This window comes from Peromyscus leucopus, chromosome 3, assembly GCF_004664715.2.
Source record: "Peromyscus leucopus breed LL Stock chromosome 3, UCI_PerLeu_2.1, whole genome shotgun sequence".
In the NCBI taxonomy this organism is placed as follows: domain Eukaryota; kingdom Metazoa; phylum Chordata; class Mammalia; order Rodentia; family Cricetidae; genus Peromyscus; species Peromyscus leucopus.
The window spans coordinates 87092364-87207319 of NC_051065.1; the positions used below are offsets into that span (position 1 = coordinate 87092364).

General features: G+C 44.0%; 1 protein-coding gene across 1 annotated transcript; it reads left to right on the top strand.

Moving 5' to 3' along the window:
- The first annotated feature begins 30744 nt into the window (after positions 1 to 30744).
- Positions 30745 to 98403, top strand: Eif2ak3 (eukaryotic translation initiation factor 2 alpha kinase 3). Its single transcript, XM_028859420.2, has 17 exons — positions 30745 to 31281; positions 44351 to 44480; positions 64634 to 64828; positions 66918 to 67051; positions 69457 to 69691; positions 70606 to 70768; positions 72263 to 72403; positions 73664 to 73786; positions 76266 to 76486; positions 79072 to 79184; positions 80799 to 80921; positions 82515 to 82664; positions 83883 to 84663; positions 89435 to 89602; positions 94155 to 94256; positions 95231 to 95293; positions 97266 to 98403. Exons 1-17 carry the CDS (start codon positions 30977 to 30979, stop codon positions 97464 to 97466), a joined length of 3348 nt encoding a protein of 1115 aa, XP_028715253.1. The 5' UTR covers positions 30745 to 30976; the 3' UTR covers positions 97467 to 98403.
- The last annotated feature ends 16553 nt before the right edge of the window (positions 98404 to 114956 follow it).

Below are 114956 nucleotides of genomic sequence, written 5' to 3' on the forward strand. Positions count from 1 at the left end.
TCATTAGCTCACAAAGAAAGTACTTGATTCAAAATAATTTAAAGTGCACAGCAATGTTGGCACATGATAAAGACATGGAGTCTAGACATCCAGGAGCAACACCTGATCTATACAGCAAAGAAATATACTCCCAAGAGCACTGCTGTATGTGGATGCTGCTGCTCCCTGCCTCCGGATCCAGCACTTTTACAGAGATCCGCAGAGAAAGAAAGGTGCCTCTTACCTTCTTATCTCCCTCATCTAAGTCAGTCATGGATTCAAATGTCACCTGGGTGCTTAAGGTTGGCAGAAGGCCAGGCAGAGTCAGAGCCCAAGATGCAAGGCTGGGTTTCTTGACTCCACAGTGCAGGGAAACCATACCAATCAAGGATGGAAGAGATGATGGAGCCAATCCACAGCATCCAGTGAACCTGGTTACACCTTGATTTTATGACCCACTGGAGGTCTTGCTGCCCTAACCTGACAATCTGGGACTGTGCTGTTCCAGTGTTAACTGTGGGCCAACAGCATCAGCACCTGCCTGCGAGCTCTCAGAAATGTAGATTCTTGGACCCCACTCCTACTTAGGCAGAATCTGCATTGAACAATGGGTGATTGGTATAGCTACTCAAGCTGGAAAAGCAATGGCCAGACTAATTTTATGGCCTGGAACATCAGCTTTTAACAACCTAATATGTAGCAAAGTTGGAGAACAACCATTCCAGGAAACAAGAAACCCTTGCTTTGGGCTTCGAACTCTGGCCTCAGAACTCACAATCACCATGCCTTCACTCACTATCTCACTGAGTTAGGTTTCTTGTTCCACCTTTAGCCTGATTAGGGCCTCAGGCAGTCACAGTTTTAGTACTAGCCCAAAGTTTGCCTATTTTTTTGGACAGACCATGAATATTAGAATTGTACAGTTTCCAAATTACTATAAGAGACAACAAAACAAAGGGATTGCAAAATGGACTGTACCCTTTCTCTGAGTTCCGTGCATGGACATTTGGCACAGGTTCTAGTCCATTACATATGTCCATTAGCATGCCACAGAAGTGAACTGGATATTGACAACGTATAATGTTTCTTAATTGATACAAATGCTTTTAAGCTGGTCATATTCATAAGAACACACTACACAATTATGAATTGATGCTTCTGGGTTCAAATGGTGGGGCCAAGTGAACATAGGGTGAGTTGTATTCTAAAGGAGGGAACCCTTGGTTTAGTCCTAGGAGAGATACATAACATTTTCTTTTTAGATATATGGCACCCAAGAAATATTCATTGAATTAAATATGTGCTGTTATGCCTAAATAGATGCATTCTTATGATGTCTCTTTTTTTTCTGGGGTAGACTTTTAGAAATACTTGCTGGCTTTGGGCACAACTGGTTTTCCATTCAAAGTTGATCAGATCACATCTCGAAAGGTTGAGAAGTGCAACCACATAGGTGAATGGTATTATCTGTTTCCTCAAATGTACGTGCATGTCCTTCTGTCTCTCTAGTGTTTATATCACACGACCTTTTTGTAGTCCATAATGAGGTTGATAGGAGATTGAAGTGCCTGTGTTCTCCTCTATAAACACAGTCTGTAATCAGAGATAGAAAAGCTAACACTTCCCAATGGACAGAGATGCCTAAGCCAGTTATTGGGTAAAATGAGTAATAGCAAAACCAGTCTGAGTGATGTGTCACAAGGCACTCTTCAGTTAATCACTAGATAATGTTCAGGGCCAGACTCCCTACAAGATTCTAAAATTGGCATCTTTGAAGTGAAGACACTGAAAATAAAGGGTGGGGCTCAGAGTGGGAAAACTGGCAAAGAAGTGAAATTTAGGGAACTAGTAAATGAAATAGGGAGGAAAATGATCATGAACCTGTGACTGAGAGCTTATGCAGGCCAAGCAAATCGCCATGGCCAAGAAAAATCTTCGCAAGGCTGAAAAGATGGCTCAGTGGTGAAGAGCACAGGCTCCTCTTCCAGAAGTCCTGTGTTCAATTCCCAGCACCTACATGGTGGCTCCCAATTATCTATAATGGGATCTGATGCCCTCTTCTGGTGTGCAGACATACAGGCAGACAAAGAAACCATATACATTAAATAAGTAAATAAATAAATAAATAAATAAAAAGAAGACAAAGGAAGAACATAATAATAATAATCTTTGTTTCTTTATACATAATGGAATGTCATTCAGCCCTAAAAAGAATGAAACCTGTGATCTGAAGCGACATGGATGAGCCTAGAAGACCTTATAAGTGAAATAAATCAGGCTCAGAAAGACAGACACTGTAAATTCCCACTTAAATTGAAAATGTCCACCCAGAGAGGGACAGAATAAAACAGTGGATACCAACCAGGGTTCAATTCTCAGGACACAGGACACACATGGTCATTCATGCCCATCTGTATTCCATTCCATTCCCTCTTCTGGTCTATATGGGCACCAGGTATTCCCATGATATACAGACACAGATACAGGCAAAACATCCATACACACATACACATAAAATATATTTTTCTAAAAAGCAAAAGAGAGAAAATTGACTTTCCCTCCCGTGGTAGCCATCCACTGCCAACAGCTCTTCAGCTAGGGGGAGGGGCCGTGTGAGTCCCTTCTCCATCCATGCTGGAATGCCGGCTCACCTGATCTTGTACAGGTCACGGCAGCTACTGTGAGCTCATGAGTACAAAAGCCCTGTCATGTCCAAAAGACAGCATTGTGCAGCCCTCTTCCCCATCATCCAGCTCTTACACTCTTTCCAGCTCCTCTTCCACAGTGTGCCTTGGAGAGCTTGCCATAGATGCCCCTTTTAGGGCCAAGCACTCAATAGTCCCTTAGTCTCCTGCTTTCACCAGTTAGGAGTCTGCAGTGACTGCTTCCCACCAAAAAAGAAGCTTTCTCTGACCAAGGCTGGAGGCACACTAACCTGCACTAACCTCAGGCTATAAACGGAAGTGCTGAAGGCAAGTTGACACAGGACCAACCAGCAAGACAACAAGAGTTGGTCCCCCCAAGGCCTGGGACCTCCCCAGCCACTGACTCTTGCAGGCTTACAGCACAAAGCATGAATTCTCTTTTTTGAAGCATCCTTGAGTGTTTATTGTTTGAGACAGAGTTCACTACATAGAACAAGTTGGCTTGTGCCTCAGTCTCCCTCACGCTTGAATTATAGGAGTTTGCCACAACACTCAGCTGGAAGGAATAACTTCCACAATTATAAAGCACAGTGGGGTAACTATGATTGGCAACAACTAATTGTATATTTTAAAACATACTATGATTTTGAAATCTAATAGGCAAGAATTGAATGTTTCTAACACAAAGAAATAGTAGTAAGTGTTTAAAGTGAAGATATGCTAGGTCTGATCATTATGCACTGTTTATATGTATTGAAATGTCACACTCTATCCTCTATATGTATAGTTGTTATGGTCTTGATGAGCAAAACTTGATGCCTAAAAATAAAATAAATACATAATTCTTTATAAGTCAAGGTCTCGTGAATGCCAGGCTGGCTTTGCTCTTGCTATATAGCTGAGGATGACCTTGAACTTCTGATCCTCCTAAGTGTGTTACAGTTACAGGCATGGGCCACCATGTCCACTTTATATTATACCAGGAATCCAACTGGGGGACTTGCCCATGCTAGGTAAGCATCTTACCCACTGAGCTATATCCCAAGTCCTATGAAGACGTTTTACATTTTAAAGATCTATTACTATCCTATCTGGACCCAAAGAGGTCCAGTCACCTGCCCTACCTTCCTTGTCCAGCACACAGTGACACCCTAACTATTTCCATCCAGTCTTCCAAACATTGAATGCTGGCTATTTGGCTACTTTCCTTCTACTAACTGGTAGCCAGCTCCTAATCTTTCATTTCTCTGTTGGCCTTCTATGAGCTTTTAATAATTAAACTTAAGACTTCTGATGTTTAACTAATGAAGAAACTCCTTGGGAGTGGAACTTTTTTTTTTTTTTTTACAGACAGAGTTTCTCTGTGTAGTTTTGCGCCTTTCCTGAAACTCACTCTGTAGCCCAGGCTGGTCTCAAACTCACAGAGATCCACCTGGCCTCTGCCTCCCGAGGGCTGGGACTAAAGGCGTGCGCCACCACCGCCCGGCTGGAAATGAAACTTTTGAGAGAAAAATAACTAAGTTTCATGCAAACTAAGGCTGTTTTGATGGGTTTAGGGCCATGACACTGTTCATGTCACAAATCACCTTGGCTGGACCAGAGGTCAGTTTTAGTTAGGGTTTGGCCTTATGGAAGTCAGGCTTCCCAAGAGGTACAGTGGCCCAATAAGAAAGTCACTTCACAAGACACAGGAGTCTGGAGGGATGGGCCCAACTCCACAGACACCTAAGGAGACAGTTAAGTCATTATAGCCATTTGGTGTCAGACACTAACCTGAGTGTCACTGTGGAAATATATTTTCAATGAGAGTAATATTTAAGGCAGAACGATGTTAAGCAAACCAGATTAACTATGGCATGTGTAGGCTCCATGTGGTGGACAGTCTTGAAGGACTGGGGCTCCTAGAGGAAACCTTCCATTTGACACTTCTTCCCTGAGTTTCTATCTCCTTCTGCACATTGCAGACTTGCTAGCCTTAATCATGCAGGTGGAGGTGTGGATCACCAGATAAAAGGCTAGCCACAAAAGCCTGGCAACCTGAATTCAATCCCCAGAAATCACGCTAAAAAAACCAAAACAAAACAAGTGAGGTGGAGCATGTCTGTGCTTCTAGCACTCCTGAGGAGATATGGGAGGCCGGGACAAGAGAATCATCCAGGAGCTTGTGGGCCAGTTCACTGGCCAGCTATTCTGTAATATGATGTGTATCAGAAGAAACAAAGAGAGACCTTGCCTCAATAAAGTGGAGGGTGAAAATCTTCGCCTGAAAGTTGCCCTCTTAACACAGTACATCATGGTACTCGTATGTCTACACTCGTGCACGTATGTACACATATAAAATGGAACCAGCCTAGATGTCCATCAATGGAAGAATGCATAATAAAGATGTAGCATACATCACAATGGAATCTTATTCAGCTGTAAAGAAAAATGGAAATTTCAGGAAAGTGAATAGATCTAGAAAGTATAATGTAATCAAGGTGACCCTGACTCAGAAATAAAAACAAACCAACTCATATTCTCTTTCCCATGTAAAACCTAGATTATAATGTATACATATAAACAAACAGAGGTAAGTGTAAATAAAGCCTAAAAATCTGGACAGAGACCAAGAGAAGGTAGTAACAGGTGGTGAGAAAGGATGGGGTAGGAGAAAGGAAACAGAGGACAAAGCAAAGGAAAAGAGGCTAGGGACAAACAGGAGGCTAAAAGGGGCCATCGGTGTGGGAAGGGGTAGGAGACGGGGGAAGGAGAACCATTACAGTTTCGCTCAAAAATGCCATAATGATCTCTAACTCATTATATGCTAATCAAAAATAAATACTTAAAAATGATAATCATGGGAAACAATTCTCTAAAACCACACACACACACACCCTCATCACCTATGATTCTAGTTCTCTCTAGCACCCATACTCAGTGTGCCCATGGAAAACCTTTTACTCTGAGACCAGGAGAATGTAGCAAGAAGGGAAGCCATGACGCATGAGCTGTGTGTGTCCTCTCACTCCCCTGGGGGGCAATATCTCTGAAATGAGTCTCCCTGCTGGCCAGAGGAGACAGCTCAGTGCAGCTCAGTGCAGCCCATGAATAAGAACAGGCAGTGAGGTATAGCAGAAGCCTGCTGGACAGACTGTGTGAACTGGGGCATCAGAGACAACTGCCCTCTCAGTACCATGGTGCCCTAAACCAGAGGAAATATATATATAGAACCACAAACAGGATTGGCTCTATCTGCAGGTCACAAGAAGTGTCTAGAAGCACAACACTGTCCAAACACACTAATATTTAGTTCCATAATATTCTATTAGTGGATCTTCCTTTTCCCCCACTTGTGTAAAGATTCTTCCATGTGTATCTTGGTTATATCCATCTACTCACTCCCCTCTCCTACCTCCTCTAACATGTCTCCAATCTCCCTCCCAACTCCATCTCTCTCTCTTTTATGATCCACAAAGTCCAGTCAGTACTGCCCATGTGTGCACACGTGGGTGGTCATCACTGGGGCATGGAAACCTACCAATAGCCACAGCCCCCAGAGAATGTGACCGTCTTCCTCAACCTCCATCAACTACCATTAGCTTCCCTGCTAGGGGTGGGACCTCGGGAGTCCTTCTCCCTCCATGTCTGAAACTTTAACTGGGTTGATCTTGTGCAGGTCTAGTGCAGATAGACCCGGCAGCTGTAAGCTCCTATAAGTAATGGTCATGCCATGGAGCGTTCGAGGTACTTCCTAGTCCTGCTTGGACTTGCTGGTTAGATTCACCTGCTCTTAAACTGATTGGCCGACACACTGCCACAGAAAACTGAGCTACCTCCAAGTTTATCTCAAAGTTGTCAGTATTGTTGAAGAAGAGGAGTTATTTCATTGTGAGGTTGGCTAGAAGTCTAGAATTAAATCTCCCCCATCCCACCCCACCCCGGGAAAGCTTTTTTTTTTTATTTATTTATTTATTTTTTTGTGACTTCTCAGAGACTTGAAAACAAATGTGTTTTGTGGATCACCAGGAGACTCCAAGAGTAAAATAGACAGGGTTTCTCAAGCCTGTTTGTCCATGGGAGGTGTGTAAGGAAGTGGTTTTGTGGACTCACACTTTATGTAACACATGAACTAATGGGCAAAATAATCTTTTTTTCAAATATGGTTTTCCTGGGCTGGCAAGATGGCTCAGTTGGTGAAGGTGCTAACCACTGATCTTTATGGCCTGAGTTTATGGCCTGGGTCATGGTCCCTGAGACTCACCTGGTAGGAGGACTGACTCCTGAAAGCTGTCCTCCGACTTCCACATGCGAGCTGCGGCATGCACTCCAACATGAAGTGCCCATGCAAACACGCATATAAATGTGTTTTTAAAAAGAGATTCTTCTTATGTTATCCTCCTGCTCTACTTCTTCCTGCTCCTTTTGCTTTGAGAACAAGTCCCTTTGCATGAGAGTCTCTTTTGTGACCTGTCCCTCTCTCTCCAGCTGGATCTCCCACAATCTCTCTCTGTTCAGCTGCTCTGCTCCTGTGGCAGATTTGCCGTGTCTGGAACCCAGGTCTGTCTTTCTCTAACAGGAAGCCTTAGTGGCTTGGCTGTGGCACTGAATACCTTCTGTTCAGATATCCTGTTTTGGTGTGTATGACAAGGGGCTGTCTGGGTGTCTAAAAACATAAGTGGAGCTATTTGGTTCTGTGAGAGCCTTACAGTGCTAGAAACTTATTCTACACTAAGATGCAGCCATAAGGCTGGGGTTTTTCCTCTAAAGGGCTTTTCCTCTTCTGGTTTCAGTTAATTATACGCTTTGGTTATACAGAAGACCAGTTGCAGATTCCTCCTTTAGCCACTGAAGAGATATAAAACAAATGGCAACAACCAAAATCTGGGGCTAAGGCTGTAGCTCAGTTGGCAGAGTGCTTGCCTAGCAGGCCTGAAACCTCAGGGTCAAGCCCCAGCCTGGCTTGAGCAGGCACGGTGGCATGCACCTGTAATTCTGTGATTCTAGCACTACACATGTGGAGGTAGGAAAGAACCAAAGCAGAAAAACAGACGCCCCACCCCCCACCCCCAACACACACTGAGAAACACCCAAGTGTTGGTGCAGAGAGAGGTGCGATGTGGCCAGGGCTGATGAGGAGTTTCAGTTGGCTGTGAATCCCATCAGACATTCATCCCTTTGCCACAAGTTACTGTGCCTCACAGTTTCCTCCCAGAGAGGTTTTTCTCTCCCACGGAAGAACACTTTGACGTCTACCCTCCTGGCCGGGCGCTCCTGTGTACCAGGGAGCTTTCACAGTTCTCAGGAATGAGGGAGGCCAGCGTTGTGTATGAAAATACCCTTCCTTTGCCTTCTTTTCAGTTCTAAAGGGAGCGTTGTCCTATTGAACAGCAGTTTCCAACCTCCAAACTGGCAAAGAGAGGTGGCCATCAGGGAAGTGGCCAAGGGATATCCCACCTTCAACCTCCCTCTGGTTTCGCTTTCCTGGCTCTGCCCGTCCTCCCAGGATAAACTTGAAAATAATGCAGTGTTCTCTAACCCCACCCAGGAGCAGCAGCTACCGCCCCACCCTCAGACATTCCAGAAAAACACATCCCAGGCTCTGTCACAGGAAAGGAGCAGAAGTGGCCCTGCAGAGTCAGGTGACTGTCACCATACTGAAAACACAACTCCTAAGCCAATCAGCGGCGTGGCTGGGCAGCGCACATTTCCTGCTTCTGAGCTGAAGGAAAGCTGCCTTCCAGACCCAAGGGGAATCCAGGAGCTGCCTGACTGCTAAGGACAGCAAGGTGTGGGGCTATGTGTGCAAGATCAGCGCAAAGTACAGTCTGTGTTTCTCTACGCAGACCAGAGGTCATCTGGGTCTGCTCAGCCTTCCATTGGCCACTGGGACTGGTACTGAGGTGCTGAGTGTGGGGAGACTGTCTTTATGGAACTCTTTTTTTTCCTGGAGACGTGCTATACTCAGTGTTAGAGAAGGGTGGAGGCCCTGGATTCTCATTCCAGAACAAGTCCAGCCAATGCCCTTCATACTAGTCATGCCATTTATATCATCAAATATTTAATCAGTGTCTACTAAGTGACAGATGGCAGATGAGACCCTGGAACCCCCATGTCATCTACTTCTTCATCTTGCTGGAACAGGATGTGGACCATACCACAAGAGAACTCTGACGCAAAGGGAAGTTTGATCCCCAGTAACACATCAACCAGGTGGTGCAGGGTGCGATCCTAGTAGAAAGACAGAAGTTCAAAGTAACCAACAGCTAGATAGTGAATTCAAGGTCAGCCTGAGTATATGAATAAGGCTCTAATAATGAGTGTGTGTGTGTGTGTGTGTGTGTGTGTGTGTGATGTGTGTGTGTGATGCACTATTCAGGGAGTTTGAAATTTCCTTTGGGCAGGAAAGAGAGGACAATCATATGTCACAAATTTCTCTAGCATAGCCCTTGTTTCTCAAGCTATACCAACCAGGAGAAAAATCAGTAGTACAGGTTATCATGACCAGTCTTCCTGGAAGCTCTCAGTGATGGAAATCTATCACTGTTATTTTATTTTATATACATGGATGTGTAAATCTATCATTTGCCTTAAAAATATTTTATTTTATATACATGGGTGTTTTGCCTACTTGTATGTCTGTGAACCACATGCCTGCCTGGTACCCCCAGAGGCCAGAAGAGTACATCTGCTCCCCTGGAATTGGAGTTGTGAGCTGAAAATTGAGTCCCAGACCTCTAGAAGAGCAGTCCAGTCCTCTTAACAGCTGAGCCTTCTCTCCAGCCTTGATATCTGCCATAGTCATCATCCCACGATTTCCCTATAGGAACATGCCCCTCCTCTCCCCTCTGTATATGGACATGAGAGGACTGTGATCAAGGAGCCCTCCCTTTTCCTCATTCAGACTACACCCATAACCCAAGCTAGATCCATTCCCCACTCTGGGAATCTCTGAAGAGATTGTCCACTAGTTCCTGCTTCCTCGAGTTCCTCTAACCTGACCTGGTTCCCAGACTTACTGTTGAGCATTGATATCTTTTTTCTGTTGCTATAATAATTGTCTGCAACTAAATAATTTACAAAGAAAAACAGTATGCTATGCTCACAGTTCTGTAGATTCAAGGGCATGGTACCCATGTCTGCTCAGTTCCCTTGAGGCCATTGTGCTGGTAGGAGAGCATGCAAGAGGGTGATATCATGATGCCAGACAAAAGCTAGACAGTACCTCAGGGATCAGGCTGAGACTTTTATAACAATTCACTCTTGTGGGAAATAACTCCCTTACTCTTGTCTCAGAATGCAGTGCCAATGACAACATAAAATTCTCTTGCTACTTGGGGCTGGAGAGATGGCTCAGCAGTTAAGAGCCCGGGCTGCTCTTCCAGAGTAGAGGACCTGGGTTCCATTCCCACCACCCACATGCAAGCCCACAACCATCTGTAACTGCATTTCTAGGGGATCTGATGTCTTCTACTGTCCTCCTTGGGCACTTCATGCAGATAGTACGTAGACCTGCACCCAGGCACACACATATATACATAAAACAAAAGTAAATAAATAAAAATTTTTAGAGGATCTTTAAAAGTCCCACCATTTTGATAGCACCATGCTGGGAGTTGGGCTTCCAACCCAGGAATCCTTGAGAAAGCATGTTACATCCAAAACATGGTGTTTTCCCTTTAATTCTGTGAGGTTTCCATATCCTTGCAAGAGCCTTTTAAAATTCTTTCTCTAAAAATGGTAGGAGTTGGTTTATGTGGCTCACCACAGTAGCATCTTGACTAACATTCCCTGAAGCCTCACAGAAAGTCATCCCAGAATACCATAACTATCACCAGCCCCAGAACTAGGACCCCCCTGAAAGAAAGCCCTACTGTGCCCTGCAATCACCTCCTCCAGCTTGCCAAAAGACATGGGGACACTGACGGGATAGTGCATTGTCAGCTTGAAAGGATTGGGAAACATCTAGATTAGTAAGTGTATGCCCTGGTGTGTCTGGGAAGGTATTTCCAGAAAAAAAAAAATCACAAGAGGAGAAACCTCTCTGTGAATGTGTGTGGGACTATCCTACAAACTGGGGTCCTAAACTGGAAAAAAAAAAAACAAGGAGGAAAATGGAAAAGCCAGTGGTGTAGTCATCATCTGGATGCTTTCTGGCACCGGGAATGGATCAGCTCTGCTCGCCCTGCCATGATGGATGACATCTTTCCTCTCTTAGACTTCTCTTAGGCATTTGGAGAGATGGCTCAGTGGGTAAGAACACTCACTGGGCAAGTGCAAAAACAGAGTTGGCTCCCAGAGCCCACATAAAAAAGCTCACATAGTTGCATGCACACCTGTAGTCCCAGCACTGTGGAGGGCAGAAATGGGAGAACCTCTGGGGCTTCCTGATTGCCATCCTAGCTCCAGATTCAGTGAAAGACTGTGTCTCAAGGGAATAAGATGGAGTGTGACAGCAGGACACCAGATGTCCTCTGGCCTCTGCACACCCACGTACATATATACAAAGTTTAAAAAAAAGATAAAGGTGTGACTTGGTTACTGTTCTGTGCTGTGATTAAAAAAAAAAAAACACCAAGGCAACTTATAGAAGAAAGTTTATTTGGGGCTTATAGCTTCTGGGAGTAGAGTACCTTACCATCATGGTGGGGAGCAAGGCATCAGGCAAGCAGGGATGGCACTGGAGCAGTAGCTGAGAGCTTACATCTTGACCTATAAGCTAGGGGCAGAGAAAGACACTGGGAAATGACATGGGCTTTTGAAAACTCAGTGCCTGCCTCCAGTAACACACATCTTCCAACAAGGCCACACCTCCCAGTCCTTTCCAAACAGTTCCACTGAGCATTCAACTATATGAGTCTGTGGGGTCAATCTCATGCAAAACACCACAAGGTGGAAAAAAAAAAAGAAAAGAAAAGTCAGCAAAAAGAGATAAGCACATGGGAATCATAGCCAGAGTAAGCCAAGCACAAGCTTCAAGAGCCCTCTCCCAATAAAGCCACACAGGACGCACTAATTACTCCAGCATCAGACTATGACAAAGTGTGGAATGCTGTCATGCAGGGAAGCGTATCAAAAACTCAGTGTCCAGAGTATTTAAGGGAGGTTGGTCCTATAGGTAGGTACCCATTGTCTGCACATCCTGTAATTTAAGGTTTCCAGAATGAAAGCAGGTGTCACCATAAACCCCATTGCATGGCAGCTTAAGCACCAAGGCCATTGTCATCAGTTTGGGAGTTTTGGAGGGAACTTTCCTGAAATCAACCAAGGACCAACTTTGAAAAAAGCCTTTGCAAGGGAGCAGCATCAGGCCTGGTATGTCAACACTTTTTTTCACAGATGAATGCACTGTCTCCCTTTTACCCTTACAATTATTTTTTTTCCTATAGGCTGGATTTTGCTTAAGCATCCCTTAAGAATGGTATATTGGTTAGTTTTTGTTAATTTAAAACAAACTAGAGTAACTAGGTATTGGTGGTGAATACTTTTAATCCCAGCACTTGGGAGGTAGAGGCAGGCAGATCTCTATGAGTCTGAGGCCAGCCTGGTCTATAAGGGCAAATTCCAGGACAACCAAGGCTTCACAGAGAAACCCTGTCTCCAAAATAGAAAAAAGAAAAACAAAACAAAACAAAACAAACAATCTAGAGTCATCCGGGAAAATCCCCAATTGAAGAATTGCCTACATTAGATTTACCTGTGGGCATGTCTATGGGGAATTGTCTTGGTTAATGATTGATGTAGGAGGGCTATGTCCACAATGGGCAGTGCCACCTCTGGAAGATGGTCTTGGGTTTGTTTGTTTTTGTTTTTGTTTTTTTGGTTTTTCGAGACAGGGTTTCTCTGTGTAGCTTTGCACCTTTCCTGGAACTCACTCTGTAGACCAGTTCTGTAAACTCACAGAGATCCACCTGGCTCTGCCTCCCGAGTGCTGGGATTAAAGGTGTGCACCACCACCTCCCGGCTGGTCCTGGGTTTTATAAGAAGACACGCTGAACAAATCACAGAAAGTAAGCTAGTAAGTAGTGTTCCTCCTTCCTCTGTGGCCCCTGCTTCACTTCCTGTCTCCAGGTTTCTGCCCTGAGTTCCTGCCTTGGCTTCCCTCAATGATGGACTGTAAAGCATAAACATGAAATAAATCCTTTCCTCCCTGTGGTGGTTTGAATGGGAATGACCCCCATAGCCTCATGTGTTTGATTGCTCGACCCATAGGGAATGACAGTATTAGGAGGCGTGGTCTTATTAGAGTAGGTGTGGCCTTGTTGGAGGAAGTGTGTCACTGTGGGGGTGGGCTTTGAGGTCTCATGCACACTCAAGCTGCACCCAGTACACAGTCTCTCCTTCTGCCTGTGGATCATGATATAGAACTCTCAGCTCCTTCTCCAGCACCATGTCTGCCTGCATGCCACCATGTACTGCCATGATGATAATGGACTGAACCTCTGAAACTGTAAGCAAGCCCCAATTAAATGTTTTCCTTTATAAAAGTTGCTGTGGTCATGGTGTCTCTTTACAGCAATAGAAATCTAAACTAAGACATTCCCCAAGTTCTTTTCTGTCAGTATTTGATCTCAGCAACAGACAGCAAACTAGAACAGATGGTACAATGTCCTTCTGTTCCCTGTATTCCCTGTGAGCTGGTAGTTCCATCTGTAGGCAGCTTGAGTGGTGGCTATTTTTGCTGTCATTGTTCTTCCTGATAAAAAGATGACTTCATAAGTAGTGCTGTGTAGCTTGAGATTTGTCACACTGGGCCGTTTCTCTACTATGATTCCACTGCCTCCAAGCTAACCTCCCATTCTCTCATGCATGAGGGGTACAGAGTGACAGTATCCTTCCATTCCTTATCTATTTGACAGAACAGTCTATAGAGAGACACTTCTATCATTACACTTGATTGCTCAGTGATAGTTTGTGCTTGATTAGCACTACCCCCTCCCAGTTTTAAAACTAATGAGGTCCTCTAGATGCCTCTAAATGTTCATATTTTTGGAATGTCATTATACAATTATAGGTTTCACTATCCTATTCCCATTGTTGCCCACAGTAAGTCTCCGTAGTTTAGACCCGAATATTTTAAAATTATTATTATTTTATTTTTAGGTGTGTGTGTGTGTGTGTGTGTGTGTGTGTGTGTGTGTGTGTGTGTTAGTGCAGTGGCCATGGATGCCAGAAGAGGGCATCGGATATCAGATCCCCTGGAACTGGAGTGACAAGTGGGTGTTGGGAGTCAAACATGGGCCTTTGCGAGAGCAGAAAACACTCTTAACTGCTGTCTTAGTCAGGGTTTCCATTGCTGTGAGGAGACACCATGACCACAGCAACTCTTATAAAGGAAAACATTTCACTGGGTGGCTTACAGTTCAGAGGTCCAGTGCAGGCAGACATGGTGCCGATGAGGTAGCTGAGAGTTCTACATCTTAGGTGGGCCACAGGAACTGAACTGTCTCACTGGGTGTGACAAGCATATATGAGACCTCAAAGGCCGCCTCCACAGTGACACACTTCCTCCAACAAGACCACACCCACTCCAAGGCCACACCTCCTAATGGTGTCATTCCCTTTAGGGGCCATTTTCTTTCAAACAACCACAAACATTGAACCTTCTGTAGGGTTCCAAAACCTGAGTTCTTTTTGCGTGATCCTTCTAGTCTTTGCAAAACAACTCACTCTCTTTCTTTTAAAAAAAAAATATTTGTTTTTATTTATGTGCATTGCTGTTTTGCCTACATGTACGTCTGTGTGAGGGTGGCAGGTCCCTTGAAACTGGAGTTATAGACAATTGTGAGATGCCATATGGGTGCTGGGAATGGAACCCTGGTCCTCTGGAAGAGCAGCTAGTGCTCTTAACCTCTAAGACATCTCTCCAGCTCTGATTAACTCACTTTGTTTGCTTTTCTGTCTTTTTCTTTTAAGGCAAGTTATCCCAAGACCCCCTTGTGTATTTCTTGTTCAAATCTAGAACACACAGTTTCTCCAAGAAATCTTTCTTACTTTAAAAGAAAATTGATATTCATCATTTATAACATAGGCTTTATGGCACACACCTTTAATCCCAGCACTCGAGGCAGAGCCAGACGGATCTCTGTGAGTTCGAGGCCAGCCTGGACTACCAAGTAAGTCCCAAGAAAGGCATAAAGCTACACAGAGAAACCCTGTCTCGAAAAAAGCAATAAATAAATAAATAAAATAACATAGGTTTTAAAGCAGTTAATCTTAGCCAGATGATGGTGGCACATGCCTTTCATCCCAGCACTTGAAAGGCAGAGGCAGGCAGATCTCAGTGAGTTTGAGGCCAGCCTCCTCTACAGAGCGAGTTCTGGGACAACTAGGGCTACACAAAGAAACTCTGTCCTGAAAAACCAAAAAAAAAAAAAAAAAAGCACTCAATCTTAATTTTTGAAAGGGGATAACACTAACAAAAATGATATTTTAACATTGTACAAATGTGTGAAAAAATTATAAATATTTGCTTTAGCTGAATTTTTGTAAGGAGGCTCAGGAAGGATTCACAAGAAATTAACTTCATCAGACTCCCTAGGAGTGGGGTCCAGGCACTGGCGTTTGTTTTGTTTTGTTTTGTTTTTTCAAGTCAAGGTTTCTCTGTGTAGCTTTGCACCTTTCCTGGATCTTGCTCGTTAGACCAGGCTGGCCTTGAACTCACAAAGATCGGCCGGCTCTGCCTCCCAAGTGCTGAGATTAAAGGTGTGTGCCACCACCGCCAGGCAAGCACGGGCGTTTTATAAAGCCCCCTTGAAAATCCGAGTATAGCCCAGACTGAATTTCACCCCATTAAAGATTAAAGAGGATTCATTTCTACCTCCTCAAGTTCATCAGGGCTGACATGGAGTGGGACATTGGGTAGACTCACCTGTACATTAATAAAATTCTAAAAGTTTGAATTATTTTCTTAAATATACTCTCTTCAGCCCAATTTCATATCCTCCCTTTCCTTCCTTTCTGCACATACCTCCGGTTGCGTTTTAAGTTCTCTGCTGTGTAATGCTCCGTCTCCACTCCACTATCACCCACAGCTTAGATTCCTGCCTTCCTTGACTCCCAGCCTATGCTCTGCTCTCAAGTCCTCCGTCCAGTTCTCATCCCTCCCCGCTTCACTTGCTATTCCAGAAGATCCCCACTCTCACCTGAATAAAACACTTCAACCACCACCTTGACCATCAGCCTTCCTGAGTCGGATGTGCCAGTCATGTCTTGTGGGAGCCCTTATTTTCTCATATTGTTGCACAGTGTTGTACATGACTTAGTAAGTCATGCCAGTTGATGACGGGAAGAAACCTTCTCTGGTTCTCTGAGAATAGATGTGATGTTATGGGGTTAGCTGCTGACTGAGTGGGAGAGTATTAATGGCAGAAAACTCAAGAGGGAGAGGAACAGATCAAAGCTCTTTGGCCTCCTGCAAGGCAGGCCCTGGGGACCCAGTTAGGAAGGCACAGCACTGGCCTTAAGGAAATCACAGCCTTAGAGGAAGCAGGTAATTAAACAGGTGAGTCAATGCCTCATGGAAAGTGCTTGCTAAAGATGAGCAGGGCTATATGGCAGCCTTCTAGAAAGATGCCAGGAGGGTTCCACTTTACTCTTAACTTGAAAATATTTGGGTAATGTGGGTTCAGTGTAGAAAGTCAGAATGAGTTAAGAAAGGATGCTGAAGGTAAATAAAAACACCCACAGAAAATGTTCTGCCTTTTGCCAAGTTGGAGGGAGTTAAGAAAGAGATCAAACATGTAATGACTCACTTGTATCCAGTGCTACCCTGGACTTGCCTGAAGATACTGAAAGAGTGTTATGCTGAAGTCAGCGCTCTGCAAGGAACGCAGAAACAGGTGGATCCAAGGCCTGGTCTTTACAGGAGCTGGCTTCCACCCCCTACCCCCAGGTTATTGACAAGTTACTTGAACATTGGAAACCTTGAAAGATCCTCCTGTTGGGATGTGCCTTTGCATCCTATTTTTTCTTCATCATATCTTTTTATAGACATATGAGGAGTACAGAATACTAAAAGAAATACAGGTGAGGTATTCTTTCAAGTACTAATGTCTCTATTATATGTCCCCAAGCATGAGAATATTTTTGAGTTGAAATCCCAGTTCTTAAACAGTCTGCTTCACTGTAAGCATGTAAATAGTTAAAGAATGAATGTATGAAACAAGGGCTAGCGTTGCAGTTCAGTGCCAGAGAACCTATCTGCCCAACAAGCTCAAAGTCCTGGCTTGGCTCTCCAGCAACACACACACATACACACACACACACACACACACACACACACACACACACACAGGCATACACATGCAGGAAAGGGAGACCTGAGGTTGGCAGATGACACCCAAGCACTGCCTGCTAGAATCTCTGAGGAGCAAACTGGGAGAAGCTGAGCTATGAGCTCGGGGTCTATGGGAGCACACTAGTGTTTGTAGCAAGGAAAGAAAGGGAACTTTAAAAAGTGGACAAAAATAGTCCAGAGTCCTTCGGAGCGGCCTCGGCCTCAGCTCCTCGTGCAAAGTGAGCGCAAGCTTAAGATAGAAAGCCTGAACATTTGCACTCTACTTTCAGTACCAGATTTACAGAGCAGAGCAAAGGGGGGGGGCAGGGAAAAGGGGGGAGGGAGAGAGGAAGGAAGGAGGGAGGGAGGAGAGAGAGAGACAGACCCAGAGAGCCCAAGGCAGCTGCATATGCTGGCAGAGACCAAAAGCAAAACAAAAAACAAAATAGAGATTCAAAATATACCCCCACACTGGACATGTCACTGACTAGATTTGCAGTCCATCCAGACAGTGATCTTTGGGTCCACACAGAGTACACCTATCAGGAAGTCATCTCCTCCCAGCCTCTGACCAGAGCAACCTCCAGAAGCTGATTTTAAACGACCATTGCTGAGCAATTGGCTAGGTGGCTGTAGAGGCAAAGGTACCTCCTTTGACTACGTTGTGACCGACGGAACATGTGTCAAGGGACTATTCACTGAGTCTGGCACACAGACTATCTGGCTGAACTGAGACCCATCTAGACCTAACCAGTTTCCTGAAGAGGAAAGGGCAGTACCAAGTGTTTAAAGATGCTGGTGTCCAGGGTAGGTCAGTGGAGAGCTTCCTGGCAGTCCCTCCTAGCACCCAGAGACTTGAAGACATCTCCAGTTACAGTTCCTAAGGCCCGGCACACAAACAATACCCTATGGTTGCTGAGCAAACAAGCAAAGGTCAACACAGGAAATGAAATACCACAAAGGTTTTGTTCTGGTCAGAAGCCACCAACACAAATAGAAAGAGATGAAAAAGAAGACACAGAAAGAGGATCTGCATCTGTGCTCAGGTGAGTGCCAGCACAGAGGCAGACACTATTCAATAGCTAAATTAATGTTGGGGACCATTTTGTCCTAAGCCTGCCCTCTCCCCCATTTCTCTTTATGATACCTCTCCCAAGGGCTGGAGCTGGGCCTGGGAAGCTCTCTGATGGCCTCTTGAGTGTTGTCTTAGTTTGTGTGATTACAGTTCTTTACTTCTTTCTCTTTGGCTGGAGCTGCCTTGTCTTCTCTCGCTTTTACTGTTCCTTCTTTTCTACTTACATTTCCCTTTTCTATTTTTTTCTTCAATGATATGGCTAGCCTTCTCAGATTTTTTTTTTTCTGATTTCTACACTTAGCAACAAATATATTTTTTGTTTTGTTTTGTTTTGAGACGGGTTCTTTCTACAGAGTCTTGGAACTCACTATGTAGACCAGGCTGACTTTGAACCCACAGAGATTTGCCTTCCTCTGCCTCTTGAGTGATGGGATTAAAGGCATGCGCCACTATGCCAGGCATTTTTTACTGTATTTTCATAGTAGGCCTATCCATTAGCTATGGTTGCTTTTGAAGTTAGTTTTTCTGTTCTTGGAGTGGTGCAGGAGACTGTGCCTGATGCCTGAGCACATGGTCTGTGGGCTTAGCTACTGAGCTACATCTTCAGTCCAGTAAGGAAGATTTACACCTCAATCCTACCTCAACCTGACCCCCCTTGAACAGTGCAAATACTTCAGCTGAGAGAACGCAGATGATCAAAGAATTCCAAGCCAAACCACCCAGGCAGATGTGCATGTCTCATTGCAGAAATGCAAGAAAACTGAGACTTAAGGCAACACGATTCCTCCAAAAATCAGCAGCTCCATAGCAGTGAGACTGAATTAGATAAAATCCCAAACATTAAAAAAGAATGATTATAAGAATTTTCCATACAATAAGGAAACAAATTAGACAGGCCATGGTGGCACGTGTCTTTAATTCCAGCACTTGGGAGGCAGAGGCAGGTGGAACCCTGCGAGTTCCAGGCCAGCCTGGTCTACAAAGCAAGTTCCAGAACAGCCAGGGCTACACAGAGAAACCCTGTCTCAAAAAAATCAATCCCCTACCCCCCAAAAAAGAAAAGAACGAAAGAGAAATAAATTAACTCCTGAATGAATTCAAAGTGATTATAAATAAAAATCTAATGAAATAAGGAAGCCAGCATAGGATATGAAAGAGAATTTCAATAAAGAGATGAGAAATAATGAAAAAAATCAAATAGACTTTAAAACAAAAACCTCAGTAATTCACAAAAAAAGTTGAAATAAACATAAACTAAACTCAATGGAAAACATTACCAATAGAATGGCTCAAGAGAAGTACAGGCAGACAACGGCAAATATAAAGTAATAAGAACATATGAACAGTGACTGGAAAGTGGGTGACTGGTTAAGAGAGCTTGTTGTTCTTCTAGAGGACACTGGTACGGTGCCCAACACTCATGATAGGCAGCTCACATCCAATTGTAACTCCTGTTCCAGGAGTTTTTTGTGTGTTCTTTGGATTTTGTTTTGGTTTTTTTTTTTTTCTAGACAGGGTTTCTCAGTGTTAACAGTCCTGGCTCTGGAACTCCCAGAGATCCACCTCCCTCTTCCTCCCAAGTACTGGGATTAAAGGCATGCACCACCACTATCCAGCTCTATAGGACTCATTTTCTAAACCATTGTCATAGAAGAATGAGAAATATAAGCTAAAGGCACAGAAAATAATTTCAATAAAACTTTCTGAGTCTAGGGAAAGATGGCTATCCAAATATAGGAGGAATGTAGAACACCAAAATAGATAAAAACCAAACAAGAATATCCCCATGTCATACTATAATTAAAATAGTAAACATATAAAATAAAGAATGTTGAGAACTTCAAAAGAGAGCATCAAGTCACATATAAAGGTAAACCCAGAAGAAAAATAGCAGATTTCTAAACAAACAAACAAACAAAAAAAAAAACAAATAAAAACAAAACCCTGTAAAATCCAGGAGAGCAAGGAATGGTAGATGAAGGGTTCACAACACACCCCCACGGTTGGGCTTGTTTGTGCATGCCCGGCGGACCTGGACACTTCCGCCTAGCCAGTTCAAGATCAAGATAGCCATTTCCAGGTCAAGGCATCTCACGTGACCAGGATCCGTGACGTTGCATGGTTATACAAGCGTGCGCAGTGTAGCCATGTGATCTGCGCAGGCGTGGAACGGTTACGTCGACCTGTGTACGCATGTACACCACCCAGCCTTTATAAGCCGGTGCCATATTCCCGGCTCCTTCTTCTCCACACACGTGTCTCTCCCACAGGCCTGCGCACTCTCTGTCCCTTTCATCTTAATAAAACTCTTATTAGCAGATTCTGTCGTGTTTCCTGACATTTCCTTGCAGGATAAGAGCACAGCACTGAAAAATAACTAACAGTAGGAACAGTGTATTTCAGTCTCTAAAAGACAACCACCACCAACCCAGATTACTATATCCAGAAGAATTACTCTTTATAATTGAAGGAGAAATAAAAACTTCTCATGATAAATACAAACTAATGGACTTTGTGACCCCTAAGCTAGAACTACAGAAGGTACTTGAAGGAATCCTACACACTAAGGAAAAAGATAAGCACATCCACAAGGCCAAAGGGAAGAATGGACTCACCAGAACAGTAAATGAGCGAATGGGGAACAGGAGAGAGACAAACACCATAGAAACAGCAGACTGCTGGAGCTAACAGACACCTTCCCATAACAACTCTGAACATTAATGGTCTCCGTTCTCCAGTAAAAATTCACTTTGGATTTTGGAGGGTTGGATTTTAAAATGAGCCTTTTGTTTTGTTTTTCTTCAAGACAAGAATTCTCTGTGTATCCTTGGCTGTCCTAGAACTAGCTCTGTAGACCAGGCTGGCCTCGAACTCACAGCGATCTGCCTGCCTCTGGCTGGAATTAAAAGCATGCGCCATCACTGCCTAGCTATAAAGGATCTTTTTTTTTTTTTTTTTTTAATTGCCTGTAAGACGCACGCCTCAATAGCAGAGATGAGCATAGTCTTCAAGGCGAAAAGACAGAAGCAGACAGTCCAAACAGGTAGAAATGAGGGGTGAGCGGATGCAGCTGCACCCAGGTCTGTCAAGATGGGCATCAAGCCAAAGTCAGTCAACCCAGAGGAGGAAAACTGATAAACATTGATTAAGGGGCCAGTCCATCAAGAATGTATTATAACAGTAAACACGTGAGCCAAGCATCTACACTACCAGTTTCACAGAGTAAATACACTGGAAATAAATACACATACTGACCTCAACACAATAATAGTAAGTAACTTCAGTATCCCATTGCATCAGTAGATGGGTCATTTAGACAAAAATCCACAAAGAAATATCAAGGTTACGTGACATTATAGATCAAATTGGCCCAACAGAACATACATTCTTTTCAGTAGCCCATAGGTTTCTCTAAAATAGATGACATTTTAGGACATAAAACAACTCATAATGAATATAAGAGAATTTAAATAACTTAATGTCTTTCATTTATTATGGAATGAAAACTGTAAAAAAACAGGAAGAAAACCCAGAGAAAACCAAAATAATATTGTTGTGAATATTTGTGTAGATAAATATTCGTGTAGATAAATATTTGTGTAGACAAATATTCTTATCTCTGGAGTATGTACATAGTAAAAGAATTACTGGATTATATGATAACTCAATGTTTAACATTTTTGAGAAATAACCAAAGTGTTTTCTAAAGTATCTGCACAATTTCATATCCTTAGCTGTGTATGAGGGAGCTGAGTTTAGTCTATTTCTGTCATTTTTGTTTTTTTGTTTTCTTTTGATTTTCTGTTACCGGTTCTGTTATCACTGTGATCCATATGACAATTTTGGTTCACATATTAGCAACAGTTCATGTAAATTGGGAACATTCTGTGTGATGTTTCTTTTTCTAGGAGATGTTTGTTTGTTTGTTTGTTTGTTTGTTTCCTTGATCCAGTCAGGGAATTTGGTTCTCTGAGGCCAACTTATTATTCTCTTGCCCTTACTGCTATCTGAAGTCCACCAGGGGTCTCGGCAAAGCCCAATGGTATGCATCAGAGCTGTAATGCTGGACCTGACCTGCACTTTCAACTTCTCAGTACAATGAGATTTAGTGCTCATCAGTGTTTTCCTTGCCTCCATCTGCTTAGAGTTTTGATCTCTTACTTGCTGGCTTAGGAATCAGCAAACACTTTGATAGACTAAGAAGGCACACCCTCAGCCTCGAGTTTCAGTGTTTATCATTTTGCTGCTCTCTTAGCCCTCCAATCCCGGCTCCCAGGCTAGCCCGCAACTGCATTCTGTTTCTGTTGCCACTTGAGACGACTAAACATTTCTCTGAACTACAAGTACTGGAAAGTGGCCCTGAGATTCTCCCTTACAATTCAGCAGGTGTCCAGAGAAGGAACATAGTGGAGACAGTTACCTTGATGTAATAATGGCCTTCTCTGTCTTCATATTTAGTCCGTCAAGTCCTGGATGCCTTGGTTCTTGCCTGATGCCTTCAAAGAGTTGTTGCTGCTGCTGTTTCAATATAATCGATGGAGAAAGTCAGTTAGAGATTTTCTCTAGAGCCCGCTACTGTGTCGGAGCTGGGAGCAGATGCCCAACGGGTGATAATTTAATGAAACTCCAGCGCTTTGCTGAGAGCACACACAATGCTGGCAGCGGAGACGTGGGCTGTTTTCTGCCTGGCTCACTCACAGAGCCACATGCTGTGTGAGGATTTGATTCTCTCAGCATTTTTGTCTTGTTTTGAACCACCGTGGAGTGCTTGCTCTTGGAAGTTGCCAGCATTTTTGGTACTTATTTAGAAGGAATAAATCTGTTTAGTGCAAGAACATAGATAGCTCTCTTTTTCCTAAATTGCCTCTGACATTTCAAATACCATTACTTCATTGTCAGTCTTGTAGACATAAAACACAAGGTTGGACCCTTGGATGCAAAAAAAAAAAAAAAAAAAGTCAACTAGATGATCCTATGATACATTTAAAGGTTATCATATAAATGAAAACAGCAAAGCCCCAATCATATCATTCCATTCTTACAGAACATTAACACTGACTGTACTGATGATCCTTGTATGAGAAATACTGTATCTATACAGTATTTGGTATATAAAGTGACACTTGGCGTTTATGTTACTTAACTTTTTTTAGAATTAAAAAGAAATGTGTGTGTGTCTGTGTGCCACATATGTACTGGTGCTCATGAGACAGAAGAGGGCATTGGATTTCCTGCAGATGGAGTTATAAGGTACCTGTATGCTGCCCAATATAGGTGCTAAGAACTAAACCCAGGTTCTCTGCAAGAGCAGCAAGCATTCTTAACGATTGAGCTCCTGTGTTGTTTATTACTACCTAGTTGCTTTAATTTTTCTGATAATAAAACTGTGTAAACCTTCCCTATAAAGAAAAGAGGAGTAACATTGTAGAAATATGGAAGAGAAGAACATCACTGATATAAGTGATCCCTGAGACAGCTTGGAAGAAGTGACCTCAGCATATACCTGATGAAAGTGGACCCTCAGAATCCTAGAAAGGATGTCCAGTAAGACACCAGCAATACACTGTGAGGGCCAAAGGGGAGAGGCAGATGGTCCCTGAGCACACAGCAAGTCATTTGCAACTCCTGGAATGTTACTCTCCTCCACACTACCTCCATTTCTTCCTGAAGGAATGAATTAACCCTTCACCTCTTCACATGAAAAATGGAAGCTATGAAGATGTGGGCAATTTTCTAGGAACATCCTCAGAGCTGTGCACATTTCAGTATTTGTGATGTTTCAAGGTCCAGAGACCCAGCACCTGACGGTATTTTCATTGTTGCTGCTGTGTGTGGTTTTATTATTATTATTATTTCAGAATCTTAAGAGTCTGAACTTTGATTCTTGCAGCAGAGCATGTACAAATTGGCATGTATACATGAGTGCATGTGGGTACATATGCTGGCATTTGCTGCTGGGTTTATATATATACAGACCTACATACACATATACAATGTATTTTGATTATATTAACCTCCATGTCTCCCTTCTCACTTCATAGCCTCGATTTTTTTTAAACCACTGAGTCCAGTTAATGTTCTGTAGGCTGCAGTTTTAGTCATCTTAGAATCACTCAGGTTTGCAAGGGAAGCTGAACAACAACAACAACAACACAAAAAAACTCCATCAGCACAATGTGAAGCTCTGGCAGCACGAGACAGGATGCTATGCCATAAATCAGGAAGAGAAATCATCCTCTTTCTGTGGAAGAATTTAGACTATGAAAAACCTCAGAGACTAGGGTCTAGAGAGATGGCTCTGTGGTTAAGAGCACTCCCTGCTCTTATAGAGGACCTGGGTTCGGTTCCCAGCACCCACATGGCTTCTCATAACTGTCTCTAACTCCTGTTCCAGGGAATATGACACCCTCTACTAACTTCTATGGGCACCATATACACACACGCATACCTGTAGGCAAAACACTCATACATATAAACAAAAACAAATAAATCTTTAAAAAAAATCTTAAGACACTGAACTTTGATTCCTGCAGCAGAGCCTGTACAAGTGGCCACGTACAGATGAGTACATGTGGGTACATATGCTGGCATTTGCTATATATACAGACCTACAAATCTCCCATCTAAAGAGCATTTTAAGAGGAATATGGTGGATAGTCCTTTTGGGCCCGGAATTTAACTGGACTGTGTAAATTTAGGAGTGGACAGTTGAGTTATTCTTCTGCTGTCAGTGGTGAAAGACAGAGGCAGAGTTCTACACTGTCACCCTCAGTGAGTGGCTCCCTTAATCTGTTCCAGACCTCCACTCAGGCAAACACAGGATTCATGACTTTAACACAGGAAGGAACTTTGGAAGTAGCCAGCAGTGAAGCAGAGTTGGGGTTTTATGAAAAACAGCAAAAGAGGTGCTCCAGAAAATAATTAGAGCATCCCAAAGAACGTGAGTGGGGCTTCTGATGAAGAGTTGTGTTTTAAGTGTCCTCATGGTGACTGCACATAGGATTCTTCGAGTTCTCTGGGATGTCAAGGCTCGATCGGTCTCTGAGGGTCATGTCCCTCTACCATTGTTCCCCTCTTTCATAAGTGAGATTATAGGGCAGTGACAGAGGTGCCTGAATGAGATAACAGTCTGATAACATGGAACCGGGAACCACTAGTGTTGGACAAAGGGTTTATGGCATGGCTTTTCCTAGTTCATGGGTTTTCTGGTGAGATGCCTAGAAAATTGTAGATTTATAGCTGGGAAGAGAGAGAGGTCTCAAACGATTGCTAACTGTGTTGGAATTCTTGCTTTCTTGACTGACTAGAGGTTACAGCCTGCACTCTGGAGCAAGGAGCATAACTACTCATGGATTGGATTTAAAAATACTCATTTTAAAATTGTGCATCACGCAGCAGGGAGGCATCGTGGTGTTTGGAAGGTGCTCTCTTCTTACAGCTAGGACTTGTGTGAGATGCTTAATTGGCTGCTACAGTGTAATCAAAAAGAGCCATGCATGTGGAGGTCAGAGGAAAACTTGCAGGCGTCTGCTCTGTTTCTGCCACGTGGGTCCCATGGATCAAATTCAGGTAGACAGAGTAGGCAACAACTGCCCTTACCTGCTGAGCCATTTTATCAGCCCCAAATTCTCTGTATTTTGACTGTAGTGTATGCTACTGAAATTCACCCAAGTGTTTGCTTCCAACAGTTATAATATAATGTACTGCATTACCTTTATTAACACCAACTACAATTTCCCCTCCACTCTCAGTAGAAGAACCCGTGTTTATTTGAAGTGGCAGTGTGCTTCCCTTGCAGCTTGGGGTGATTGTTGGAAATGGTCTGATCTGTGATGTGCAAATATGAATTCCCTCGTTGGGCTTCTATTCTTGGAAAAGGGCAAATTCAGGTAGCCATGTGCTCCTGGTCTTTCTCCTTTCCTTACCAGAAGTAAAGAATTGGTGCTGGAGTTGCCATCCCAAGATTGTGAGGTGACAAGCAGGAGGGAATTCAGGAAGGAGGGAAGAGAAAGATCACAAGTCCACATCATTGCGGGACTGTTGTGCCGCGGAGAACAATAAACCCCTTACTTAATCACTGCTTGAAAGGCTTTTGTTATTTGTATCCAGACATGATGTCAAAGACTCAGACTCTTCTCTCTTTTAAAGGATTGAGTTTGCAGTTCCTAAATCTCAGATCCATCTCACAGACCTAGATCAAGCTTGTTTCAGATCTTAACTGTTCAGAGCAGCCCTGGCTCAGGACACTTCAGTGCCAGGCATCTTTTCCTGGCCTGGACTCCCTGACCAGCTGTTCTGCCTAGTCCCCACTTCCTCTCACTTGCCCAAGACGCTCAGACCCAGGTTCCGAGTCTCAATCTTTCAATATGATGTGCTGTGCTGACCGAAAGCTGACGTACTTCCTTTTCTGCCCTTCAAGTCATTATCCTAGTCAGCTGCTTCTGAGTCATGACTGTTTTCTTCTTCCAAAATGGAAAGATTTGCTTGTCATTTTCCTGAGTGAAGGAAATGATCCTTATGAGCCTTTCCATCTCTGTTCTTTTATGGGTACTTTATCTATCAGAGCACTTATCTTTGTTTTGATAAATAAATAAAGCATATGCATCATCATGAACGTCTGTCTCCCTACCTGGATAGTTGATACGTTTCAGAAGAATAAGCACTACAACTGTCTTGGTCACATTCTTATTAATTACTGCATGCAGGTGCCATGAGATACTCCCTAACTTCTAAAGAAACAAATTTATAAACAGCACATACTTCACAGAGAGCAAGCAGACTCCCAACTCTTCATTAGCTTACATTAATAGCCTTCTTCATGCCATGAACGCTTTGTGAAAAAATTTACAAAATCATCAAGACAGTCTCCAATAATATATGCACCAGCTAATTTAAAATGGGTTATTACAAGCTGTTAAGAATCATATATTTTTTTCTGCCAGGGATACACAGAGAAAACCAGTCTTGAAAAAAAAATCATTTTTTAATCTGATTTCAACTTGTTTGAGCTTTTTTATCTACTTTCTCTATGTTTCAAAGTAATTTATTCTCCATGGATGCCTCCTCATCTCTGCATTCAATGTGGAAAGCGGAGCTGTTCCTGTGTCCCCAGACAGTCTAGGATATTGCTTCCACAGTTCCCTCCATCCATAGCAACAGCATGGATGTTCTCTTTCTGTCCACTTGTTTCTTTCCTTTCCAACCTTGAGTATTCATTTATCCATCTAGTAAATATTTATTAAATGCTTACTAAACATCTAAACTTGGTTAGGCACTTCAAAATGCACCAATGAGCAAATGATAGACCTTACATACAAGTAGAGGTACACAGGCAATAAAGATAAAAATAGTATGTGTAGCATTTAAAGTCTGAGAGAAATAAGGAATGTGGTGATATATTGTGCACCCCAGTAAAATTTATCTGGGGATCAGAGGACAGAGTCAGCCACTAGATTAGACATAGAGGCCAGACAGTGATGGCACATCCCTGTAATCCTAGCAGTCAGGAGGCAGAGATCCATCCAATCTCTGTGAGTCCAAGGCCACACTGGGAACAGAGCCAGGCATGGTGGCACATGCCTTTAATCTCAGCACTAGGAAAGAAGGAAGATGTCAGGGCACAGAAAGGTATACAAGGCATGAGTAAACAGGAAGTATCTCTCTTGAGGCTGAGGATTTAGTAGAGGCAAGAACGTGACTGGCTTGTTCTGTTTCTCTGACCTTTCAGCTTTCACCCCAATATCTGGCTCCTGTTTTTTTTTTTTATTATTATTAATAAGACTGTTTAGCAATTTATGTTACAAAAGAAGGGGAAAAGAATAGGAAGTAGGTCATAAGGATTTCCATTTTAAGTAACATGGATAGAAGACTTTCATTGGGAAGGTAATAAAACTTTGAATCGAGTGAAAGACCACATCTATGGGCGTCCAGATGTTATATACTGAACTATGTCCCACCCCCAAATCTGTATGTTGAAATCCTAACCCATAGTATCCCAGAATATAATTTGGAGATAAAAATCTTTCAAGAGGTGATTAGTTAAAATGAAGCCCTAGTGTAGAGCTCTAATCCAGTATGGCTGATGTCTTTCCAAAAATAAAAAGAAGGTCTGGAGAAATGGCTAAGTATTAAAAAGCATGTATTGCGTTTGCATAGGACAATAATTTGGTACCCAGCAATCACACCATGCAGCTCAGAAGCCCCTGTAACTCTAGCTCCAAGGGATCCTCTGCCTTTCTCTGGCCTCCCCAGGCACTGCACTCAATACACAAACCTATACTCAGAGATCCACATATTCACATGATCAAAAATAAAGTAAAAAAACCTTTACATTAAAATTACTAATTTTTTCATACACTATCTAATCAATATGTATTTCATACATATATACAATATATATGGTATTCTTCCCTCTCCCTCTGCTCCTCCTCCCCTCTCTACCCACCCAACTTCATGTTCTTTCTTTCTATCACAAAACAAAAATGGGTGGGGGAGGCAACCAAAAATCAAAGCAGACAAGGAAACTGGAAAAAAAAATAAGAGAAAAACACCAAAACAAAACAGAAAGTACACAAAACAGCACATGTTTTGCCTGACCAACTAACTACTCCTAGGCATGGGGCCTGCCCTCGAGTGTGGTTGATATACCCAGTGAGACTCCATTGGAGAAAACTAACTTTCCTTTCCCAGCAGGTATCAATTGCAAATAGCTCTTGTTAGGGGTGGGACTATGTCCACTTCCCCTTGTTAGTGCTGGGGTTTTGTCTGGGTCGAGCCTGTGTAGGTCTTCTGTATGCTGTCACCGTCTCTGTGAGTCCTCATATGCAATAGTGGCACAAATGTTATGGGAGTAGCCAACAACTTTTTGATTGGCTTTAAGACCCGCTCTATGAGATAACACCCAAAGCTGACACTGCGGAAGTGACCAAGAACCTGAGACTAGATAGGTCATAGGCTTAGGGGTAAACAGTACTATTACTCTGCTATAGAAACAGCAATACAACTCTGATGGCATATTGCTATACCCATAGACTAGAGCATCACTCAACCCTCATCAGGAAAGCTTCTTTTGCAGTAGATAGTAATTAACAAAGACCCACAACTGGACAACGTGCACAGAGTTAGAGACTTTAGAACACTCAGCCCTACATAGGATGTCTGTATCAAATCCCTCCCCTCAAGTCTCAGACTTCCTTGCAGAAGAAGCAGAAAGACTCTAAGGGCCAGAAGTGGCTGATGACTCCAAGGAAATAGTTTCCTTCACACACAACAAGACTGGTACACATACGAACTTAAGATGTTTAAAAATAAATAAAAAGAGAAAAGGAATTCTTGAGTAGTGGAAAGTTCCCATGAAGAGGCAATAGAGTGGCCACCCACAAGCCAAAGAGGGGGCCTCAGAAGAACCCCATCCTGATGGCTTCCGAAGGTGGAATTCTAACCTCTAGAACAGAGAGAAAATATATGCTTTGTGGGATTTGCTATGACAACCCTAGACAACTAATACACAGGGTAAGAACTTCAAGCCTTTGGTTTCCACCCGGAGCAATACAGGAGGTCATTTGAAGGTCATATTCTGCCCTATAGGGAATCAGGGAAACAAGTGACAAAGTATTTCACAGAGGAAAGACTGAGTTCCGAAGTCGAAGACAGCTGGGATGAAAGAAAACAAGACTCTCCTTCAAATTCATCAGAAACAACTCGAGTCTGAGCAATTTGGGTGGAGTTGAGGATTACTAATATGCAGTGCAGTGTGTGTGAAATGGGAGAAGAAAGACAAGGCGTTTAGAGATTTGTTGTACAGAAGAGCAAAGGGAATGTGGTAAGAACTAAAGGGAGAAGTGAGTTTATATGGACCGGACTGGGGGGAAACGGAGTGTGCCTGTGTGTGCAAATGGACGCAGCTTCTTACTATTCCACACACCGGCTCAGAAATCATCAGGCTGTTCTCAACTGCCTTAAGAGAATTTTAGATGCGTTAGTTAAACATTCAGACCTTTTCCACTTTGGCTGTTGGTAGTGTTATTTCTCCTGAGGGCAGTGTAAAGCATGCCAGACCAATCAGTGTTTCTGTGACTATGTGACCTTGGGCAGATGACTTAAGCGCCCGGCCTGGGTTCCTCGGTTATAAAGAGGTAGGAGGCGTTTACGGTGCACTGGGTTATCTGTTCTACAGGTCATTGTCAACTCTAGCAAAGCTGTAATTGTAATTCTTAGTACCCTGCTGGCCACTAATTGGACAACTTCTGAACTCGTCTTTTCTCTTCTATCCACCTAAGGGCACATGACCTGTGCAGTCACTCCCCCCACATCCCTCTTCTTTCAAAATAGATCCGGCTTGGGAGGAGCCAAAGCATCGGTCCCTTTAAGGTCGGCCGCCTCCCGGCCACCTGGGACTCACTCCCACTCTCCCTTTCACTGGGGACCGTCCTCTTCACAGTCAGAATCAGCCACGTACTAAGTGCCGCTTCCAACCAATCAGGAAGCAGTTGGCTCAGGCCTTTGAGGGGCATGCCCTTGCACCAATGATCTCCAAGGCTTCTCCAGCGCCTCACTTTGAGAGGCGAGGCCAAATAGCAGCGCAGGCCAATCTGTTCCAGAGAAGGCATTCGGGAACTGAAAGGATTCACCAATCGGTTAAGAGGACTCTGGGGAGGGCCATTTCTCATTGGTCATCGCTTCCGGAAAAGGGCCGGGCTTCCACATGCAAAACTATAATTTAATTGGTAGGCATGATGTTGACAACCGGGAGCGCGTCCGCCTGGTTCGGAGTGGCAGGGCGCGCAGCCAATCGCAGAGCAGGAGCGCGGAACGCTCACTCAATGGGCGATGTCCGCACAAGGCTGTCACTCAGGTGGCGGTGGCTGAGACGTGGCCCGGCAGCCCTGCTGCTGCGGCGCGAAGTTGGGAGGTGGCGGTGGGGTCCGTGGCGCGCGCTCGCGGTGCTCCGAGGCTCCGAGCGGCGGGACGGGCGGGCGCCGACGGCCGGGTCTCCATGCCCGCGCGTGGGGCGGGCCGCTGATGGAGCGCGCCACCCGGCCTGGGCCGCGCGCGTTGCTGCTGCTACTGCTGCTGCTGCTGCTGCTGGGCTGCGCGGCGGGGATCGCGGCGGCCGCGCGCTCCCGCAGCCTGCCCGCGCCCACGGCGGACGCGGCGTTCGGCTTAGGGGCAGCGGCCGCCCCGACTTCGGCCGCGCGGGTGCCTGCGGTGACTACGGCCGAAGTGACCGTGGAGGACGCCGAGGCGCTGCCGGCCGCCGCTGGCGAACCTGAGTCACGCGCGACGGAGCCCGACGACGACGACGTGGAGCTGCGGCCGCGCGGCAGGTGAGAGGTTGCGGACCGGGATCCGGGTGCCTCTCGCAGGGATACGAGTGGCTGTGCACAAGCAGAAAGCCGCGACACCTTCTTCCCTCTGATCACAGTGCCTCCCCTGGTCCTGGCTGTGGGAGGGCAACAGCATCCTCAAAGGAGGATGAGGGCTGCTTGGAGAACCCAGCACCTGGCTAAGAGAGGAAAGTCCACTTCCCCGCTTTCATTGTTTTCGGGCTTAGCCATCCTCCTGGTCCCTTTTACACTCTCCTTCCCAAGTGTGTGACTCGTTTTATACTGGCGCCGTTGCGACAGCTGTTTTGAGAAAGGACTTTCGAAAGAGATGTCTACATGTATCCTTCAAATACAAGTACGTTGTGGCTCCTAGTCGAGGGCTTTTGATTTTCTGTTTCTCTAATTGAGATCTGCTGGAACACCTGCATCAGAATTGCCTGGGGGATGCTGGTTTAATAGACAGTTTTCTAGGCTCCGCCCCGGTTCCTCTGAACCAGACCTTTTCTGGGTAAGAACCTGGAATCTGTTGTGTTGAACAAGCACTCCCGACAACTCCTGAAGTTCAAGCGCTCTGGTTAGGTTCTTGTATAGGTTCTGGCGGTTCTTTGATATTTAAAGGGGGTTACCATAGTTTATTTCAGTTGTGTTTCTTAGCCTTATAAGCATACAAATTCAAGAGACAAGTTTTGAAGCAATTTTCAAAGTCTGCAAGAAATGTAAAACACTTCAGTGATTAAGTATTTTTCAGGCAACATGTGTGGAGAAAGTGGTACTATTTAACAAAAGGAATGATAAAGGAGCATTAGGTAAAGCAAGACAGGGAGAGCCAGATCTAAATTAGAAAGTATTTTAAGTTTGTAACATAGTAGTTACTATGTTATAATAAGTATCAGAACCTTACAGTGACTACTAGAAATAAGCCAAGTCCTAGAATTCACCATACACCATTTGAATGCTTACATTTATAAGGTTTTTAAGTAGTAAATAACACAATTTTCATACATTTGCAATGTATGGACTTTCCTGGATGAGTGGAGCAGCTGTGTAGAGTAAATTTACGCGAAGTAAAGTGAAATACTTTGTTTTCCTTAGAACACACACCTACAGCAGCAGGTACACTAAAGCTGATCAGCGCCCACGACTCACTGGTGATCCCAAGGTTGAGCAGGTAGCCCCTGCCCTTGGGAGGAGTGTGTAGTCCAGAGGTCAAGATGAAGCGGTGCAAATGAAGTGTCCTGGGTGATGCAAGGCTTTTGTGGTTTTCATAAGAAATTCCTGTGACCGAATGATTTGGTTCTTAAAAATGGGTAGAATTCTGATAGATAGTGGACATAAAACAGCAAGAGGCATGGGGGCTGGAAATTATGCTGAGACCATTTTCATGTGTGTGTGTGTGTGTGTGTGTGTGTGTGTGTGTGTGTGGTGTGTTTGCGCCCCCACCCTAACAACATCATCACTTGGAAACACGTTAGACCTCCAGAATCAGGTGCCACCCAACTTCCTGACCAGGCATCTGCATTGTGATAGATCACCATATGATTTATATGCACATTAGTTTGAGAAATGTCATCTTGAATGGCAGTCCTGAGCAAAAGTTATGCTAAAATATTTCTCTAGCAACGGGGTTTACTGAAACTTGAGGTGAGGATACTAAAAGAACCTTATAGCAGTTCAGTATCATATGCCATTGCATGGGACTAATACGAAAGATGGTTGAAACAGAATCTTAGTTGCGGCAAGTAAATTGATTCTTCTTCTCTTGATGGGGAGTTGGTGGCCAGAAGATGACAAGCAAACACGGAAACATCAAGAGGTTTAGGGAATCTGGGAAGGAAAGGTAAGGGGCGTTGGTATTGGTCCTGATGCCCCAGAGATGCAGGACATCCAGACTGATGCTTGGCAAGAAGGTGGAAATGAATGCCTTAAGCTAGAAGGAGGGCCGGACAGATCGCTACAGTTATAAGAAGAAGGAAGTGCTCACGCAAAAGCCCCAGGAAATGCCTTTATCTTCTAGAGAGGACAAGCACAGCTCGCTAGGGTAGAGTGTAGGCCTGAGTCTGGAAAGACTTGGTGATGAGCACAGTAGCAGTTTAAGTGGAGTAGTAATAAATTGCAGAAGGTGAGGACTACTCTCTTCCTGCCCGCTCCCTCCTTTCCTTGCTGTGGTCTCCGAGGATGGAGCCTGTGTAGACAGGTTGAAAAAGAAAAGAATAAAGATGGCTCTGTATTCGAAGTGGCTCTTCCTTACCATCCCAGCACCTGGGAACCAAAGGTAGGAGGACTGCTGTGAGTTCTGGGTTACGGAATTCAGGAAAGGGTCTGCGTGTTGGTCCAGAGCGGTCGGGAGGACCCCTTTCTTCCTACTCGGAAGCAAGAGTGAAAATAGAGGAAATGGGCTGGGAGAAGAGTGTGTGATCCCTGCCCAACGGGGCTGCACGGTGGTATGAAGTTAGCATGGTGTGAATGAGTGAGAAGCCATGGGGGCATTGGGTCAGCAGGAGATAAATATTCAAAGTTTAGTAAAAGTTTTTTTCTAAGTGCTCTTTACAAGTGAAAAACAAAATCTGTGAACATCAGTTCCATAATTATAGAACGATATCCTGTTTGTTTCAAGGGGAGGGCTGTAGTGACGAGCTGAGTTAACCAAGCGTTGATCGTTGATCGCAAACAGCTGTGAAGAACTATGGCACTTGCAGGCCAGGGGGAGGTGGGGATGAAGGTCTGTCTTTTGTCTTTTGATGCATGCATAGCTGCCGGATGGGACCTCCTGAGATTCACCCTCCCCTTTGATAGCCTTTCTTTACCCATGGCATTCCACGTGATCATTCTGCATCTCAGGCATGTGACTGCCTGGATAAAGATTCTTTTTTTTCTTCCCTAAAATGTAAGGTTTTTCAAATAGCAGTTTTCTTCTAAGCTTTAGACTAGTAAATGGTATGCCCTCCCCCACCGCACCCCCCCACACAGAAAATTGGGAAGAACACCTCAATCACACACTTAACTGTTGGATTTTATGGATACTGGCAGAGTTTGTATTACCAGCTCTAATTTTAACATGTAACGAATTGCCAAGTGTTATTGGTTCCTGCAGAGGGTTGGTTGGTTCCTGCAGGGTGTTACTTGGTTCCTGAAAAGGACTGGTCTGCAAAGTGTTACTTGGTTCCTGAAAAGGATTGGGTCTGCAGAGTGTTTCTTGGTTCCTGCAGGGGGTTGGTCATTTCACACCAAAGACGTTCTGAAGTTATAAAGAGCTGATTTGATCTTGCTTGTCATACTTATTGCGAAGTGTATTTCCTTTTGCCTTGCTTGTTCTCTCTACTTCCTAACACAAGTATTACTGAACTTGACGTTTCTTCCTGGTGTCTCTATACACCACCGTTCACCCACTAACAGAAGTGTTGGGGTTAAATGAGATAACGTCAAATACTTTGCAAATGTAAGATGATTTAATTCCTCTTTAATTTCTCTTTCCACTCTGCCTTTTCCCAGACTGGGCGGATAGGAAGTAAAGGTGTAGAAATCTGGTCTTCCTCAGATTTTCAAATTCATACGCCTAATATTTTGTTTGTTGTTTTAACCCCCCTTTAGGCCATTAATAAATAGTATGTCTGAATACTGTGTTGAACGAGAGCATTGCCAATCATGTAGGCCTGTCAGTGTTTACTTTTCCCACTCCAGACTGGAGGGTAACCAAAAGTCACATTTAAAGAAGAATTTACACGTAACTTCCCAAACAGGTTATAAGCCAAACTATACATACTTTGGGCCAGTAAATGGACTGTCTTTCCTCTCTACAATTGCCTTCAACTTAATTGATGCCTAGACTCTGAATATCTGTGACAGGGACTAGACCATTCCTTATTTGAACTCAGCTCTGTGTGTTCATTTTACAAAGGGACCTGTCTGTCAGTTGCCATGAACAGTAGTTAGAACTTGGTTCTTCAGTACCAATCACCTGGGATCTCCACCTGCTTTTTTCTTTTTCTTTTTAATGAAAGCAGCTGTTTATACATGTTATTTATACACATTGTTTTAAAACACTTTGAGGGACCCTGGGTATATATCTGTGACAGACGAATACTTAGCATGGGTGAGGCCTAGGGCTTAATGGGGAACATCAAAAGCAGGCAAGCAAGCAAACACACAAAACCTACCAAATAGGACAACAGTAACTGGTGGTAGAGGAGAATTTGTAAGGTACAGGATAAATGTAAAGGGAGGAAATTAAATATGCAGTTTTTTAAAACTCTGTTCTATTTGTGAGTAACCATTTTGAGTAAAACTGTTTCATTGTATAAATTAGAAATGTTTTTTTATTTTCCTCATGTAGCCCAGGCTGACTTTGAACTCATGATCGTCTGGCCTCCACCACCTAAATGCTGGGGCTTTTTGTTTTGTTTTTGGTTGTTTTTTAGAGTGTTACAATGAAGTCCAGAAACCTCAAGGACCCTCCAGATTCCCTAGTGCTAGGATTATAGGCATGCCCCACCATATCTTACCTGGAAAAAATGTTTTCTATCATAAAAAGGACTCTCTGTTATTCTTGTGTTACCTGTAAATTTGCTTAAGCTTAGTCAAGGTCTAGCTGATATATCAGAACAAAGCTCAGCTGACAGCTTTAGGTATTAATTGTTCTCATTTGAAGCCTGGCTGTTCTTAGGATCTGTTTAAACATAGGAGGCATGGTTGGAGGATTTACCTAGATGAGGACTAGGGCATCAAGTCCAATCAGTATTAGTTTTGTTTGTTTTGTATAAAACACGTGCTTCATATATGTTTTGGTGAAAGATCCTTGGCCCTATCAGATATACTTTACAAACTATATATATATATATATATTATATATATATACTATATATATATAGTATATATATATATAGTATATATATATATAGTTTGTAAAGTATATTCACTAGAAGAAAATAAATAGAAAATATTAAAGTAAGCAGGGTTTTCGTTTGTTTGTTTTGCGTCAGAATTTCTCTGGGTAGCCCTGGCTGTCCTGGAACTCACTCTGTAGACCAGGCTGATCATGAACTCACAGAGATCTGCCTGCCTCTGCCTTCCAAGTGCTGAGATTAAAAGCATGTGACACACCACTGGGCAGAAAGTAAACAGTTGCTAATCTGTAAACTATTCAATCCAGATAATGCTTTCTGTGACCTGCTGGGAAATCCACAGGAAGTCCAGGACTCCTTTGAAATGACTTTAAGAAGCAGTTTAGCATCTACCAGAATGCAGCAAACTTAACTGTCAGTAGATAAAGTCAGAGCCCAGGGTTCTTTAAAATCAAGGCAGAGCCAGTTAAGCCTGTGTATTCATTTGGCCTAAAGTCATTTCTGCTAAATCTGTAATCATAGTGGTTACAAGATAAATGACACCTTGATGTCATTTCTGGAAGCAAAAAAGAAAGAAAAAATTGCATATTACAGTAGCATACTAATCATTTGGGTGGATTTGGAGTTGATAGACTAACAGAGCTAGGAAGACTGTATTCCCCAGGCCTGTCCTAAGCTTATTTGTGAGTGATCCTAGGCAAGTTCCATTTCTTTGCAACTTTCTTAGCCTCTCTATTTGATGTGGATAATGTCTTTACATCATGTAATCAATTTGTGTAATAAACATTTCCTTATTTTACGAGGCTGGGCACTGCCAGGCACTGAGTAGAGAGAAGCTCAGAGTCTGGCAGAAATAACTTTGTTTACAGAATTAACTAGATTGTAGTAGATAGTCAGGCATCCTTATAATGGCATGAAGCTGAAGAAAATGGGAGTGTCACTGTCATACTATCAAATCCTTGAATATAGAAGAGTCAGGTGGAGCTGGAGATGTGTCTCAGTGGTTGAGAACACTTGCTGCTCTTGCAGAGGACCCAGGTTTGATTCCCAGCACCTATATGGTAGCTCACAGCCATCCATAACTCCAGGTGATCTGATAACCTCTTCTGACCTCCACGGGCACCAGACATACACATGGTACACATACATACATGCAGGTAAAACACTCATACACATAAAATAAAATATGTCTTTCAAACAAATGTGAAGGGCCAAAGAAAAGGCTCAGTGGATGAAATGGCTTCCATGAAGCCCAATGACTACAATTGATCTCTGGAGTCCAGATGAGGTGGCACATCTGTAATCCCAGCACTCCTGCATCAAGATGGAGGCAGAGACAGGAGAGGCACCAGGTGCTTACCTGCAGGTCAGCTAGCTCCAAAAGAAAGAGGAAGGAAAGACTTGACTCCCAAAGTTGTCTTGTGATATCCATATGTACAGGCATGTGTGTGCCCACGTGCGCCATACACACACGCACACACATGTATGCACATGCAAATAATAATAAATTAAAAATTTTTAATTTGAAAAAGAAACTCTTGGTCAGAATAGGCCACAGAATCACACAAGCAAGGGCGCAGTGGGAGTTTTACAGTGAACTTAGCACGATTTCCAAGCCTGAGTTCCCAGGTCACCGTGGACCTATATAAGGGATCTTTGAGATCCAGTGGGAATCCATGGACTATAGGTTATTTAAATAATGTAATGGAATGAGACATTTAATAAGCAAAACCCTAATTAAAAAGCCAGATGTGGTGACACATACCTGTAATCCCCGCAGCACTCAGAGGCAGAAGGACTAGATATCCAGGGCCATCCTCTGCTATATACACAGTGTATCTGAGGCTGTAAAATACCCTGTCTCAACAGACAAACAAACACAAAAGAGTGAACTTCTTTGCTTTGAGCTCCAATTATGTCAAACCTTCAATAATAATTATATTTCTTTCTTCCCAGAAACACTGAATATTTAGGCTAGTTTTAAATATTTTCTTTAAAGCTGGGGCAATGTAGGCTACCAAAATGGGTCAGCATGTGAAGGAGCTTGCTGCCAACTCTGATGCATGATCTCCGTCCCTAGAACCCATTTGGTGAAAGGAGAGAACCAACTCCTGTACATTGCCCTTTGACATCCGCAATTCAGATTATGGCACATGTATGCCCCCCCCCCCAACAAACAAAATAAATATAAAGAAAATTAATGGAGTATCAAGCACTTGGCAAATGAAATATTTGAAGACAGGGTGAAAATTGAATGAACAAAGGAAGCTTGTTGGAAGGGCTGGAACCCCTGGGGTGTGTGTGTTGTCATGGGTTGAGAGAGGTGTGAGGAGAGAGGGGATTAGCTTGGCAGCAGAGACAGAATGAGGTTAGGAAAGTACACAGGAGCTCACTTGTGAAAGCATTCTGTCCCTTACAAAGCAGTGGGCACAGCAGAAGCTAATCAGAGCTCTTCTATGGACTCAAACTCATCAGAAATGGGAAGAAATGGTCCCGAGGCCAGAAAATATGTCAGACAGGCTTTTACAATGTTTTGATGAAAATGAAAATCTGGGACCAGGGCAGGGGTAATGAAGAGACAAACTTAAGGGCAACTTTGGAAACAGAATCAGGAATACGTACGTGGCTATGATCGTAGTGTCTCAAGAGGGTGAGAGAGCAGGTGAGAGTGAGGTCTCTGATACGCGTTAGGTGGCAAAGTGAATGGGTGTAGTGTGAAGAGAGGAAGAAATTGGGTGAAAGGTTTAATTTTCTGAGTATGTCATCCTGATAAGGGGTGGAACCTACCTGCGGAGCTGTCCTGAAAGGGATGGTGAACCGCAAAGCTTTCCAGGAAGAGCATGCAGTACAAACAGAAAGTGCCTGCTAGGAAGAGATGGAGAGCTATGGGAATGACAGGCGAGAGTCTGTCGGAGGCAGAGGCCTCTGTGGGAGGAAAGGTTTGGAATGGTGCTTGCTGGGAATCCCAGACAGATGCGCTGCTGCACTAAGGAGCTAGGGCTACCAGAAGCGATTAGAGATCGTGTTCTAGCGAGTCGTGAATTCTTTGCCTCCTCGGTTACAAATCGGTTGGCAGAACTGATCTTAGCTTGTAATTCATCCTGGATGTCACGATACATTGTCTTGTGAGCCTTTAATAGTTTGTGATCGCTTTATATGACCGGGCAGTTTGTGTTAGATTGAGCGAAGTGAAACAGCTCTATTTTACCTTTTAAAAAACGAGGCAAGGGGCTGGGAGATGGCCCAGTGGATAAGACACCAGCTGCTCAGCAGGTGTGAAGCCTAGAACCGTGCTCCTCCCTCTCCCACCCTCAGCAAGCTGGCAAACGAGACTAGAGGGAATTGGCAAGCTCTGGGTTCCAAAAGAGATTCTGTCTCCATCAGTGAAGTAGAGGGGCAGGAAAAATGGTTCAGCATTCAAGAGTATTTGCTTCTCGTCCAGAGGACCCGAATTTGGTTCCCAGCACCTACGTCAGGCAGCTCACAATTGCCTATATAACTCCAGCTCCAGGGGCGCCAACGCCTTTTGGCTCCACAGGCACCCACAAACATGACCTACACATGCAAAACATACAGATGTACATACTACACACCAAAAAATATACCCAGGGGAGGCATGGGTTTCTTCTCTATGTATCCTTGGCTGGCCTGGAACTCACTATATAGACCAGTCTGGCCTGGAACTCAACAGAAATCGGCCTGCCTCCCGAGTGCTGGGATTAAAGGCATGCGCCACCAAGCCCAGCTAAAAATAAATCTTGTTCAAAAAAAAAAAAAAAAAAAAAAACTTTAAATAAAATGAGCACAACTGAGGAAGACACCAGCTTTAGGCATGAAACACATATACATTGCAAAATAAATGCATAAATAAAGATTATAAAAAGCTCAACTGAGTGAAACGTTGAGGAGAATAAAGGCAGAGCCATGGAGGTGTGTCCAGGTCTGACTTCCAGGCCCTACCTGTGAATTCTTTGGTTCTTGAATAAGTTAAAGGGTTTTCATCTTGTTTGAAATAGTGCATTCATGGGGAGATAAATTCCTTTCTGTCCCCCCTCTTTTCATCTCTCTGTTCTGATGCCTGTGTCACCTCAGTCCTTTATTGTCCCTGCATTCAGCTGGAGCTCTTTCGCAAGAGTCTGGCGACTTGCTGCTTTCCCGGTCCATGGCAGTGAGCATCCATCTTGACTGTAAATTAGATGATCTCCGGAACCTCGTGTCTGCATTGTCCCGGTGCTGCTGCTCAGTTCCAGCTATGGCAGAAGGGATCCCTCCCTTTAGAACACGTGCTATAGGAAGGAGTCAAAGTGCATGCCACTAGTATTACTGCCAACTTGTCATACACCCTACCCCATAACACGAGAGGCAGAGGATTTTATAGGGTTTGTTTTTTTTTTTTTTAACACTCGTCAGAGCGCTCAGGAGGTGGGGGGTGAGAATCTCTTGACCTCCAGAGTTCCAGACCAGCTCCAGCAACAGGTAGAAAGCTTAAAAGGAATTGAGCTGGTCTTTTCCTTTGATTTGTAAACTAAAGTTATGTGGTGAAATTTTTATTTTCACAAATAAGATAAAGGGTTACCACTTTAAAATTCAAAATAAGAAAATTAATGCATAATTTGGTAATTACATTTATGTGTTGTTTTCTTTTTTAGACAGGGTTTTACTCTGTAGTCCAGGCTGGCATTAAACTTGGTGTGTTGCCCAGACTGGCTGGCTGGAGATCCTTCTGTCTCCTGAGTGCTGAGATCACAGGGTATACCACAACACCTCACAAATTGTGCTTAGAGAGATTTCAAATGAGTTTATATTAACTTATTTCCCTGATTAACTTATGGTTTTACTTTGTGCATATTGTACATCAAATGCAATGCAAGGAGTGAAATTGTACCTTATATTCCTAACCAGGAACATACTGATTTATGCATAGTTGGAATTTGTGTGGCTTTTAAGAAGATGTAAGTTTTTATTTATTTATTATTTATTTGTTTGTTTTTGTGTGTATGTGCTCCTGCAGTGTGTGCTTGCGCACACACATTTGAAGATTAGTGGACAACCTTCAGGAGTTAACTCTCCCTGGCTACCGAATGGGGTCAAGAACTCAAACTTAGGATGCTGGGCTCGGCATCAAGCACCTTACCAGCTGAGCCCTTGCCCTTACCCTCATGCCTGACTCTTGCACGGTCTTCAAAGCAGGCAAATAAGCCCTGTGAATTCCTAGTATTTAACTAGGAATTGAAGCCAGCTCAGGTAAAACCAGTGTTCAACTCTTTCATCTAATGTGACAGTTACAGTCTGCTGGTACCAGGGGTGTATGTCCAATGCAAAAAAGATAACAGTAAGAAAAATCATTTGAGGGGTTCTCAGGGTAGTCTTGACTTTGGCTATGTCAACTTTGATATACAAAGAAGCCTGTTAGGGCACTGCATTATAGTATTCAGACATGTGTGTCCAGACCTCAGGGGAGAGGCCTAGAGCCAGAGATAAAAGTTTTGGAGTTGCCAGCACAGAAGTGTGTTTAAAATCTTGAGACTGGCTGAGATCACCCAACTAGTTAAACATAGGGAAGACTATTGTAAGAGGCAAGAAAGATGAAGAGGAACCAGAAAATGGAACTGAGAAAGATCAGAGAATTGAGTGAAAAAATAATTTTTTTATATCTTTTATTTTTCAAAATTATAATATGATTACATAATCTCCCATAGTCCCTTTCCTCTCTTCAGTCATTCCTCTCCCCCCCCCCCTCAAAGTGCGAGGGGTTGGCGGAGCTCGTTTCCCTGGGAAGACTTTCTCCCACTCCCAGTATTCCCCAGTTGCTGATTGTTTTTTATTTAGGGTTGAGCCCTCCGAGCTTCGCCTTCCAAGTTACCATGTCAGTTGGTGTCGTTATTGTCCAGGTCTTCTTTAGACAGCTGTGTTGATGAGCATTCAGGGATGTAGCTTCTCTGACATTTCTAGGAGATACAATCTCACAGCAAACTTCCTGTTCCTCTAATTCTTACAGTCTTTTTTCCACTTCCTCTTCTGAAATGATCCCTGAGCCTTAGGAGGAGTTATATTGAGATGTAGTGATTGGGGCTGGGTACCACATGATCTCTTGGTCTCTTGTCCTCTGCATTTTAATTGGCTGTGGTTTTCTGCAATAGTTGCTGTCTGTTATGTGTGGCGAGGAATTAGGAAAATATCCAAGAATGGTGTCACATGCTTTTAGTGCCAGTACTCGGGAAGCAGAAGCAGTAGACCTCTGTGTTCGAGACCAGCCTAGTCTACATAATGACTTCCAGGACAGCTAGGGCTATAAGGGTTTCCAGGGCTTAGAGAGACCCTGCCTCTGGAAGAAAAAAAAAAAAAAAAAGAATGAATCCATAAATCAGGAAAGTGGTATCTCAGAAGCCACATAAAGAGTATGTTTCACAAAGTGCAGGAGTGATAGTTGGCCCTGAGTATTTGTCATTGTGAAGGTCAACAGTGACTCCAGAGAGAACTGCTTTGATACTATGGGAGTTTTGTTGTAGGAAAGACACAAGAAAGGGATTAGAGGCTAGAAATAAGAGTGGTTTGTTTGGTAGTTGGACTTTTGGGTTTTTTTTTAAGAGTGGGCTATGAGACAGGGTCTTTCACTGTAGTCCAAGTTAGCCTTAAGCTCTTAATTTTCCTACCTCAGCCTCCCAGATGCTGGGAACATAGGCATATCCACTAGGCCTAGCTGGTTCTGATTTTAAGTTGGGAATTATAGGAGATTTGAATCCTCATCTTGTGTATTCAGGCTGCCATAATAAAGTCCCGTAGACTGGGAGGCTAGAAACAACAGAAATGTTTTTTTCACAGTGTGGATAAGAGAGATGGAGGGTTGTAGGATCAGCGACTTATACCTTCTCATGGAGTCAGAGGTTTGTTGGAGTCAAAGAAGAAGAAGCAAACTGCTGTGGATATCGCTCTATATAAATAAAACACTGGCCAGTGACCAGGCAGGAAGTATAGGCGGGACAAGGAGAGAGGAGAATTGAGGGAACAGGAAGAAGGAGGGAGAGACACAGCCAGCCACCACCAGGATAAGCAGCATGTAAAGATGCTGGTAAGCCACGAGCCACGTGGCAAGGTATAGAGTTATAATAATGGGTTAATTTAAGATATAAGAACAGTTAACAAGAAGCCTGCCACGGCCATACAGCTTATAGTAATATAAGCGTCTGAGTGATTATTTTATACGTGGGTTGTGAGACGGCGGGGCTTGGTAGAATCTGGAGAGAAGCCCTCCAGCAACAGCAAGCAGGAAAGAAAAGCCTTGGTGGCTGAAGTGCGATGCTTGAAATGAAGTCCTGATGGAGTCGAGGGCCTGACAGGAGAGGCCGATACAAGGTAGACACAGTAAAAACCCAGAGAACTGAGGAAAAGTCATGTGAGTTAGTGACAGTCACCAGCAACTAAACTCTTCCAGGAATAAGCTGGTGACCTATGAAAGGGTCAGCACAGGACCATTAGGAGGGTTGATGGATGGAACGGCCTGATCCCAAGAATTTTGAGGGAGACGAGGAAGGAAATGGGCCAGAAGTAGCAAGGAGATGAAAGACCTAGTAGTCAAGAGTCACAGTAGGAGAATGTTCTCCCTTCCTTGGGGAAGTAGTGTTCTTAGGGAATGTTCTAGGAAAGCAAGCAGCAGAGTGAGAATTTGGGGAGGGGGCTGAGAGTGAAGGTTAGGGAGAGGGCCGGGTCGGAGCTTATTCAGGTAAGTGCTTGCTGCAGAAGCACGAGGGCCCAGGTAGAAGCTGGGTTGGTGGTACACTACTATAATTCCAGCCCTGGGGAAGCAGAGACAGGAAGACCCCCGGGCTCCAACCTACACATGTGTGCACACATACACATGCACACACACACATGCACACACACAAGAAAGTTTGCAGAGGAATGTGTTGCAAAGGAGTGGATCTCAGGAGGTGAGGAAAGAGCAGGAGAGGACACAGCCAGAATGTTGAGAATGATGAGGTGATGGAAGGTGATGAGGATATGGAAGGAGGGGAGACGAGGGCTCTTCATCAGAGGCTTGAGCAGATAAAGGGTGTGGTGAAGTTAGTAGTCTTGCTCTAGAGACAGATAGGTGGCAAGACCTTAAAGGTTGAGGGGCAGTGGTCTCCCCTCTTTTCTTTCTGATGGGACGAACTTTCTTTCAAGTGATTGAATAAGTGCACATTGTCTTAGATTGCTTTCCAAATTTTTTTCTATTTGTTTTTCATTTGCAGATCCTTAGTAATTATCAGCACTTTAGATGGAAGAATTGCTGCATTGGACGCTGAGAATCATGGGAAAAAGCAGTGGGATTTGGATGTGGGATCTGGTTCCTTGGTTTCATCTAGCCTCAGCAAGCCGGAGGTAAGAAAACTCAAGTTCTGAGAATCGCTGCTGTGTCTTCTTGTGAAGCTTGACCTCGGAGCCTTTGCCTGGGTTGGAGATGTCAAGCATCACTTCACGTTTCTGTAAAATGGGGTGGATGGTAGCACCCGCTTCTTAGGATTGCTGCAGGCATTACATGTGTTAATCACATAAGTAACCAAGAAGCCATGTCTGCTATATCCAGATAGCACATTACCTGGTTGATGACGTGGTCATCTTTTCGTATTATCATCATAGGATCCCCAAGAAGGAGCAATAATTAAGATTTTCTGGTTAGAAATCCATGCTGCAGAACCCTATGCTTTGTTATTCTCTAAATTTTTTCTTAAGTATTGTAAATCCTAATTGTTTTTTGTATGGCCCAAACCAGGTCACTTAAATATATATATATATATAAATTATGGTAATTATATATAAAATAATATCTATTATTAGAGTGGAGGAGGTGGAGGAGAGAAGGCCCAGGCACACAGGCACACACATCCAATATTGCACATACGGAGGTTGTAGGTCAACTTGATGCACTCAGTTCTCTCCTTCCACTGTGGGTTCCAGGGACTGAACTCCAGTCATCAGGCCTGTGTGGCAGGAGCCATCTCACCAGCCCTAAGTACACTATGTTTCATCTAATTCTATTTATCACAGAAAATTTGTGCTTCCTGGTTCTGAGCTCTGGGATGTAGAGAGCAACAAACATTCAGACCCGTGCTTCAGCTCCACCCCTTGGCAGGTTTGTTCCCCGTCGGTGAGGAACTGCCCATCTTGGGGTGGTGCCGTGGGGAGGAGTGGAGGAGAGAAGCTTACTTTCCAGTATTTAATCTTGACTCTGGGCTGTCTCCTGAGCTCTAGTCTGTTGTCTTAAGCCATTTTAAGTAAGTCCATCTTGAGAGCCGCGGGAGCAGACCTGCAGTCAGTCGCCTGCTGAATGCCCTCAGTCTCCTCCCACATCTAGTCATTGCTAACTGTGGACACCCCCACAGTCTTACTGTCATTGGTGGAGCTCCGGGATGGGAACACTGCTGCCAACCTCCTTTCTGTACCCGCACTTCCCGAGTGTTCCAGTAAACCCAGCCTGGATCGTTTCTGCGGCTCTGAGGAGGGGACTTAAGGAAACAGTCTTGCAGAGTCTCTACATCTCCTGTGCGCTAGACTTTGGGCAAGCAGTGTGTATTATGCTTTTGTATTTGTCAAACTGTATGCTGACGCATGTTTTGGGATTCGTGAGCTTCTGTTGTTAAGAATTACTGGTGTGAATAGCAAGTTCATTGTCTTTAACCTGAAGTCAGATTTTAGGAATGGTATTCAGATGTTTATTTGTGCTCTCTCTTGTGGGATTTTCCTTATTTTTAAACTAGACGTGAAGATGATCAGCAAAATGAGATTATAAGCCATTTCTATCTGAGATCATTTCAGTATGTTGTAGTGATTAAGAGCATGTGTGTATTTGCAAACTGAAAATCCGCACACAGCAATGGGTGGGCTGCATGGCATGACCAAGTAGAATGTGAACAGCTGTACTAACCAAAGTCCTGACAGCTATGAACAGGAGTCCAGGGTCATCCTCAGCTGCATAGCAAGTTTAAGGTTGGCCTGGGTTGTCCTGGCCTTCCACCCCACCCCACGCAAAGACAAAAAAAAAAGCTCAGTAGATACTTTTCATGCAAGAAGAAAAAAAATCCATGGTTCAGTGGGTAAAGTTGCTAATCTTCCAAGCCTGAATACCTGAGTTCGAAGCCTGGGCCCACATGATGGAAGAGAAGAATTAACTCCCAAAGGTTGTCCTCTGACTTCCACATTGGCTGTGCCTCACCCATGCACAAGTAAATAAATCAATTAATTAATAAATATAATTCATTTTTAAGTGTCCAGAGGGTGTTAGATCCCTTGGAGCTTGAGTAGCAAGAGGTTGTGAGCTACTCTGTGGGTGCTGGGATCTGAACTCAGGATCTGAACTCAATAACAGAAAGTTCTCTTATTGCTGAGCCATCTCTCCAGCCTCCCAAAAAATTAAAGTGTGTGTGGGGAGCTGAGACCTCTTTACATTATCTCATTTTTAATTTTCTACTGTATAAGAAAAAAAATCTAAAGGCATTGATCATTTGTGACAACATGATAGCTTAAGATATAGATATTTTAATGTTATTCTCAGCATCATAATGTATACTTGGTGTTCCTTATAGTAACCCTCCTGATGTTGCTAAGTCAATCTACTTTATAAAATGTTGAAAATCAAATCTTAGAGCTGTGATTTCCTTGAAGTTGCAGTCCTACTGTGTGATAAAGACTTCCCAGCTGTACTTTGTGTATCTGCTCTGGAGCCTTTTCCATGTTTGTATGTACACTTCCTGTATAGACGCAGGCTGTTCATAAAATATGGCAAGTCTCAAACTATTGGTCTGACGAGCCTTCTACATTTATTTTGAAATTCTTTATTACATTTTTTTATTCATTATGTGTATTGTGAAGGGCATACATACCACAGTGCAAGTGTGGAGATTGGGGGACAGCTTTCGGAACTTGGTTCTCTCCTTCTACCATATGGGTCCCAGGCACCAAATGAGGTTGGCAGGCTTGTAGACAAGGGCTGCCACTCTTTGAGACCCGAGTTCTTAAGTTTTATTAAGGGAGCCAAGGAGCATGTTTCTTTTATATTTGTCTGCCTTAGTCAGTATTCTACTGCTGTGAAGAGACACCATGACCATGGCAACTCTTTTAAAAGGATGACAGTTAATTGGGGCTGTCTTACAGTCTGGGATATCTAGTCCATTGTCATCATGGCAGGAAGCATGGTAACACACAGGCAGACATGGTGGAGAGGTAGCTGAGAATTCTCCATCTAGATTGGCAGACTGTAGGAAGAGAGAGAGAGACACTGGGACTGGCTTGAGCATTTAAAAACCCCAAAGCCCACCCCCACAGTGACATACTTCCTCCAACAAGGCCACACCCACTCCAACAAAGCCACACTTCCTAATCTTTATCAAGTAGCTCTACTTCCTAATGACCAACTATTCAAATCTATGAGCCCATAAGGGCCATTGCTATTCAAATCACCTATCTGTATGTCTGTCTATCTATCTACCTACCTACTTCACTGAAACAGAGTCTTACTATAAGCCCAGGATAGTCTTGTATTCCTTATCCTTCTGCTTCAGCCTTCTGAGTGCTGGAATTACAGGCATGTACCATCACACCCAGCTACATACCTATATTTGTAACATTAAAAATTAAAATAAATTGTTCAGGTGCCTGGATCTCTGAGTTTTAGGCCAGCCTGGGCTACAAATTGAGTTTCCGGAAAGCCAGAGCTATACAGAGAGACCCTTTATTAAAGCAAAACAAGGGGAGAGGAGGAGAAGGAGAGGGAGAAAGGGAGAAAGAAAGAGAATTTCCAAAAGACTTACTAATTAATAATAAACCTAGTACATGATAGCATTACATGTTATCAAGATAAAAGAGGCACCCTTTTTACACATTTGCAGATCTCTTTAATTTTCAGTTTAGTAGAAGACAACTAGATTTTTATATCTGCTTCTTTATTAAATATATTGCATTGTTGTCAGGCATGGTAGCTAATGACTGTAGTTCCAGCACCAGGAGATGGAAGCTAGCCTTGGCTACATTGTGACTTCAGGGCCAGCCTGAAATACATGAGACCCATCTCAGAAAAACAAAACGAACAAACAAAAATTATATTGCATTTTTTGGTTCAGTTATATGAAGAAAAGTCAACCCCACACATAGGTTGTTGGAGAAGGGAGGAATATTTTAGTGGCCTTTTGCTTTGTTTTGGCACTGCCCCCAAACAAATGTAAGTTTCTGAAAGAGTCTGAAACCAAAGCAATTAACATTTTCTAAATGTTTTTATTTATTGTTGGGTTTTTATTTTGTTTTCTTTGTGTAAGGGGTTCACCATGTGGCCCTGGCTGGTCTGGAACTTGCTGTGTAGACCTGCTGGCCTCAAACTCACAGAGATCTGCCTCCTTTTGCCTCTCGAGTGCTAGGATTAAAGGTGTGCATCACTCTGACCTTATTTTTATTTATGTGTCTATGTGTGCCTGCTTGTGTTCCTCATTTGTGCAGCACTCACAGAGACCAGAGAGAGTGTTGGATCCCTTGGAACTGGGTTGTGAGCCATTGAGTGTGGGTGCTGGGAACTGACCCCAGTCCTCTGCAAGAACAGCAAGAGCTCTCAATGGCTGAGCCATGTCACCAGCTCCAGCAATGAACATTTTATACTCTGTTGCCTTAGCCATCTTGCCTTTTACTCTAACATCATGGTTTTCTGACTTCACTAGGAAATATTGACTCATTGAGTTATTATTAATACATAGTACATTGGAAAAAAATTCAAATTGTCACTAACATCACTGATTTAATCAGAGGTGGTTGGGTTGGTTTGACTTGGGTTTTTGGTGTTGGGAGTTGAGGGCTTCCTGCACACTAAGCTAGCCTGCCCCTGTGTTGCCCACACAGCCCTTAAACGTCCCCCTAAGTACCAGAGAACTGCAGGGTTTCTCCTGTGGATACAGCCTACCTAGTTTTCTGATTTTCACTTGCAAACTTGAATTTCATCACAAATACTGTTAGTTGTTTTCTTTGAAGAGAAAAGCCTACTTTGTTCTTTTGGAGGAAATGTCTAGAATATACTCTCGTTGCTATTGTTGGTTTCAGTTGATTGTTGAACAAAATGAAGCTGTTTAAACAGAACAAATAATTTAGTACACACAAGTGATGCTCCCGAGACAGGTTTCCGACACACTTAAGATGTGCACAAGTGCTTGACACACTTCCTAGTTAGTGACAAGACCAGGAGGAAGATAGTCCTGAGGGTCAAGATTTAATAAAATTCATCCTGTTTGTAGCTTCAGATGTTTTTCTCTGTGTGTCTCTTTCTGTCTTCCTCTCTATCTCTGTCTATCTCTGTCTGTCTATCTCTGTATCTCCCCCCCCACATTCTTTTTCCTTCCTCCTCTCCCTTGCCCCCACCCCCACCTTCTTTCAACAAAGTCTTGGAGAGCCCAGGCTTTCCTAGAAATCACAATCCTCCTGCTTCAGCTCCTGAATGTTGCGTTTACAGGCATTCACCACAGTCTCTGGCAAGCATCTTAGTGCTAAGGATTAAATGTGCTCTACCACTGGGCTTTATCTCCATCAAGAACAGTTTGGTTGGTTGGTTGGTTGGTTTTGGTTTTTTTGAAACAAGGTCTCACTATGTAGACCAGTCTGGCCCTGAACTCTCAGAGGCACCTGCCTCTACCAAGAACATTCTTAAGCTGGACATTGTGCCACCCTCCTGTAATCCTGTAATTTAAGAGGCACAGGCAGGAGGATCACTACAAGTTCAAGGCTAGCATAGTCTTGAAGCCAGCCAGGGCTATATAGGGAGACCCTGCCTCAAAAATCCCGAGGAAAAACAAAAATAAAGTTTCTGTTGCTCAGAGTGTGCAGCAGAGAGGAACACAAGACCTGTTCAGCACTCGGAGTGCCAGCATGTGTTGCTCTTACACATTCAGAACAGTAGCAGCAGTACAGGAGCAGTCACACCTGATTTTGAAATCTATTTGACCTTCTGCAAAAAAAAAATCACAGACCATCCTTTAAGGGTTGCTAACTTAGTCGACGTTAGAAATATTATAAGGACATTTGAGATTATAAACATTTTCCAAGAGACAGTAATACACTATGAGTTGGATCCATCTGTCACTCATACTAGCAGTTATGTTCAGAAGTTGGACAAGGGCTGGGTGTGGTAGTGGGTACCTTTAATCCTAGAACTGGGGAGGCAGAGGCACTTGGATCTCTTTGAGTTTAAGGTCAGCATGGTCTATATAGTGAGTTCCAGCCAAGGCTACATGTATAGTAAGATTCTGTCTTTAAGAAAAAAAAAAAAAAAAAGGTTAGACAAAATACTACTACAAAAATACCCTGAACTACAGGTCACAAATTTTCCAAGAACGTCTGGAGCAATGTTTTATGAAGACCCTAGTCTTCCTAGTGGCTATTATTTCCTACTTTAAATACAGTGTTCAATGGGCAGCCATCATGTAAAAGGAGGGCTATTGCAATGGGCAGGAAGAATACAGCAGGTATCTCCCCAGTGACAATAAACAGATGTGTGGCTCCACCTGGGTCCTCCTGTGCTGGATGCTTGGTTTCTCTCAGCTTTCATATATAGATGCAGCAAGTTTAACTCCCAAGACCTGAGTTGCTGTCCGTGCAGCAGCTATTAAATATTAAAGATCCTCTTTGTTTGCTAAGGTGGACGGGAAAGGACCAGGTAGACTGGTCACTCCAGCTCTTATTGATTGAAGAATTGATTGTGGATCACATGTACATGGACTAGAAATTGAAGCTTTTTTTAGAGTTTGTGGTATTGTGGGGGAGGGACCAGAACATGGGACTTTCTGTATTAGTCGGGGAAGTTCCTTCAGTTTGCTGTATGCAGCCAGACACAGTGGTACACACCTGTAGTCTCTGAGTCCCAGAGACTAAGGCAGGAGAATAATGATTTCTACACCAGCCTGGGTCATACAGTGAGAATCTGTCTCAAAAGACACGGACAAAGCCGGGCACGTGGTTGTGCTTTCAACCCCAGCACTTGGGGCGGAGATGGGGGTGGGGGGTGTAAAAGAATTCAAGGTTATCCTTGGCTATGTAGTGACTTCAAGGCCAGCTTGGATTACACGAAACCTTGTCTCAAAAATAAACAGAGACAAGAAAGAAGTTTATATAAGCTGGCAGGGTAAAGTGCTTGCTGCATACGTATGAGGACTTAAGTTGGGATCACCCAACACCCGGTTGATAGCTGAGTGTAATGATAAAAATCTTATAATCCCAGGGCTGGGGGAGTGAAGACTGGAAGATCCTGAGACTTTCTGGTTAGCTACTCTCGCTGAATCCGTGAACTGTCTCAAACAGGAGGTACACAGTGATGGAAGAAGATACTCAAGGTTGACCTCTGGCCTCCATTTATACGTGCACACAGATGTGTACCTCCCCCCCCCCCGAACACCCTAAGTACATACATGCATATAACCCGTATGTACACACACTATTTTTTTTTTATTAAAAGTATACATTCATTACACATTATCACACTAGGTTCAGGTCTCGTTGCATCCTGGCTTGTTCTGATGTCATGAACTCTTTCTGTTCTAAAAGGGTCTATAAACTAGTGTGTTGTTTTCTCGTTTGGTGTGTTTAGTGTGTCGCTTTGTGTTTTGACCATGTCTGTGAAATCTCATGTATACAGGGAGAGTGATAGCTCCATTAGGAACAAATATTTTGTATGATATTTAAAGATTGCACGTGGCAGGAAGGCTGAGGTGTCTTGGGACACACATCTCCTTTACCACTCCTTCCTGTTTACAAGGCACCTACAAAACTTCCTCAAAAGAATCGTCAGACGAAACCACGCTGCGACTGCGCCTCCGAATGTGTGTTAAGATGACTAGGGAACCTGGGTCCACTCTGAGCCTTAGCGGATCACTTTCCCTAGGTAATGACCCCACTGTCATTTGGACAGCCAGTAGCTAAGACTTGTGTTTTAAATTTTCAGAAGGACCTCCTAATGTGAAGTCTGATTTGCTTTTTCTCTGGTAATCTAAATACAGGCTCAACCTTGAGAAAGTGTGGATATTTGGCTATGGTTCCTCACTGATTGCCTTAAAATTTTATTTAATAAATAACAATTTGTTCTGTAGTGGGGTTTTTTTGTTTTTTGTTTGTTTGTTTGTTTGTTTGTTTGTTTGAGGTCTCTGGGCACCTTTGGGCCACACTTAAATCTGAATAGACTAGAGCTGTCAAGGTGGCTCAGTCCTTTACCAACTGCTCAGCCCGAGGACCTGACTTTGATCTAAACCTATATAGTGAGAAGAGAGAACCTCAAGTTGTCCTCTGACTTCCACCACCCTCATACCATGGCATGTGCATGCACACACGAACACACACACACACACACACACACACACACACACACACACATTAAATGAATGTAAGTAAAAAACAAAATCTCAGTTGATGGGCTAGCATGGTGGCACACAGTTTTCTTCATTCCCAGCACTCAGGAAACAGAAGCAAATAAGAAATCTGTGAGTTCAAAGCCAGCCTGGTCTACATAGTGAATTCCAAGCCACCAGCTAGGGCTACAAAGTGAGACCCTGTCTTAATCAACCAACCAACCAAATAAATAAATTTCAATAGACTAAATGTTTTTGAGCTCTTATTTCTCTGTGGCTTGGGTCACTTTATAAATACACAGGCAATCTTTATTTTTATTTAGGATGCCTTTATGAAGAGCATTCCAAGTGTGTCTATTATGCAGCTAACTTGTACTCAGATGGCTACTTTTATCTTTCTATTACTTAGACTATAGATACATCATATTGTTTTCTGTTTTTGCACTGTGCCCCCATTTCCTCCTAAAAAGAGCAAACAACTCTATTGTTAGTCTATACTAAGTTAGGATTCAGAGTTTTATTTTATTTTAAGCATGGTTTTCCCTAGGAGATGAGCCTTTCTGTTTCAGACAGGGACAGGTGCCTAAGCAGACAGGTGCCTAAGCAGACAGGGACCTAAGCAGACAGGTACCTAAGCAGACAGGTGCCTAAGCAGACAGGGACCTAAGCAGACAGGGACCTAAGCAGACAGGGACCTAAGCTCGTGGGGAACAGAGGGTATTTCACCAACTTGCCTTCACTCTGGCTAGCACAGGGGCTTCCTGCCTCTGCCATCACAGTACCAGGATTACGGGCGTGCACCACCACACTGGTTTGGTGGAATACCTTTGAAAAGATGTATGTGGAGCGGGCATGGTGGCAGACATCTATATTCCATGCTCTTGATAATCCCAGCACTTAGGAAGCTGAGGCAGGATTATGAGTTTGAAGCCAGCATAGGCTACATACATGATTGAGATCCAATCACAAACATAGGAAAGCAAGTGTATATGCACGCCCACACAAATAGTGCACCTTTCATAGTTACTAATTATGATTTGTTCACAAAGCATTCAGAGAAACTAAATATTATTTTATTAGAACTCATGGGTGGGGCACGTCTGTTATCTCAGAATTTGGTTTAAGATCAACCTGGACTGAAAAGGGAGACACTGTCTTAACCCCTACCCCATTTCCCCTCAAAAACAGAAGACAAGCTGAACTCTCTCTTTTCTATGTAATGCTGGAGATTGAACGTAGGCCTTATGCTAGCCAGCTTTCTGTCAACCTGATACAAACCTAGATGCATCTGAGAAGTGGGAACCACAATTGCGAAAATGCCTCCTTAAGACTGGTCTATAGGCAAACCTGTAGGCATTTTCTTAGTCAGTGATTGATATGGGAGGGCGCGGCCCATTGTGGGTGGAGCCACCTCTAAGCAAGTGGTCCTGGGTATGTAAGAAAGCAGGCTGAGCAAGCCAGTAAACAACGTTCCTGTGTCCTCTGCTTCAGCCCTGCCTCCATGGTCCATCAGTGATGGATTATGACCTGAGAGTTGGAAGCTGAAATAAACTTCTCCGAGTTGCTTTTGATAATGGTGATTCATCACAGCAATGGAGAAATAACTAAGATAAGTCTTATGAACTCTACTTCTGTCCACAGTAGGCAAGAGCTCCACTACTGAGTCCTCAGCAGTCTCCGAAAGGTTGCCTGATTTAGGGCTAGGGAGAGAGCTCAACAGTTAAGAACACTGGCTGCTCTTGCAGAGGGACCCAGGGTTGGTTCCTAGCACCCACATAGCAGCTCACAGTCATTTGTAACTCTCGTTCCAGGATATCTGTCACCCTCTTCCGGTTTCCATGGGCACCAGGCACACATAACATACATGCAAATACTCATAAAATAAAAATAAACAAATCTTTGAAGATTGTCTAATTCATTCTAAAAGCTGTTCAAGTTCTTTAAAAAGATTGATTGATTGAGTGAGTGTGTGTGTGTGTATGTGTGTGTGTGTGTATGTGAGAGAGAGGCAGACAGAAAGACGCGCGCGCGCGCACACGCACACACACACACACACACAACAGACGCACAGACACAGGATCTCACTATGCTGGCCTGGAACATAGTATTCCAGGCTGTCTGCCGCCTCTGAATTCTTCCTTTCTCAGTCTTCTGAATGCTGGGCTTACAAGCGTGCACCTGTGTGCCTGACCCACATTTCTTTTGATTTGAATATTAAAAGATGCTTTTTGAATAACTAAGTCATCAGCTATGAAGTCCATTTTGAAGAGTGACTGTCAATTATGCAGCAAGCCAATATCTAAGTGCTTAATTGCTTTTAATTATAGAAATGAAACTGTTTTGATGTCATTTTTATTAAGCCCTCAGTGTGGCTGAAAGCAATTCTGTGAACTAAACTAATTTATTCTAGCACGCATGCTGCCAAATGAGAAATTGAGATTACCCCACAGTTATCGTTTAGAAAATGGGCTCTTCCTGTGCATTGTTTTTCTATTCTATAAGTGTTGATTAGTTAGGAAGACAGAGATGGTTATTAAAATGACTGTTCTTTCATCAAGCGTGAGACAGGTATGCTGAAATAGATAATGTAGTCATTTTCTTTGTGACATTTTACAGGTCTGTTCTTGAGATTAATTCACAGTTTTGAAGATAATAAATACCAAATCATTTCTAGAGTGTTTTATCTTCTACATTTTAATTTTTTAGGTAGAATGTGTGTGTGTGTGTGTGTGTGTGTGTGTGATGTGGGGGAGGTCACACGTGCCACAGCAGTAGTGTGGAGGTGGAGTCAGTTCCCACCTTTCACTTTTACATGAGTTCCAGTCTTGAATTCTGATTGTTGGACGTGCAGGACAGTTGTTTCCCCACGAGCCATCCCCTGGGCTCCTTCTCTACATTTTCTTCTGAGCAGGTAACTTTCAACTGTGCTAACAACTGGATGTGCCCCAGAAACCCTCAGCCCCTTCTGTAGGAACTTCAGCTCTTGTTAGCCGTGACGCACCACCCCCTCACCCCCATCTATGAGGCATAATCCCAAGGGATTCCTTAGCAGTCTTTTTTTATTTCACCATCATAGTGATTTTGGCATTTAAAGGGAAATAAAGACAGTATTTTTATAATACAATAATGGCGGACCTTCTATTTACTTGTTTGTTTGTTTGTTTGTTTGTTTGTTTTGGTTTTTCGATGCAGGGTTTCTCTGTGACAACAGCCCTAGTTGTCCTGGAACTCACTCTGTAGACCAGGCTGGCCTCAAACTGAGAGATCTGCCTGCCTCTGCTTCCCAAGTGCTGGGATTAAAGGCGTGCACCATCACCGTAAGCTTGGGGCCTCCTTTTATTTAAGTCACAAGTAATAAAGTAGTACAGTCAGTTGTTCATCTGGTAGTGTAATCAGTGGTTCATTTTGGTTAAGTAAGAGTTGCCATTTTTGGTTGAGGATATAACTCAGTTGGTAGAGTGCACAAATCCCTGGGTTCGGTCACCACCTCTGCATAAACACATGTGGTGGGACAGGCCTGTGATCCCAGCAGCCTAAGATGGAGGCAGGAAGATCAAAGTTCAGTATCATCTTTGACCACATAGGGGGTTCAAGGCCAGCCTGGGCTACATGAAACCCTGTCTCAAATTTTAAAAAGTTACCATTTTGTGTCCTGTGCATAGCACATCATCTTTAAAGAATTGAAATACTAAAAATATAACTTCTTGGTTCTGGAGAGATGGCTCAGCGGGCTGTTCTTCTGGAGGACCTAGGTTTGAGTCCCAGAACTAACATCTCAACCATCTGTGACTCCAGGAAGCTGAGAGCTTTGTCTGCTGCAGTGGGGCCAAAGGCTTCCTGCAGCTCATTTCTTTTCAGCACTCCATACAATTTCCAGTACAGTCTCGGCCAGGCATCACACCTGTAAACCCAGCGTTGGGGTGGGGCATGGGGGTGGCGCTCAGGCAGGAGGACGGCTGTGAGTTCAAGGCAAACCAGGACTACCTAGCAAAAACATGTCTCTAAATAAATAAATACTTCAGTCTTCTTGCTTATTCTTTTCCCTCTTTCCAAAATCTTGTAGTTTGTTTTTTTTAAATACCCCAATGGTTGTGAATATATTTGTGTTTTCTCTACTGATCATTATAATTCCTCATGTATTTTCTCTAGGTTAATGACTCATCAGCCTCGTGCTGTTCTGCATGTTATGAGCCCTTAACTGCGTCTGTCAGACGACCCCAGTGGGGATAGATAGCCACAGGCGCCGAACATAACACAGGCCAATCCAAGTCATCGCTGTGGTGGGGTCACACCACTGTGCTGGTCACCCAGGACCGTGTGCTGAGTATGGGAGTGGCCGGGACAGCTGGGATCCTTGTGTCACGGAACTCTCCCGCTCCTGTACAGAGCTAGGTAGGGAGGCAGATAGGAAACAGCTCTAGTGTGGATAATAGAATTGAGTGCAGTAACTGCCCCAAGACAGGATGGAGCAGTAAGAGGACATAGAGCAGGAGGGCTGGTCACCAGGTCTGGTGGTCGGAGAAGGCATCCCAGAATTAGATGATGAAGAAAAACTGCTCAGGTGGAAGGGTAGAGAGGGGAGGGAGAGGGCTGCCCTGGGAGAGGAATGGGGATTATGTGGTGAGGGAGGGCTGTAGCATGCTTAGGAGACTGACAGGATTGAAACGGCATAAGAGAGCAGCAGAGATGAGTTTATGAGTGGGCAGCAGAGAGAAGGTCCAAGAAATCCTTTCCACTTTGATTGTAGAGGATCTGGGGAAGCTTGAAGAGGAGGCGGAGGAGACGTGAGCAAGCGTATTTATTAGATAGCCGAAGTGAAAACATCCATCAGTAAGTGAGGGACCGGAAGAGGTGTGTCTTTTACAAATAGTTGTGGATACAAAGGGCTGGCAGATGACTCAGCTGATGAAGAGCCCTGCCCCCAAGCCTGACGCCCTGGGCTCGATCCCTGGACCCCACATGGTGGAAGAGGAGAACTGGGTCCTGCAGGTTCTCTTCTGACTTCATCCATGGTGGCATGTATGCAGCCTCCCGCTACACTAACCACTGACTTTCAGATAAACAAATACACTAGTTGTGGAGTAATTACTGAAATAAGTCAGTGTAAGGAATGTAAAACAAACATCTAAGGGTTAGGTTTTATCCATGGTCTCCCAGCAAGTGTGGAGTGGTATGAGGGACCGACCTAAGGAGTGGGGCTGGGTGAGGTGCAGAGCAGTCCGCCATGAGGCTTGGCTTCAGCTGAAGCCAGCCGTGTGGCTGGTAAAGCCGTTGTTCTGGGGAAGCGGGGTGCACAGCTTAGTGCTTTTCATGAGTACCGGCCACCTAGTTTGCTCCTCCCTAGTGTTAATGGGTTCTCGTCTTGGTTCCTGGCATCTCTGTTGTTACAGTCTTGTGCCACAGAGGCCCTGTAGTGATGGAGGTGGGCAGGGCTGTGTTCCCCTGTGGTGAGTGCTCCAGGATACTGGTCTTCTCCAGCTGTTTTCACTGTTCTCTCTGGTGGTTCCTCCTTGTTGAAACGTGACAGTTTTCATCCTTGCCCCACCTTCTCTTCACCTTTTCCTTCTTCATCTTTCTTTCCCATGCTGCATCTGGAACTTGACTTCCTGTCCCGGTCACTGTACTTCCTTGTGGGTTACAGAGCAGACTGGCATCGCTAAGTCACAGGAGCCGTTTTTTCAACTTTTAGTCACACTGTGCGTGAATACAACTTTGGGGATTTGGTGATGGTTAATGTTTCAGTCGCTCACTGATGAAACAGCTGTGTATACACATCTGGCTTCCAAAGCAGAATGAGTGGAAATTCTTTATAGAAAAAAATTTTTAGCTAATTACAGAATAAGCGATTAGATTAGAAATCACTATTTTGTTTTGTTTAGATGAATAATAGGCTCATCAACCAACACTACAATGAAAAATTGATGGGACATTTTTAAGTGGGAAAATTGAGCTGACTCCCTCAAACTCACTGTTTGGTAGCAACATCACTGAAAGTAGAGCAGGCAAACACTATACACCTTATATATGACGTAACACAGGAGCCACCAGGCTTTTTATGTGAAAGTCCCGATGGTGAGTACCTTAGACATGGAGGGACACATGGTCTCTGTTGCTATTATAAGGATTGTTGTAATTATAGTGAACCCTGCAGTTGGAGCTCAGGAGTGATCATAGATAATAGGCAAATAAAAGAATGCATGGACTGGGTTATAATAAGACTTTTCTTGAATCTACTGTTGATTCTTTTTTTTTTTTTTTTTTTTTTTTTTGAGCTGAGGATCAAACCAGGTCCTTGTGCTTGCTAGGCAAGCGCTCTACCACTGAGCTAAATCCCTAACCCAAGACTTTTCTTAATGAAACTGATTGGGCAAGACTTAGCCTATGCAGCTCACGGACTCCTAATTTTTATAAGAGGAAATAGCACCAGTATGAAGTACCCATTCCAGAAAATGCATGGGATAAAAGAAGAAGTTGAACAATGTGTGAGGTCCTGACTGTGGACCTTCTATAGGACACAGAATCCTTTCTTGGAAAGGGGAGTGATGGGACTAGAAAGAGGTGGACCCAGGTTCAATCACAACTGTCCGTCACTCCAGTTCCAGGGGTTCCAGTGCCCTCTTCTGACCTCCTCATCACCAGACATACATGTGGTGCACAGACCCATGCTCAGGTAAAATGCCCATAGAGTAAAATGAAAAATAATTTAAAAAAATAATTGAAGAAAAGAGGAATGAGCCAGGCAGTGGTGGCACACACCTTTAATTTCAGCATTCAAGAGGCAGAGACAGGTGGATCTCTGTGAGTTCAAGGCCAGCCTGGTCTACAGAGTGAGTTCCAGGACAGCCAAGACTGCACAAAGAAACCTTGTCTCGAAAAATTTAAAAAAAAGAAAAGAAAAGAAAGAAAAAGAAGGAACGAAAGAGGCTTTTACTGGGGTGTGAGGAATCAGTAGAATATATATGTGGAATTCCTCGTTGTAAAGTTTATCTTTGGGACAATCTGGGAAATGTCCTGATGCTTTTATGAGCCTCCTGGCAAAGTATCGGTAATTATTGGAAATCATTACGTGAGGGTTGCCACACTGGCCTTGTTACATTTCATGTTTGAAATGTTTCATAGTAAGTTAAAATTGAATATTTGGCCACATAGAACGTGAGGAAGAACTTAGCAAAAAAAAACAGTCCCGTGCGGCTGGAGGATTTTTTTTTTCCTGATGTTCATTGTAAAGTTTATTTTTCTCTTCTTCAACTGAGATTCCTTTTTCCAGAGAAAACCGGAGCTCCCATTTCCACCGCAGTCTTGCAGACGGTAGCTCCAGTTACACGTGCACACGGTGCCGCTTAGCTTTCTGTTCGCTCGCAGAAGTCAAACGACTTTGCTCAGCTGCTGATTCTTGGTAATTGCACAGGAAAGGCTCTAGATCTTTGGTACTGAGCTTGCTAGCCAGTGTGACAGATCCTTTGTTTTAAAATTATGAACAGGGGGAAACAAATAGAGGGAATGATGGACAGCAAGAATGTATGTTTTTTTAAATGACCAGAGGGAAACGAAGTCCCATAATTAGCTCAGCTGCAAAGCGGCGGGTCGGAACAAATAGCCGCTCACAGAGACAGATGGGAGGAATGTGGTCGTACATCACATGGCATGCAACCTCCGTTTTTTTCTTTTGTCTAGAGATTCTGAGCTGACTATCAGAATGACTCATTCCTTTGCTTAGAGGATGAGGTAATGCTGTTGTGAGGGGTGATGTCATCTCTACCTGAACTGCATGCATATAGATCACTGCTCAGGCTCTCCAGGAAAAGCACCATCTGCTTTCATATCCACAGCCTGAAAGGCTTTGCAAAGATTGGTGCAAAGGTCACCGGCCTCTCAAGTATGACTCATAGGCAGCCAATCAGCGAAGAGCAGCTATTGAGAACTAAACTTCTAAAATCATCATCCAGAAGTGTGACAGAATGATTCAATTCAGAATCACAATTATTCTATCTTATGTTTTGTGTTTACTGAGTTACCACCATTGAGGGTTTAACTGCTCACTGTGGTCAGCCATCTCAAACCTTCTTGATTGTTTAAAACCTTTGTTTTAATTGAAGATTAATTTTCTGTTGCTTTGGGTATGCAGAGGTCCTCCTTGAATTTCAGTCCACATCAGTTTGCTCTCTGCAGTTAGGAGCCTGTGCATTTCCAGCAAAGTAGCTGCTCCTTTAGGGGAAGAGGAAACATGTCAAAGGAAATGCTCCCTGCTTGCGGCAGACCCACTGATTCTTCTTTGGTGACAGTGCCCCACCCCAACCCCTTTGAATTTACTGTAATTCAAATCTGCCATTCTATTGTGTAGAATGTCAAATTCCTAACATATGCTGGAAGACAACAGTAAGTACTTGAATTTTTTATTGGTTTCTTAAAATGGCATACATATCATCTACATATTGTTATTGCGTAGTATCTATATCACAACACAAATTTGTTTTAATGACAACTTTAAGTCAGACATTCTACAAATACAAAGTTAATTGTTTTAAATATAATATGCTGTTATCAAGAAATAAAGGTAGGAGGCTGGAGAGATGGCTCAGTGGTTAAGAGTACTAAGTGCTCTTCCAGAGGACCTGGGCTCAATTCTCAGCACCCACATGACAGCTCACAGCTGCCCATAACTCACACATGTAATGCATATATATATATATATATATATATATATATACACACATATATACATATATATGTATATATATATGTAGGAAAGACACCAATACACATAAAATAACATTTAAAAGAAAGAAAAAGAGATATAAGGAAGCTAAGAATAAATGGTAATTTTAAACTCAGTAATATCAGGCGGCATACATTCCAATGTCTTTGGAGAACTTATAAAAAAGATCAGATATTAGCTAGATATGATGGCCCATGCCTGGTAATCGCAGCACTTGGGATACATGTGGAAGGGTAGCTCTAAGTTTGAGGCCAGCCTGAGCTACATAGTGAGTTCTAGGGCAGCCTGAGCTACCATATGAACACTCTCTCAAAACTACAATAGAAAGACCATGTAGATATCCTTGTCAAAATTTCTGCCTAGAATTAACATTGATAATTCTTGTCTGATCTAAACTTTACTCCCATGGTTATAAAATGCTAATTTTTCCAAACTCCAATCATCTCATTTTTCATTGGTACTTATTTTTTTATTGGTCTAAACTCAGGACTTCTTTTTATTTTTATTTTCTTAATGGCACTTACTTTTGCCTTTTGTTGTAATAAGATGGTAATGGCTCATCTTGTACTTGACTCCACCTCAGCCCTAGACTCAGACGTTTCCTTTTTGGTAGAAAATGAAAATCTGGGCTTTAGGGTTGAGCGCATTAACAGTCACTGGATACAAACTAAGTATAAACATTGCTCTGCCTGGTAAATATTTCTGTAATAAACAATTTTGAGAACATAATAGAGTCTCAGCTCTAGTTACCACAGGAAGGGAGGTAGAGGGCTAAGAATGACATAATTCAGTGGCAGAGCCCTCACTTAATATGCCCGTGACCCTGGGTTCCATCCTCATCCCAGAAAAATTTGATACAAAGTGAGCTGGAGAGATGGCTCAGTGGTTAAGAGCACTGGCTGCATCGGGCGGTGGTGGCGCACGCCTTTAATCCCAGCAGAGGCAGGCGGATCTCTGTGAGTTCAAGGCCAGTCTTGTCTACAGGGTGAGTTCCAGGCCAGCCAGGGCTACACTGTGAAATCCTGTCTCAGAAACAGAGACAGACAGAGAGAGAGAGAGAGAGAGAGAGAGAGAGAGAGAGAGAGAGAGAGAGAGAGAGAGAGAGAGAGAGAGAGAGAAAGAACTTGAGAGAACTTGCTGCTCTTGCAAAAGGCCTGGGTTGGGTCCCAGTGCCCACATGGCAACTCACAACCATCTGTAACCCCAGCTCCAAGAGGTCCAACATCCTCCTCTGACCTCCATGGGCACTGCATACACGTGGAACACACACACACATACAGGCACATAAACACATCAAATGGATAAATCTCAAGGAAACAGAGATTTGGAAGTAAAGCAGAGGGGCTGGGGAGTAGAACACTAGCCACTGCCTGGGTGCCCGAGACCTTTGGTTCAGTCCCTAGCTCCTAAAAAATAATAGTGCTGTACTGTGGTGGAAAATTTTCTGTCAGCAAGTGTATTCTGCCGGTATTTTCTTCGACTTTGAAACAGATAAGTGATCAGGTAGTTTCAGTGGGCAGTTGTAATAGAAGGTGTTCCGGGGAGAAGAAACACATTGCCAGTGAATTAATGAGTGGTAACAGGAATGGTAATTGTTTGGTTAAGTAACCATGCCAGATTTCTGCCCACACAGGGAAAAGGGAAAGACAAGTGACAGAAAGGTTGTTGGAGGTCACACAGACTTTGAATGTCCTACAGGACTTCAGGTCCTTAGGATTGGGGGTTTTAGTAAGAAGATAATAAAGAGCCATGGAAGATTTTTCAGTGTTGTCATAACAAGCTTATTGGGCCCAGAGTGATTAATCTAAAAGATAGATCAGCTTAGACTGAAGGGTTCCAGTTGAGATCTGTAAAGAGGTTATTATAATAGCTCAGGTCACACCTACTAAGGATTTGAACTAGCATATGAAAGAAGTGAATTAGGACAGTGGTCTTCACGTGTCTTCCAGACCCCCAGAGTTTAAGGCAGAGGTACAGGAAGTGTAGAGAGTGAGTTGAATGCCAACTTAGAACTACGTAAAGAAAGGCCGCTGCTTCAGAACCAAGGCATCCAGGGGAGCCCTGGGTTACAGCCTGAGGCTGGCATTTGTTTGAGGGGTCTTAACGCTTTCATATTCTCTCTTCCCAGAGTTTTAAGCCTGATTGATCAAGACAGAAATGTGTCATTAATTGGAGTTGGTGACATTTTATTTTTAATGCCAACAGTAGGGCGATGCCATGAAGATCTGAACTAGAATTCCTAAGACATTCTTGGCCAGAGACCTTGGGTCATGATCGATTTCCTTTCTTTTGCCCGTGCTGCCCAGAGAACCCACCATTGAGATCTTCCTGTTACAACACCGCTCTGGTCACTAACTCACTTCCTTCAGTTGACCAATCTGCGTCTTCCGCCTGCTGTCCATGCCTCCCCTGTTGTCCCCAGCCTGTTCTCTCCTCCTGTTGCCTCAGTTATGACCAGGTCATTTCTACCCAGAGACCTCTGCAAGCTTGCTTGCCAAATGTCAACATGATCTACTGTCTCATGTTGAGAGCTTTGCCCTGGTGTTATTAACTTTCTCAGCAGGATCTGCCATGAGTTCTTCATTGACAGTTTCTTGTCACTCAACCCACATTTTCCTCTGCCCCTTAGTCTTTAATTCCACTTTCCTCTTAGTGATCTCCATCACTAACATATTATAAATCCTGTACTTATGATGTTTGTCCCTAGACACCAGAACTCAAGCTCCATGTGGTGGGGATTTTTGTTTGTCTACTTGCCTTTCCTGAGCCATCTATCAAGAGTTTGTGTAGCTGGGCATGGTGGCACACACCTTTAATCCCAGCACTTTTGGGGGACGAGCCAGGTGGACCTCGGAGTTTGAGGCCAGCCAGGTCTACAAAGAGAGTTCCAAGACAGCTAGGGCTACGAGGATAAACCCTGTCTCCAAAAACAAAAGATAGATTTTGTTTAAAGAAGGAAGGATGACTGCCCAATAAAACACTTAGGAGGCCTAGTTATTAGCCGTCCTACTCACAGCAGCTTTGAGAAATGAAGAAAAGGGGCGCTGGTTGATTAACACCTGTGTTTAACATCCCCACCCTGTGTTCCGTTGATCTGGCAGTAACTGGCTGGAATAACGAAGGCCTAGAAAATAGTGCGTGTCATCCACTTACTAGAAACCATACTGCTCCTTAGCGTATTAATGGCTATAAAGACTACAGTAACCTTTTCTGACTTCACTGCATCCCCAGGCTCTCTTTTGGCTACTTACTCATCAGTATGACCCATAGTGGAGTTTGAGAAAAAACTGTACTGAACTGTCAGGCCAAGGGACTGTAGGCCCATGAAGTGATGGCGGTTCTTGTCAGCCACTTCTGGTTGATAGACTGTGTTGTTTTATGTGTTGCTCAAAACCCGAGACCTCGGTTACTACTCTTCAAGGTACGAGGCTTTTAAAAGCCAGCTTTTGTTTCAGGTGTTTGGGAATAAGATGATAATTCCTTCGCTGGACGGGGACCTCTTCCAGTGGGACCGAGACCGAGAGAGCATGGAGACCGTTCCTTTCACTGTGGAGTCCCTTCTCGAATCTTCATATAAATTTGGAGATGACGTTGTTTTGGTTGGAGGAAAATCCCTTACTACGTATGGACTCAGTGCATATAGTGGGAAGGTGAGTGACAATGTATATGTGGGGGGTGCTGGAAAACAATGGGATAGAAGAAATAGGGTTTTTAGTCAGTCTCACTATGTAGCTGGCGAGCCTAGAGCTTGCTGTGTAGACCAGGCTGGCCTTGAACTCACCAGGATCTTGAGTTGGCAGATAAACTTTATTGTAATTTTCCCCTGGGGATTGTTGTGGAATATTCCTTTACACTGTGAAGATATGCCACTGTGATTGATTTAATAAAAAGCTAAATGGCCAATAGCTAGGCAGGATTTGGGGGGCAGAGTCACCAGCCAGACACAGAGGAAGCAGCATGAGCTGTCAGAGATGAGGTAATGAGCCACATGGCAGCATGTAAACTCATAGAAATGGGTCCATTTAAGTTATAAGAGCTAGTTAGAAACAAGCATAAGCTATCGGCCAAGCTTTCATAATTAATAAGAAGTCTCCATGTGATTATTTGGGAGCTGGCTGGCGGGACAGAAAAATCTGCCCACAGAAGATAGAATTTGTTTTAATAAGACATCAGAGGGCTGGAGAGATGGCCCAGCTGTTAAAGGCTCATAGCAAAAAATACGGGAGTCAACTTCAGAGCCAGGAGAACAGGAGGAGAAGAGGATTAATAAATGTGATCTGCTATGCTAGGCATTTTTGTAGTGCATTTTTAAAAAATCTTAAAATATTCCTAAGGATTATGCATTTTATTCACATCTTCACAGGGAAGAAACCTTCAAAGATTAATAATCATGATGATAAGAATATTTGCTGTTTGTTTATATGGTTTAGTCCTATAAAATTGTCCGAGGAGAAAGCCTATGCTCACTAAACAGATAAGGAATTGAGACTTTAGCAGATTCAGAAACTCCAAGGTCAGATTTGCCTTAGATCAGGCTGATAGCAAAGTCATTAATGACCTAGATTCTCTCTAACAAGAGCTTGGGGATAAATCCAGAATCAGTCTTCTTGAGATCGGGTCTGTAATGTAAATCCATTGTTAGGAGTAAGTAATTTAAACCATCATTTTTAAACCCATTTTAGCCCCTGGATGTATAAACATTTTCTGTGTAGGTTTACACTCTGAAAAGGAAGGGTGGGAATGTGACTTCTTAGATTCGCACAGTTTAGCAGTTCCTCACCCAGGTGCTGGGCCCTTCACACCCCTCTTGGGCCTGTTTCTGTCTTCCCTTTCACCCACATCTGGGGGCAGAGGATTCCATGCTATCCAGGCTGGCCATTGTTGCTTTTTCCAGAAGGCAAGGGCGTCAGTCTTCAGTCTCCTTTATGTTAGTATTCTCCTCTGTAAAACAGCAAGATCGGACCCAGTCACCTGGTTCTCTGGCTGGATGTACTACTTAACAAAAAGTCAGGGATTCCAGTATGTCATCAACCTTCTGTGGGGATTTTAGTTTGCATCAAACTGAGGATCCTCCTTTTTTCTTAAGCCAAAAGATGTTAGAAAAGGTTCAGATTTTTCAAAACTGTATCCATAATGCTAGATGGAAACTGTGGACTCATCTGGAATTTTAGTAATGACGTTTTTGTGAAGATGTCGTTCATTATTTATTTCTTCTTGTATATTCCATGGTGTTCTCCCAAATAGGTAGGGCTCAAATTATGTGAATCCTTAAAATCACTCACTGCCTAAAATAAATATTGTTGGAACTTTCATGGTTCTAAAAAAAACTCATTTTAGGATTTAGTAATCAAACTGATGCTCTTTACTTGGGAACTTCTTATGCATTTTTAAAATTTCATTTTACTTTTTAAAAATAATAAGTGTGGTGGTGCTTGGCTTTAGTCCTAGCACTAGGGAGGCAGAAGCAGGCAGATCTCTGAGTTCCAGGACAGCCAGGGCTATTACACAGAGAAACACTGTCTCAAGAAAGAGAGAGAGAGAGATCTTGTGCTGGGCATGGTGACATACACTTTAATCCCAATACTTTAATCCCAATATTTATAAGGAGAGGCAGATAGATCTCTTTGAGTTCAAAATCAGCTTTGTCTACACGAGCAAGTTCCAGGCTGGCCAAGGCTATATAGAGGCATGCATGCATGCATGTTGCTTCCTTGACTCATTTTATGTCTGTCTTTTCAGCTGAGGTATATCTGTTCTGCCCTGGGGTGTCGCAGATGGGATAACGATGACATGGAAGAAGAGGAAGACATCTTGCTTCTGCAGCGCACACAGAAGACCGTGCGAGCTGTTGGGCCTCGCAGTGGCAGTGAGAAGTGGGTATCAGCATATTGGTGATGGCATTATTTAGAAGTTTCTTCAGTAGCTGAGCATGGTGGCACACACCTTTAATCCCAGCAGGGGCAGGTGGATCTCTGAGTCCTGGCGATGCAGGGAAACCCTGGGGGATATCTGGGGCAGACTCCTTTGAAGTCAAGATTTTTCACAGACTTTCCTTTAAAGAGTTTCTGTGAACTGTTTATTAATCTGAAAGCACAACGTACTTTTAAGAGAAACAAATGTCTTCCTGTGTTAATAATCCCAAAGGTTTGAGGAGAAAGACCACCAACCCAAATCATCATGACCAAATTAATCAAAGCAAGCAGTTAATTAAATCAAGCTTTTTTATTCATGTACATGGGCTGCCTCCCCCTAAGGCAGGGTTTGAGAGGTCAGCGTTGGACCTAAAGAAGACAAGGTTTTTATAGCTCAGGAGTAGGGAGTTTCCAATGGGGGACTTGGTACAAAATAGGTGGAGTTAGAGGAGCAGAACATACATATAACAAGTGAGTCATAACAACCTCCTGAAACAAAGACATGATTGCAGGGTGGTAGTAACAAGGTAGTCATAACAACAGATTGTCATAACAAGGTAGTCATAACAACTTTGAAACAAAGGTAGGGTTGCAAGATGGCTATAACAACTTTGGAAGCAAAGCCATGATCGCCATTACCTGGAACAGGCAGTTCAGAACCATTTGTAGTTAAGGTTACAGGTGGGGCACGACCCAATCCTTGAGAAACAGATTTAATCATAAACAGAATGAACCTAGTTTGTCTTTACTAGAAGGTAGCTTTTAAGCCTAAGATGGAGGCAGGCTGGTTCATCACCTGCTTATATTGACAGACACCAAACGGCTTCACGTTGTGTGCTTCAGGGCATGGTAGCCAGGAGTCTTAGGTCAGTGACACTTGGCATAGTAAAATGACTGAGAGAAGTTATTTGATGGCAGGAAACTCTCAAGACAAACTTAATGTGTACTCTTTGAGTGTCTAGTGGGCAGTTTCATAGTTTGTCTTGTCAGTCTATTTTATTTATCTTTTCATTTCAAACCCAGCTCTTTGCACATGCAATGTTCCATCCCTGAGCTGCAGTCCCAGCTCCCAGTTTTAGAAGAATCATTTACTCTGTTTTCTTTAAAAGTACTAGCCATTCATTTGATCTAAAACTTCTTGTTTCTTCAAATAATGTGATTTATCTAATTTCTCCACTTAAATATATGATTCAAATACTAGATATGCTGATCTTCTGTCATGTCCAGGCTTTTTCAGCCTGCAACACTAAGCTCTGAGTTGTCTATGTAGTTAAAAAAAAAAAAAAATTTAGATCCCATCTTGATCCTGTGAAACTGAACCAGACTTGCAGATTTTGTCATCTGATGAAATAGAATTCAGGTGTCTCTCCTGAAATTTGTTTTTTTTCCAAACCTGATTAAGAATGTATTTCTCCTTCCTACTTTTTCTGGCCTGTGAATAGAGCTTTGCATTTATCTGCCACTCTTTATCCTGCTGAGGCTAACTCTGAGAGCTCAGTGGGAGCTCAGCCACCTGGGAGCGGAAGTGCAGCTTAGCAGATTTGTGAGTTACCAGAACCTGAAGAGAGTGTGTGTGTGTGTGTGTGTGTGTGTGTGTGTGTGTGTGTGTTCGTGTGTTCTAAGCTCCATGTTCCTTAAACATAGACATATATGTATATGTACTTATACATGCATATATATGTGTATATGTATGAGTGTACATATATTACTAGATTTCAGAATTCTTAGCTAGACCGTTTTATATCTAAGCGACATAACATAGTTAAGTCAGTAGTTAAGTGGCTTTCCTGTTTGATAACTCTAGAGGAAACATTGCTGCTTTATGGATAGGAACACAGACCCCTAGGACAGAGTAAATGACCCACCATATCTTGGTTAGTAGAGAGCTGACAGTAGAGTTTAGGTGACTGAAAAAAGTTGAAGTTGTTCTGCAAGGCCATCTTTTCATTAGAATCTAAAACTGATGCCTATACCTTGCCTTATATATTGGTTTGTTGGGCAGTATTTTATTGCACTTGAATGGAAGGTGCTCAGGTAATTAAGAAATTGAGGCAGGCTGCATGTCAGTTCATTTTAAGGTGGTTTTGTTGTGCTTTATGAAATGTGCTAATTTTTGAGAGACCATCTGGCCCTAGGTGTTTCTAGTCTACCACCTCAGAATGAGTGTTTGCAAAGGATCAGCCACAGTTCTCTCAGGCCCTCTTGTGGTGGAAATCAGCATTGCATGCCTTTCCAGAAAGTTACGGTGACATGTTCTCGTCATCACAAAATTGTTCTATTTTCTTCTTCAGTCTAAAAACAGTGTTATATTATTCGGTCCCTTCATTTCACTATAAGATTCTAAAACATGCCTTTGTAAATTTAAGGTGGAATTTCAGTGTTGGCCACTTTGAACTTCGGTATATTCCAGACATGGAAACTAGAGCGGGATTTATTGAGAGCACCTTTAAGCCTGGTGGAAACAAAGAAGACTCTAAAATTATTTCAGATGTGGAAGAACAGGAAGGTTCCATGCTGGACACGGTGATAAAGGTTTCCGTTGCCGATTGGAAGGTCATCGCGTTTAATAAGAAGGGAGGCCACCTGGAATGGGAGTATCAGGTATTTGAGACTCTGACTCAGTGGCTGTGTCCTCCAGTCCCTATTTAACCACACGCATTGCTAGAGGGAGGTAACTCCATTTTGGGTGCTCAACTCATCTCTGCCTTTTTTTTTTTTAAAGATTTATTTATTATGTACACAGAAGTGGGCACCAGATCTCATTACAGATGGTTGTGAGCCACCATGTGGGTGCTGGGAATTGAACTCAGGACCTCTGGAAGAGCAGTTGGTGCTCTTAACCTCTGAGCCGTCTCTCCAGGCCCCTCATTTCTGCTTTAAAACTGACCTTAAGAGACATTTTGTGGAGCTGGCAAAACGGTTCCGTCAGTAATCACGTGCTGCACACACATGAGGACCTGAGTTCAGGTCTCCAGCACCCACATGGAAAGCCAGGCCTGGAGATCCAGGTCTATAGCCAGTCCTGGAAAGACAGAAAAGAGCAGATCCATGAAGCTCCTTGGCTGGCCAGCCTAGCCTAAACAGTGAGTTCCTGTAGTTGGTGAGAGACCCTGTATCAAAAATAAGATGGGGGAGCTGAAGAGGTAGAGGGCTCCGTGGTTAGAAGCGGTTGCTGCTCTTGCAGAGGACACAGGTTAGACTTCTAGCACCCACATGGCTGCTCACAGCTGCCTGTAACTCCATTTGCAGTAGACGCAACACTTCTGACCTCCACAGGTACCAGGCATGCAAGTGGTGCACAAACGTACATGCAAACAAAACACTCACATTCATAAAATAAGATTAAATAAAAGCAACTAAGGAAGACAGCCAGCATTAACATCTAGCTTCCATGTGCACTCGCATGCTCACACCACACATCCACACCCAGAAAGAAGTTATAAGTAAATGATATTTACAAGTTGAAACCTCTTAAATACCGCTTAAGTTCCTAAATGTTTTCCCTTCTTGTCTAGTTTTGTACACCGATTGCGTCCGCCTGGTTGGTGAGGGACGGCAAAGTCATCCCCATCAGTCTGTTCGACGATACAAGTTACACGGCTAATGAGGAAGTTTTGGAGGATGAAGAAGACATTGTGGAAGCTGCTCGAGGAGCCACAGAGAACAGCGTGTACTTAGGTGGGTAGATGTAGCTCGTGAGCGGTCCCAGAATCCTTCGCTGATGAGCCATCCCTTGACACCTCTGCCTCGATTTGCATTCCTGCAGTTTTTCCATTTGTCTGGTTCTGCAGTCTAATTAGTATAGTCTATTCTCTCGTCTGAGACTGATGTTAGAAAGGCTTAGAAATGCTCTTACTGCTGGGTGGTGGTGGCGCACACCTTTAATCCCAGCACTTGGGAGGCAGAGCCAGGCGGATCTCTGTGAGTTCGAGGCCAGCCTGCTCTACAAAGTGAGTTCCAGGAAAGGCGCAAAACTACACAGAGAAACCCTGACTCAAAAAACAAACAAAACAAACAAACAAACAAACAGAAATGCTCTTACTGTGTAGAGATAAAATCCTTCCCTCGCATCTGTACAGGTTTGCTCTCCCCATATAGGCTGTAGTTTTTTATTTTGTGGCATCTTTACAGCTTTTCTGAAAAACAAAAACAAAGTTCTCCTGCACTTCTGGACTATTGAGCATATCATATAAGTTTTTTGTATATGTTTGGATTAGTTTGGGTTATTAAATTGTCATAAAATTATATAAACTATATGCCACCCATACCTCAACCTGGTCTCCATGAAAAACTGTAATATGAATGTCTTTGTCAATATGAACAAGTCACATATATCTTTAAATAATATATTCATGGAAATAAAGAATGCCCTCCTCTTTGTAAAATAAATGAAAATATCATGCATGTGTTGCAATAGCATTTGGCCAAACTCTTAGTCATGGGCCTGGAATTACAGTTGTGTAGATAAACTTCCCTTATGGAGACAGTCCTTTCATCTCTTCAAAGTACAGGGAGTCTTATTTAATGATTTGATTGGAGTGGTTTTCTGTTATTGTAAAGGTGCTATTTATTCAGTGAGGAACATTGTAGAGGCCATATATAAACAATGTATGTAGTTGGACTTTTTTTGTACTGCCAGCTCCCAAATAATGACACGGAGACTTCTTATTAAGTATGAAAGCTTGGTCTTAGCTTAGGCTTGTTCCCAGCTAGCTCTTAAAACTTAAATTAACCTGTTTATATTAATATATGTTTTGCTACGTGGATTATTACCTCTCCTCTGTATCGTGCATTTCATTTCCTCCATGTCAGGCTGGCAAATTTCTTGCACCTCAGATTCCTCCCAGAGTTCCCCTCTCTCCCCAGAAGTCCCACCTATTCTCTCCCTCATAACTATTGGCCATTCAGCTCTTTATTAAACCAATCAGAAGGTGCCTTGGCAAAGACAGATCTTTACAGTGTACAAAAAGATTATCCCACAACCTAACAATGTAGAGGCCTTATATTATCTTGGGTTTTGTTGAGTCAGCTGTAGATGCCTTGAGCATCTTTCTTCTCTGGAAAGAACTGTAGCAGACAAAGAAGTAAGTGGAATTCATCTAAGTGCATTAAATCAAAGCAAACTTTTAAGAACTCCATTGTGTGAGTGACATGTTTTTGTGGTTGACCCAGGGATGTACAGAGGCCAGCTGTACCTGCAGTCATCTGTCAGAGTCTCAGAAAAGTTCCCTACAAGCCCAAAGGCCTTGGAGTCTGTCAACAGCGAAAATGCTATTATTCCTCTGCCGACGATCAAATGGAAGCCCTTAATCCGTAAGTCACTTAAAAACTTTACAAGTACCACCAAAGTGTCTAAGTAAGCCAGGTGTGGTAGCACAGGCCTGCAACTTCCCAGCGTCTGGAAGGTGGGAGCAGGAGGCTCGGAGGCGTTGAGGGTCCTATTCAGTTACATAGTGAGTCTGAGGTCAGTCTGAACTTACAAGAGACCCTATCTCAAGAAAAGAACAAGCATACCTTTAATCCAAGCACTTGGGAGGCAGAAGCAGTCCGATCTCTGTTAGTTCAAGGCCAGCCTGATCTGCACAATGAGTTCTGGCCAATCAGGGCTACACTGTAAGACCTTGTCTTCAAAACAAACAAACATTAATAGCATTTAGAGAGAGAGAGAGGGAGAGAAAGAGAGAGGGAGAGAGAGAGGGGGAGGGAGGGAGGAAGGAAGGAAGGAAGGAAGGAAGGAAGGAAGGAAGGAAGGAAGGAAGGAAGAAAAGAATATGCCAGGCAGTAGTGGCACAGAGGCAGGTGGATCACTGAGTTCAAACCAGTCTGGTCTACAGAACGAATTCCAGGACACCAGGGCTATGCAGTAAGATCCTATCTCAAAAAAAGAAAAAGAGAGAAAGAAGAAATGAGAGAGAGAGAGAGAGAGAGAGAGAGAGAGAGAGAGAGAGAGAGAGAGAGAGAGAGAAAGGGAATAAGTAAAAAGTTATCTGGTTATCACATCATATTTTTCAGAAAAATAAGTGAATTGAATTGAAGTACTGGGCCAAATTCTTTAATTGTCTTTCCACACCTTTTGTTTATTTACTATAAACATTTTATTTGAATTTTTAAAATTTTTTTAGTTTAATTTTATTATGGGCATGCATGCCCTGTATACATACATGTATCAGTTTGGGGACAGCTGTAGAGGAATTCTGTCCTTCCACCGTTATGTGGGTTCCAAGATCAGATTCAAGTTTGAGACTTGATTGGCAAATGCCTTTACCCAATTAACCACCTTGCTGAACTTACGTGATTCTTTGAACAGACTTTCTGTGTCTGTTGTCTTAAGACATGATCTGTCTTGCCCAGGCTCATCTCCAACTCCTGGGCTCCAGTCTTTCCTTCCCCCAATAGCTAGGACTGCAGCTGGGCCATCTTCTGAGTCTCGTGTTCTGTGTAGGACTGTTTGCTTCTCAGCAGCGAGGATGCTGGGCCCTCTGACCTGTGTTCTTGAACTAAGCTGTGGGTGAATATCGGCTAAGTGATGCCTTTCGTCAAAGTCACGTGGTTAATAGTTTACATTCTTTTCAGATTCTCCTTCTAGGACTCCTGTCTTGGTTGGGTCTGATGAATTTGACAAATGTCTAAGTAATGATAAGTTTTCCCATGACGAATACAGTAATGGTGCACTTTCAATTCTACAGTATCCATATGGTAAGTGTTATTACTCATAAATGGAAATTACTTGTTTCATTTGTCTCATTCAGTTGTTTGAAATTAATCAATAGAATTCAGATGAAGGTAAGTTGATTGACATATAGAAAAGTGAAAAATAAATTTGGGAGGCCATAAGCAGTACAAGCTTCACAGCTGGACTGTAAGGGTCCAATCTCAGTGGCCACTACACTAGCTTGGGCACCGCTGTCTTCCCTGTGTCTGGGTTTTCATATCTGTAAAACCACTAGTAACTAGTACATATTCACTGGACACACCTGTGAGATCGTGGGTCGCAATATGAACTAGCATTCTTCCGGCCACATCCTAAGTGTCCATAAACATGTATTATGTTTTATTATTAGCTCTAATTTAATAATCTGCTCGATGCTTCCCCTTGCTCTAATGGTTAAGATTCATTCCTCTGCCATTTATCTGACTATAAAATATAGACTATATATAATAAACTCTATAATGAAAACAGCTGGGCGTGATGGCACAAGCCTATATTCTCAGCACTAAAGAGGCAGAGGCAAGAGGATCATGCGTTCAAAGCCAGCCTGGGTTACTTAGTGAGGCTCTGTCTCAAACAGGCCAGTACATAAAGAAATTTGCTGCCAAGCCTGATAACATGAGTTGCTCTAGACCCATGTGGTAGGAGGAGAGAACCCCCTCCTGCAAGTTGTCCCGTGACCTCCACATGGACACATGGCATACATGTACACATACTTACACAATAAATGCATATTTTTTTTAAAAGATCAGAAGAAGAAAATGGGTATTTCTCAGGGAGCTACATGAAAATGGTCTAAGATGAGATCATGTACTTTTATCCTCAGAAAAATTCATGCACAAGTCAAAAATAATAATGTGTCATATCAGCAGCAGCAATTAAACTTTATTTATTGTCTTTTTTGAAACAGGGTCTCACTATATAGCCTTGGCTGGCCTGGACCTTGCTGTGTAGACCAGGCTGGCCTAAGAATCATAGAGATCCGTCTGCCTCTGCCTTCCAAGTGCTGGAATTAAAGACCTGTGCCAAAGGTGTGGGCCACCATATCCAGCAGCAGCAAATTTTTTTTAAGTTAGGATATAGGGGCTGGAAAGGTGGCTCAGTAGTTAGGAGAGCATATTGCTTTTGCAGAAGACCTGAGTTTGGTTCCCAGCACCTACATGGGGTGACTCACAATGTGATGCCCTTTTCTGGCCTCTGTAGTTCCAGCATTCATGTACATACAAATACCAAAACATAAACACACACATCTACACATAATTTAAAATCAGTAAATAAAATAAAATTGGGGTATGTTCACACATGGAAGTCTTTTGACAGTTTTTAAACCTCAGCTTGGTATCAGACAAAAACATTAGTCACTTTAGATGTTAGAACTGAAAATTTATTATGTAACACAAATCAGTAAGAAAACAGAAGGCTGTGAGCTAGAAATAGTAGACATCACCTAAAATGGATCAAAAACCAGTAAAAGAGAATTTTTTAGTCTGTCCCTGTGTAGTCAAAGTGGAAGGTTAAGGATAGATGTACGGGCACTAGAGAGATGGCTCAGTGGTTAGAACACTTACTGTTCTACAGATGACCCAGGTCCTGTCCCGGCACCCACACAGTGCCTTATAGCTATCCATAATTCCAGTTCCAGGGGATCTGCAACGCTCCTCTGACCTCCACGGGCACCAGGCATGCACATGCTACACATAAATACATGCAGTTAAAATGTTCATACACATAAGAATTAAAATAATAAATAAAATAAGACATGCTGGTTGCCAGCACAGATTCACTTTGACATCCCAAAGTGAACGAGAGAGTATGATGGAGGGAAGACTGTGGTAGCATCTGGTGTTTAACTGATCCCAAGTGAAAGAAAACTGAAGACCCCTTGAAGGAAGCTTGAGTAACTTAATTATCAGTAAGGTGATGAGTGGGGCAGCCCTTGGAAGGGCTTTCCCTGATCATTATTTACGATAAATAATTTAAAATGCTCTGTTTGAGGTAGAGAAACGACTGAGCTGTTAAGAAGTGTATGTGTCATTATTCAGAAGACCTGGGTCCACGAGAGTCAAGGAATTAGTGCCAGGCATGGTAGTGCACACCTTTAATCCTAGCACTTGAGAGGCAGAGGCAGGCATGTCTGAGTTTGGGCTGCACAGGAAAACCCTGTCTGGAAAGAAAGAAAAGAAAAGGAATTGGTATCATAACCATAAAATGGCCTGATTTTTGGCCATTAAAGATAAGACTATTGCCGGGCAGTGGTGGCGCATGCCTTTAATCCCAGCACTCGGGAGGCAGAGGCAGGCAGATCTCTGAGTTCGAGGCCAGCCTGGTCTACAGAGTGAGTTCCAGGAAGCCAGGGCTACACAGGGAAATCCTATCTTGAAAAAAAGTCGGGGGGGGGGGGGGGGTGGGGGAATAGCTATTATAGTTGTCTTAACAGGAAACCCCTTTGGGTGTTTGTTGTCTCAGATAATGGTTACTATCTGCCGTACTACAAGAGAGAAAGGAATAAACGGAGCACACAGATCACAGTCAGATTCCTGGAGAGCCCACACTACAGCAAGAACATCCGCAAGAAGGACCCCGTCCTCCTCCTGCACTGGTGGAAGGAAATATTTGCAACCATCCTGCTTTGCATCGTAGCCACGACCTTTATCGTGCGCAGGCTTTTCCATCCTCAGCCCCACAGGGTAAGATGCTCTTTCAACCTAATGCGTTTCCAAATGTCTGCTGTATAGAAAGCTTACGGGAGGCGGGAGGTTAATGTATTCTGATTTTACCACAGGATCACTTATGCTTATACCGTTGTCCATCACTTAGCCGAGAAGGAACAACCTGGGAAATGTGTCACTAGGCAATTTTATCACCGTGCAAAGGTCCTAGAGTGTACTTCCACTCTAGACGGTCAAGGCTGCTGCATCTAGACAGCATGACACAGCCTGCTAGTGCTAGGCTGCAGTCTTGTACAGTGTGTGCTTACAGCACAGTGGTCAGTGTCTCTGTATCTGAAGTAGACAACGCACCGTCAAAAAGCATACTAGCCGCAGTTGCTTTGCAAGTCTATGATGATGTTTCGGGAGGGCCGGAGAGATGGTTCAGTGGTTAGGAACACTTACTGCTCTTGTGTACCCACATCAGACAGCTCTTAACTGCCTGTATCTCCAGCTACAGGGAACCTGACAGCCTCTTCTGGCCTCCACATGTATTTTGGCATAGGGTCATACATACATAAAAATAAAATATCTTTAAATTATAATAATAACATATTTATGAGCACACTGTTGTGTACGTGTGCTGTAGAGGCCCGGATGGCTGTGATGCCAGGCATGGCTGCACCCGTTTTTGCTTCCTTCTCTTCACTCAGTCCTCTGTCCTTTGCATTCTGGCTTTCATTCCTACAACTCTCAAAACCGACCTTGACAAGACCTCTAGATGACCTTTTGTTAAATGTAGTGGACAATTTCCTGTCCCCCTAGCTGAGCCTCTGTGATGACACTGTTGTGTGCTTCTCTTTGACTTTTCCATTTTGACTTCCCTGACCCGGGCCCTCCCAGTCTCTTTCTTGGAAGTTGAGTGGATCCTTCAGGACTTCACCTTCCTCAGCTCCTCCTGGCCACCACAGTACACCTCAGGGCTCTACAGTCTTCTCACGTGTTCTCCTGTTCTTTCCAGCATCAAGCATCTTGTAGATTCCCAAATCCCACATCCCCTCCTTTTTTTCTTCTTTTTTTTAGAAAGGGGCTCACCCTGTAACCATGTTGACCAGAACTGATGTTAGTCTGCCTGCCTCCACTTCCTGGGTGCTGGGATCAAGGTTTCCTCCCAGATCCAAATCCTTTCTCTGGAGCAACTGTCCAGTTAGAACTATACAAATAGCTCAAATGAGCCTTATCTCAGACTGTGCTCATCCATCCCATCCCGTCCCCAGCCTGTCCCCACTGGCATTTTCTGTCTCCGACTGCAGTGTTCTGCTCTCTTACCACAGCCAAAGCTGTTCTCTCCCTCACCAGTCCCTAGTCCTGTCAAGGTCTTCTTCGTAATATCTTCAATTTTCATTTCCTTATCTCTATTTCCATTCCCTCGGTACAAATACCATTGCTCGTCTTCTGATGGCTGAAATATCCTCTGACTGGGCTCATACCCTTAGTCCACTCCCTGTCTGAAAGCCATTCTCCAGCTCCATTTTAACACATTTCCTGGCACTAGAACCTCTAATAACTGACTTCACATTTTTGTTAGAATAAAGTTTGTCCTTCTTCAAATATGCAAGGGTTCTGAGTGAGTTATGCCTTGCCTGCTCTGTACCTATCTTTCCCCACATCTTAGATTCCTTAATTAGGCTCTCTGCTTATGTCAGAATCACCCTCAGCTGGAGAGATGGCTCAGAGGTTAAGAGCGCTGGCTGCTCTTCCAGAGGACCTGAGTTCAATTCCCAGCACCCACATGGCGCCTCACAGCCATCTATAATGAGATCTAATGCCCTCTTCTGGCCTGCAGGCATACATGACGACAGAATACTATATATACAATAAACAAACAAGTAAATAAATGAATAGCACCCTCTGCCCCTTGCCGATGCACTTAATAGAGACTGTCTCATTTCTCTCTGCTTGTTGACGACATTCTGGAACCAGTTAGTTACTTGTCCAGCTCTCCAGTCCCTTACACAGCACCCAGCAGGACAAGAATCAGGGAATAGATGAGCCATTATTACCTCTGCCCTTTACCATGATAATAGTTAATATCCTCTAGAAAGTCCTCTTGAGGTTGGTAAAGAGACATTGCCAAGTTCAATTTCCTGTAGTCAGAATATTTTTTTAAAAGCATCTACCCGGGCTGGGAAGATGGCTCAGAGGTTAAAAGCACTTACATCTCTTGAAGAAGGCCCAGGTTCAGTTCCCAGTAGCCACAGAGCATCTCACAGCCGTCTGTAATTGTATTTCTGTGGGATCTGACATGCTCTTCTGGCCTGGGTGGGCACCTGCACACACGTATGCACATGGTACATCCACATTCATGAAGGCAAACATTCATACACACAGAATAAAATCTTTTTAGAAAGAGAAAAGAATCCATTTACTGGCAAGGGGGCTGGCAATGGAAACGTAAACCTACTGAAGTGCAGGAAAGGGAATTGCTGTTTCTCGTATCGATGCTTTTCATTTTTTTCCCAGTGCTGTTTGTTTTCCAATGTTATCTCATAATCTAAGATGATCGGCTGACTTCCGATCAGCTTTGTACTAACAGTGAGTAACTCTGCTTTCTGCCTTCTCAGCAAAGGAAGGAGTCTGAAACGCAGTGTCAGACTGAAAATAAATACGACCCTGTGAGTGCCGATGCCAGTGACAGTAGCTGGAGCGACGTTAAAAACTCAGGCTACGTGTCCCGGTAAGAGTCTCAGGAAATGTGGCTGCACACAGACAGCCTCTGGAGTGTTCAGTTGTGAATCCACACCCCAGCTTTGTCGTCCACCAGCTGAGACGTTAGCAAAATGAGACTGATTTATGTCTCTAATCATGGATGAGATGTCACTCTTTTTAGAAGATAGGAAGGTGGTACAATTGGCCCTTCAACTCTTGAGGGCTTGTGCATTTGGGGAGGCGGATTTGTACCGAGGTCCTTGACTCTATTTTGGGGGATTCAGATGATGGCTCTTCCTTCTCTGTGAAGGTAATTGGCCCAGGGAGGGTTGGCGTCGATTATGTCTCCTCCTTAGCTGTCCTCTGAACAGCTGAGGCAACTGCTAAATTACCATGCGTGTACAGGTCCTAAGAGCCACTCCATGGAGCAGCTGAGTCTCCATCCGTGGGGCTGGAGGACTCTCCAGCGTGCATGCATGAATTCTCAGAGGAACTCAACAGACATTTGTCAGACCTTTGATTTGCCAGCTAGTGTCCAGATTCTAGAAAGACAGAAAAAAGTGTTTCGTCCACATTTGTGGTCCCTGTGATGCAGCGGTGCTGAGACACACGAGCGTCATTGTAACCGTCAAAGAAAGCACTGTGTGGACGGTGCAATGGGGACAGTTAAACGGGTGAGATCAGCAGGATCGAGGAAGGATGGGATTTCATTAAGTGCAAAGAAGCAGCTATCCAGGAGAGCGCAGAGCAGGAACAAGAGCCCTGAACCTGAGAGAGAGCGTGATGCACAGCGTAGGTCGGACCCCTGACTTCTGTGATCTCACACCCAGTGTACACAGCCTAAAATTAGTTAAATTAGTTCCACCGTGGGGAACACAACCCCAACCTGAGCTGGTTTGGGAGTGAGGAAATACAATGAGACATGCTTTCCCCTCTGAACCTGATGAGAAACTTAGCCAGTCATGGTGGCCCATGGCAGTAATATCCAGACAGTAGAGAGAGGCTGGAGCAGGAGGACCACCATGAGGCATCAGAGGGAGCCGGGCTGCGGGTGACAGTGACGGGCTGCGGGAGATGACAGTGGTGAACTGAGCTTCTCTGAACACCTTCCACGGTGGGTGTACTGGGTGATGACGCTATGTTCCCAATGTCGGCTTTGCTACTTACTGAGAGTTCCGGCTAATGGTGCACTTACATATAGTAAGGTTGATTCACTCTCTTCAGAGAACACTCACAAGCAATGGAAGACAGTGAAAGGACATTTTAACAGAGGCAGAATGCTAAAGCAAAAGCGTAGAGAGAATGGACAAGATGATACTACGGAGCTAACAAAGTTTTGGGAAGGACGGATATTAGTACAATTACTATAAGAACAAGTGGTTACCAACTAAGCAAAGCCATTCATTACTTATGTGTATGGAATTTATGTGTGTGTGCTTATTTATGCACACAGGTAAATAGAATACTGCTGGTAATATTCACGCTGTGCTTTTTATGAAACACATTCTGAGAGTTTACAGAGTTTATGCATTTGTGTGTGATGATGTAATATTGAACTGTTTTTGTTCAATATTGAAACGTTACTATAACATTTAAAACTATTTCAAGCTTTAAAAATTTGTATGTTTTTTTTTTTTTTAAGATATCTAACAGATTTTGAGCCAATTCAGTGCATGGGTCGCGGTGGCTTTGGAGTCGTCTTTGAAGCTAAAAACAAAGTAGATGATTGCAATTATGCTATCAAGAGGATCCGTCTCCCCAATAGGTAATGGATGATGCTTTCAGTAAATTGGATCTCATCTCACAGGCAAAATGCCTTTCCTTGTGCTCCATCGTCACAGTGTAGTTTCTTCTTCCAGCTCCGTGCTTCCAAGTGCTGCCAAGTAACACATGGTCTCAAAGTTGTGAGCTGTAGATTGCTTTAAAGTGTGGTCTTCAGGCTAGAGAGGTAGATGGCTTGGAGGTTAAACACAGTTACTGCACAAGCCTGAAGACCAGAGTTCTGATCCCACCACCCTAATAAAAAGCTGGGCATCCTGCACTTACCTGTAACACCAGTGCCAGATTGGATGGAGATGGGAGGATCGCTGAGGCTTCCTGGTTTCTAGCCTAGATTTAAGAAAAAAGAAGAAGAAAAGGAAAAAAAAAAATAGCAAGCTCCAGGTCAGAAAGACCCTGCCTTAAAAGGAATATGATGGACAGTGAGAGTGATAAAGGAGGGTACCCAACTCCTTCCTTAGGCCTTTATGTGTCCACATACACATATGAGCATTTACCAGGATCACACAGCATATATACACAGAAATATATGTGAATTCTTAATATTTCTCCAGAGGCAAGTATAGGAACTATAGTCACAGCATTTCAGAATCACTTCTGTTATAATATATTAGTTGGTGTTCCACTAACGTAACAGAAGAGCAGATAATTCACTTTAAGGTTGTTCGTTTTGGCTTGTTGGTCCCCAGGTTTCAGTTGATGATGAGTTGGCCTTGTTACTTTTTAGCCCGTGACAAGGGAGAGAATGTGTGGTGTAGAAAACAGCTTAACAGTTCATCGTGGCTAGGGAGAGAGGAGAAGACTCAGAACTCAGCAGCTCCCCTTCAAGGGCACACCCCAGTGGACCACTGTATAGTTGCCATCACCTCCCAGGGATGTTCCAAATCCAAACTGCAGTTTGTGGCTTACCGCTAGGAAAACAAGAACAGGCCTGGCCCTGGCGGTGCATGCTTCTCATCCCAGTAGTCAGGAGGTTGGGGTGGGAGGGTCCTGTGTCTCACTGCTGTAACAAATGCCTGGCAAAATCAGCTTCAGAAGGGAGGGTTTGTTTAGCCTCACGGTTTGAAGACATAGTCCACCATGCCAGGGAAGGCGCTGGGACGGGAGTGTGAGGTACCGGGTCACGTTGTGTCTGCAGTCAGGGAGCACAGGGAGAAGGATGCTGCTGCTCGGCTTCCATCCTTCCTTTTGTCTGACAGTTGACAAGTCTTTCTACCTCGTTTAACCTAATCTACATAGATCATCCCTCATTGTGTGCCAGACACTTATCTCCTGGGTGACTCTTCCTCACATGGACCAACAGACCTTTAAGAGTCAGTAGTGACTTTCATTCAGCTAAGAAACTATTTAGATGAGGAAGTAGGTATGTCAGTAGCCATTATTTCCAGAAAGGTGAAAACAAAAACAAAAAAGCACTACACATTTTGTTTTGTTGGTAATTTAGTAGTTAATATGTGCCGAAGGCTAACTATGTTCTTGATTTTACATTCAAAGAGACTTCTATTGCATTCTTTGGTTTTCCCCGTTGGACAGAGAATATTTCAGCTACTGACAGACCCTCCTGTGTTCTGTGTTTCAGGGAGTTGGCACGGGAGAAGGTGATGCGGGAAGTCAAAGCCCTGGCTAAGCTGGAACACCCGGGCATTGTGAGGTACTTCAATGCCTGGCTGGAGACACCGCCGGAGAAGTGGCAAGAGGAGATGGATGAGATCTGGCTGAAGGACGAAAGGTAGCTTGGTTAGACCGACGAACAAATGAGCGTCTCCTCCTAGGTGGCGCTTCGCTGCGAACATGGTGTCCTTCAGTGGCCTGAAAAAGAAAGTGTGGTAGTGTTCTTCCTGTATCACCATGTCATTCTCTCACCCCTTGTTAAGTACCTGAGAGTTAGGCTTTTTCAACATGCTTTTGCTTAGTATGAATAATATTCAAGGGACCCACAGGGGCTTTTCTCAATATGAAATGCTTCTGCGTTTTTTCTTTTTTATGAGGTTTTTATCTTGGCAGTTAACAATTTGTAACTTCATTTTAAATAGTTTTAGGCTATTTCAGGGTTTTTGTTTTGGTTTTGCTTTGTTTTTCGAGATACAGTTTGTCTCTGTAACTCTGACTGTCCTGGAAGTCTCTGTAGACCAGGCTGACCTCCAGCTCAGAGATCTGCCTGCCTCTGCCTCCCAAGTGCTCAGATTCAAGCCGTGCACCACCACTGCCTGGGTGGCTATTTCAGTTTTCAAAAGTACATGTGCTTAGGTAGTCTGCAGACACTCCCCGTGTATGATGTGTTGTGGGAAGCCCCTCAGAAGCACAGTGAAGAATGATGAAGCAACCTGCCCGCAGAGTGTTCAGTCCCTGGAGGTATCTTGTTAAGTAACTCCTGTTATAGACTCCAGGATGAAGGGAAGTGTCCTCTTGTATCAAAGCCTGTGAGCTGCTGTAGTTTGCACAGGGGCTTCAGAATTGTGGCCATCAAAAAACCCTGTCATTGGTGTTGCTCTACTATTTTACACTTTGTACAAAAGGCTGATACACAGAATAACTATTTCAAGTATGTAATTAAGCTCTCAGGACTGGAGAGATGGCTCAGCAGTGAAGATCATTTGCTGCTCTTGCAGAGGACTTGGGTTCAGTTCCCAGCTCACAACGGCCTGTAAGTCCTGTTCCAGGGAATCCAGTGCCCTCTTCTGGCCTCTACAGGCACTGCATACACGAGGTGCACACACAGACAAGAAGGTACACACACAAATTTAAAACAAAATTAGCTTTCCAATTAAATTTTTGAAAAGGAATAGATGGGATGAGATGTTCTTTGTCCCACGTGGCATATTATATTTCCCCCATGTGTTTTTGGTAAGTGTATTTATAATAATGGAAACATTCTAAGCCAAGGTACAGATCAGATAACCTATTCGACACATATTCATTCAAATCTTTGTGTTTCTCCCGCTTTTAGCACAGACTGGCCACTCAGCTCTCCTAGCCCAATGGATGCGCCATCCGTTAAGATCCGGAGAATGGATCCTTTCTCTACAAAAGAACACATTGAAGTCATAGCTCCTTCACCTCAGAGAAGTCGGTCTTTCTCAGTGGGCATTTCCTGTGGCCAGACAAGTTCATCTGAGAGCCAGTTCTCTCCCCTGGAGTTCTCAGGAACAGACTGTGGAGACAACAGCGAGTCAGTGGATGCAGCCCGCAACCTCCATGACAGCTGCCTGACGGGGTGCGACGTGGAAGACGGTACCATGGACGGCAATGATGAGGGGCACTCCTTTGAACTCTGCCCTTCTGAAGCGTCTCCCTACACAAGGTCAAGGGAGGGGACATCCTCTTCCATAGTGTTCGAAGACTCTGGCTGCGACAATGCCTCCAGTAAGGAAGACCCCAGAACGGCCCGGCTGCACAATGGCAACCATTATGTGAATAAGCTAACTGACTTCAAGTACTCTAGCAGCAGATCCTCTTCAGAAGGCACCCTGTCTACCTCTCCCACCAGGCCAACCACTCTGAGTTTAGATTTCACCAAGAACACGGTGGACCAGCTGCAGCCCAGCTCCCCGAAGGTGTACCTGTACATTCAGATGCAGCTGTGCAGAAAGGAGAACCTGAAAGACTGGATGAACCGGCGCTGCAGCATGGAGGAGAGGGAGCACAGCGTGTGTCTGCACATCTTTCTGCAGATCGCAGAGGCCGTGGAGTTTCTGCACAGCAAGGGACTCATGCACAGGGACCTCAAGGTTTGTCTGTCGTCGGAGAACGTCACACCAGGCTTCGGGTGTGACGTCCGCGGTTCAGAGCGGGATTTACAGTTGTCAGTCTTTCACCAGAGTGGAGTGATGTAAAGGCATCAGAGAGCAGCAGTCCGGGAAGGAAATGGGAAAGGAGGAGGTCTCATGTTTGAAGGGTTCAGGCAAACGCATTTTCCTCTATCGCCTGTTCTTTTTTGTTTTACTGTGAAAAGTGTTTCCAGTAGTCCTGATGGGGAAAAGAGTCTCTGACTCAAGTCCACCACGAGCAGTTATACTACATAATCCCTATGCTTTAAAAATATTTTTACAGGGCTGGAGAGATGGCCCAGAGGTTAAGAGCACTGGCTGCTCTTCCAGAGGTCCTGAGTTCAATTCCCCGCAACCGCATGGTGGCTCCCAACCATGGTGCCCTCTTCTGGCATGCAGGCATGCATGCAGGCAGAACACTGTATACATAATAAATAAATAAATCTTTAAAAAAAAAAAACCTCCAGACATTGGTGACACACACCTTTAATCCCAGCACTCAGGAGACAGAGGCAGGTGGGTCTCTGAGTTCGAGGCCAGTCTAGTCTATAGAGTGAGTTTCAGGACAGTCAGGGCTACAGAGAAACCCTGTCTTGAAAAACCAAATTATATGGAGAGAGAGAGAGAGAGAGAGAGAGGTTTTTTCTTTTATTATAGTTATTTAGAGTGCACACTCATGTGTATGGTTGGTATATGTGTGAAAGTCAAAGGACAACTTGTGAGAGTCAATTCTGTTCTTTTACTGTGTGGATACTTCTTACGGCTTTGAATAACCTTGACACAGGTAGCCCTGGGTCTCTATAGCAGCACATGGTGAGAGGAACCTGGGGGAAAGGGAGATGAGTCTTCCCCGGCCAGCTCTGATTTGGGGCAGTAGATGTCCATGTTTTTGCCGCATTGCTGACTGGGAGGGCTTTGAGGGAGAAGCCAACTAGAGGAAGGTGGTAAATGCTTAGCCCTGTGGCTGTAGCTGTGAGACTTAAACCCTGGTCTCAGAGTATACAATATGGAACAGTGCAGCAATACCCTGTGCTGAATTGCATAAAATTCCAAATCCAAGTGGTAGAGCATCCTGTAATCCCAGCACTTAGGAGGCTGAGACAGGAGGACTGATGTGAGTTCAAGGCCAGTCTGGGTCACAAAGTGAGAGCCTGACTCAGTAATGAATATATATATTCACACAGTGTTTCCATAGCATACATTTCTTTTTTTTTTTTTTTTTTTCCGGTTTTTCGAGACAGCGTTTCTCTGTGTAGCTTTGGTGCCTGTCCTGAAACTCACTCTGTAGCCCAGGCTGGCCTCGAACTCACAGAGATCAGCCTGCCTCTGCCTCCCAGGTGCTAGGATTAAAGGCGTGCACCACCACCACCCAGCCATAGCATACATTTCTAAAAACAAGTGTACAGGACTGTAACCAGTTTGCTGATTCTATTTTTCTGGTTTTATTTGAGCGCTTCTTGCCGTGATCCACATGCTCCTGGTGGCCCCCAGTAGGTGTATACGGAACCCATAAACATTTTTTGAGGGAAATGACTTAACTGTTTGGCAGATTTGGCTTCATTTTTAAGTGTGTTAAGTTTTATGTTATGTAACTACAAACTTTTGCTCCAGATACTAGAGCAGCTATAGCAGGCGCTGGTTTCTGGGGCTGGGAGTGTGTCTCCATTGGTAGAGTGCTTGCCTAGCATGCAGGGAGGCCCCGAGTTCAATCCCCACTGTCGGCCACTGGTGTTCCAGGCCAACCTGGACTACATGAGACCGTCGTTATCTTTGGAATACAAAGTTGCTTTCTTCTAAAATCATCAAAAAATTTAAAAAATTCTTAATGCGTTTTAAGAGTTTGAGGAGAAAATAGGAATAAGAACTGGACAGAACCCCTGTGCTCCGACGTACCTGGCACTCGTTATAAGTGCTCACCGTGCTTCGGAAGTTTGGTGTGGGTCCAGACTGGGGGCCATGGATTCTTCCGCACGAAATGAAAAGTTTAGGGGTGATTCCTTTGGTTGGAATGGAGAGGATGTCTTACTCAGAGAGACCCTGAGCTTGAGAAGCTGTTGAGGTGTGAGTACGGTCAACCTTCCTCACAAGTGTGCACGGTCCGCGTGGGCTTTACCGCCTGTCTACAGAAGCAGCAAGGTGAAAGCCACAGCCGATGCCTTTGCTAACAGTAATGTCCTGCTGGTTTTATAATGCGAGCAAGGTGTAGGGGAAAGGTTTGCTCAACACTCCGATGTTGTGGAAAGATTCCTCCCTATTTGTATATGTGCCAGAAAAAATCCCAAACGAAAGTTAATTTTCCCTCTAGTGTTTTTAAAAATATAAAATGATTTATTCCTTTGAAAAGGCAGCCATTTCAAAGATGTCTAGAATGCTGAAAAAAACACCACCAGGAATTTTTCCCTGGCTGAATTTTTCCTTGCTGTGTTCCGACCCAAGGCGTCGATGTTAAGTCTTCTAGGCTTTCCCTCCACACACAGTTTGGTCACATGTCTGTCGTCTGTCTGACGTCATGTCTGACACTGCCCCTCCAGCCTTCTGTTTTCTTTGAGCTTGTCTCAACCTGTTTCTCCTTTGTCAGCCTCATCACTCCCAGGTCATTTGTCCTCTGGTTGCTAATGTGGTCCAAACCACGCCCACCTAGATCCCTCGCCCCAGCCTCAGAGCAGTGCCTGGCATGTTCTGGACTCTTGCTTCATTTTATTTTGGATTTTCTTTTGCTTGCCCCCGAAAGCATTAGTACTGACTAAGCCCACAGGACTGTCAGCCATTCAACAAAACTGTTGGGGATTCGGATACAGTGTCAGCCGGGATCAGACCATCTGGGGAGCACACATTCTCTTCTCCCTCTTTCTTCTTTCCACTTCTAGCCAGGCTCTCCTGTCACAGACTCAGGATGGCAGCCAGTGGCTCTCGGACATGTTTTGCCTTTTAAGCTTTCTGGAGGGCTTTTGGTAGGAGGTGGTAAGACAAGTTTTTCTTTCCCCCAAGTTGGCCAGAAATCCTAAGCCTTGTTCTCAGTAAACCAGGGACCATAGCCCATGCCTCCACTGGACTCCTCGGCAGAAAAGGAATTGGGCAAACTGGCGTTGCTACATAAGCGGAAAGAAGGGAGTTCACAAAGTCAGGATGCTTCTAAGAAAAGCACCGGAGGGATGCTAGGAAGACAAGCGCGGCCTCTTAAGAGTTCAGTCAGTAATTGCTGTCGGCAAATGGGAGCAGGGCACCGGGGATGTGGCTCAGTTGTTGGAGTGCTTGTCTAGCATGCATGAAGCCGTGTTTGATCCCCAGCACCACGTGAAAGGAAGAAACACCAGAATGTTAAGGTCATCCTCAGCTCCAGAGTGAGGTTGAGACCAGCCTGGGCTACTTGAGACTCAAGAGAAACAGAGGCAGAGGGTGTTAGTTCCAACACAAGTCCCACTTTTGGTAGCTCTCCCATGGTAGTCCTGGGGCCTTGGGTTGGATCTGTGGCCCGGCAGGGGAAGGGGAGAAAGGGAGGGAGAGAGCCAGGGTCCTTCATTGCTTCTGCTCTGGGGCTATTGGTGAGAAGTTCTGGGTTATTTCTCCAGATTCCAGTTACAGGAACCTCGTTGTCTCACGGTCCGAGTTTTATAATGGTGTCTTAGGAACCAAGGGAAGTGTTATTTCCTGGCAGTGTCGGAAGTATTATTTTAGTAAAAGGTTCGATTTTAGGGGTTAGGTGGCCCCTCTTTCGGGCTTCAACACCTCTCTCACTTGTATCACTGTTGCCTGGGGGAAAGTGATAGATGTCATGTAGAGGACCTGGAGTTGGAGCTCACGTGACAGTTGGATAGCTGCATCTAATATGCAAATTCAAGTGGGAGTTTAGAACTCAGGACAAAGGCCCAAGTGTGATTGATGGCATAGGAGCGGCCCCCCCCCCCCGCGGTGTTTAGAAGCAGGGTATACAGCAGTCACGAGTTGTGATTCCCCTTGATGGGCTGTTGGGCTGTTTCCCCCTCGGACACAGACCGGATGAGAGGTGTGTTACATTTATAAGATGGTCAGATCGTGATCATCTACCATAGAGTAAGGCATGAGGATACGGCAGCAGAGACAGAGCCAGGCTGCCTGAGTTCAATTCTTGGCCTTAACACTTGCTGGCTGGGGCTTTGGTTTCCACATCTAGAGAGTGGAGGACAAACAGTGGTTTTCAAAGGGTTGTGTTACACGCGTTAGTAGTAAACTGATTAGACAGTACTTGGTTTTCTTCCTTAAACATACATCATATTCTTCCTCCTCCCCCAGCTCCTCCCAGAGCCTTCTCCACCTCCCTACCCACCCACCCAACCTCCTGTCCTACCCCCACTCTCTCTCTCTGTTGTTTTGTTTTGTTTTGTTTTTTGTTTTGTTTTGTTTTTAGAGACAAAGTTTCTTTGTGTAGCCCTTGGCTGTCCTGGAACTCACTCTCTGTAGACCAGGCTGGCCTTGAACTCACAGAGATCCACCTGCCTCTGTGAGTGTTGGGATTAAAGCAGTGCACCACCACTGCCCGGCATTACTCTCTCTTAATATCAAAAACGAAAGATGGAATCTAATTTGTGTTGATCGGCTGCTCCTCTTCTTGGGGACAATGGCTCATTTTAAAGAATCATATACTTTAGAATATCTGCTGCGTCTTCTGTTTCTTTTCTGAAGTCATAAAATTCTTTTGACTTTTTTCCCTTCTCTGTGTGTACTCACTGTGCTTCCCCGCCCCTTATTTCCCTAGCCTTCCAACATATTCTTCACCATGGATGATGTGGTCAAAGTTGGGGACTTTGGACTAGTGACTGCCATGGACCAAGATGAAGAAGAGCAGACTGTTCTGACTCCAATGCCAGCCTATGCCACACACACAGGACAAGTGGGGACCAAGCTCTACATGAGCCCAGAGCAGGTGAGTCTTCAGACTTGTAGTTAGCCAGGCAGTGAGATAGTTGTGCTGATGAGTCTTCTCCATGTCCTCCGTACAGTATCCAGGAATGCACAGCCTAAAAATTATGAAAGTAATTCTGCCCCAGGGAGCACAACTCCATCCACCCTGGGGTTGGAGTGAGAAAATACTATCATGACACACGCTTTCACCTCTGAACAAGAGCCTGGAGAGAGACTTAGAGAGCCAGGCATGGTGGCTCATGGAAGTAATCCAAGCAGTCAGGAGGCTGGAGCAGGAGGATTGCCATGAGTTCAAATCCAGCCTAGGTCACAGAATGAAACCTGTTTCAAAAACCCAAAGAGAAAGAGATGGAGTGTGAGGAAGAGGACATCAACAGTGTGTTAAACAAATAATGAAAGAAATGAAAAAATACTGAAATGTATAGAAGTTTTCAAAGTCTGTTTGGACTTAAATTTGCTGACTTTGTATTTGTTTTGGTTCTGAGACAGGGTCTCGTATAGCTCAGGCCTTGAACCCCCTACTTCCTGCCTCTACCTCGTACATTTGTCTTATTGCGTGAGCCGCCATTGCTGATGCACAGTAGCGGTTTGTGCTCAGCACGGGGAGAGGAGCCCTAGGAGAGCAAACCAACCTAAGATAATAAAACAGCATCACCAGATTGTTTTAATTGTTTTGAATCAAAACAGTAGGTTTCTCTAGCAGATCAACTTAAGAGAAGCAAAAGTAAACTTAAAAGGATACAGCAGAGATTTTATGAGCCAGAGAGAGAGAGAAATCAGTTGGCTAAGTAAACGGACTGTCTTCATCAAATGATGTAGCTAAGACTTAGTGAAAGAAAGATAAAATAACAGTAGAATATAAAAATCTTCTAAGTATACATCTGTGTCCCAGGGAGGAAGGACCAGGAGAACCATGAACTGTCCACAGCCGTTACTTCTGACCTGAGTGAGGGAACTTGGAATTTCAACCTATTGTGTATTTTCTTCACTTCTCTATTCTTATACATCAGCATATTACCAGAATTGATATAAGAAGCGTTTTCATTGCCTTTTAAACATCCATCATCAACTGACAAGATGGCTCTGTGGGTAAAGGCACTTGCCACCAACCCAGTTTCTGTCCTTGAGACCCACATGGTAGAATGAAGGACCAGTCCCACTAGTTGTCACCTGACCTGCACAGGAACACAGTGACATGTGTGCACCCACAACAATAAATAAACTTCAAAAATTAACAAATAATTTATGATTAGCCCTTGTTTACAGGGTCAGAAATAATGTTTACCTTTAAATATTGTAGAAGCAAAGTAGGAGTTACTGACTCTGGGTGCTTCTTAGTGGGGAGCTCACTACAAAAGAGTACCCTGACAGCCAGAGCACCCACCCACCCATTCACCCCCTGCTGGCATGTACGTGTATTCTTCTCATAGCGTTTCCAACTCTCTGAAATGATCCTTTCTGTCTAAAACATAAGCTATTAAAGTTAGTATCTTGCTACGCTACATGAAGGCAGGGTCTACTTGTAAGAACTAGTGAGACCAGCAGGAAAAGACAGTGGTGGGGGGGGTCAACAAATGAAGCAGGATACTTTGATAATAAAAAAAAAATTTAAAGTTAATTTCAAATCATTATTTTCCTTGAAGAACATGGGTGGGAAGCCAAACACAAGGAATTTAATCATGGTAATATGCAAAAAAAAAATCTACCAGATAATTTTACGTAACAGTATTTATATCAATAAGAATATATACACACATGTATGTAGGTAGGTATAGATTTACAGAGAGGAGTAAATAATTAGGTTCCCATGCAGGAAAACAACAGAACAACAAAACGTTGTTGCCTGCCTTCTCTTTTTTTAAATTCTGCTGCCTAAAACAGTGCCTGGACTGGAACAGGTGGGAGTTTACATCTGTGGATGAGCGGACAGGGAAAGGTGCCACAGAGCCTAAGGACCTGGGTTCAATCCCCAGGATCCACTGAGGGTGGATGCCCTCTGACCTTCTCATGTGCACATGTATGCTTTTCTCACACAAAAAGATGAATAACTGTAACGTGACCAGAGGAGAGGGGATCTAAAACAGGTGTAAGAAAGGGACAGGAAAGATCATCCAGAGGTTAGGAACACTCTGCTTTTTCCCAGAACCAGAGTTCAGTTCCCAGGACCAGAGTTTAGGTCCTGGTGCCCATGCAGGGTGGCTCACAACTGCCGGTAAATTTTAGGGACCTGATGCTCTCTTTTGGCCTCAGCAGGCACCACCAACCACCCCCAGACACATGCACATAAATTAAAATAAATAAATCTTCTAATAAATAAAAGCAGGTGGGCACCACTCTGTGATTATGCTTTGTCTCCAGATACAGATGTGGGGGAGGGGTGGGTGTAGGATGGGCAGAGGTTGCCACTCAAAAGACAAGATTGAGGACAAACGATGGTTTACTTGCTCTTACTGAAAATGCTGAAAAACACCAGGTGTAGTCGTAGTGTACGCCTGTAATCCCAAAACTCAGGACACTGAAGCAGGGTTGCAGGTTCAAGTCTAGCTTAGGCTACCTAGCAAGTTCCAGGCCAGCCTGGGTGACATTACAAAACATGTCACAAAGACAGAAGAAGGGTCTGAGAGAGGGAAAGAAGACAAAACTACAAATGTAGGCTAGCTAGAGAAACTATGTTATGCAGTAAGTACACAGCAATTAAGATGCAGCCGGGATTCCCGGGTCTCCCAGTCCCTGTCGTAAACCAGGAGTCGGGGTCTAGCTTTGCAAGCCTTCAAAAGAAATGTGGTGACTGGGAATTGTCCTGATTCTTTCTTTCAAAGGCCATGTCTGGCAATACTCTAGTTGTTGCCCAACCTGCTGCCCTCTTCTGGGCAATAAACTGTTCTTCAAAGGTCTCTTCAGACAATAGTTCAGGCTCCACAAATTCATAGAATTAAAATATATACAACAAATTGTAAGTCTCAATATTTTATGATCCAGTAATGGGTTAATAATATTTTTTTCTCTTATATATTAATCTGTCTTCTATGTAGGGAATGTGGAAAATACAGGAATTTATAATAAAGAAAAGGGCATTTACTAAAAATACACATAAAACATTGTCATTCCAGCTACATGCACATACATTTATCTCATATAAAGCAAAAAAAAAAAAAATTTTTTTTGTTGGAAACCAGAACTGGGACTGTTTTCACATATTCCTGGACATCCTTAGATGGCACTTTCAGCTCTGAAGCATTCACTCCGTTCAGATTGCTCTGTGTTTGATTCAGACATTAAAGTTAGTGTCAGTTTTGCTGTTAGGCTTGTCACTTGGACAAGAGGCTGCCCCAGCCTCTGTCACATCTCCATCCACCCTGCCATGGACAGAATTGGATGGGATTAATCATCAGCTGTCCAGGTGCCTCCAGTGAACGGTCAATTTACACCATCCAAATAGTCTGAGGTATCTTTCTTCCCTGTGCCCCTGTGGGCAATGTCCTTGAACACATTTTCTTTGAACCTTTCCTAAGCCACAGAGATGGGGGTGGGGCAGGCAAGGGACTGTGCAGATGGATTGCTATAGTCACTTTAGAAGTAGGGTGACCGAGCTGATACAGTCCCTGGAACTTTCCACCTGCTGTTTTGTGAGCAGAAGCAAAGCCATCTGCATAGAAGGAACCAGAGAGGCAGATACCTAGAGTGGTGGAGAGGAGAGGAGACGATGGCCTCACCCCTGACAGCTGCTCCGCCACCCAGCACGTTTCCCCTCTCCCTCCCCTAGTGGAGCAGTTCTGCGGTGAGCCAGGTCCAGAGCTGTTTACCTGCAGTCAAGTAACTGGCCTAAGGAAGTGTCCATAAATGAAAGGGCTCCTCCCTGAGGCACCAGGAGTTCGCTTTGCATTTGAACCGGGCTTTCCCTAATAGAGCAGACCAGTTGTGATTCATTGCTTCGTGGTATCAGGAATTTATTGAGGGCCTCCTCTATACTTAGCCCAGTGCTGAAAGATGAGAAAGGAACACAAAGGCAGCAGGTCTCTTCCCTGCCAGGACTGGGAAAGAAAAAGAAATATGCACATGAAAAATAGAGCTATGCATACAAAGCAGTCTGCAATTAAGTGCGTAATGAAGGCTCCCAGGTTGATTAGTGGCTTGGAGTAATGACCGTCTTCAGGAGTCTTCAGGACTACGGTGATTAGAAATGAGATTGGCTTCAGATAGGGTCGCTTTGAAAAGCTTCACCTCAGGGGGGCCGAGCAGCCCTTAGAGGCTCCAGCACACAAGGCTCCAGGTTTCTGCCGATTTTGCTGATGCATATCTCAAGCCTTACCTGGGCTTTCCCTCTGTAATGCTGAGTGGTGTAATTACACCTGCCCACAGTGGAAGAGGCCGGGGAGGGGGGCTTAGCAGTTAACTCTTTGCTAGCACTTTGACACATACACTTCTACCCAGAGGTACTGAGTCAGCTCTGGGCCTCAGTGATGCTGTCATAGCAACTGTGTTCGTCTCTGCGTTAATGCTGAGATGATGTGCTCCTCTGGGGTGATTTCTTACGTATTTTTATGCTATTTCAGATTCATGGAAACAACTACTCCCATAAAGTGGACATCTTCTCTTTGGGCTTGATTCTGTTTGAGTTACTTTACCCATTCAGCACTCAGATGGAGCGAGTCAGGGTAAGTACATCTGACTCCCAAAAGGATGGAAAGAGAAAATCATTGAACATGTACAAGAGTTTTTAAAGATGGTTATGTTTATTTTTAAATTTGTGAACTATGTGTATGCGTGTGCGTCTGAGTGTGACAGGGCAGGGACCCCAGTGTCAGAGGCTTCTGATCCTCCTGGAGCTGGAGTTACACGCAGTTGTAAGCAGCTCAGCCGAACTCTCCAGCACCATCAGATAGTTAGCTGGGAGCAGAAGGGATCATGTGGACAACAGGGTTAGTCTGAGCTGTTCCTTGGCATAAATTCATCATAGTCTTACCAGTGTTTTGCATTTGGTACCTTTGTGATCAGTGCAAAGCCAGAGGGAGCTGCAGGGGTGACATGAAGGGAGAAGGACACAGTGACAGTCGGCTGGAGGACACTAGTCCAGAGGACAAGTGGCTGTGCCCTCCCAGACTTCAGTGCTGGCGAATGACACATGGCTGGGTTTTTCCTTCTCAGAACAAATCATGACCATAGGTTTTCAGGCTCACAGTACTAGCTGGGCGTGGTGGTGCACACCTTGAATCCCAGCACTTGGGAACCAGAGACAGGCAGAGATCTCCTTGTGTTTGAGGCTGGCCTGATCTGCGTAGCTTTCCAGGACAGTCAGGGCTACTAGCTACCAAGTGAGCTCTGTCTAAACAAAACAAAAAAAGAGATCCAACCAAATCCAGAATCAAATCTGTAGAGTTATCAGTTCTTCGAAGACACTATTGAGAACGTGGAGAGTTTGGGCTGGAAGGAAGGCTCAATGGTTGAAAGCCTTTGCACAAACACACAGACATATGCACACACGTAATGCACATAGACACGTACATTAGTAAAAAGTGAAAAGTTGGGCTGGGGTGCTATCAGTGGAGAATATTTGCCTAGCATGTGTGAGAAAGGGATCCATAGGAAAAATAAAGTTGAAAGATTAAACACTATTTTTCTTTCTTTTTAGACCTTAACCGATGTAAGAAATCTAAAGTTTCCACCACTGTTTACTCAGAAATATCCCCGAGAGGTATGTATAGTTCTCAGCTTCTTTCTCCAAAATTGTATTCAGTGCTTAAATTGTTCTTAAAGACACCCATAAACACAAAGGGTCCTTAGCAGTCAGCTGGTCAGCTTCCCCTTTTCAGATGAGACACTTGATGTTCTAGAGCAGTGGTTTTCAACCTGTGGGTTGTGACCTCTTTGGGGTCAAAGGACCCTTTCCCAGTGGTCACCTAAGACCATCAGAAAACACAGATGTTTACATTACAATTCATAACAGTAGCAAAATTACAGTTACGAAGTGGCAACAAAGATAATCTTATGGTTGGGGCCACCACAACACGAGGAGCTGTATTAAAGGGTCGAAGCCTTAGGAAGGCTGAGCACCACGGCTCTAGAGGACCATTTGTTAGGACTGCCCTCAACCCAGGGGCCTGCAGAGGACAGACTGCCTTCATCATCCCTCAGGCTGACTTCATAAAGCGCCTGCACAGGAGCAGCCATGTTACATTAACTCTTTCTGTTGGTGACTTGCTTATCTTGGGAGCTGGACAGATGGCTCAGCAGTTAAGAGCAATGACTGCTCTTGCAGAGGACCTTGGTTCGATTCCCAGCACCTACATGGCAGCTCACAACTGTCTGTAACTACAGTTCCAGGGGACCCAGCACCCTTCCACAGGCAAAACAAACACCAATGCACATAAAAATTAAGAATTTTACATTTAAAAAGGGCTTATCTTAAACAAAAGGCCCAGTGGCTGTTGACTCCAGGTGTGGGAGTAGGCCACACAGAAAGTGGTTTAGAAGATTAGGGGAAGATTAAGCTGGTCTTCATGTTAAAAAAAAAAACTCTCAAGTTGTCATTTCTTTTTGTAACTTTTTTCCCATAGTGTGTTTAGGTCCACAAGCGTATTGCTTTAATATTTACACATTGATAAACCTGACTTGTAAAATGCTTTATCAAGATTATTGTAGATCATGTGTATTCGTAAGATGAATTTATTTTTAGAATCAGGTGACATCTGCACCTCAAGGATGTGATTCGAAAACCTTTCCTTTCATTATAAAAACACCGTTTACACTCAGATAGCCTCTGTGCATTTGCAGCCCGGTTGATAGACTAAATCCATCCGGCTGCCTGTTTGTAAATTTAGTGTGTGTGTGTGTGTGTGTGTGTGTGTGTGTGTGTGTGTGTGTGTGTATACATATCAAAGTTAGAGGACAGCTTTGGGGTTTAGTTCTCTCCACCATGTGGGTTTTAAGGAGACAGCTCAGGTCATCAGGCTTGCAGCGAGGGCCATGGAAATGGCTCAGTGGGTAGGAGTGCTTATCGAGGACCCAGCTTTGAATCCCCAGCAACCACACAGAAAGCTGGACATGCCTACACACACATTTTTAACTTAGCATTGTAGAGGGCAGAGACAGGAGAGCCTCTGGGGCGTGTTGGCTGCCAGCCTGGCTCCAGGTTCAGTGAGAGACCCTGTTTCAAAGGAATACGATGGAGTGTGACAGAGCAGGATCCTGGCATCCTCCCCAGGTCTCTGCGGGTGCTGAAGGGCACACACACACACACACACACACACACACACGCACGCGCACACACACACACACACTGATGGAACACAGCCGTGCTCTTTACATATTCTCGATGGCTGTGCTGCTTTGGGGCTTGAGTGTCAGCTGACTAATCTGATGTGGTTCACACACTTCAAATGGTTACAGAGACGTTTGGCTGTAGCTGAGGCTATAGGTAAATAAAGACCATTTCCCTCCCACCTTCAGAGCCCTGTGTCCCAGCTCCTCTACTGCAGATTGAGTGTGTGTGTGTGTGTGTGTGTGTGTGCGCGCGCGCGTGCGTGTAGGGTTGCATATATGCACCCAAGTGTGAGTATGTGAGTGTACGCATATATATCTATGTGTTTGTTATTTTCCATGACTTAAAGGACTGCTTGATAATCTAAAGCTAGGACTTTTAACACAAAACCATTTTTGTGTCTCAGCATATGATGGTTCAAGACATGCTCTCTCCATCACCCACGGAGCGGCCTGAAGCCACAAACATCATTGAAAATGCTGTATTTGCGGACTTGGAGTTTCCCGGGAAAACGGTTCTAAGACAGCGGTCCCGCTCCATGAGTTCATCCGGAACAAAGCATTCCAGACAGCCCAGCTGCTCGCACAGCCCACTGCCCGGCAACTAGCCTTCAGCTGTGCCAGCACCTCGAAGGTGGCGAGGAGCAGGCACCGGGAGGAATGTGGCTCTCCACAGCGGTGGACTCAGACTTCATGCTTTGATCAATTTGATTTGGGACCAGTTTTCTAAGTCAGCCTGGATTATGGGCCTAATCCAGTTTTCTCTTAACTACACTTCCAGGAAAGGGCTATGTAATGACATGTGGACTTGCTCCTTGTTGGTGTCCCAAAACTAGGTCAAGCTTTAGAAACCTCACCTTTTGCCAGCAGGTAGAAGCGCCCCCTGAAATGATCTGAACTAGAAATACCTTTATAGCACAGAAGAGTCAAGACTTCCCACATGGTGACTCCGCTCTAGAAACGCGCTCTCTAGAGATGCAAGGGGACTGTTAGAAAGCGGACTCGTCCATTTTGTCCCAGGTGGGGACCTGACATGTCTGCACCATTGGAAGGCACAGAGCACAAGCTGGGTCGAGGGTCGAGTCGGTGCTGTCCTAGTCTGTCTGCAGCATTGAGTAGCTTCATTCTTTAGGTGGTTATAGGAGTGTCATGAGCTTTTTGTACTTTTTACCTCCAGTAATGAGAAAATGAAGCTTTTTAGGTATTGGTCTAAGGCTCTGATTTGAGGGTTTAAAAAAAAAACTGTAGTAAGAAATGGATCTTCTATTACAACTAACTTCTTCAATTATGTAATTTTTATCCTCATAGAATCCTATCTTATATGTAATACAAGTGGGTACATCCCCAAACTGATTATAGGTAAGTTTAATCATCTCAACTTGCTAACATGTTTTCATTTTTCCTGTAAATATGTTTATTTTTTATTTATAAAAATTCTGAAATCAATCCATTTGGGTTGGTGGTGTACAGAACACACATTAAGTGTGTTAACTATTATGACTTCTTTCAAGTCTAAATGATTTAATAAAAATTTTTTAAATTATATTTACAGTTGACTCTTATTTTAGAGAGTTCTCAAATGATTTTCTGACTTTACAAAATGGGATCATAAGGCTCTGAAAGGTTATGCCCCTTACTTTCAAGACAATGTATTCTTTTAATTTTTTTAAAGTTTTTTTTATTAATGTATATGTATGTATATCTGCCCCGTGTGCATGGGTGCCAGCAGAGGCTAAAAGAAGATGTTAGATCCCCTGGAGCTGGTTGTGAGCCATCTGATGTGGGTGCTGGGAACCGAACTCAGGTCCTCTGGAAGAGCAGCAAATGCTCTGAACTGCTGAGTCCTCTCTCCAGCTCCATGAAAACTTATTCTTAAGCTATTCAAGACAAGTGTCTTTTCTGTTACTTCCCAAGGTCACAGGATTCATAATCAAAGATAGGTTCTGTGCCCCACTCCATGCCAAGGACTGGGAATATAGAGGACCATACCCCAAAGTGAGAGCTCAAAGAGAAAAGGAAGGTGGTATTGCTAATTAGGTCAATAGGCCTAATTCCCAACTGTGCCTGTCTGTCTTTGCCTGTTGCTGAGATAAAACCCTCAAGGAGGAACTGGCTCACAGTCCCAAGGTTCAGTTCCTCACAGTGGGGAAGTCAACTCATCAGGCGTGGGGGATAGCTAGTCACATAACATCCAGCACAGGAAGTAGAGGGGAATTCATGAATGCTGATGCCCAGCCGACTTTCTCTATTTTATTACAGCCCAGGATCCCCTACTGAGGGAATGCTCCTGCCCCAAATTAAGATGAGTCTTCTCACATCAATAAACCCAATCAAGACAACCCTCCACAGATGCCCAGGGGCCCATCTCCCAAGTGATTCTAGATTCTGTCAAGGTGGCAGCACCATCTCAGTGCCCATGAAACCATGTGGCACTCTGAGCTGATAAATGCAAACCAACTAGTCACAGCCATGTGATATATCTACACCCAAGGGCTTGCTGAAGGCTCGGTCTCTGACATTCAGAGGCAGAACTTCGGAGATTTGGAAAAGTGATTGGCTCCTGAGGGCATGAGTCTGATCAATGGACTGACTCATAATTAGATGGACTGGGGCCTGAAGAAACAAGTCACTGGTTAAGAACTATTAACCTGCGTTTGGTTTCCAAAACCACAAAGCTGCAATTCCGAGGGATCCGGTGTTCTCTTCTGACCTAGGGCTCCTGCACACATGTGGTACACATATATAACCTCAATCATGCACCCACACACACACACACACACTTTTGTTTTTTTAATTAAAGTTTTTTTTTTAATGTATATGAGTGCTCTATTGACTTTATGCCAGAAGAGGCATCAGATCTTACTATATACATGGTTGTGAGTCACCATATAGGTGCTGGGAATTGAACTCAGGACCTCTGGAAGAACAGCCAGTGCTCTTAACCTCTGAGCCATCTCTCCAGCCCCACATTTTTATTTTTAATGGACTGTTAGGAAGTGAGACCTGATCAGAGGAAGTGGGCTTACAGGTGTACATGTACATTGCATCTCCGGCATCTTTGTCTCTGGGCTTCCAGCCACCATGAAGTGAGCAGTTCTGCCTGTCCACACTCTACCATGGTGTTCTGTCCGCGACTATGGATCAAAATCATGAGGCAAAATAAATCTTGCCTCTTTTAAGCTGTTTCTCAGATACTTTGTCACAATGAAGAAAGGCTAACATGTCTCCATTGTACAAATAGTTCCATCTACTACACAGGAACAGCTTGTGACGGGAAAATGCTTCCAAGCTGTCTGGATTGTATTAGACTCATACCCAATGGCTGGCCAAGGTTCTGCTTGGCTCCCAGCCAGCCCTGTTTTCCCATCTCCTGGGCAGATGGATCTAATTGCTGCTTCCTACTCCATTTTTATGCCAGTCAGGGAACTAGTTGGTTTCTTCCTGACATACCCCACTCATATCCTTGATCCCCACAACAGCTGGGAACTAACCATCAAAAGCACAGTGACCACCATTCTATTTCTGGCCGAGCTTCCATGCAGAAAGATGACGTGATTTACCCGAGATCACCCAACTGTAGTGACTGACCCAGACCTGCTGAGAAGTACTATCTATAGGGAACAAATGCCACAACAGGAATGCAGGGTGGCATCCTCAAGAATTGGATCAGGGCAGCCAGGTGGTGGTGGCACACGCCTTTAATCTCAGCACTCGGGAGGCAGAGCCAGGCGGATCTCTGTGAGTTTGCGGCCAGCCTGGGCTACAGAGTGAGTTCCAGGAAAGGCACAAAGCTACACAGAGAAACCCTGTCTTGAAAAAGAGAGAGAGAGAGAGAGAATTGGATCAGGGAGAGTGCCCTTCAAGACTAGGGATGTGTTGGAACATGCAGGCTCACACTGGCCCCCATGGTTTCCCACATCTGTCTCCCAGCACTGCGCCCAGGCACCTGTCACTAGCAATTTTTTATATAAGGAGCTGTAATTCCACCGTTGCCCCAGTCCCACACAGGCCCCTCACGTGGTACCTGGGAAGAGAGTATCAGACACACTTTCATGTAGTAAAGCCAAAGCCAACAATGACTGAAAATATCCCCATCAGCCAATAGGACCACTGCTCTCACTGTAGGAGCAGCCACACAAGTAAGTGTACCTCATGCATTCTGCTCTGTAAACCACACCAGCTTGAACACTCAGTCACTCTTAACATGGCTCAGGGACCATGCATCTCTGACCGATGTAATATGTACTCACTGTGTCCAAACTCACTGGTCACAGCTAAAGAAGCTACAGGAAGGTTAGACTATAGTGTCCCGCACGGAATAAGTTCAATGCTGCATAACCAACCAATGCCCAAGACGCCTGTTTAGGAGCAGCTTACTAAAAAGGCCATCCCAGAAAGGTAGAGGAACTGGGCATGCAGCTGTACCTCTAGTCCCCACACTCAGGAGGCTGAGGAAAGGGGTTATAAGTTGGAGGCCAGCCTAAGCTGTATAACAGAACCCTGTCTCAAATATATAAAGGTGAGAAAGCTGGGTGTGTCGGCACATGCCTGGCCACTGGGAGGGTGTGTTAAGATCCCTAATGTTAAGGACAGACAAAAAGTCTCAAATCCTGGAGTTTATCTGATGTACTTTCATTTAGATGAGAAGCAACGGCCTGGTACACTTGTTCACCCACCTGACATCACATACCAGAGCCACACATACCTGCTGACCCCACACCACAAGAGCATCATCTCTGTGTACCAGGTTTTTTCTTTTGGGCCACCAACCAGCTCTCAAATCATGACACAGAGACTTACTAGTTTTGAATGCTAGGCCTAGCTTAGGCACTTTTCTGGCTAGCTTTTTTAACTTAACCTGTTTATCTACCTTTTGCCTCAGGGCTTATTACCTTTCTTCTGTATATCTCACTTTTACTGCTTCTCATGTCTGGCTGGTGTCTGCCTGGCTTCTTGCCCCAGGCATGTCCCTCTTCCTCTCCTTCTCCTCCTCCTCCTCCTCTCTCACCCCTTGTTCTTCCCTTTCTCTCTTTCTCTTTCCTAGATTTCCCCTATTTATTCTCTCTGCCTGCCAGCCCCACCTATCCTTTCTCTGCCTAGCTATTGGCCATCCAACTCTTTATTAGACCAATCAGGTGCCTTAGGCAGGCAAGGTGAAACAGATGCAGCACATCTTTACATAATTAAATGCACATCCTTACATGTTAAACAAATGCAGCATAAACAAATGTAACATACCTTTACACAGTTAAAGTAATATTCTGCAGCATAAACAAATGTAATACATCTTTGCCTAGTTAAAATATTCTACAACATCCCTGCACCTTCCAGGTTCACCTCCCAGAAGTGAATGGACCAGAACTGAGTGCTGGTGAGGTCAAGGAGCCTAGCACAAAGTTTTAAATTAACTACATGTTTTCCCTCTTTCTGGTGTTAGAATGGGATTACCCTCACCCCCATGTCTCCTCCTCTCCCCTCCCCTCCTCTCCCTTCTGTCTACTTTTTCTGGGGATATACTTACCACAAAAAAACTGTTTTATTGTTTTGCTTTTTTCTCTGAGGGAATGAAACAAATTCCCAGTTCAGCTAGCAGCCACAGTCACTCAGTCTTACTCCTGGAAAAGGTCTCAGTGGGACTCTGCATGTCCTCTGGCCCACGCTAAGAACATCTGCTGTCCCTGTAACTACATCCTCAAGCACAGTTTTCTGGAGCCTTTCCTGGGATATTCCATTCCTGCAAACACGGTAAACATTCCATTTCCACCCAGGACACCTCACACCCAAAGGCCCAAACTTCATCAACAGGCAACCAAACTCTACAGGTCACACTTTGCAAAATTCACCCACACCAAATCCAAGAGCATGTTTGCCATGACCCTTAAATTCTTCACGCGGGAACCAAGCACATGGCTGTCACCACAGCACTCTGGAGAGAGAGGCGTGAAAACCAGGACTTCGAGGTCACTCTGTTACAAAGCAAGTTTGAGACTAACCTGGGCCATATGAGAGCCAGTTTCAAAAGAGTCAACCAATCACTTGATTAATTCCTCGTGTGTGGTGACTTAAAACCACAGAGATGGGAACACAGGAGGTAGCCCGCCACTTCCATCAACTCCAGTCCCCAGGCCCTTCCTCAGCACCTCCCCTTTAGGGACAGCAAAATAGCTAGCTCTCTTCCCTGGTTCTTCTATCTGCTCTGGAGAGATTAAGAAAAACTGTGGATAACTAGCACAGTGGCCCACACCTGTACCCCAGAAGTGGGAGGAGCTTGGAGTTCAAATCCAGTTCCAGGACAGCCAAGGCTATACAGAGAAACTGTCTCAAACACAATAAAAGATAAGAAAAAGAAAAAAAAAGAAGGACTGGAGAGAGGGCTCAGGGTTTAAGAATGCTTGATGCTCTTCCAGAGGACACAAGTTCATTGCTAACATCCACAATGGTTGTTTCAAGCTCCAAGCTCCAAGAGATCAGATGCCTTTTCTGGCTTCTGTGGGCACACATCTGTACATAAGAAAAAAAGAAAGAAAGAAAGAGAGGGGGGAGGAAGGAAGGAAGGAAGAAAGAAGAAACAATAAAAGAAAGAAAAGAAATCTAAAAAGAAAGAAAAATAAATAAAAGGGAAGACAATGGCGAAAGAAGGGGTGGGGTATAAAATGCACTTGTAGCTGGAGTTTTTCTGCCTGGCCCACAGTCAGGACAAATCTCTCACCCGCCAGTCCTGCAGCTGCTCAGACCCAACCAAGTAAACCCACAGAGACTTATATTTCTTATAAACTGTATGGCCATGGCAGGCTTCTTGCTAGCTGTTCTTATATCTTAAATTAACCCATCTCTATTAATCTATACTTTGCCACATGGCTCGTGGCTTACCAGTACCTTACATCTCGCTTGTCATGGTGGCAGCTGGCAGTGTCATTGTTAGCAGTTCATCTTTAGAGCTGATGACTGTCAGTTTTCATCTCATAAGCCTATAATTATATATTTTATATATAATTATATATATTTAAATAATTTTATATATATATATATATATATATATATATATATATATATATATATATATATATTCCTGGACCCTTCAACCCATAGGAAACTATTCTGGTTGGTTGCTATCATAATGTTCCATCTCTGAGACTGTATTTGCCATTTGTCTTCCTAAAACATCATTTAAAAATTCCCCTTCTGGACAAACATGGTATGTACTCACTCATAAGTGGATTCTAGATATAAAGCGAAAAGCCAGAAAGCCTAAACCAGGGAGCAGAGCTGAAAGACATCGCTGTCCAGCAGCTACGGGAGAGATGGCCCCAGCAACCCGGGGCTGGGCCCGGTCACTGCCCTCCACTCTTCAGTTGGGAGAGAGGGACTTCGTGGGATGTTGGGGCCAGTGGCTTGCCATTTTGGAAGTACTCGTTGACTTCCTAGGTGATATTAACTTTGAATTTTTTATTTATTGGGCTGGCAAGATGACTCAATGGGAAAAGGCATCTGCTGTCTAGACTGATGAGTTTGATCCCTGGGCCCCAAGGAAGGAGAAATTCACCTTCATGAAGTTATTCTTCATACACACCCCCATACACACACTGTGACATGTGCCCACCCCTTACCTGCCACAAAATAAGTAAAATTTTTAAAAATATATTTTGTGTGTGCATATCTGTATGTGTAGGAGTGGACGGAAGCATGGCATGTTCGTGAGAGTTCTCCCGCCGTCGTCAAGCTTGGCAGCAAGCACATTAGATGCTGAGCCATTTCATCAAGGGCTCAAACATCTGCCCAAAGTTAGCGTTCAAATTGTGTCAAGAGACACTGTCATGAGAGATGACAGCAACTTTGATCAAAGTATCTTTCTTGTCAGTCTCAGGACCATGGATAGGAACTGAAGCTGTGCGATGGAGGCAGACACGGTGCTCTGGGGTCTCCCAGCAGGAACCCTAGATGACAGTCATCCCTCAGAACTGTAAACTGAGGGGGAGACACTGAGATGTAATGAAGGGGAAGAGGGGGTCATCTCTTAAGACTCTTCTACAGAATTACTCAGCTACATGGATAAAGGGAGGTACGGTCATGCTGTGGGTAGTATGTTCAATGAGTCAGCAGCAGAAGGGGAATTTTTTTATTATTTTTATTTTTATTTTTTTATTATCAGCTTGATACAGTACAAATTCTTATCCTAATAGTGAAATGTTTCACTGAGGCTTGCCCAGTGATTGAGTAAAACCAAAACTTTTTATAAGCCACAGTCATCCTAGGGTCCCCCTGCTATGTAGCCTCCCTGGATCTGTGGGTTGCAGTCTGATTGTTCTTTATTTTATATCTAGAATCCACTTATGAGTGAGTACATACCACATTTGTCCAGAAGGGGAATTTTTTTTTTTTTTTTTGGTTTTTCGAGACAGGGTTTCTCTGTGTAGCTTTGCGCCTTTTCCTGGAACTCACTTGGTAGCCCAGGCTGGCCTCGAACTCACAGAGATCCGCCTGCCTCTGCCTCCCGAGTGCTGGGATTAAAGGCATGCGCCACCACCGCCCGGCTAAGAAGGGGAATTTTTAAACGATGTTTTAGGAAGACAAATGGCAAATACAGTCTCAGAGATGGAACATTATGGTAGTAACCAACCAGAATAGTTTCCTATGGGTTAAAGGGTCCAGGAATATGGAAATATAAAATTATAGGCTTACGAGATGAAAACTGACAGTCATCAGCTCTAAAGATGAACTGCTAACTATGACTCACTGCTTTACAGCAGCTCCTCTGTCAACAGCCAGGGGTTAACTTTCTTTCTTTTCTTTCTTCTTTCTCTTTCTTCTTTCTTACTCTCCTTCTTTCTTTCTTTCTTTCTTTTCCTTCCTTCCTTCCTTTCTTTCTTTTGATTTTTTGAGACAGGGTTTCTCTGTGTAACAGTCCTGGCTAACTGGAACCCACTCTGTAGACCAGGCTGGCCTCAAACTCACAGAGATCCACCTGTCTTTGCCTCCGAAGTGCTGGGATTAAAGGTGTACACCACCACCGCCCAGCCGGGAGTTAACTTTTAACCTCCTTGCCCCTTATAGCCAACAACTGCCTGGACCAAAGTTAACTTTTAATAGTTGTTTCTATGTGACTCCTAGCACTGTGCCTAATGCCTTCCCCCTTACTATAAAAAGGGGCTCATAACCCCCCTCCATCTACCACAGCCTTAAAAATCCAACTCCAGTTGTAGTCTCAGCTAGCTGATAAGCTTTTGTGTCCCACAGTGATGTTCATTTTCTTTTCTTTTTTTCTGGAATAAAGTTTGCTTCTTAATAGACTTTGGTGTTCTGTCCCCCATTACTGTGAGACGCTGGACCCAACGGGATGAAACCGTTTTCATGGGTATAGAATGTTTATAGGAGCCATTCCCAAACGTCTGCTTGGGGTGAACTTCCTCAAGGATGGAACAGTGACTTCTTTGTGTTCTACCACTGCCAAACACGCCGAATAAACGAAATGACGAAAACCGGGACCAGGAGTCTCACACCTGAAATCCCGAGCACTTGGGAAGTGGAGGCAGGATTTTTCAGAGTTTTATTTTCTTTTGGAGTCTCACTAAGTCTGCTTGGCTGACCTGGAACTCAGCAGAGCAGACTGGGCTCCACTCAGATCCAGCCTCTTCCGCATGTGTCGCTGGCAGGAGGTTCAGAAATGTAAAGCCAGTTTTGGTTCCATAGAAAACCGTGAGTGCAGCCAGGGCTACCTGAGACTCTGTCTCAAAAAACACAAAACAGAAAAGAAGGAAGGAAGGAAGGGAGGAAACATTTGTAAGTATGTTGAGTAATCTTGGATTTGTAGTTTTGTAGAATTTGGCATGACCTCTAATTTTCCTAGGTCTTGGTAAAAAAAACTGTCTCGGTTGCTATTTTACACACAGTAAATCACACAGCCAACATAACTACAGTAGCCTAACAGGAGCTTGTACTAACCCTCTGGCCACAGTGCCATCGGATTTGCATAACAAGTCCCCTTCTTATGTCTCCGAAACCCTGAGGGCATTTCTGTCCGGAGGGCAGGTGACAGGACAGTGTCTTTTGGAATCACAGCCTCTGGCTTCTTGTTTACTATTGTCCTTCAGCTCTCTAATCTCCTTCCACTCCTGCAACTAACACAGTGTGGAGGTTAAATAAGAGATGTGACCTTTATGGTAGGAGCTGATGCCTACCTGGAGTTCAATAGAGACTCAGAAGGAAGTCAGCGTTCACATCCCTCAGTTCAAAGGGGAGTGCATTCCCCCCAGTAAGGCTAGTGTGGCTTAACTGTACACACACACACACACACACACACACACACACAGAGAGAGAGAGAGAGAGAGAGAGAGAGAGAGAGAGAGAGAGAGAGAGAGAGAGAGAGAGAACTGAGTATCCTTCTGTCTGGTTGGCTAGAAAGGTAGAAAATGAACTCTGGGCTTTTTCCTTTGGTTTTTCTCAGGTGGAAAGGACAAAAATGGAAACTGAGGGGAGGAAAGGGGAAGAACACAGACCTGTAAAGGCCAGATGTCTTCTGTGGGCTCAGCTTTAATCCCAGCACTCAGGAAAGCAGGGTCCAGCCCATCTCTGTAAATTCCAGCCCAGTCTGGTCTACATAGTGAGTTCCTAGCCAGCAAGAGCTACGTAGTGAAATCCGGTCTCAACAAACAAAACCGAGCCTACTTAAACCTGCCACAGAGAAAAGCAGGTGGCAGAGTGGGAATGCATGCACTTGACGAGCAGACTGGCATCAGGGTTAGGGGAAGCCAACCTGTTATGCGCGTGGTTGTTATTGAAGTAATAGAGAACTAACCTTGAAGAACCGTGGTAGCGGGGAGAGAGGGTGGGGGGACAGAGACTTCCCTTCAGTTCCTACTAGATAGATGAGGGGTGGGGGTTGGGATGAGGTTGGGAGGTTTGGAGGTTGGGGGGTTGGGGGTTGGGGAAAAGGACTGGAGTGCCTCCTTCCTTCCAGGATTTTGACTCTAGACTGAGGAGCACCACCACCCAGGGGATACAGCTACTTAGCGAGTCAGTCATTTCCCCCTCCCCCATCTGACTATGCCTGGAGTCGGGGGCACAGCGTGGCCTCCGAGTTTGCAGAGATCTAAAATACGGGGGGCGGGGGGAGGATGCTCTATCGATTCTCCCCGTTGTGTCGGGAATCTGGCTCCAGCTCAGCCAGGAGTGGCGCCAGGAATTGTTGGTATAAAGACTAGGTGCAGGGAAAAGGACTCAGACTGGCTACCTAGGGACGACCGACTCGGGAAAGGCTGCGACAACGCGAATTGCGGCGCCTTCGGGTTGAGGAAACTCACTCAAGCAAACAGTAGTAACACAACCCGACCATTGGTGAAACAGAAGCCAGAGCGTGGCCTTGGGACAGAGATAGGGTGTGAGGAGAGCCTGGGAAGGGGACCTGGCGAGCAGGTAGGTGGTTGGAACAGCCAGCTCCTTCCATTAATTACCACCCTGCCTTGGGCTGACTGACTCTATCCCAGGCGCACACCTGCTGAGCGGCCAGTGGGTGGGCTCCTGGGTGGGTTTCTTTCTGGTATGAGTGCTGCATACCAAACTCCATCCTAAGATCCTAGGATGGCTGGATGGACCGGTGGACGGACAGACCAGACATGCACAAACAGATAGCAGATAGGTAGGTAACATTTGACAAATCCCCGTCTAGTCTCCCTGATAACCCTATGGCTTCCGTTATGGAGCAGCACACAGAGGATTATCACGTCTAAGAATGTACAATGAGTGTACTCAGACAAAGAGAACCAGACAGGGTCCCAACGGGGGAGGGGGGGACCAGATTGGGGGGGGTGCATAAAGGGATAACAAAAGGGAAGATTCAAACGCAGGGGTCAGGAGGGCTGCCAGGGCTGATGACCCAAGCCTGCAAATATGTTAACGGCACAGCTCTTTTTATTCCCCTCAGGTGGGGGGAAGCAGAGAACCAAGTCAGTGAAGGGCATCAGGCTGTGGAATGTGGGGAGCTCAGGATATCTCAGGTTTCCCCTTAGCAAGGTACATTCTGGGATGACAAAGAATTTCACATCCCAGTGTCTGGAACATTTATATACGCTGGGGGGGGGGGGTAGTGGAAAGTGTAAGTTCCCGGAATACAACGCCCCAAGGCCCTGGCTCCAGTCCATAGCCTGTCTTGCCAGGCATGATTCTGGCCAGGTGAGGGCAAAATGCCCACATCCCATCATCAGGGCCTCCAGGCAGTCCAATCTCCAATCCAGTCTATCCTCCAAATGTGCGCGCGCGCGCAAGCGTGTGCGTGTGAGTGTGTGTGTGTGTGAAATACAGATGAAAAGAACAATGAGATACTCTTTTCCTACTATTACATAGCAGAAGTTTTAAAGATTGACTCACTGCTTTTAAGATCTTTTCCCTCTCATGTTGCTCTGTGTAGTTTCACACATACAAACAGACACCTGTAATTTTCAGTTTATGTTCTGCGTATGAGAGAAAATGTGCTGTCTGTCTAGCTTACTTCATTCAACATAGTGATTTCTAGCTGTATCTGTTTTCCTTCAAATGTCATTTTATTTTTCTTCAGAGATGCCTAAAATTCCACTCTGTACCACCTTTTGTTGTTTTCTTTCTTTCCTCCACCTCCCCCACCCCCCAAATCCCAGACTGGCTTGGAACTCATTTTGTAGCGGAGAACAACCTTGAAATCCTGACCTCCTGCCTCTGCCTCCTGAATGCTTGGATTGCAGCACATGTCACCATGTCTGGTTTCTGCAATGCTGAGACTTGAACCCAGGATCTTCTGCATGCTAGGCAAGCAGCCTGCTAACTGAGCTGCAGCCTCAGCTGTCCCACACTTCCTTTGTCCATTCATTTACTAATAGGACCAAAGGCTGGTTCCACTTCTTAACTATTGCTTATAGCACAGCAATAAAAACAGATGAGCAAGTCTATTGGTGGTGAGTTGACTTAGAGTCCATAAGATCAATACCCAGAGAGGGGATGGGAAAGGGGAAGGGGAGGAAACTGTGGTCAGGATGTAAAATAAATGAATAAATGTAATTAATAATAAATAAATAAAGATATATACTCAAGAATAACATAGCTGGATTATGTGGTAGCTCTACTCATAGTTAAGGACCTCCACACTGATTTCCATCATTGAAATCCAGATTCCCACCAGCAGTGAATAAGTTTCCTCTTTCTCCCGCAACCTCACCAGAATTTTCCTTTCTTCTTTTTAGACAGGGTCTCACTATTTAGCTCACTATGTAACTGGCTGGCCTGTAGCTCACTTTGTAGACCAGGCTGGCCTCAAACACAGAGATCCACCTGCCTCTGCCTCCAGCATCATTTGTTCTCTTGGTGACAGCCATCATGACTGGGTGAGATGAATCTCAAAAGCAGCATTCACTCACATTTCTCCAATGACCAGGATGCTGAAGTTTTTCAAGTATTTTCATCCTGTTCCCTATTTTAAGAATTGTGAATTCTGTTCATTAGCCCATCTACTGACTGGATGACTTGTTCTCTCTCTCTCTCTTTTTTTTTTTTTTTTTTTTTTTTTTTTTTTTTCGAACAGGTTTCTCTGTGTAGCTTTGCGCTTTCTGAACTCACTTGGTAGTCCAGGCTGGCCTTGAACTCACAGAGATCCACCTGGCTCTGCCTCCCGAGTGCTGGGATTAAAGGTGTGCGCCACTGCCGCCGCCGCCGCCGCCGCCACCACCACCACCACCACCCGGCAACTTGTTCTCTTGCTGTTTAATTTTTCTGGTTATCTTTTCTAGCCCTTGGCAGCACAATAAAAGGCTGGATCTTTAAGAACGCCAACATTCCACCCCCTCCTCCAACTCGTACATTTTTTCCACCCTCCTTCCTCAGTGTTGCCTAAGCCTTGGAGAGGGTGGGATATCTGTGTCCCATGTACGCATGAGCATTCAATGGTCACTTATTGTCAGTGAGTCTTGGCAGTTACATTGCCCACTGGGAAAAACAAAAAAAAAAAGCTCTGTCCAAAACTTTCAGCAACACTAATTTACAGATATAAGCATAATTATTTGAGATTTAATTGGACTGGTGTGTCAAATTTGACAAAGAAACATCAGTAGCCTCCCTCCTGGAGCCTACTAGGACCTGCTCAGACAGGGTCCAGTACCAGATCTGAATTCTATCCTGTGGATCACGCCTCGGATCTAATCACAAGTGTGTGGTTATCCCCAAAGACTCAGCCAATAGCGCTAGCCTGTTGATAGTGCTATGTACACGGGGTTCAAAGCTGTACGAGACTAGCTGGAGTCTTGTCAAAAGTGTCCTCTAGTCATGATTAGTGATAATCTGCCTCTAGCCTTCTGAGTAGCATGGTTTCCAGAACTATGAGGGGCCGCCGTTGGTTATTAGAAGCTTGCTAGCTTTTAGACTGACTGCCAAAGGCTCCCAGTAGCTGTGCTCAACTAACATTAATTTCACTTAATAAGGAGTCTAAAGTGTGTGAGTCCGTGGTGCTGGCAACTGGCACGGGATGCCAAAGGGTTGGCTCAAATCCCGGGTAGAACAGAAAGAGATTTCATCATGGTATTTAGAGTAATATAAAACAAAAATATTTGGATATATATGGATTTTTTTAATTTGATATTTTGGGGCCACAGTAGACTCTAGGCAATGAGAACAAAGAAAGCACAAGCTTGGAAAAGGGGGAGACTATGACTACCCCAAACTGTCATTTTCCATCCTACCAAACCATCACCCCTTCTCGCCTGCACTGGTCTCTTCCTCTACCACTTTCCACTTTATCCTTGGGGACAGGCTCTTTAATGATGCTGGAGCTTACCATTTAAACTAGATTAGAGGGCTAGTGAGCCCCCAGGGTCTGCCTAGGTCTGCCCCAGTGCAGAGGTTACAGGTGCACACTGCCATTCTGGGCTTTACACGGGCTGGGAATTCGAATTCAGATCCTCATGCTTTGTGGTGGTTTGAAAGAAAATGGCCCCCAAAGGGAGTGGCACTATTAGGAGGTGTGGCCTTTTTGGAGTAAGTTTGGTCTTGTTGAAGGAAGTGTGGCGGTGTGGGGGCGGGATTTGAGGTCTCTTTTCTCAAGCTTCACTTAGTGTGACCATCAGTCAACTTTTGGTACCTTCTGGTTAAGATGTAGCCAGCACCACATCTGCCTGTACACAGCCTACTCCCCATCATGATGATAATGGACTGAACTTCTCAAACTGTAAGTCACCACCTCAATTAAATGTTGTTTTTCTAAGAGTTGCCATGGTCATAGTGTCTCGTCACAGCAATAAAAATCTAAGACATGCCTGTTCAGGAAACACTTTGCCAGCTCACCTAGCTGGTCCTTATCACCCAACTCACCTCTAGCACATCTTAATTTTCCACACCTGAAAGGCACCTGTCTTAGGTACTGTTCCATTACTGTGAGAAGACACCATAACTAAGGCAACTTATAGAAGAAAGCATTTAACTGGTGGCTTGCTTACAGGTCGTCATGATTGTCATGGCGGGGGTGCTGGCAGGCAGGCATGGTGCTGGAGAAGTAGCTGAGCGCTCACATCTGGTCCTTGGTATCCAGCTGTGGTGCAGGAATTCATAAAAAAAAAAAAAAAAAAAAAAAAAAAGCCAGAGCTGCAAGGGGCTGAAGCTACAAGCAGCTGTAGCTGCTCAAGTGGCCAGACTACTTGTGGGTTTACAGCTCAGGCCTGAGCACGCGGCCAGACTTTCTTTAGCTTTTAGCTTGTTTCCTTCTCCTGGTAGGTAGTAGGTACTTTCCTCTTCTCTCTCTCTCTCTCTCTCCTCTCTCTCTCTCTCTCTCTCTCTCTCTCTCTCTCTCTCTCTCCATCTCAGACTGCCACCACACTAGGTAGCTGCTTTGAAATTTCCTTGAACTTCTACTGTACTGTTCTATACAGACTTGGTAAGTCAATTAAGATATCTTAAAGGTAGAAACTACTTAAGAGATTTTTTTTCCCACATTAAAAAAAATGGGAAACATTTTTACAACGGCCTTCCAATTGGTCTTTGTTTGACAACACATTAGGCAGTCTAAAAATGGAACAATTAAATGAGAGGATAATTAATGTTGATGGGATGTATGTAACATCAATTATGAAAATTATTTGTTTAATTATCCTTCTTTTAGTCTTGAAAAGATTCGTCAATTTAAGTGCCAAGATAAAAGCTTTAGAAAAAATCTGTTAAAATGAATTATAGGGAAATTCAGACCTAGACAGAAGAATTTAAAGGTGAAATTATTTCAGGATTGAATTATTGGTTACAGAGAGACAGCCTGTTTACAATCAAACTTAATTTATCTGGTAGCCTACAGGAACTACCTGCTCAGGGGCGTGTACAAGCTAATTAGACTCCAGTGGAAATGTTAAATTTGAAGGAAGCTATAGTATCATATGGCATACATTCTCCATTCATAAAGCAAATGTTAAACTAATGGTCAACTTGTAATAGGATTATTCATCAGGACTGGAAAGAACTGGTAACAGCTGTCCTGGAATCCAGAGCACAATTACACTGGCAAGCATGGTTTAAGGAGGAGGCTAAGACAGTAGAAAACCAATGTAGAACTAGAAGTGTGGAAATTTCCCAGGATTGTAGCTGATTTTGTATGTGTGTGTATCCTGGCCTGCCGGCACTCAGGACAAATCTCTCCCACTCGCATCCCCCAAGTAAACACACAGAAACTTTTATTACTTATAAACGGTATGGCTGTGGCAGGCTTCTTGCTATAACCCATTTCTATAAATCTATACCTTGCCACGTGGCCTGTGGCTTACCAGTATCTTATATCATGCTTCTCCTCATGGAGGCTGGCAGCATCTCTGCCTCAGCCTTCCACATCCCACAATTCTCCTCTCTCTTTGTCCCACCTATACTTCATACCTGGCTACTGGCCAATCAGCATTTTATTTATCAATCAATCATAGCAACATATATTCACAGCATGCAGGACATCCCACAGCACAGGATCAGCTTCTTGGAGAAGGCAAATACTCTAATATACAAAGACAATGTTTATATGATTACCAAACCTTAATTCTATGCTGCATGGCAGGCATAAATGCATGGGACAGAATTGAGAAGCAGGGAAAAAAAGTCAAATCATTCACAAAAGTTATATAGGGTCCCAGAGATTTCTTACAAAGGCTGTCTTCAGCAGTAAATAGAATGATACCAAATTCAGAAGCTAGACAGATAATAATTGAATCTTTGAATTTTGGAATGTGAATGGAGCATGCAAAAGAATAATCAGGCCATTAAAGGCAAAATCAGCACCCTTGAAAGATTGGAACAGAGACACAATTAATATTGAGTCTCGTGACCATGATGATATGTGGATGGGAGAGGTTATATCAAAAGCTTTGAAGAAAAATGTCAGATGTTTTGGTTGTAGTAAGCAAGGTCACTTGAAAAGGGAGTGTAAACAGAGCATTCCTAGAAAGAATGTTTATTCAAGGAACAATGGCAACAGAATGCCCCTCCCTTCTGAATTATGCAAGAGGTGTGGTAAAGGTAAACTTTGGACCAATGAATGTAGGTCAACAAGGGACAGACAAGGTAATCCTTTGCCTCTGCCCCCAGGAAACTCCCAGAGGGGCCTCATGCAGGCCCCCACAGCAAACTCAGATCAGACGTTTCCTGACATCATAGAAGAAACACCTTCTTAGAGCAATTAAATAAACAAATGCCTATTAGAATAAACCATGCTGCTTGGACTGATAGGACAGCTGTAGCAGAGAGAATAGGAAATTCAGAAGAAAGCATAAAGTGAATTTTTTGCAAACTTCTATAAATGAACAAAGACCAAAATTAAAAATATGAATAAATGATGTTTTCTTGGAAGGTTTAGTAGACATAGGTGCAGATGTGACAATAATTGCACCAGAATTTTGGCATCCAAAATGGCCTCTTCAGGAGGTAAACATTCAACTGTTAGGAACTGGAACATTATCTCAAGTGAAACAGAGTGCAAGATGGCTTGAATGTATAGGTCCAGAAGGACAGAGAGGAAAATTAAAGCCATATGTGGCTAATATAGCTATGAACTTATGGGGCCGTGATCTATTACAAAAAATGGAATACTCAGATGAGCATTCCTCCAACCTCAGAAACAAAACATA

Bases quoted from the DNA above. Each gene is read 5' to 3' on its own strand.
- Eif2ak3 (XM_028859420.2), top strand. From the start codon at position 30,977: ATGGAGCGCGCCACCCGGCCTGGGCCGCGCGCGTTGCTGCTGCTACTG. The intron at 82,665-83,882 runs GTAGCTTGGTTA...TCCCGCTTTTAG, and splicing joins ATCTGGCTGAAGGACGAAAG to CACAGACTGGCCACTCAGCT. The intron at 95,294-97,265 runs GTATGTATAGTT...TTTGTGTCTCAG, and splicing joins CTCAGAAATATCCCCGAGAG to CATATGATGGTTCAAGACAT.